Source organism: Anoplopoma fimbria, chromosome 3 (assembly GCF_027596085.1).
Source record: "Anoplopoma fimbria isolate UVic2021 breed Golden Eagle Sablefish chromosome 3, Afim_UVic_2022, whole genome shotgun sequence".
Lineage (NCBI taxonomy): Eukaryota > Metazoa > Chordata > Actinopteri > Perciformes > Anoplopomatidae > Anoplopoma > Anoplopoma fimbria.
In genome coordinates this window covers 24,247,504-24,391,682 of record NC_072451.1, presented here as the reverse complement: position 1 = coordinate 24,391,682, position 144,179 = coordinate 24,247,504, and the positions used below count along the sequence as shown (strand labels likewise).

At 41.2% G+C, this 144,179-nt stretch overlaps 6 protein-coding genes across 7 annotated transcripts; 1 reads left to right on the top strand and 5 right to left on the bottom strand.

Moving 5' to 3' along the window:
* Positions 1 to 10,011: 10,011 nt before the first annotated feature.
* On the bottom strand, positions 10,012 to 23,991 carry LOC129115307 (semaphorin-6B-like). Its single transcript, XM_054626898.1, has 16 exons — positions 23,871 to 23,991; positions 22,865 to 22,976; positions 21,945 to 22,005; positions 21,775 to 21,837; positions 19,115 to 19,213; positions 18,936 to 19,026; positions 18,557 to 18,676; positions 17,877 to 17,965; positions 17,579 to 17,796; positions 17,363 to 17,494; positions 16,915 to 17,064; positions 16,580 to 16,756; positions 14,843 to 14,983; positions 13,946 to 14,023; positions 12,380 to 12,441; positions 10,012 to 10,997 (listed from the first exon to the last, which is right to left on the bottom strand). The coding sequence occupies exons 1-16, from the start codon at positions 23,989 to 23,991 to the stop codon at positions 10,012 to 10,014; spliced, it is 2,700 nt and encodes an 899-aa protein (XP_054482873.1).
* A 14,448-nt stretch (positions 23,992 to 38,439) lies between these two features.
* On the top strand, positions 38,440 to 46,172 carry abhd17aa (abhydrolase domain containing 17A, depalmitoylase a). Of its 2 annotated transcripts, none has more exons than XM_054626734.1 (6): positions 38,440 to 38,577; positions 39,411 to 39,496; positions 40,013 to 40,515; positions 40,760 to 40,954; positions 41,755 to 41,934; positions 42,803 to 46,172. In XM_054626734.1, the coding sequence occupies exons 3-6, from the start codon at positions 40,013 to 40,015 to the stop codon at positions 43,026 to 43,028; spliced, it is 1,104 nt and encodes a 367-aa protein (XP_054482709.1). In that variant the 5' UTR covers positions 38,440 to 38,577; positions 39,411 to 39,496; the 3' UTR covers positions 43,029 to 46,172. The 2 variants fall into 2 exon arrangements, with proteins under 2 accessions (XP_054482709.1, XP_054482703.1); XM_054626728.1 differs by having other exon boundaries at positions 40,010 to 40,515.
* Positions 46,173 to 46,312: 140 nt separating this feature from the next.
* On the bottom strand, positions 46,313 to 53,326 carry LOC129089152 (GRAM domain-containing protein 2B-like). The gene is made up of 13 exons (XM_054596530.1): positions 53,144 to 53,326; positions 52,265 to 52,423; positions 52,124 to 52,181; positions 51,374 to 51,446; positions 51,018 to 51,121; positions 50,520 to 50,609; positions 49,672 to 49,743; positions 49,527 to 49,589; positions 49,310 to 49,409; positions 49,077 to 49,133; positions 48,859 to 48,958; positions 48,289 to 48,381; positions 46,313 to 47,485 (listed from the first exon to the last, which is right to left on the bottom strand). Exons 1-13 carry the CDS (start codon positions 53,209 to 53,211, stop codon positions 47,470 to 47,472), a joined length of 1,053 nt encoding a protein of 350 aa, XP_054452505.1. The 5' UTR covers positions 53,212 to 53,326; the 3' UTR covers positions 46,313 to 47,469.
* A 3,218-nt stretch (positions 53,327 to 56,544) lies between these two features.
* LOC129089347 (receptor-type tyrosine-protein phosphatase S-like) lies at positions 56,545 to 103,995 on the bottom strand. The gene is made up of 34 exons (XM_054596760.1): positions 103,955 to 103,995; positions 103,724 to 103,796; positions 103,511 to 103,565; positions 102,712 to 102,857; positions 101,597 to 101,738; positions 93,751 to 93,939; positions 86,449 to 86,559; positions 80,777 to 81,046; positions 79,745 to 80,124; positions 77,781 to 77,982; positions 76,397 to 76,533; positions 76,014 to 76,158; positions 73,667 to 73,984; positions 73,338 to 73,531; positions 72,830 to 72,947; positions 71,962 to 72,624; positions 71,183 to 71,277; positions 70,118 to 70,371; positions 69,789 to 69,876; positions 69,365 to 69,583; positions 68,534 to 68,691; positions 67,454 to 67,569; positions 65,749 to 65,846; positions 65,331 to 65,454; positions 64,693 to 64,868; positions 64,050 to 64,169; positions 63,096 to 63,250; positions 62,380 to 62,665; positions 61,659 to 61,837; positions 61,170 to 61,296; positions 60,944 to 61,069; positions 60,028 to 60,182; positions 59,758 to 59,893; positions 56,545 to 59,238 (listed from the first exon to the last, which is right to left on the bottom strand). Exons 1-34 carry the CDS (start codon positions 103,993 to 103,995, stop codon positions 59,170 to 59,172), a joined length of 5,865 nt encoding a protein of 1,954 aa, XP_054452735.1. The 3' UTR covers positions 56,545 to 59,169.
* Positions 103,996 to 123,072: 19,077 nt separating this feature from the next.
* fem1a (fem-1 homolog a) lies at positions 123,073 to 127,004 on the bottom strand. The gene has a single exon (XM_054626971.1). The coding sequence runs from the start codon at positions 126,859 to 126,861 to the stop codon at positions 125,008 to 125,010; it is 1,854 nt and encodes a 617-aa protein (XP_054482946.1). The 5' UTR covers positions 126,862 to 127,004; the 3' UTR covers positions 123,073 to 125,007.
* Positions 127,005 to 131,393: 4,389 nt separating this feature from the next.
* Positions 131,394 to 133,744, bottom strand: LOC129089192 (C2 calcium-dependent domain-containing protein 4C-like). The gene is made up of 3 exons (XM_054596575.1): positions 133,649 to 133,744; positions 132,286 to 133,061; positions 131,394 to 132,151 (listed from the first exon to the last, which is right to left on the bottom strand). The coding sequence occupies exons 2-3, from the start codon at positions 133,027 to 133,029 to the stop codon at positions 131,600 to 131,602; spliced, it is 1,296 nt and encodes a 431-aa protein (XP_054452550.1). The 5' UTR covers positions 133,030 to 133,061; positions 133,649 to 133,744; the 3' UTR covers positions 131,394 to 131,599.
* Positions 133,745 to 144,179: the final 10,435 nt, after the last annotated feature.

Genomic DNA, 144,179 nt, shown 5'->3' with positions numbered 1-144,179 from the left:
GGAGCCGAGGAAAAAGGGAGAGAGAGGAGACAGTGGGGGGAAGCAGGGGCACAGTGAGGGGAGAGAGGGGTGTGTCTTCGCTGACCTAGTTAGAGCGATGGAAACCCCCCTCCCTCACCCATCCTGCCTCACTACCGACGTGTAAAGGGCACTTTCAAACAGAACCAGACGGACAGAAATGAATGCAGGGAGTCAGGAAAAGGAGACAACCGAGTGTTGATACGGACAGGCAGGGGGCAGACGGACAGACAGGCAGACAAAAGGCGAGAAAAATGAGATTGAGCGAGACTAGAAGACAAATATATCCACAATGATATACCAGATCTGGGTAGATCTGGGAAATATCTTTGTGAAAACAGGATAAGCCTAAAGGGATTTAAAACAAATTAATGATAACAACAGGCCACATCAGCAATATGGAACCCCTTCATATCCTGCGTAATATTAGATTTCTGCCTTTATTTTCAGAGAATAAACCTCTTTGAAGAATAAAGCAGCTTTTAATGAAATCAGAGCATCGCTAAGAAGGCAATAACTGCAACAAATAGAAGCAGTTATTTCTAATAAACAGGATGCAATATAACATTCGCTGTGCTTTTCAAGGCTATGGTTGTAGAAATCTGAATTGTAAAGGACATTACAATGTAAGATAAAGTGTTTCTAGGATTAACAGGCAATTCAATTTATTAATTATGAGTTTTTCGCTTAATAAAGCCGCTGCTCCTCCAGGTAACTTTCACATGAATGGCCCATACTCATTTATAGAGCTACACCTGACCTTCAGTCTTTTCTCTAGTGGATGATTGTTTCCCCTCTGGCTTCATGAAGTCTACATTTCAGTCCAGAGGTTGCAGTCTAATGGAGCAAGATGGCTCTTTTGGCTCAAAATGGCCCACCAAAACTTTCCTGAAACCAAACTATCTCTAAAAATAGATTTAACTGGACATAACAACAAGTAAAAGGCCAGCTTCATACTCCAAACCTTTCTGCTGTGTCATCTGTTTTAGTGCTGTGTATTCTCAACTGTTCCATCTATTCCATCCAAAACTTTTTTCCAGACCACATTTTCAGATTTCCATTCCCCTCTTTAGTTATTCACCCTTGTTTTCTTTCCATCAGTCTTTACCTTCCTTTTTTGTATGAACGTTCAGCTCTGCATTTTTTGCATTTTGATGCTGAAGTCTTCGTCTTAGGGACAAAGAAGACTGAGGCTGATATTCTTCTTATCTCTTAAAAAAACTGGGCTGGTGTAGATAGAGTCTGCAAAAAACATTGACTAAAGCATTAATTCATTTGGGGCCATCCAACCTCGTTGAACAGCACTTGATGCTTTGTTACGACACTCATATTCCTGTTTTAGTTATGACTAAAGAACCATACAAAGAAAGGATAGACTCTAAACCTCTCATATGAATCTTTGTTCTCACTCACCGACACAGTCCTCTTTTTACTCTCTTTAAATCTGTGCCTCTCTAACAAAGCAGTTCTTCTGTACGAAACATTTAAGGTCACAATATAGAGAAAACCTTTGTATGCGATGTTGCACTGTGCCACAATCAGTAATACTACTCTAAATGTCCTTTTCATTTATTTAACAACTCTTTTTGTTTCTGCAGCCATGACCTCATCTACGCAAGCTGAAGGCCTCCTTTTCATCATTATCTGTTCTTGAGTAGTCTTACATGAGCACAGTGTCAGACCCACGCTGTATAAAAGATTATGATGCAGACGATTATTCATCTGTGTAATCTTGTTAAGATCTGGTCTGGGTTCAAGATTATTGAGGACAAGCAATTTCAGTGAATGTTCCATTGTCCAATTTCAACTGCTTTTCTCCTGATACAATGTTAATATTACAATGGACTTATTCTGACATGTTCAATCAATGTCCATGATTTGTGTCATGAAACACTCGGTCGGCAGCTTAGTCACTCTGGTGAATACACCGCTCTGCCACAAACAAGTGAATCACCCGAGAAGACAAACAAGCACATAGCTGCTGTGAGACATAGTTACTGTAAACAAAAACAAAGAAAAACACTAGAGACCATCTTGTGATGGGATGACAACAGCCTTGATACCAAATATAGCCAAGTGTAGGTGCCAACTGCCCCTTCCACACTAACTACCCCCCTTATACCGGCACCCTTGCTTAGACTCTTGTGCGGTTGCAACGCTATTGTGATGGCATTATCTGTCCACAGACATACGTAAATACTCAGAACCTGTTTCAGTGGTTGCTCCTGGAACACATTTTGCCACGATGACACACACACTCACAAGGTGAATACCATAGCAGCCACACGATGCAGACACACAAACACTGCGTGGCTCTATTTCTATTAAATGCCAATTAAGAAGGCCTTGCTTGCGAGTGTGGCAGCCAGACCGGCTTCTGTCCAAGCTCACCCACCCCCGTCTGCCTGATTGGATAGAAAGACTTTGATTGGGACATGCTGACAATATTATTCACGATTGTGGAGCAGATTTCATGTAGCCACAGCTACAAAAAGGTAGAGAGAGGCCTGCAGATGTCCTGATGATTTCTCAGGCTGTTTTAATTAACTGTGTTCTATTGAATACAGAAACTTAATAAAAAAAAGGTTATTTCATAAACACCAGTTTACGCCAGAGGCCTGTGGCCGTTTGATTGCGCTTGTCAGTTGTTGACAAGCTTAGCCGAAATTACAGGCTATTTTAGGTTGACAATGACAACGGAAAAATAATGCATGAGACCCCAATGTTCCCAATCAGGGCTGACACATTATCCAAGCAAAAACCCCATTACCTTCAAGGTTTGTTGCCAAGGGTCATTTTTAGCTTTTGCTTAAATGTGTTGTTTCCTCTTTTTCCACCAACAGAACAAAAACACACATTCACTTCTCTTTACAATCTAGCTGTTGAAGAGTGGAGAGGCTGTGCTCTAAATTGTGCCAACAGTGCAAGTACAAGATTTATCTTGCAATTTCCTTTTCCAGTCTGGCATTGACTGTTTAACTCTTGACCTCCAACTCTCACCTCCATCACAGTGTGACCTTGTATTTCTTCTGCAACACTGTTGCTGTAAATTACCACTTGGGTTGAAGATTCAAAATTTGAAATATGAATAGCACTGACTAAAGTTACAAACATAATATAATATGGTGAGAGGAGATAAGTGTAGAATGCAACAAATATTACTTCATTCATTATGAACACCAAGTAATGCAAAACAACCCTATTTGCGTCAGTTCCATGGTAACCACATATGCAAATCTGTGACACATGAAAGTGTAGAAGAAAAAGAAACCAAGAAACTGCGTTTGTGGTCTGCTGCTGTGAGACCGACACATAAAGAGAGGAAACATTGCAGACGAGGCAGGGCTTCACACGGATCTTTATGTTTCGAGAAGACATAGCTATGCTGGTGCAGCTGCCTTAAGTCAATTCAATGAGGTTTATGTTTAATACGGTAAGTTTTGTTTTTATTGGATCATTGTGACCAGCAACACAAAGCTGATGTGTTTTTTTTATCTTCTGATTTGAACTGTGTACATGTGTATGTTTATCACTGTTGTTTCTGTTTAGCTGTTTTGGAAATGATGACTTGAAAAGGCAGAGTAAGGAAGAAGTTATCAGTTGTTGTATGATGAGTCACCGCTACAATAAGTCCTTCTATGAAAAGTAGTGATGACAGAACTACGGTGAACTGTTGAATATGTAGCCTAAACAATTAGGGGATAGCTTCACACTTTTTCAAGACTCAGATGCTCATTAGACATTAAAACTATTTTTGGTTATCTATTCATTCATCTTGTCCATACTGGCCATGAAGGGTTCAGGCTTCCAGTGTTAGGACAATCTGAAGACTACAAGTTTTATGAAAAGCTACAGAAATATGAAAAATTCTGTGGGTGTGGCTATCAGATCTGTGTAGCTCCTCATGTCTGCTTGAGGCTAGCAGCTCAAGGCTAGGATAGCAGCTACTAGCAAACACACCTGAATATCTAATTGAATGCAAATTGTACGTAGGACCTGAACGTAGGACCTAAATGTAGTCACCCTGACGTCACCCTTTGGTTTATGGACTGCCGCTTTGAAGCAGCCTTGAGTTCGTCATCTTGGTTTATGGCCATCACCATCTTGGCTTTTTTGCAATAAGAAGTGACAAGAGAGGGTGGAGCTTAGTAAAAACAAATGCAGCATAAGTACATTTTTAGGCGACCAAAATGTGTGAACTGAAAAAACATTGTGAAAGGGTTAAAGTTCTAAAAACCAAAACATGGACACTTCCCAGAACAGGTAATGCCGACCTGTCAATCACAAAGTACACCCCTAAACCTATTGAGGAGGACTTGAAACTAGAGATTGAGACCATAAACTCATGTTTTACTGAGATAATAAATAAAGTGAGAAGTAGGGCCATTTTCTCCTGAACCCTGCTGAAAGAATGTTGAAGTTCAAACCACTTACACACAGGTTTCCACTTCTGCTGCATTGATTTTAATATTTTTGTCCACCGTGAGACCGACAATGTTATTGGAGTTTAATGCTAAATCAGTGGAGTACTCTTTAGGAAGAACGATTACAGCAAGCTTTTGTGAGCATGTGAGTATTGTTTTCAGACTTAAAAAATAGGAGAACCTGTCTTTCAATAAAGTAATATATTGCAAGCTGTATTGAATAACCATTAACTGTTTGTTTATGTGCTTCTTTGGAATTGTATCTCAGTATTTACTCCTTTTCTTTACTAACATACTTATTATTTTTCACTCTGACACATGAACACCTCTTACAGATATGTGCACCAACACCACCAACATTACCATCACTATATGCAATCCGAACTACCTTGAGGGTTTGGCTTACAGTCCAGTGTTTCTCCTGGGTGTCCTTGTCAATGCTGCTGCTCTGCGTGCCTTCATTGCCAAACGGGCCTCCTGGACCGACACCCACATCTACATGCTCAACCTGGCAATAGCTGATACTGCCCTCATCATCTTCCTTCCGTTAAGGATCTATAATGCCTTCTTCTGCCTGCCCAAGACTCTCTTATGTACTTTCCTTATGTTCTTACATTTCATCAACATGTACGCCAGCATCATGACAACCACGGCCATCAGTGTCCATCGCTACCTGGTTATAAGGTTCCCGCTGAAGGCCAGATCATGGAGAAAGAAGAAAGAGACAGCTTTTGCCGTGTGTTTGCTCTTCTGGGGACTTCTTGTGACAACGTGCGTTATATTCCGAGAGGACAATTACCCGAACAAACTCTGGACCTGTTATGAAAGATGTAAAAATCTCCCACTTCATCCAGAGTTTATTGTCATTCTGGTGTTGCTAGGCTACATCACTCCACTGCTGATTGTTGTCTTCTGTTCCAGTCATATCATCCGTATTCTGTTAAAGATGAATGACCAATCAAAGGAAAAGAAAAGCACCATTGGCATAGTCACAGCAAACATGATCGTTTTCATAGTCTGCTACACACCGATCCATGTCAGCTTTGTTGTCAACTACTTTAACAAATTACCAGAAAACTGGCAAATTGAATACATACCTGCTCACGTGTATTTACGTGTGTCTGAATGGATCGCTACAACAAACTGCTGTTTTGATGCAATCAGTTATTATTTGCTATTGAAACACTTTTATTCATAAGTAAGAGGGAGTACAAGCATTTTGTTTAAGACTGAACAATGAAGACCTAATATAAATAATATTTTTAATGGGTACTTGATCTGATCTGAAGTTCAATAAAAGTTTCATAAAATAAATATTTGACCTGAATAAATTTACCTCTGGAGGGAAATGAACCCTGATGATGTCATCAGGGTATCTTGGCTTGGGCTTGAGTATTTACATTTTTGACAAAATCATGCATTACAAGTTGGGGTTTGAAATAAGTGGACACTAGGGGTTTACATGTCGTGTCTAAAAACGGATGGAAAACGCCAGTCGTGCTGCTTTAATGTTTTTATCTAAAGTACTTTGGGGGTTGCACAACTGTGGCACCTGCTGTTACAAAGCAACCAAAAGTGCTTCAATGACGATGATAATCAAGTTGTGGTGAGTTAGCAGTTAGCCTCACTGACCAAAAAAAAAAAGATAAATTAATTTCCACCGCCGCAAAAAATCCTCACAGTAGCTTTACTGCTTGATTTATCATTTTCCGTTTTGCTGACCTTTCAACCGGTTGTTGTGACGTCATTGGTTGGCAAGGGTGAAGAAAGTCAATGGAGACTCGAACAGATGGTAGAAACCCTTTAAAATTGCAGCACTGTCTGACTGATTGCAATGTCTATTATTTGATATTTTTTTAGGATTTATGCCAATGAATTGTATAGGGTATGGAAATATAACTTTTCAGCTGGTTCAATGTGATTCCTCGGTTGCAAACTGGTTCATTGCACAGTTGATTTGTTACTATAACTATTCATTTTTAAAGTCCTGCTTACTATATTTAATATATACAGTGGCAGAATAAAATGTAACTTAATCTGGTTTCACCTGAATCAACAAGTTGCTGCAGGAACTTTTCGGCTGCTTTAGGAATGATCGTGGGATTCATGTGTGATTTTGTGTCTTTTTGCATACAAGTACCTGTTACATAACTCACTCAAACTTTTGTTGACATTATGCTCTCTGTGTGATGTTCAAAGCATTATATCAAAGAAGAAAACAAGGCCTATTCTAATCTCTGCACCAGCAACAAACTCAACAAAACTAGTCTGTGTCTAGCTCAGCAGCACAGACAGACAATGACCAGTCAATGCACAGGCACCCATGGGAGTTCAAGCCTTTCACCCCCTCATGGAGGCCAGCTGAATACAGGCCAGTGTCCAGCTCCCTCTTGTGGCAAGGAAAGGAAATGCACGAACGACTGTCCCTCGGGCTCTCTGCTCTGGAGCTTTAGCTTTTGGGAAGTTTGAAACTGTCAATCTGCTGACAAATATGTCTAATTTAAAGAAAATAAACTGCACTAATGACCTACACATTACTTGAGACTGTGAAGTAATAGTATTGCATTTGTAAATGTGTGTATATGCATGTATATATAATGTATGCATTTATTTCTACGAGTGCATTCGGAACCACACTCGACAACATTAGCAGTCAATTATATAATGCCATTTAATAGCAGTACTCCAAAGATTGATGGTTATTATAACAGCAGTATCTTAGCAACTGCAAAAAAACTCAGCAGGCATCAGTCAAATGAGAAGGCTCAGTTCTGGCTGAGGTCAGGCCTGCAAATCTACTCTAATAACAGGAAACAGCTGAACTCAGCAGTCAGCCGAAGTCACGTAAATACTGTACATACATCTTATTCACAGCATTGTCACTGAAAAAACCCCAAAAAACAAAACCTCACACTTCAAACACAGTCCTGTCTCAGAAGAGCATGAAGGATCCCCCCTAAAAACTGAAACACTATAAGTACAGATGATTATTTACATTATTCACAAATGATACAGAACAGCTCCTTTTCCAAAATGCAAAACAAACAGAAAAGTTTTTGTGCTTTTCCTTATTACTGCACAGTATAATGACTATAAACAGAAAAAAGATGAGTACATTCATTCGCTCACAATGCTTAAGTATTTTCAAGATCCTTCAGTATGGCAGTTGACAGACAGACAATCACTAGACTACAGACCATGACAAAAAAAGCACAGGGTCAGAACAGATATGACGCAAGATGAGACACAGAAAGGGTTCCCTCACAGCAACTCAGTCCATTTGAAGGTTTGCTCATGAATTACTTATAAATCATTGTCATTACATATCGGAATAAACATGGCTAATGTCAGGACATCAGTGAATGCATTACATTGTATTCATAAAGAGCAGGACAAAGAGTCTGCATTCATTCTTACATATTTACATTACATAAGTGTGACATGAAAGTAGTTCATAAACAGACCCTCAAACACTGCTGGTAGCGTTCAGTGTCAGTAGCATCCAGACAGACAGGGGGAGCTGAAACAAATTTCAACAGTACAAGCCGACATCTAATAAAAAAATAATATATAACATTCAGCATGTAAAGGCCAAAGGCATACATATCACAAGTATACTGCAATAAGTGAGTTCTCTGGGACCACAGTACACAAGGTGCACTGCTGACTGAAATGGTCTTCATGGCACTTTAAAACAAGTTTCTCTCATTTTTTTTTTTGCTTTAGTAATCAGGCATCAGTAAATCATTCATGGCTTCGGCACACAGATGTAAAAAAAAAATGTAGTGTCCTGGAGATTTCAATCTTGAAGAGGGTTGATATGAAACTTTCAGATTTTATGATAGAGCTACAATGACATGATACATGTTTATTTCTGTTTGCAAGCTAGTGCCTGATATCATTTTTTTTTTTGGAGTTACTGTTTATCTTACATTATTATTTTAATCTAAATTAAAGTTTACTATGTACAGATAAACCATATATTGCTGCTCACCAGCACAAACCAGCATTAATTTGCTCGTGACAGAAATCAAGTCGTCTGGTCAGTTATCTAACAAATTCTCACTATTTTTTTTAAGTCTACTCTCTAGTTCTTCTTTATCTCGTCTCTATTTTATGACCCTCATCTCCTAGCTAACACGCTAACGCGCTCACACCATGTTGTGTTGATCTAAACGCCGACCATTTTATGGCACTGGACACTTTGACGGGTTGAATATATAGTCCCATTTGCCTGCTGGGAACATTTCCATTACCCCTATTGGCTTTGAGTTAGGCCAAAGGTTTCAATCATCACCGCTGTAACTGTCACTTTGTTCCGTATCACATCTGCGGGACCTTGAACCGCTGTGGGCTTAGGGGGAAATTTTGCCCAATAAACCGTACTGTGTTCTCTAATTCAGCATTAATGAATGTGGGTGTTCGTGGAATAAATCCCTAAGGTGACAGTGAAGGACAAGTTGTTATATATTACAGTGCATTTTCTTTAAATCCTTTAAAACACTCTAATTCTTCCTTTCTGTCCGGCTCCAATACAAGTCAGTCCAGTGTTGATGAGCAATCTCCCCAGACGTCCTCGTGGAATAATTGGTCATTTAAGAGTACATGACGCGTAAGGAGGCAAACGAATACAGCGATGGACGGCTGAGATGCCGTCATTACAGAGAGCATGCGGTTGGCAGAAATAGTGCTGACATTTCAGTCCTGCACTCTGCTCTCCAAAGATGTGAGTTATGGTCCCATATCCCTGTGAGACAGGTTAGAGGCATTTGGCACACAAGTCGTGCTTCACGTACACATTGAATACTAAATACCCTCCGTCACCTGTACAAAACCATGTAGGCATCCACTGTATGTGTTCAGTGAAGAGGACAGAGAGAGAAAACGAAACGGAAAGGATTTTGCATTTCCCCATCATCCATTAATGTGTCAGTTTTTTGTCTGAAGAGTCACCTGCAGCTTCTAAGGTTTTGCAGTTTCACTTCAAGTACCTAGTTGGCAATCAGACCAACAGGTAATATAGCGGAGAACAGATGGGTGGCAGTCTTGTTAAAGTTATCCAAGAGGGAAAAGGAATCCCGCTTCTATAGCAGTATCTTACTGGCTCTGCGGCCTCAGTTAATCTGCTCAGAGAAGGCTGCCTCTAAGTGTCCAACTTTGTCTCTGCCCCCCTTTCTGCTGTTATCCTGTCTTTCCTTCTTTCTTTCCCCTACATGCTCTCTCCTCCCTCATCCTGCTGTCGCTGAGTAGCAGGAGAGAGAGGCAACTCTGCAATGCAGACACAGCAACAACCTCAGTCCATCTGACCAATTAGTGTGAGCCAGGATATGAGTGGCAGACCCAGCAGCCAGTCATAAAGAAAGGCTCATCGTGGGTTGAAATAGGGGGGCCCTGAAAGACTGAGAGGGGCTCACAGGGTCTGAATGACAAATAAAGATGTAGGGAAAAAGGAAGGGAAGGGAGAGGGTGATGGACAGAATGAGGAGGAAAGAGAGAAGAGAGATCCATGTAAATAAAACAGAGAGCTCTAGACATGGAAAAGCTCCCATCCACATCATCTCCTCAAGAGTCACTGGCCAGTCTGAGTCCTATCACTGCAGTTCTTCTTACTCATCAGCTGGCTGAGATCCACCAGCTCGCCCAGCTCCCCTCGCTCCAGGGCCCCTCTCAGCAGAGCCCTGCTCAGCCCCGGGGCGTGTTGCTGGGATACATAAGCCTGGCCACTGGGAGCCGGCATGGAGGATGGAGGCATTGAGACGGGGACCATGCCGTGGCTGCTCAGGATGTATCCTTCCGGGGCTGGCCAGCGCAAAGGCAGTGGCTCGCCGTACTCCATGGGGGCGCTGGGTGCTGAGACCACCCTCCGGCGCTCAGGCGAGTCCTGGGGGGTCATGGGGTACACATATTCTCCTGCAGACTTCCGGAGAGGGGCTCTGGGAGTCCCTTTCATTCCTTTTTCTTGCTTACTCAGGCAGACGTAGTGCTGGCGTGGTGTGTCGTTTCCCCGGCACTCACCACTGTGTCTGCCGCCTCCCCCCTGCTGGAAGAGTCTGGTGGTCAGGTAGACGGAGGGAGGGATGCGGCATGGAGAGCCCAGACCGACAGAGCCTCCCCCCAGGTACGTCTGGCTGGTGTCCCACCCTCCAGAGTTGGAGTCAGACAGTCGTAGGCCTCTGCGTTTCTGCTGGGGTGTGTGCTCCGGGGTCGGCAGGAAACCCGGGTCGAGCTCTCCTGACTTCACCCAGCCGTTGGGCATGACAAACAGGGTTTCCCCGCCCTGGGTGCAGGGGCGTTCTCCACCTCCCTGCCGCGTCACACTGAGCACGGAGCCTCCCATGCCACCACCATTAGTCAGCAGGCCTCTTTCGCGCCGCTGGATAGAGGACTGGGAGGTGTTGCCGTGGCGACGGTTGGCAGGTTTGTGGGCCATGATCCAGCAGACGGCGAGGCCGGAGAGCGCCGCCCCGATGGTGAACGCGGACACTGCGGACGCCACAAGCAGGTTGAGGGAGACCAAGCTCTCGGGTTCAATCAGCAAACTCTGCTGCAGAATTCCTAAAGATTAAGACACACATTAACAAAGACGACATTTAGTATAACGTCTGTCCACAGGGTGCAGTTTTAAATTATAATTACTAAAGTGCTATTCTGCTACTTCTTCTTAGTGCTTTTCCCCTCCCACGATATAATAATTAATTAAACCATTACTAAAATAACAGTCATAATTGGTGATCGTGGGGTTCAGCATTATACAATGATTGTCTTTAATAGGAGCTTCACTCCAGTCTGGCCTTGGGGCTCCACAGGCTCCAGGTTCAGAGAGGCCTGCACTTGTCATCAGCACAGCTCACACCACAGCAGCTGACGCTCCTTTTCTCCTTCTCTCCTCTCTCCCTCACACTTTCCATCCTGCAGTCCGGTCAGTGAGTCTCTCCTCGCAGATTACTATTACCTCAGTGTTTCCACCCAGCTCTAATCACTCCCATCTGCAGACACAGCAGCTCATGCCTGTCCCCGGCTCGGCCTCTGCTGCACATTCACCACTCGGTTTAAAGTCTGTCAGGGCTGCATAATTGACTTCTACTGCAATCAGTTTCTAAGTGCAGGTTAAAAATTAGAAGCCCATGTATAAGTTTTAAACAAATCAGATTGATGAAGGCTTGGAATGTATTACGTACTTGTTTTCTGGAAATTTGGATCTACCTAAGTGGATTTCACGACTTTGAAACCGGTGTAAAACAGGCCGAACAGTTCAGAATGAATCTGCAGGAGAGGAAATTACTTTTTTTTTTGTTTCCACTGACTTTGAATTTCAGAGCAAAGTTCAAAGAGGCCCTCTCCGGCACTGCTGCAGTGACATCTGAGCCTCTCAACAGAGGTGACATCAGTATTTAATGCTAAGGTTTTTCCAGCTTGCTCGCCGGTTGCCCTCAGTCATTCCTCTCTCAGATGTTCAGCTTTGTGAGAACAAAGCTTGGTGACCAGGAGGATGTTGCACTTCCTATCCTGCAGTCTAGTGGTATTGTCTACCAGCAGTTACACCTCTCACATCCTCCCTAATTAAACGGTCTCACACTGGGAGCGTTATGACCTGTAGGCAGTAAGGTTGAAACCAAAATCCGAGATTGACTCCCACCTGATTCAGCTCTGAAAAAGACACCAAAACACTCAGCTGCTAATATGATGGTTGAGTGAATCTTGCTGAGCTAGGGGAAAAATAGTCACATTATACCTATAATTAAATTTAAATACGCTTAATTACAGAAATTGTCTAAAATATTCTCTCACATGGAAGTACAGAATCAGAGGTTTTTTTTCAGAACAAAATGTTCATTGACAAGCTGACAGGTGTAATGAGGATTTAGCCACTAGGCGGCACCTGTCCTCAATCCGCTGTACACAGCCAGAAACATCCATGTCATAGTGCTGCAACCTACCGTCACAGTCTCCTAGATGGGAGGTGGTGTTTCCATATTCCACATCTTGTTGAAAAGGCAGCCTGCAACACACAGAGATCAGCACATCAGAGTCTTCAATATTTCTCTTCATATACAATCACCATCCAGTAAACACGTTATTATAGTGCCATTAATTCACTATATACAGTTACGGTATATCATCTCATGGTCGAATGTTTACAGTCTAACAGAACATAAGTTAATAGAAATAACTAAAATGCAAAATATGTACTTTATATGAACATGTTCACATTTGCATGAAAACTGTACATTAATGGGGGAATTGTTGATAGTCATATATCAAATTGATATGGCACATATTGATGTGTCATGCAGTGTAATGGGATACACTATTGATTATCTCCTTTTAGTTGCCATCATCCCTCAGGGAGGTCAGAGGTCAGGGACATCCACAGGGAGTACGGATTGCGATACTGCTTACAATGTTTGACATGATACCAATAATACATCATACTGTTTATGGGAATATAAATCTATAAAGGATAATGATAGAAATCATTTTTAAACAATTATTTATTGATAGAGGTTTGTGTTTGCTAAATCAAATACTATACACACACACGTACATCTTTACTGGTTTAATAAGCTTACGAATTGAAATAAATACTAAATTGAAATAATATGAATGTTTACATATTCATGATTTGTTTTTTAAACTACTATAACATTTTACCATCATTGTACAGCTTTATTAAAACTTCCTGTCTGAAATAGGATGTGTGCTGTAATTCAGTGGTTTCTTGCTTAACCAGAAGTTAACCAGAACATTTACTTCTTAAGTGCAAATAGACCAGAATTGGGTGAAATTACTATGACAGACTCGAACAAATTCATAAATAAAAAACAAGAAACCTTTTGCACTTAACTAACTTATGTTGTTTAATATATATGAAACTTATACATATACCACTGTAGTATCTTCTTATATGTAACTATAGAATATTGATTGTCTTTGTTTGGCCGTTTCTTTACTTATTTAATTATCATTTTCTTCTTTATTGCATTAGCCCCTAGTTTGATTTTAATAACTGAGCAACAAGTATCGTTGTCCACCATATGTCTGTTATTTCTGTTTCTTTTGTTTTCTTACATATGTAACTATGTCCATAATTCTCTGTGAGGTAGTATTGTGGAATAGACAAAAATCAAAAGCCTTGCTTGCAGTCACGGGAGCTTGAATCCACATAGCTCAAACTACAAGGACACTGTGCCATCCTTTAGCATTTATTCTCCTTATCTTAGTGATAAAGCCCATTTTCAACACTAGCTTACTTGCTTTCCATGTACAACATATAGGAATGTTGTAAATTTGCCAATAAAACTATACACATATAACAACTAATAAGACTAATAAGTCTACAGGCAGCGGGTCTGCTGCAGAGTAGAGAAAATGTTCACAGGTCAGTGTGTATGTGTGTGTGTGTGTGTTGTGTGTGTGTGTGTGTGTGTGTGTGTGTGTGTGTGTGTGTGTGTGTGTGTGTGTGTGTGTGTGTGTGTGTGTGTGTGTGTGTGTGTTGTTCTCACCGTGTGCCTGGTCTCAGGAAGGAGCAGGTGCTGCCTCTGGTCCAGCCACAGTACGGGTCCCTGGAGGCTAGACAACTCCTACACAACAATGGAAATAAAGAGTTTAGAAAGACTGAGTACTGACCTGATTTTCCGAGCGGCCATATTTTACTATTTTAGTAGGAAACTCACCCTGGGAAATCTAGAGAACAGCTATGAATTTCCAGTGAGTTAGCTTGCTTATTGTTTATTTGGCTAACAAGTACCTAGTTAGGGAAAGTGGGCCTTGGGAAACCTTAAATGTGACAAATTGTATGTGCCTATGGACTCATGATATTGAGCTGTTATTTTTTCTATTTGTTTTCAAATCTTATATGTGGATCACTGGTAAATGATAAACCCTCATCTGGTATTCATCACTGCAGTCACACGTACTGTTCCAAGTTGCTTCTTCTTCATAGTTTTGTGTATTCAACTGTGATATATGACCACTGTGGGAATCAGGTTCACTGAGTCGGGTTCTACTTCAAAAGAACTTCCCCATATGTGCAGTTACAAACAAATGCCTTCTTGTTTTTAATAATAAATCATCTATTTTATTACAAACTAACATCAAGACAACGTTGAACTCCTTGTTTCAAGTTAAGTTTTATTTCCCAGGGATATAATTCTCCCAAGATAAACAAGCTACACACAATCTATCCCTTACTGATTGAAACATCAGTAGAATTGTATTACATTTTATATGGACAACTGCACTAATAGGGAGAGTGAGCACAGGGACAAAACTAAAGTTGGCCAGTAAATCGTACCTTGGCTAATGGCCATGACTACATCAACCGAATTATCGTACAAAGAAACATTGACGGGAAGAAAATTACTCTCCAAGGCAAAAACAGGTGACAGTTTGTCGCTTACTTCATGCAGCGTGAGTGCAGGTGGCAGCGAGATGTGGGCACGCGGACCAGACAGGAGGGGAAGGCCAGCAGCAGAGTGTGACTGCTCTGGTCCAACGACAGAGACAAGAGCTGCCGAGCCTGAGGAGTGTCCTCACCACACCTGCAGACAGCAAGACACAAAATTGTGAAGACTGGAAACAAAATTGTGAAGACTGGAAACAAAATTAGGAAGATTGGAAACAGAGGTTGAGGAGCCAGAAAAGGAGGACAATGTAGACCTTCTGGCCTCAAATGAAGTTGTGATAGGGTCAAAGCCCTCATCTGTTGTTACTTCAAGTCAGACAGACTCATGACCTAACCCTTCTACAAAGGGTCAAAACATCAGCACTGATTTATGTAGGCCTGCTCAGATACAGCACAGAGCCAGAGCTGTGTGGTATGAAGAATTAAACTCTCTTTTGTGGAAGCCAGTGGATGAAGCCAAAGTGCAATTTTTTTCTGGCTAGGTCCTTCACAGTAATACATGAGACAATAATCAAATCTAAGTTGTAATGGTTTTCTGCTGCTATAGAAAATTGGAAAACATTAAAACAGGAATAGTTTGTTAATATTATGATACATTCAACAAGAATAACAAGATGCTTCTTTTCATCCTTAAGTCAAATAGATCTGAGACATTTAGCTGTTGAATCCATAAGTCAGTTGAGAAGGAACTATTCAAATGATGTTTTCCATCACTACTCAAACTCCACATATTCTCCGATTTCTACCCTCTCAAAAGTGTACGTTTTATGCTTTTCTTTGCATCCTTTGGTTTTGGACTGTTCAAATAAAACAAACAATTTGAATAATAACCTTGGACCTTATAATGGTAATTTTGTAGTATTTTTTACTTTTTAAAAAATGATTTAATTAAATAACCAGACGGATTAATCAATGTCACATTAATCAATACGAATGATTATAAGTTGCAACTGGGCGGCAACCTCCTGATCTGAAAAGTGAAGCCAATGCGTTAGAGCCTTAAACTTGCAAGGGGCGAAACTTCTGGTTGCAAAAATAAGTCTGATTGTATGGAAGTCTATGAGAAAATGACCCTACTTCTCACGTAATTTATCAACTCAGAAAACACTGTTAATATGAGTTTATGGTCCTAATTGCTAGTTTCAAGTCTATTTCAATACGACATGATGTTCATTTTGTAAATTGTGGTCCCATTTAGAGTAAAATAAAGCAGGTATACTTCAGGGTGTGGTGACTTGTGACTAACAGGTCGCTGCCACGGCATTGTCGAGTCTGTGAATCGTCAATGTTTTAGTCGTAGAACTATAACCCTTTCACAATATGTTTTCAGTTCATGAAAAATAATTGTAAAATATGGTCGCCTGAAAATGTTGTAGTCTGTTCAGCATTCGGTTGTATTCATCTCCACCCTCTCATGTTACTTCTGGTTGTAAAAAGCCAAAATGGCAAGGCCAAAATTGAAAAGACACTTTTTATGTACAGTCTATGGATGTAACCTTAAAATTCAAATGTTTAACTATATATGAATATAACTTTATTATAGATATGGTCCAATAAATAATAAATAATCAAAAATGTTCAAATTAAATTTTCAGAATATGTGTGATTGCAGACAGTTCTTGTGTGAACTGTTGCTGCTGCTTTCAAGTTCTCAAATAGAAGCAGGCAACAACATGTCAAAACATATAACTTAATGAAGATCAAAGACAAATATGTCTTGACTCCTACTCACTTCTCTGGGTTGAATCCTTCCACCTCCTCCAGAAACACACTGCCGTGTGAGGCAGTATCTCCACTGGAAATCATTAGAAACTTCAGGATGGTTCCTCGGGTAGAGCCCAGGAACAAGACGGTACGGTTCTTATGGGGACCAGCTTCAGTGTCCACCACCATGGTTGTCAGTTGGTATCTAGACACATCAATAGTGAAACCGATTTCAATCAACAAAAAGAAAACATGTCCTATCCTTCCTACAAGCTATGATGCATATTTACACTTCCCTTTTTTCATTCTATAAAAAGTTCTGCGTTGGCTACCACTATCAAACAACTGAGTCAGTATGCCTACCGTCCCATAGTCTTGACCACCCAGGGTCTGTGCCCCAGGAGTGGAACGGTCTCGTCCATCAGTGGGTGGGTCTTCACAAAGTTCAGCACTTCATCTGGCAGCGTGGTAGAGGAGCTAAATCTGGATCCCTGCACTGCACATCCTCCTGGTCTTCAGACAGAGAAAAAGACAGAAAAGTGAGAGTTGAGGAGTAGACGGATAGGAGGAGGAGAGCGAGCGATAGAAGTCCAGAGAGAGCAAGAAGAAAAGAGCCAGAGGAGTTCTTTCTTTGCGGCTGCTGGAGGCTGTATTTGAATATTTGCTGAATAGTAGGGAAGTTGCTGTGTGATTGACAGTTGGCGCTTATAGCAGGGGAGTAAGTAGACTATCTATGTAGACAGATGCTCAGTAAAGCATCACTGCAGTATTTTGCCCAAGAATGGCTCACATACACTTTGTATAACAATACCTCGGTTTAGGCACCGCTTCGTCTGGCACAGGAGTCCAAATAGACTCGGGGGATTTCTGCTCTTTAAACCGGCCCTCAAAGACGTGAGCGAGCTGCTGCATGTCAAACACACACACCGCAGAGCCGGGGATGCTACGACGGAAAACACAAATAAGACAGTGATGAGAAGATTTGTGTTTGTGCTTGTTTGTGTGCACATTGTTTGCATCTCTGTACCTGTTTGGTGGCGTGGAGAAGAGACCCAGGATGACGTCTCGTCCCTGCATGTGGATGATGTTGCTTGTGGCGTGCAAGAGGTTGAAGTAAAAGTGTGAATCTCCCGGCACGGAGCAGTTGAGCCGCGCCTTCAGAAATGTGGTCCACTGTTTCTCAAGGACGCGCTGAGAGCCACCCAGGTCTGCCTTACACACACGAGCTACACGAGACACCATCACCTAGTATATAACAAGCATGGTTTAGTGAAATGGAGGGACAAAATAATAAAATAAGAAGAAAGGGAAGAGACAGAAAGCACCTTCTCTAGATGATGAAACTCCATGGCCATCTCTCGGAAGAAGAAATAAATATGAGGCCCCCACTCCATGGAACTCACAAAGTAGGGCTCTGAAAAAGAATATGAGAAAAACACAGTTACACAAACACACACTCATACAGAACAGTAGCGATGCAGTGCTGGGGGCCAAACATAACGCTGCACAGTCCGTGACATGGAGCTCTAATAGCAGTAACATCTACATGGGCCGCTGTCCACGGGCTCCGGTCATCAAATATTCATATCCTGTTTAATTTATCATCTTGGACAAGACGATACACATTATTTATCATTTATTCATCCAGCACTGTTCCAGCTTTGACCTGCGCTGGCTTGTTTTTCTCTCCATGGACAACAAACTCAACTGTTCAATCTACAACTTGTTAAAACCCTGAAACTGTCGAGTCAAACTAACCTCAATACATCACTCAGTCTGAGCGAGTTTCACTTAAAATAAATCTAGTTAATGTAGGTTTTTATCATGTTTGGTTTCATTGAATGAAGCTTATTATCTAGCTCCACAAAAAGACAGCCACAGCAATTTAAGTTTTTAGTACACTATTGTAGATAATGGTGATGGTTTCTTAAATTTGCTTCTAGATTATCTATTGAAGGCGTCTGACGCAGGACAGTCATTTTAATGTGACTGTTTCTAAAAGTACCTCTAAACCATTTGGAGTCGTGTTTGACTGTGCGGAGGGCAGGGCTGTCTCCGAGACTACGATAGATCACCGCATCGATGGCCAGGAAGTCTGTCACAGTACCAGTAAAGAGACTTCCATCTGAGAGGCAGAGAGAAGCACAGAGAGGGGAAAGGAGGAGATTAAGAGGAAGAAGAAGAAGATACAGATTGGAGAGATAGCACAAGGTCAGGAAGATTAAAACCAAACAAGCAATGCAGCTAGAGGTCTGACTATAAATCATTTGTAAAGGTAAACACAAGGGCACAGACGTTTCAATGTCTGGAGCTTAAAACTGAGTCTGATGTCTGCTAGAAACCCTGAATTCTTTGTCCTTTAGTGTGCAAACTGAAGCTATTACCTGCAAATAGAGCCACATTGGCATGTCGTGGATCATATGGGCACCGTGCCATCCCACTGACAGGCTCTCCCACCATTTCTAGAGTGTCTTTCTGCAAAAAGAAAAGAATATAAATGTTTATAGTGACAAACTGGCAAGCACACAGAGAGTGGCCAGCTGACAGATAGATGGATACTAACAGTGTAGTTGGCACACAGCGGGTTGAAGGCGTTTGTTCCACATACAAACAGGCCACCATGCTGGCTGAGTAAAACCTTGATGAAATTACGGCACTCTCCCTACAGAGAAAAACACAAAATAAATGATTAAAGGGGAGAAGAAAATCACAAGCTACAGGGCAACAGTTTTGAACCAAAGATAAACTCAAAACTACCAATCAGATCAAGTGGGCTGCGACTGTGAAGTATAAAAAGTGGAGAAAAAAACGATCCTTAACACCTTGGACCACACTCCATCTGGAGGAACCACAGGATAGGGACTTTGAAAGCTGTCTTCAAAGAGGAGTTTGCTGACTGAGCTGCTGCTACTGAATCTGAAACTTGATGACACTGGTCAGCTCCTCGGCCCCTTTGTGATACTACTACAGGGCCTGATTACATGAATTTAAAGATGGGAAAATCAATCGATGGAACTTGAATGAACCTGTGTAGATTGATGATTTGGTCATCAGTCACTAAATTGGTATTGGATGATGCTAGCAAGTGTTCCCAGCCTACAGTTGTGCGACAGTTATATTATGTTGGAGGATATTTTGGTAACTACTGAGATTGAGGCAGCAAGTAGTTTGCATAAAAGCAGCCTGGTTCTGCATACCAGCACTTGTAAAATGAACTCATTAACACATTATTGTATTAATGCTGGTTATGTTTCCTGGAGTCTCTGCTGTTTGAATTAAACGAATGACTTATCAAGTGTTAATCAGTGAGCATTACAGATTTTGTTAGCTTTGAAAAAAGCCAGGCTAACGTTAGCCGCTGTCCCCTGTTACCAGTCTGTGTGCTAATCTGGGCCAAGACTTCCGTTTTCGACAATTGTTCATTATTTATAGTCCGATTAGAGACTTGAGATGCGAGACTATAGTTGGAGTTCAGAGACGACGTGTGCGACCGTTTTACAACAATAAAAAAGCTAAATCATCGAGAGACGATAGCCGGTGGGTTCCGATATTTAATTTCGGCCTCTTTTGCTCCCTCCCTACACAGACTAATTAACTGCGTTCAACCAAAACCTGCTAAAACATGATTGGTCAATACTTCTACTTCAATACAACCGGAAACCGCTTCCGTTACCAAAATAGTGTTCCGTTGCCTCTAAGGTCCTCAAAAATCACTCTCGTAGTATCCCAAAAAGAACATCATTGACAGTATAAAATCAGAAGAAAAATTTCACATTTGAAATATGCTCTCCAGCTCAAACACAGAGGAATACCATAAGTTCATGAGCATGTATAATTCAATGCCAAGAGCTCTGTTTGGTTGGGATTTGGCACACAATAAAATAAAGTGCAAATACAACTGTTTCCAGTTTTTAAACCAAGCTGAGCTGAGACAACCAGCTTCTAGCTCTCGCTACATAGTTACTGACCAAGATAGTGGTACCAATCTTCTTATCTATCTCTCGGCAAGAAAGCATATAGTGAATTTTCCAAAACTTTTTCTTTAACTAAGTTTTAATAATGGTTAGTAATGGATGCAGTCCATACAGGTGTTACAGTTAAGTTATTTGCTGCCATCGTTAATGTTAGTAGTTCCACCTTTGCTTTCCACTCTATGAAAAAACACCAATCAAAGTCTCTGCTGTGAAAAATGTCTATTTTTGGAATGTCATGACTTTATAAGCACACTTACCTAATAGATTCTATAAGACTGTGAAACATTATGTCTGTTCTATATGTCAGATGATTCACAGCTGCATCATTTAATCTCAGCCCTATAAATTGATCTCTTCATGTGAGTTAGTGGGCTTTAGCTTAACCCCTCTGTCTTTTGTCTTCTTCCTCTCATGCTCTCGCCATCTCTCCACCTTGGGCAAGTCTTTCTCTTCCTGTCTTTTATCACAGTTTGTTTTGCTCATACATATTTTCTTCTTTCATCTGTGTTCTCCGGAGCAACACATCTTTTCCCTTTTATTGTTTCTCAGGCTCTTTCTCACTACCCGGTGGCTGCCCTATCCTCCTTATGTGTTTCTTCCCCACTCTTACTCCACCTACACACATCTCTTCACCACCCCATCCTTTTCCTCAACTGATTTCAATTACTGTTTCCTCCCTGAGGCTGTGTCACTCTTTCTCTTCTCAGTTTGCTTTATAATGTTTCCTCTTGCCTCTTTCTCTTTTTCCATGAGATCCACCCTGATTGGATATTGCTGATGGCAATGCTACATTTATACAATAAAGCTTATATTTTAGGTAACACCCTGTCAAGCAAGCTACCATCCCATCAAATCTTTTTCTTTTGTAGATTTGATCACATGCCTTTAATATCTCAGAACATTGTCAACTATCACTTCATATACACACAAAATTGCCCCACTAGTCTTCCCCACAGGCTATGAATGAGAAATATGAAGAACAATTGGCACAATGCAGGTGTGCAAGACAATGACTTTCCAGCTTCATGGATAACTTTTGGCCTATGCAACGTTTCGCTGAGCTAACGTGATTAAGTCGTGTTGATTCTGTATCAAAAGGATCAAATTTGTGTAAATACCGTATGCAGGTGCACCCAAAGGAAAATAAGGTTTCTATAACAGCTGTAGTGTCTGTCCATGCGTGTGATAGAGTAGATGTTGTTGATGCATGTAGGAGTGGATCTCAGAGCGCTGTGTACAAGCACTGTACCTCATGTTTGCCCTTCATGTGGCACACTCGAATGTCGTTCTTATTGGATTCCCATGTTCGTTTCTGCCAAAGGAACAAAACACAGTCTGAATAAGTTTGTTATGTATGTTTATGTACATTATCAGTTGTTAGTGAGTGTTTGGTTTTGTGTGCATGAAAATTGGTCTTACCTTGCTGTAGAACATCTCATCACCTGCCATGTTATCCAGCTCCACTCTGTACAATTCATCTCTACAAAACACAAAACAAATCAGTACCACATTTATTACTATAGGATATCTGATATATAGTGTAAAGAATGTGTAAGGAAGGGGTCAGCTATTAGCCTGATTTTTCATCATTGTTTAGTGAGGACCAGTTTTAGCGAGTTTTCAACATGTTTTTATTTGTTTATTTATTTAATTCCTGTCAGAATCAAACTGATCTATAAAACCTCTTGTTCTAGGATTTTACCTACCGGCAGATGTTATTATTGTTTACCATTAGTAAGTGAGGGCTAACAGAGTGACAGCAGCTTACATGTTATAGTCATTTGCATAAAATTGTATATGTGAATGTCAGATCTGTGCAGCTCATAACAGTGGCCTGACTCATTTATAGTTGAATGACATTTCTGCTGTTGTTGTTGCTCTAGAAATTATGTCATCATCACACCATTTCTGTTAGACTACCACCTGTTTGTGTTTTTTGTTGACACAAATCTGTTCAAACTAGCTAAGGCAGTGTATTTGAAACTATGTTTGAATGGTGTTTTTTCCATTTAAAGTTGGTTGATTTTATAATGTATTGTTTTTCATTAGCTAAGTTTGGTTAATTTTATGCGAATTAACTTTTGCAGGAGGACCAGATTTGGCCCAATAACCACTATTTGCTACGACAGTTCACTATCCATATATAATGTATAAGTGTAATGTGAACAAACAGCTTTCACTTGACATTTAACAACATGATTGAATTTCTCGCTACCACAAACTGAAAATGTCCTCTGCAGAGTGACAGCAGATGGAAGCTGAGGCATCAAATGAAAGCAAAAGGATATTAATGCAAACACGTCAGTAACACACAGTTGGAGGTGGTTGCCGTTGGTTACCTGGCTCCTATGTAGAGCGTGCGGTTGACTTGGAGGACCGTCTGGATGTGCAGCTCCTGCCTCTGAGCTGAACGATGAGCTCTGCCCAAGAACACTGGATACCTCCGCACAACTGACGTGAACACACACAGTCAAATAGAGTGAAACACTTACTCAAAAAGAAGCCAGAAATGAAGTGCCTTGCTCAAGGATACTTTAATAGTTGATGACAGAGCGAGTCAATCTATATTTACGCTAACAACTTCTCTAACTCTCACTTTAATAGTATCTTTGCTCATTCTTGATGCCTTTGTTTATGAAAACAAAGATAATGGGAATAGATGAATGGTGCAGCATAAGTACACTGAAGTACTTTTGTTGATGCATGCAGTTCCATAATGAGAAAAACTGTGTGCGACCATTACTGTAATTTTATCATAAAAAAGTAATTCCCTCCCTCTCCTCCCTACAATCCAGATAAGTGGGAGAGTACAGATGAGATGGAGAGAGAAAGTGGCAGTATCAGAGTATAAGAAAGTTTCAAAGTGGAGGACAACGGTCTCCACAGGGAGCCCTCATCATCAGAAGACAGATTGGGAGAACGTCTCATTGTCCTTGACTGCAGGGGAGGGAGAGTGGAGAACGTGGTGATCCATCGCCACCTGTCTCCACCCCTTCTCTCTTCCCTCAGCCTTCTCTCCTGTCGTCTGTATCTCCCCCCCTCGAATCCAATTGCCTCACGCCTTTTCATCTTCCTGGGCCTCTCAAAATCCATAACAATCATTTTTCTTGCTCTCTTTCTTTCTGTCTTTACATCTTTCTTTCTCTCTCATATTTATCAGTCTACCATACTGCCATTGAAAGACAGAGTGAAGTCTCTTTATCTATCTTTATGCCTGGGTAGCTAGAAAGCTGCTCCACACACTCTGACCCTTGACCCCCCAATTTCCATCTCCACCGTGAAGCAATTCATCATCAGTTCTGCACATACAGTCACACCCACACACACAGCAGGAAGGAAACATACCCTCTACAGGGACGTAGCTGAGTGGACTGGGTTCCTCTGGGAATGAGCCATCCGCCAGTTGAAGCAGCAGGAGAAGAAATGTGAGGGGTGGAGCCATTGTCGCCATGGCAGCAACACACATGCACTGAAAAGAGAGGAGAGAGAAAAATATAATTTTTGTGTACGCTACATGTTCCTTTGCGTGTGCATATGCATGAATGTGTTTTTGACTTTATGACATAATCAACAGGTCTGTGTGTGTGTGTGTGTGTGTGTGTGTGTGTGTGTGTGTGTGTGTGTGTGTGTGTGTGTGTGTGTGTGTGTGTGTGTGTGTGTGTGTGTGTGTGTGTGTGTGCAAGAATAAAGGGTCAGAAGTGCAGCAGGGTGAGTGCTGCCACCAACCTGGCTTCAGCAGGGAGCTGATGTGTGTCTATTGTCTTCTCAGGGGTGTAATAGGGCTCTATTGTTAGAACTGTCAGTCCATTGTCAAACAGTTTGAATCAAATGGGATTCTCACAGTCATATAACACACCGCGAGACGAAACAGTCACAGGATTACAAAGCCACTTTGGGTGATAATGTTCCTTTCGTTCATGATGGTATTTGCAACAAAAAAGAAATAGCTGGTCCTTAGAGGGAGTTAAAAAAGAAAAGATGAAGGGAGTGACTCGGGTAAGCTGGACAATGTCTTTTGAAAGGTCAAAAGTCAAGAATGCTCTAAATCTTGTGCAAGGAAAGGAGGAGGAAGAAAACAGGCCACAAAAGGTCACACTGTGCAAAATACGTGCACACACACACAAACACAAGAAAACAAGAGTCTACAGCCATGCTAGTCGTTTGGCAAGACACCAGACCCCCAAACTACTCCCCAGGTCCTGTATAGTAGCCGCCCACTGCTCCTTATACTAGGAAGGGTTAAATGCTGAGGATTAGTATCACTATGTGCTGTGCTGTGTACATATGTGACAATATAAGTTGATATGATTTGAGTTAAATGATTATATTTACTAGCGTTTAGCAGGTTTAATGTTAACAATGTTCACCATTTTAGTTAGCATGCTTAAATTAGCTAATTAGCATTCAACCCAAAGAAATGTTACAGCTGTGGTCGATAAAAATGTCAATACTTTTAAAAGTATTTGCTCACAAACCAAAGTGCTTGACGAATATAAATGTTGATCGTATGGTGGTGAAAAGTCATGGGATCACTTAAGTCTGTAGGATTCATCCTCTAGGAACCATCAATATCTGACATAAATAATGCCAATCCATCCAATATTGAGACATTTCAGTTGAGACAAAAACGTAGGACTGTTCAAAGGACCAAAGACCTAGGTCAAAGTGTCAAAAACAAGCCCCCATGCTGTACATCAACATCTCTTTCCCCTGTAAAACCAGAACAGTGGAATAACACGGCCGCACATAAGTTACGACCAGTCATAAATTGTAGCACCTACGCCATCAAACTCTTTGTAAACCTAGAAGCTTTTCTATGCATTTACTCAAAATGCTTGAGGCGGTGCTACACTGTCTTTGATGTGAGAATACTTTGAAAAAGAAGAGGAGATAAAAAGAGAAGGAAAGAAAAGACACGACAAATGAGGAGAGCAAAAAGGGCGGAGTACTCAGGTTTTGCCTTTGGTTTCTTAAGAGTGCCGCTAAAATCCTGGACAATGTTTGATGAAAACACAAATGAGAAGAAAGGTTTGAAATTGGAGAAAAAGATGTGAACAATATGAATGTCGTCAGCAAATCAACCTGAATGCCGTGTTCCATTTCCCCCAACCAACCCCCGCTTATTTTTCATCTTTCATCTCTCTTCCTCCATCACCCACCTCCTCCCTTCATTTCTCCTTCTCTATACCTCTCAGCTTGTCTGTTCCAGAAAAAAAAACCTGCTTTAAAAGAAAAAACACCAGGTAGAGAGGTAGGTGATGGGCTAGTTGCTAAGGTGATGACAACTGCTATTTGAAGCACACAGATGCACAGATGTAACAGGCACATACTCATTTAAATAAGCACATTCAGGCGGTGTAGATCTGCAGACTTTACACTAGGGGCCACTTCTAATGAAAATTCTAGCCCAAAGATTGCCGGTTTGGCATCTCTGAGCCCTGTCCTCATCAGGAGCACTGGAACAGCCCTGAGGGGTCTTGTTTCATTTTCATCTCCATTGGGATTCCCTGAACTAGAACTGATTGAGTCAGGTGTATGGGGTCAGCCCCATTTCATTATGGCCATTTCATGAGATGATCCAAATTTGATGGTTAAACCTAAAATTAAATTCTGTTGTCTTGTACAGACTAAAAGGATGAATGGAATTAAATGAAGCGTGTGTTCCAGTGAGCTTAAGCATCATATTTTTGTGGTTTGCATTTTAAAATCGCACTACCTCTTCTCAGAATCATATCGCATACATATCTGAACACACATTGAGGTTTACATATTTTTAGATTCAGTGTGACTTACTGTTTCTAAAAGTATCATTATCTCCATCCATCACATAATAAACATTAATAAATTTAATTAGATATTGTAGAAAAAAGATGCTCCTGACATTTCAGGACTTAAAAATACATATTTTTCCGCTTGCCTGTGGTGCTATTTATAAGTCAAGATTATTTTGATGTGAGTTGCCTAGTTTTGGTGCTTCATGAAACTGCTCACAACAAGGTCCGGGATCATCTTTGAATGATCATGAAATCTGGAAAGAGACAATGCTATTTGTTTTTGTATTTGTTTGACTCTTTTAGCATGACAATCCCAAAATACGCAACTCCCACCAAAACAATCTAGTATGATAAATAGCAAAGAAGAAAGCAATGAACTGTCCCATAACTTTCCTTCAGTATGAAAGTAATCCAGTGATTTTCCAGATTTACTTCAGTGCCAATTTGCCAAAATGTAAACAAATATAGACAAAAAAAATGCTGTGGGAGTTGTAGCACAGAAAAAATGAAAAGCAAAAATGTACATTACTAAGGCTGCAACCCTGTAACCCACCAAATAACTTTAAAATACTACTTAACTGTCCAATCAACAACAACACTCTCATCTATCCATTCATTTACAGATATATTTTTTCCTGTCTTGAAAACTTTAAAACATACAGACAAGCCTGCAAGTAAAAAAAGAAGCTGGGCATCCCTCATTCCTTCCTCACTCTGTTATTTTCTCTCTCACACACAAACATACTTGCAAACAGCCTTCCCATGCTACATACCAACAGCCTGCGGCCTATCATTGATGTAGCCTCCTCATTAGAATGTGTATTGATTAATGCCATGGATCTATAAGATAAACCATCAGATCTGGGCCAAGGCCAACATATTAGAACTCTGCTGCTGGGCAGTGCCTTGACGTGGCAGTGTTTTTAATGCTCTGGGCTATAAAAAGAGGTTTGGGGCAGCGCTTTGATGCATGGTTATCAAGGGTTCTGAGTTTTCCCTGCTGAGTGGAAAGACAGAACAGACAGGTGAAAGACAAAAGACAGACGTGGTTTGAGTAAAAGACATAAAAAGGGGAAGAGAGATACCGCCTGCTACAGACTTGCAGCTCATCAAGCTATAAAAAAACAGACTGCTGGTGACAGAATGAGTATCGTGAAATCAGGGGAAGAGAGCAGAGCGTGTGAAGAGAAGAAAGGGTGTTATGTATTTGTGTCAGATCTTGTTGTGATAGGATTAAATGGTGTGACACTGACACGGTTTTCATGGAATGCATGTAATGACGCCGACAGCCGTGCAGTATAATTTACCCTCATCAGACAATAACCCATTAGCAAATCACCTGTTAACACTCACATCATTAACCAATCAGCAGGTCATCTGAAGAAGCATAATCCCCTGCGTTCACCTCTTATCAGTTTGTCCATATGTTTTGTCCTCATCAGCTGGGACTGAGCTCATTTTGATAAAGTCTTTCACTCTAGTTTGCTCTTGTTCACCTGCCACAGCTGATCCGACAGGAATAATAGGAGTCAAGCAGCATGCTGGGAAATTCTACACAGCCGCACAGTATGTCAACAGACTCTATGAAATATATATATTTAATATTTACCCATAATTTCATCCGAAAATTCCTCAGTGGCCTTTAGTGTATATTGGACATGCTCATGTTTGCACAAGGCATCTCAACTATTAAAGCCACTGAGCAGAATCAATACACTCTCATCCTGCTAAACAGAGACCAAGTAAAAAGCAACATCCCTACCCGCACTGAGCAGCATTTACTGACCACGGGGAAACACCAAGACGTAAATATAAAAGGCCTTAGCAGTCCATGAAGGCACATCTAAAACCAAACCCAAAGACGCCTTTGCTGGAATGCTTGAGTCATGATTTGCTGCAACAAACTACAGTACAGAAATGAAATATTCCTTTGATATATATGTGTGTGTGTGTATGTGTGTGTGTGTGTGTGAGTGTGAGAGTGTGTGTATGTGTGTGTGTGTGTGTGTGAGAGCGTGAGTGTATGTGTGTGTGTGTGTGTGTGTGTGTGTGTGTGTGTGTGAGAGTGTGAGTGTGTGTGTGTGTGTGTGTGTGTGCATGTGTTTGTGTGACAGAAATTGGACAAGTACAATTAGAAGCACATCTTTCCGTTTGTCTTGACATTTCGTTACTGTTTCTGAAATATGTTTTCTGCTGCCTTAAATCTGTCGTTGTGATTATGTCTACAGGCAGAAAAAATCTCTCCCTCTCTGTCTTTTCCTCTGTCTCTCGCTAGCTGCTGCAGCCACTCCACTCCGTTCCTTTTGTTACCGTAGCAACCAATAGCAAAGCTAGGCAGAGATGTTCTATTGCAGTAGATATAAAAGCGGGGAGGGCGGGTTCGCCCTTTAACACGTACGTGCATACATTTGTGTGAGCATGCACACACTGATGCATACGCTTGAGCTTTAACCCAAATATACGATCATATGAGCATGAACACATACGTGGACACACATGTCGGGAGCTGGGGGTCCCCCTTTCTCAGCAAGGAGGGGGATGGGGGAGCTGCAAGCATTTTGTCTCCACATTATCCACACTCTGGCAAGACAGTATGGCTCATTTGAAATCAATATGTCAACAATGGAATACATCTTTTAAAAACTCAACAATGCATTCATCACACATTTGCTTAGAAGGGATGTTTAATGCTGAGCTATTCTTTCAAGGGGTTTCCCCTTCAACAATTTAATATCTCAGCTGAATCTCTATGAGCTAGCTGGGTGATCATTGTTCTGTGTTTATGTAAAACCATTCAGACTCATTAGAAAGAACAACTTGACTGGAGCTGTGGTGAAATTGGATTTCTTTAACAAAAATAATTATGTGAAGATAAATCTCTTTTTCTAAGTAATGCTCTTTGTCAAAGGAAGCAGGCTTCCTTTACTTGATTATTATGACTGGTTGATTTAGAATATTGAAACAGAAGCATCAAGAAAGTTAAATATAAACTGTCAATCAAGACATGATATATCGACACGAAGACTTGGCTGAGATAGAATCCTTTACTACTTCTCATTTGTAACACACTTGCTCCTTGAAGACGGTATGCAGGTTAAAGCCTGGAATAAAAGAAAGATGGCCTGAGGGTAGAACCACAGACACGGGCTAAACTGGGAGAAGTGGGTCACCTTCACACTTCAAGACTCCACCCTACAAGCACTACGGCTTCATTACTGTAATGACTTAAAACAGATCTCCATTGAAAAAGGACAGAGTGGGAACGAAATGTAACCGTGATAGATTTCAGAATGTTTTATTTTCATACATAACAGTTATGATCCCAGTGCAGCAATATAGTATATATTGATATAATATAGTAATAAAAGTTCAGACAACCATTGTTTGACAACATAACTCTATCATAACTCCATTATTGCTTATCCATCAACAACACCAGAGGTGCATTATGTTATTCTAACAGATGTTTCGGGAGACCAACCTTAAGCTTTAAGACAAAGTTGTAAAGAGTTGTTAAGAAGGATGTTTTGGAGCTTGGATAAAGGATTGCACTTAGCTGTCGTACATCTATTTTCTTTAATTCACCAAAAAGACAAAGTTCAAAAAGTTTAATAAGAAAGTACAACATTGTGCTGACTTTGTAGAACATAGAAGCTGTGAATTGTCTCGCTCACTACAGTGAAGAGGTTTTGGAAACCAGTATTTAATGGAGAAATATAAAGACTTTCACGCTAGTGTCAGCATTCAGCTGGTCTGATTTAGATTCAATTTAACAATGTCTGACAAACATGATGATCTAAAACATTAAAGCTCCAATTTTAAGATCTGTGTAATACTTGGCCCAGCAGGATACAAGTATTTAGTAATGACAGTGTTGGTAGTTCATAACTCTAATTGTAAACTTCCTTGTAAAAGGAAAAATGCAACATTTTGTGAATTGCTCTCTCATATGAGAGTGGTATCACAGCCTATTTCCCAAAACATGAAACCATTCCTTTAATTTCACTTTGTAGAAGTACTTCCTAAAGGTTACAAGCTCAGTTGATAAATGTTGTAGCGGTAACTTTGAGGTAACTGGTAACTGTGGATTCAGAACGGTTGCTGCAGGAATAATTATTATTGGTATTAAAAATCTCCCATATCAGGTGGCGATACAGGTATAACCACATGCTGTCCAAGCAAACAGGTCGAAGTGAAGAGAAATAAACACATCGATATGTATTTAGATATCCAGACCTTTTCACATGCACTCATATACAAACACAGTGAAGAACAAATATGCATGCACACACCCCCACACACACACGCAATCATGCTCTCTTCAGCAGGAGAACCACAGTGTCAAGTCTTTATCTTATTGAGGTGGAGGCGATATTCCCTCAAGTGGCTGCCTGTCTCCTCAGAGAAGGTCTAATCAGAGTTAAGGGAATCTGTCTTTTACTGTTAAATATCCTAAAATACTATACTTCAATCTACAGGGTCATTTATATGCTAATGCAAAGGTTACCTTCGCATAGGCCTTTGACGCAAAAGATGGAAAGAAGGGAGTGATAGTGAGAGCGAATGGAGGAAAGAGGGGGATGCAAAGAGGAGATGGTAGAGCAGGGAGGGAAGGGAGATGAAGGAGGAGAGGAGAGAAGATACAGAGACAGAGAAGAAGGGAGATATTCCCCTGGGTGAGTGCCATAGGTAATTAAAATAGGATGGACAGAGCTGGAGTCTAGCCAGAGAGAGCTCCATCTCCCCTCAGACTTCTTCCCCAATCAGGCCTTCTGCCTAAAGCCAAATTCCTGCTTGTGACAGGCACACAGAAGCCTATGGATGCAGAGAGTTATCAGCTTATGGTTAATGAACATGTACCAACACAAACACACTGCGCAGAAATGTAGGTGCAAAGCAATCAAACGCTTGCAAATTACTTTGGGCTACAAAACAGGTAATGTTCTGGTTCTGCACTGAGAGGGAAATGCACATGAAAACAACACACACACACACACACACACACACACACACACACACACACACACACACACACACACACACACACACACACACACACACACACACACACACACACACACACACACACACACACACACACACACACACACATACACACACATACACACATTTATGGTGCTGTACAAAGCTGCAGCAAGGGCAAACGTTACTAACCAGAGTTTGACTGCAGTAAGCACATATACATTCACTGCACAGCTCTGAGCTAGAGGCGAGCACATGAGTATGCAGTGCACGCACTCAGACACACACTATGAGCACAGAGTCGAACACACGCACACTCCAGTGCGTACGACGGCAATGAAGATGCAGTCTAAATTACACAACAGTGATGAAGACTTTCAATTTGTGAATTTGAACTTGCTGTTATTCTGTTTTGTCACACAGTGTTAATGCTGCACGTCGTCCTGTACGAGGTAGTCCATGATATCTGTCTCTAGTGAGCACCTTTTCATCTACTTAAGTGTGTCTTCAGGTAATGCTGAATAGGCTGAGCTAATGCCTCGACGTGGCAGCCATTACCACATATCTCATTCCCTGTTGGTGGCTGCTCTTATGCTGATGCAGAAGGAGGCTCAAGCTGAAAGGTAGCTCATATTCATCGTCATGTTGTTCTTTGTGTGCCGTGATCACCACTAAGGGTAAATATAGCTCTTTTAGCAGAAGCCTGCTAAGAGGATCACAGCTCACAATAGGTGGTCTACACACAACAATCAAAATGCCAGAGAACCTGCTTGTGGATTGACGTGTGCATGTACACACACCTACAGCATACACACCCGTACGCAGCGACGACACCTCCCATGAGAGCTTTCTCTCCTCCTCGCAGGTATAATTGTGTTTCTGCTACACTTTGTTCCTCTCCCCTCAGTTGTGACTGGGCCCCAGATGAAAAGACATAATTAAAAGAGAAAAAGTTGTGTTTGTTGCAAGAGAGGGATGGGTGTATAAGAGGACAGGATGAAGGAGGGAGAAAGATTAACCACAACAAAGCTTCATCAGGCAACAAAACCATCTTGCGTAGCTGGGAGACAAAGGACTCGGATGCGCCTTTATCTCCCAATAAAAAAGTCCTCCAAATCCCTCTAGCTAAGCTGCCATAACTAAAGCCTGCCGTTGGCTTAGGTGCCGGCTGAATTTGTTGGACAACAAAAGCAGCAAAATATGAGAGGATAGACCAAGCATCCGAGAAATATGTATACCCCCCCTTCATTTTGTGCAAAGAAGTAACAAGTCAAGTGCCTCAGCGGTGGCATTTGAGAAAAGGTTACTTTCTTATAAGCTTATTTTGTTTTGTTTGGTTGTGCATACGTGCAGATGTGTGTGAGTGCCTCAGTAAAAGCATGAAGTGGATGGTCATTTTCTACCTTTGCAATTTTAAAATGTAAATGAGAACACAGAAGGTAGGAGATTAGACTACCTCTATCTTTCGAAGTTGAAACAGCTGTGATATCACTCACAACCAATTTGCAAGGTTGTTAAATGGGAGGACCAGTTGCATGCAAAACAATTTTTATTTGAGACACGAACTAACTCATACTTCTTGTGAACACTCACATACATTACAACAAATACACTCATAAAATATGCATGTCTTTGTACCCTAAACCGCCACACAGATCGTGCATGTTGTATCATCTGCCCAACCCTGATGAGGATGATGATGATGATGAGGGAGCGCCAGAGGTGTTGTTAAAGTGATACAGTGGACAGGAGAATAGACTGGAAAATGATCACACATGTTAGTCTGTTATAGCCCACACAATGTGCACAGGGAAGCATAAAAAAGGCTGCTCCTCTGGGGAGGAATCAGTGAAGACAGAGAGTCATAAAGCTGAAGATGCATGGCCACTGTGAAGTATATTACATTGAAAACAACTGCAAGGCATTATTATACAGTACATGTGGCTGATACTGCAACCAAATGCACATATTAGAGCCAATTTAGCCAGCTGAGCATCACGCATCTGGTGGTGTTCAATTTATGGTGCCATGGACAATTCACAGTAGTGTTTGCTAAAGCTCCTCATCTTGTGTGGTGCCTATTATCTTGCTCCTTTCTTATTAAACATCTGGAAGGAGTTGTCATAAGGCCCAGTTAGGCTCCTAAAAGCCTCTCACATCAACACAGAATGTTTTGCATAAGGGAGTTTATTTTGAATATACCTGTCTGAGGATAAAAGCTGCTTCCTGACAAGTAAAGCAAGCAAGCCTGCATGACACCTGACCCCCTGACCTTCTTAATCCTGCACAATGAAGCACTGAGGGCCACACTTGGAGGACTCTGCAGGAATAGGTCACCCAGCAGATCCCTTCCCAGCTAGGTTCCTCTGATCTCATTGCATTGAGGTCTGCAGACGTCAACACCCTTTTCAAGTGTTGATTTTTGTACTAAAGAATCCCACCAAATCCTAAACACTGCACTCTGTGTGAAACCAGAACTTCAAAAGAGGCGGTAGCTGGCTGCTTTTGAGGGAAAAATCAGCATTCCTTCAAATCTCTTGACACTAGTAACAACTTTGCTTTATTTTATGATCAGATTAGTGAATAATCCTGCCAATTTTCTGACGCAGAGAGGGGTGGTTGCTTCAGGGCAGATATGAGTTGATACAGCAAGTTCTGAAAGTTTCTTTAAGTTAATTTAAACACTATAAGAGTGCACATCCACATTCCCTCATTATCCAGCAGAGCGCTGAGTGGGAGGTATCTCCAGACTGTGTGAAAACAGAGAAATTTACAGCAAGTAGAGGTTAAAGTGAGTCACAATAGTTTTAAAGAAGGTGTCCTTGGTGGCCCAGGTTTTTCTGGGGGAGGAACAAATCAATCCCATTATCTGATATGAAGTAGGTAGGGAAAACTACAGGTTTAGTGGCAGCTTAGAGCCCCACGGTGTTTCAGCCAGTCAATGTTCCTCCCTTTGTACCAGAGGTAAAGAGAGGAAATCTGTCACCAATTGCTCGGCGTATTCTCTAGGCGAAGCGGAGAGAGAAGCTGTTAGGTAACATCTCTCTCCCTCCAAAAATGTTCTGTCTGTTTCATCTCACTCTATTTACCACACACAAAGACACTCACACACACACAAGGTCTCAGACTGTCATTCTACACATTTCTTGAAACGTGCTCCTTAGCAACCCCAACATACTAATCTGCTGTTGTTTTACTCCCTTTGTGGGAAGGCTGTATTATGCTGCAATCCAATCTAAAAAATGTTCTGTGCTTGAGATGCCCTGTTTGCGGCTTAGCATGTGTGATTAAATAGGGTGCTATGTGATCAATAGAGCTCATTAAATGTCCCTGTGGGCAGTTGTCTCACCCTAAGGCTCTCTTAGATTGCTTTTACCTGCAGCCTTCTCTGCCTTATTGCTTCAAGTGGCTCCAACTTTGTTTGCGGCATAATTAATTTTCTAATTGAATTACTCAAGCCTGGCCTGTGCATGCTATTTCCCTAAAAGTAGATTGAAGTATCCATTCGGTTCCCTTCAGTATAGGCTGTGAGTGTTTTGGTGTTAGAGGGCTTTAGGATGGCTGGATGTTTGGGATGGGCGGGTGTTAGACTGCCTTCCAAAGGGAGGCTGGAGGAAACAGTGGCTGCACCTGTTGTTCCCTGCGGTTGCTGTGTGGTGGGGTTAGCACCTGCTCACACGGCTGCTGTGTGGCTGTCTGTGTGGGCAGCGGGGATAACAGGGAGACCATTCACACCCGCTCAGACTGCTGTCTGCAGCCCCTCTCCCTCAACGCTCGTTCGCTCTGAGCTTTCTGCTCCATCATTTCTTTCTCTGTCTTTTACATCCTCTGCCTATCCCCCCTGTAGCCTATATGCCAGATTGCAATCTTCCGCACTTTATCCTTTGTATCCTCGATCTCTCCGTCCGTGTTTCTGTCTCTCCTTCTCATCGTCCTCCCTGCACCTTCTATTTCCCCTTTTTTTTGTCTCCTACCATCGCTTGTTTCCTTCAACTCAGACAGAAACACAAACATAAACAGCAGCAGCTGGGCGCTCTTATAGTCATTCTGAAGAGCTCGGTAGCTTTTAGTGTGAAGGATGCAGTTGTAAACAATGAATTCCATATAACTACTAAATCACTTCAGTAAAAGCTGAGACGGCAGCGAGTGAGCATTTAACTTGGGCCAGGGTGGCTGTGAGTGTGCAGTGTGGTTATGGTCCAGTTTAGGTTACAAGTTATGGTAAAAGGTGCAAGTGATATTTTGGACAAAGGATATGTTTTAGAGTTTTTAGAGTATTCAGTCCTCTTTGGATCTGTCTAAAGTAGCCTACAGTTCTTAGAGACATATTCTGGGCACCTATCACGACCTTTAACCACGCTGGATCAAAGGCTGCGATCTCAATATCAATTCCAGGCTTAGTGCTCGTCCTACCAATGCAGTGTTGTAATGTGCAAGTATTGTCAGCTGTTTCTGTTGAGGCATCCCTTCAAACCTAAAGATCCTAATCAACACGTGACAGAACAATGACACGCAGGGATATGAAACAAAGATACACACATGATATGCAAATAAAACATCTCATTTGCAGCAGACACAAAGAACAGTTCATGTCCAAATAAGGTCCAGGCGATGCCAAACACACATTGGCTAACCCGGAGGAGAGACCTCATAATGCAGCATCGCGTTAAGTGGCAGTAGCCTAATAAAATTGCATACATGCCATATACCTGTTCGTCTCCCTCACACATATCCATCTCTCAATCTCACCGTTTGGCACACTCACCGAGCCAGATGGCCAGGTAGGGAGGAGGTGGCAGGTGGCAGGTCGCCAACTCGCCCTCTCCGGTCGCCCTTCTTCCTCTCTGTGGAGAAAAGGGTGATGGATACCACGGCTCTCGCTTTCTAAAGCGTCCCTGAAAAGAACAGCCGCACCTCACCTGTCTCTTCCCTGTACGGTCCCTGCGAGCCACCGTAGCATCACCGTTTACCGAGCGCGTACAAAACGCCCAGTCCACTTACAAAAGGGTTTTTTTTTTTTTTTTCCCCTGGAGAAAAAAAAATCCGGTGTCTAAATACGTAAAACACCAACCTATGCGAGTTTTCTGTGATCCAGAATACGTTTTCTTTCCCTGCAGCTTTGTTCAGACCCCTGTAAAAAAAAAAAAAAAAATCCCCAAAATCCTGCAATTTGCAATTTTAAGTCCACTATCAGGGGGACCGGACAGCTGTCTGCACTTGGTCAGGCTTTGAAATCAGTAGTCAGCAAAATGTAATTTAAATTTACAGTGGCGAGGTGAAATGTCCAACGCAGAGCAGTCACAGTCACAGCAGGGGCCCATAATTCACACCCCCTGAAACAGAGTCCTGCAGTGGATCAATGATGAATGGAGGAGCTCTCTCTCTCTCTCTCTCTCTCTCTCTCTCTCTCTCTCTTCTACACACACACACACACACACACACACACACACACACACACACACACACACACACACACACACACACACACACACACACACACACACACACACACACATAGTACAGATTATAAAAATAAGAGTAGTTTATTCAAATTTTGAGAGACAATATCATAAGAAAGGAGAATATTTACTAAAAACTAAGACAAAACATGAAATGTAACAATTAACACCAACCACGTTTGCCATCAATGCGGTATATTCCCAAACCTGTTTAAATACTAGCTTAAGTTAAGACTCAGGGACTGTGAGAGTAAATTCAGATTTTATTATAACACAAATGTTTGTTGTCTTAACGTTTCAAGTTCCTCTGTGTTGCCACCTGAAAATGTTACATTTCTGCTGACACACACACACACACACACACACACACACACACACACACACACACACACACACACACACACACACACACACACACACACACACACACACACACACACACACAATACTAGTACTGTAGAATACAGTATATTGACACATTTATATATATATATCAGATCAAGCATAACAAAAGCAGGTCTTAAGTTCAGCACTATTGTACAAAGCATCCAAAGTGTAATAAGGGTATAAAATGTAAGTTTGTGTGTCTTGATTATTATTGACTTGTCTTTTCAGGCCAGCATTAAGGATACTAACATCACATTTGAATAACTAGGAATTTGCCCTGTGTGTAGAGCTAAAGAGCCTAAAACATAATAAATTACATGGGGAATAAATACCGTTATAGGCATCTTTTTGTGAAAATAAAATATATAATGGAAAACATAGAAAAAAGTAAAAGTAAACAAAATAATATTAATTTATACATATATTTATATATTTTTTATATAGATAAAATATGGTGCATTGTTATGAAGTGATATTAAATTGGGATTGACTCCCTGAGCCAGCTAATACGGTAAATGCTTTAACGTATTGTTCAAAAATAATAACATTAAAAAAAAATTCTGCTGAATAATGAGGTAATAAGTAAATTAAGCTGATATGTTATTTTAATTATTTGTGTTTACACTGTGATATTACTATTTGTACTTAAGCAAAGGATCTGAATACTTCTGGATAGGGGTTTAAACATATATATATACATACTGGAGTGAATATGAAAGACTAAATTGATTTTATTGTCAACTTCGAGTTTTAAATGTTAGATTGTCTGTAATATTTTTTTACTTTTGTTTCTGGTTTTATTTATATTTTTTAGCAGAGGTTATGTTATTTTGTGATGTTTCATGACAGAATCCTATCAATTGAATTAATAAAATAAAAATAAAGTCATCATTAAATGCTATTTTGATTGATTTTATTGTCAACTTCGAGTTTTAAATGTTAGATTGTCTGTAATATTTTTTTACTTTTGTTTCTGGTTTTATTTATATTTTTTAGCAGAGGTTATGTTATTTTGTGATGTTTCATGACAGAATCCTATCAATTGAATTAATAAAATAAAAATAAAATCATCATTAAATGCTATTTTTTTTTAAATTATAACTGTTGTGGCATTAGCTATAATAATCAACCATTAAGTAAAAAATAAACTGAAATGCTGCAAGGTCTTAATATTGTTTAAAATAATTTATTAACAATGTGATAACAGTAAATGATATCAAGGTGATAAAGTTTGGGGAAAGGGATACGCTCTGACGTCACTTCCGTGTTTAATAGGACAGTAGTAAAAAAAAAAAAAAAAAAATGGTTGCCATGAATTTCAGCTAGCTAGCCACCGACAGATGTCAATACTCTTCGGTAAAACCATCCATGTCAAGACACAAGGAGCATCTTCGAAGTCCTTCGCCGCTTCTCTGTGCTCATAGAGGCGCTCCGGCCCGCTGTGACTCGGTGAGTAGCTAGCTTTGATGCTAACGTGCTAGCTTTGATGCTAACGTGCTAGCTTCGATGCTAACGTGCTAGCGAGCTGCCGCTAGCTGGATGCCCTGCTAACGCTAAGTGATGCTATTTAGCCTGCTAGCTGGCAGTAGCCTGTGCAGTGTTTGCGTGTGTCTTCACCTGTGTGTGTGTGTGTGTGTGTGTGTGTGTGTGTGTGTGTGTGTGTGTGTGTGTGTGTGTGTGTGTGTGTGTTGTGTGTGTGTGTTGTGTGTTATGTGCCCACACCACAACGTTAGAGGTTGATAGCATCGTTAACATGTAGCCTCCATTAGCATATCAGTCGCTCCCTGTCGCCCTCGGTGTCCGTGTTGAGGGGATGCTGTAATTAGTCACCGATGTCCATGATCACATTAAGACATCTGCATCACTTTAACCTCACAGTGACAATGTCAGTAGCCTTAGCAGATAGCTAAATGCATATGACTTCTGCCTTAATAAATGCTAATTGCTTACAGGAGCTGTACAATGATGACAATAACAACTGACGCCTTTACCGTTATAATGCATCTGGGATGTCTTTTCTCTTTGCATCAAAGTTATATCTTTAAAGCTGAGACAAGTGTCTGTGCACTTTTAATTCGTTCAATCTGCTATATTTGATAAAGCAACAAAGATAGATTTGGCTTCTTAATGTTTATAATAGCACGAAACAGCTCTAGCAAGAGCTACTTTAAAAGAGCAGGCTCACTAACTGGGCATGACTTGGTGACTATGTGCTGTCATGTATACTAAGTTGCTGCAAGATGTAAAGCCATTTCAATGTGTTGTCTTTTCTTTTTATCAAGATCCTGCTGGCACAGTGACAAGATCAGAAGACCTTGGCACCTGTGTGTGCCAGTTCATTTAGAGAACCAGGGGTTTCTGAATCCAGGTACGTTGATGACAGTATATGTAAGCAGGGTTTCCCAAAATAAAGTGGCTGGTGGATGTGAATCTCTACCTTTTCCTAACATTTCCCCCCCGGCATTGCAACATTCTGCGCTGCTTAATAACTGTGAAGCAAATGTAAGATGTGATCGATCAATAAATCAACTGATGAGCTTTTTAAGCATCACATCTGGAAATTAATTTACTGTAGCTACTAGAATTTAAACATTTCCCTCGTTGATTAAATATTTGGCTTTTGCTCTGTTGTTAAGTGCCACTGCTCATTTTCCCTGAAGCTAATCATCCTGATATTATATTTCATTAAAATGTAACATTTTCTTATGCCGACAGTGGAGGCACTCATTATTTCACTTAAGGCGGCGCACCTCCATGGTAAAATGGAGTGAAACCCTGCTGTGAATCAGAGGTTAAAGGGTTTGCTTCTTACAGGCTTTCCTTTTTAAATTTTTCAGCAACCTAATTATTCTGTCTACCATGTTTGTTTGTTTTTTACCAGAAGATGAACGGTCTGTCCATACGAGAGCTATGCTGCCTGTTCTGCTGCCCCCCTTGCCCCAGCCGCATTGCAGCCAAACTGGCTTTCCTCCCTCCAGAGCCCACCTACGCCCTTCTCCCTGACCCAGAACCAGGTTCTGGAGCTGGAACTGCTCCTGGATCCAGTTCCGGGGCTGCTCAGCCTTCTCTTGGAGCCCCAGGACTGCGTTCCCGGCTGGGCGCTGGAAGTGGAGCTGACAGAGGAGGAGGAGGAGGAGGTGGCGCTGGAGGTGGGGTTGGTGGAGGAGGTACTGGTGGAGGAGGTACTGGTGGAGGAGGGGGTGGAGGAGGAGCTGGCAGCGCCAGTGGCAGTGGTTGGAGTGAGGGCAAGTGGAAGCTTCATCTTACAGAAAGAGCGGAGTTCCAGTATTCTCAGCGAGAGCTGGATCTGACTGATGTATTCCTGACCAGATCTAGCCGAGGGAACAGGGTGGGGTGCATGTACATTCGCTGTGCCCCCAATGCCAGGTGAGACACACAACCCTCTAAACACATTGAGACTGACGACACATGGATCACAACCCTGTATCTCTGTGTCGTATGTGTACTATTAATAGGACAGGTTGCCTGTTTTTTGTAGGAACCAAATTCAAATATATTTTTCTCAGTTATCCCATGTTTTTCTATCAACTTGGGGCTCCCCAGTTCAGCGGTGTCCCTCAGCCAGCTGCCTAACTTCCTTATTTTTTCTTCTATGTCCTTTGTCTCTCAGGTTTACAGTGTTGTTTTCCCATGGCAATGCAGTAGATCTGGGCCAGATGAGCAGCTTCTACATCGGCTTAGGCACACGCATCAACTGCAACATCTTTTCCTATGATTACTCAGGCTATGGCGTTAGCACTGGCAAGCCCTCTGAGAAGAACCTGTATGCTGACATTGATGCTGCCTGGCACGCCCTGCGCTCCCGGTAAGCAGAGAGAAACTCCATGTTACCATCCACACAGGATCTAAAATGAACAGCCAAAAAGCACAAAATGCCGGATAAAGTGTTATTGGTAGATAAATCAGTAGGGGCCGCTCACATCACTGGCCAGTAACTTTTTGTGAAAATAACATTTAGTTGGCTAAGTTATATTAAAACTTTGTCCCCGCCGACCAAGACACCATCTCTCTGACCATCAGCCATTCAAATCAAAGATAAACAATGGCTCTGTATCTAAAAGACTGATTGGCTGTCGCATAATGTGCTCTGCATGAAGCCTCAGCATCTAAATTCTGGAAATATTCCTCTTGTTTATCAGCTGCCAGCATGGTGAATGAGCGTGTCAGCAGAAATGTAACATTTTCAGGTGGCAACACAGAGGAACTTGAAACGTTAAGACAACAAACATTTGTGTTATAATAAAATCTGAATTTACTCTCACAGTCCCTGAGTCTTAACTTAAGCTAGTATTTAAACAGGTTTGGTAATATACCGCATTGATGGCAAACGTGGTTGGTGTTAATTGTTACATTTCATGTTTTGTCTTAGTTTTTAGTAAATATTCTCCTTTCTTATGATATTGTCTCTCAAAATTTGAATAAACTACTCTTATTTTTATAATCTGTACTATAACCCCTGTGTGTGTGTGTGTGTGTGTGTGTGTGTGTGTGTGTGTGTGTGTGTGTGTGTGTGTGTGTGTGTGTGTGTGTGTGTGTGTGTGTGTGTGTGTGTGTGTGTGTGTGTGTGTGTGGTGTGTGTGTGTGTGTGTGTGTGTGTGGACTCAGGTATGGCATCAGTCCTGAGAATATCATCCTGTACGGACAGAGCATCGGCACGGTGCCCACAGTAGACTTGGCATCACGGTTTGAGTGTGCTGCTGTGGTCCTCCACTCTCCTCTCACCTCTGGAATGAGAGTGGCTTTCCCCGATACCAAGAAAACATACTGCTTTGATGCCTTCCCTAAGTAAGTTTTTTGACATATGTTAGTTGTTTATTGTGTTATCAATGTTTCATTGAAATTCTGATAGTCGTTGGGGATTGGTAGTGTAACATTGAAGCATTATGACCAATGGGTGTTGAGTGCACCTTTCAAAAGTCACTTTGGACAAATGTGTCAGATAAATTAATAAAGATGTACATTATGATGATTTTCTATGAGACAATAGAAATCCATTTTAGGCCAGACTTAAAGTATCTCTGGTTATATCAGACCAATGCGGGCAATGTTGCATATCATTGAGCATGTCTGAATTATGATAATAATGGGTTTACAAGATTTAATTGTTTATTTATTATTTGAATTCCCATTGGTTGTTACCTTGGCAACAACTACTCTTCCTCAGTTTTTTTGCTGCAAATGTGATGATGCACCTTGGTTTGTCAGACATTAGATTTGCTGTGTTAGCTAAAAAAAACTATCTTCCAGTCTGGTTTTTTTTTTGTCTAGAAAGGGTTTCTCAATACATTTCTGAAAAATGAACTAAATCAAGATGTATTGCTATGATGTAGTAATTATTTATTTAGATTTTACAATGATTGTCCGTAATATAATTAGCAAATGGGAAAACAAATTTATTTTGGAATCCATGTAATTAAACAAAGCTGAATGCTTATTCTGCTTTTTGTCAGAAAAGAATACTTTAAACCCTTAAAGAACACCATTCCAGCCAGCAGGAGTGGGTCAAAAGACAGAGCTTTTTTTGCAATATCACTTTAATGTATCTCAAATGTTGTCTGAAATGCACATCACATTGGTCAAAAAATGACCATGTACCCTGTTTTCAAGAAGGATCTGGTCAGTGCATTAATAGCCTCCATCTTTTTTCTACCAGCATCGAGAAAGTGTCAAAGATCCCATCTCCGGTGCTCATCATCCACGGTACAGAGGACGAAGTGATCGACTTCTCTCATGGCCTGGCCCTGTTCGAGCGCTGTCCCAAGGCCGTTGAGCCCCTCTGGGTGGAGGGGGCCGGTCACAACGACATTGAGCTTTACAGTCAGTACCTGGAGAGGCTACGGCGCTTCATCAACCAGGACCTGGCTGCACAGCATGCCTGAGAAACAAACAACGGCCTCTCTGCGTTTGTACGAATGAGACTGTGTATGCATGTGTGTGCGTGTGACTAAGCGAGAATGTCAGCATGTTTGCAATGTACGTGTGAGAGATTGACCTCAAATGATTTGTGATTTTTGTCACATCTGTGTGTCTTTAAAGCGGCACACCTTTTACGTTACTTTTCAACACAACATATGTTCAAATAATTTCCTGTATGAAAGGAGAGAACGGTTTTTAATATCAGTAGCTGTATCCATCTGTTTGGTGGAGTGTGGGTGAAACGCTAAAAACAAAAGCTGAGATCAAACAACTTCACAAATCCTGTTTTTAATGTGAGGAGATTTATGAATTGCAGCTTTGAAAAGTGTCACTAACATAACTTAAGAAGTAACAACAACGTGCTTCATCCAGGAAGGCACACAGATGTCATTTTTAAGTATACCGTGTTAGTGAATGTGTGAGTCACGGATGCAAGCGTTGAGTGTAAATTCATATCTCCACAGACATGCGTGCGCATGTTTGTATGTGTGTGAGAGTGTGTGTGAGGCAGTGCTGAAAGAAATGAAGGACATCCTGATGACTTGGACGTCAGCAACTTATTGAAACTTATCAATATTGATATATTTTTTTTTTTTTTTTTGTGAGTGTATGTATGAAGAATACCTCCACAGCTTGACCAGTTCTCTCTCCAGTGGACAAAAGCTGGTCAAGCATGTGCCCAACCACTCCTCCTCCACTCCTTGTTTACCTGTTATGGACATCCATCTGACTGCCAGGGCATTTCAAGTTGTTGTCCAGCTAACACTAACCTACTTTATCTGTGTGTCATCTGTTCGGTTAGGGGGTCCATCTCCTTCCCTTTGGTGTCAGTTAGGCTGGATACATAAGGACTAGTCTGGAATACTGTCATAGCTTGTAAGGCTGTTGGGTGTCTCATACTCTCCTTTCCCTCATTTTTGACTCTGAAAAGATTACAAAATGGCAAGCTTCCTCTTTATTCCCTGGCTGTGCTGTAGCTTTAGCCTTTACCTGTCCACAGATATTGCAGCAGCAACTTACAGGGAATTATTTTGAGTCCCCTTCATTGCTTTTCTCCCACCAAACCTACATATTTGTGATAAAGAATGATGGTGTGCTTGAAATGGAAACAGGTCTTTGATAGCCACACAGAGTATATCTCTTGTTTATGTGGACATTTATTTGGCTTTAATAGAACAGCTATTAAAGTGCGGGTTTACTTCATGTCACATACGATCAGTTGGGTCTATCAGAAGGCTGTTGCCCTTCAGTACACTGATGTGTGCTGTTAAAGGTTGGGCAGAGAGAGTGCACTGACTTGGTAACAGCAGGATTAAGTCAGATTTAGGGGTGTTGTTGGACATTTAGAGAAATATGCGTATTCCCTTTTTTTTGCTTAGAGTCATATGAGGAGATTTATGTGGATGAACTTGAAGTCTTACAGCACAGTTTGTGTTACATGTCCTGTTCCAGTAGCTCTCATCACCAGGGTCAGACAGCCCCCGGTTCATATGCACATTTGTTTCTAACGTTTTTTCGTCTTGATGTAATTAATCCAAACGTGTTTGTCGTAGTGTGGGGCCATGGATTGTTTGTTTTCAGAGCCATGCGTGTCGATGTCATGACTAACTCATCAGATCGGGTGTCAGGACGGGACATCATGCCTACTATAGCTGTGTTTAACCTCTGTGGCCCTAAATGTACAGGAGCTCTCTTATGGGTGGCAGCACACTTCATGTCTGACACAAGCCATATTTGAGCCTCTCACTGTTGGTGTGGTGCAGGTTCCACCACACACACACACACACACGCGCATACACACCTTTGCACATTATCACACACACACACACACACACACACACACACACACACACACACACACACACACACACACACACACACACACACACACACACACACACACACACACAATACTAGTACTGTAGAATACAGTATATTGACACATTTATATATATATCAGATCAAGCATAACAAAAGCAGGTCTTAAGTTCAGCACTATTGTACAAAGCATCCAAAGTGTAATAAGGGTATAAAATGTAAGTTTGTGTGTCTTGATTATTATTGACTTGTCTTTTCAGGCCAGCATTAAGGATACTAACATCACATTTGAATAACTAGGAATTTGCCCTGTGTGTAGACCTGAAGAAGTCCAAGAACTGATCTTATGGTCGCAGGCTAGCACCACATTTCAGATCTACACAAGACGTCTGCTGCGTAGGAGACCCATCAGTTTCAGTGATAGTAGCTGCGTTTTTTTTTGTAAGGGAACATGTACTGAACTAGCACTGATCTGATTACTCCATTGTTGGAGTACAAGTGGGTCTTAGTGAACACCGCTCGCTTCCTGTCATCACTTCAAACAGGGAATCTTTCCATTCTCATCCTGTGCTTTGTGTCGCTGATATTTAAATAATGGAAATCTGGTACCATCTTGGACCAGGGATCCGAGCTGATAGAAGAATTAGAGAGTCATCAGCTCTCTCTGAAAGTAGAAGTAGGCCTCCGTTTCTTTCCTGGACTGGTCGTGTTATCAGGGAAACCACTGGATCCACCTTTCATTCATGGGGTTAAAGAAACGGGGTGGAGACTTTCCGTTTTATTGATGCACCACTATGGTTGACGTATATTGTATCCTCTGGCCCTGAATGTGTATTGATGGGGGTGGGGGTGGGGGGTTGAACAGTGAAAACTGTATGCATGTCTATTGTGTTTTGCCAGGCAAGTGATGGGGTGGGACGTTATCTCTATTATGTATTCTATGTGAAGGTAAAGCTGAACTCATGGCATTGGAACATTGAAGCGCTTTTGAAAAAAAACAACAAAAAAACGGGACGTTTATTTGAATTTTTTAATTGCTGATACTAACTGATGTATTGTTATGAGTTTTGTGCTAGAGTTTGAGCGGGGCAGTGTTAGGTGGGTGGGGGGCTAGACTATATTAGTGGGCTGTTTATATGGTTACTGTACTTACCTATTCTATTCTTTGTATTATGATTTGTAATTTTATGTTGCTTTTTTGAACTGAGAATATGATGTAATGAAATTAATTCATGGGACTGAATCTTGACCTTTTTATGGACAACTAAATAATAAAAAAGACTTATGTACAAAAATGTGACACTGACTATTGTTTTTAAAACATTTGTATTTTTTTGTACATTGCTCAAGTTAATAAGAATGGAGATCTTGTAGACAGTGATACAAAAATTTCAACATTTATATGTACAAAATTATTTTCATTTTCGGATGATATGACTTGGTACACTAGTCAAGATGGGTTTTGGATAATATATAAAATCATACATAGTCTATTCCAAGATTTGCTGCAGGGTTTGTACAGTTATAAATATTGGATAAATCCTGGAATTTGAAAATGGTGTTTCCATGCCTGGAAAGGTTTTGGAAAATAGTTTCATAAATAGTTAGCAGAAGTACTATCCCTAATGTATCACAACAGTTTTTTTGACACCACACATTAAACTATATACAAAATACTATCAATAAACAGAATGTTTTGTCATAAGAGTCGTTTTAAAGTCATGGAGATCAGTTGGCCAAAATAATTATGAACACTGGACATCAGAAGTTATAAAAATTTGACAAAAGGAGAGGGGCAAAAGTTTTATAAGACATTATTAAAGACATTTCAGTGCATGAATTGTTCTAGTGCAAGTAACATCCTGCCTCGTGCAGTTTAATGGGAGTGTCTGCCCTCTGCTGGCTGATTATTGTCACTTACAGTCTTGTTTTTAAAACATTTTACGAGATTCCAGCAGTTTATGCAGCATATGTGAACCCTCATTTCATGATGTACAAATCATTTAAAAATCACGCAACAACTAAGAGCTTCTTTCACTTTGTGTGTGTTCTCACTGTTGCAGGTTGTGTCCATCCTAGATGACGATGGCCAAGACTCCAGCAAACTCAGCTTGCTGAGCTCAGCTGTTTACCGGCCAGGAAGTAAACATGGCTTCAGCAGGCTGCCTCCATATGGCTCAGTGCACGAGATCCCTTACTGCAATATTTGATGTGTCAGCAGAGAATGAGTGTGCTCTGAATAGAAATGTTGTCCTGGTGCTTCTCTGCCAACGCAGCCAGTCATCCGTGTAGTTCACCATGTGTGGCCTGGTTCAGACATCCCAAAAGCATCTTATTGCTGACCTGCATCCTCCGTAAAGTTGGCAGTAACACAGGAGATCAATCTCTACTGTAAGAGGACTTTTTGTGCACAATATTGTAAATTTAACTAGAAGATGTACTGTGTGTCAAATGGACCGAGTCTCACTGCTAAGATGCTTTTGGGAGTCTGTCTAGACAAGGATCAATGTACAGCAGGATCTTAATAGAGTGGTGCACTGCATTAGTTCCTAGAATGATTTGTTTGTCCCAGTCCTCTGCCACTGGCTAAATTTGTTGGTACCTGCAAAAGAAGAGGAAGCAGCATAAGGAGAGGACAGTGGTGGAGGAAGCACTAATCATTTTATTAAGTAAAAATAGCAGCATAATGTAAACGTACAAAACAAAATAATGGTATTATCAGCGCAAATATTCTCAAAGGGAAAAGTACTCATTATGCAGAGTGGCTTAAAGTATAGCTGTAGAGTATAGCTAAAGCAGAATTTTAACTACTTTCCATACTGCAGGGTAGTATAATATCTGTAAAATACATCATATTTTATGTACTTATCCCATGAAATATATGTGAATCGGAATCTGTAAAGTAACTACAGCCCTTCAAAATGTAGTGGAGTTAAAAGTACAATATTTCCCTCTGAAATGTGATGGAAGTTAGTAGCAGGAATGCTGATACTCAAGCAAAGAACACCTAGTATAACGTATAAACCCTGGGATGTACTTTCCACCACTGACAAAGGAGTACATTCTTGAAGTTATCAGAAACTAAATTCATTATTGATGGATTATAACCTTAATCTTTAAGGATTTAAGTGGAGTTATTAGTTCACACTGTGGTTAAAACTGGGGCAAAGCATGTCGACATTTAAACGCATTCTTCAGAGTGGGTGTGACTGTGTTCACCTCTTATCTATTGTCCACAATGCTGTCAAGAACCTGCAAAACGACTCTCTTCATGTCTAATCTGTTCTGTAAATGAAGGTTTTAAATGTCCCCAAAACTGGTTTGAGTCATCTCACTTTTTTCCCACGAGACCAGGTCTTTGTCTTGACAGGCTTCCTTAATATTTATGCACGTGTGTCTACTCACTCTCTGTGTTGTACTGTCAACTCAGTCAGCTGCTCCTCCAGTGCTGTGATCCTCAGCCCGATGTACCCGGACGCCAACAGCAGCAGCACCATCCTGCAAACACACAGTATATAATACACTTTGTGCAGCTTGAATCAAACGCTGAGCAGACTGTCTAAGATAAGGTACATACTGTAACGCCCTAAAAACCAGATATCAGTAAATTGTATCTGTACTGAGCCTGAGTGACCTTTGTGTGATAACATTTCTGGAACCACATCTCATGATTCTTTTCTTTCCTTAAAACCTTTAGCCAATCCAGAAAGTCAACATACCAAAATGTGCCTCTGCTCATACAAAGAAGACAAAGAAGAAAGTATTCAGAGTCTTCACTTCAGTAAAAGTTGCGAAGTCAAATCATAAAAAAATACTTCATCACAACTAAAAGTCCTGCATAAAAGTTTTAAAGTAAAAAGTAAAAGTACAGAAATATTATCAGCTAAATTTACTAAGTATTATATTATAATTAAGTCATAATTGTCCTTATGTATGGTACTTGAGTCCTTGACCATGTTAAAAAATGATACTCACAGCATCATGTAGACGTAGAAGACAGCGCTGAAACTCCTCAGTTCTCTGAGGAAGAAGAGCGGTGCCACCCTCTCAGTGATCCTCCAAATCCAGGATACAGCTGGTTGAAAGAAAAATCAGCTTCTTATTCTTTAATTGCACTTTTATCTTTGCATTATGGGTAACTAGACTATATATTACAGTGTGTCTATTGTCTATTTGTGACCTCCTACACCAACCTCTGTTGTCGTCGTCTGTTAAGCTGTTTTGACGGGTGGAATTGCGTCTTGTAGGAGCTGGAAAGGCACAAATATACAGATTGCATTCAGTAAAGATTTTTTTTTATATTATTATCCTAAATAGAGAAATGTAATTTAAAAACGCTGAAAGAGCCAAAAAAAACAACAACAATATTAACCATTGAGGATTACCACATTCACACTTCTCTCTGTCTGTCCCATCTGTTTCTCACCTTCACTGGACATCTGAGAATAGCCGTTTTCAAGACAAATGCTGTTCTGTCTGATCAGATCACGATCTGTGCAGTCCTCCAAACTGGAATAACTGGAGGCCTGCAGACAAGGACAGAGAGGCTGAAGGTTACAGTCTCTGCTGTCGTGCATGACGCACTATAACCTTGAATCCCTGAAAGTCCTGGTTTGGTTGAGTTAGATGAGCAGCAAACATACCACGTCATGATCAGCTTCATTCTCTGCAGAGGAGTGATGAGGGCTGCTGTTGACTGTCAGACCCTGTTTTCAGACCAACATAGAAACGTGAGTGTAACATGAGTTGAAACTGATGCGTATTAATGCGTGGAGTTGAGCACCCTACCTGTACATGTGAACAGACAGTTTGGAGGAGTTTATAACACATGTCACGGTGCCTCAAAGACACAAATGTGTGCTAAAAAGAGAAAAAAGAGTCAGGAGAAAGGGATAATCATGGAGCAAGACAATATATGTGTACCCTCAAAGTTAAATAATATATGACGTCTTGGCTTGACAAGCTGCCAGTTTCACTGCACAAACTTTGAATAATAATGTTTCGGCTTTTTGATTCAGTTCCCATCTTTCCTTTTATTGATTGTTAGTTAACACCGGAACCACGCCGTATTTGAGTCAAGCTGAATTAATGATTAATTAAATATTATTAATAATTAGTTTATAAAGTTGAAGACACTACATTTTATGTTTGATTTAATAGGGACATAGTATTGGCCACTGCCACAAACCACAGCATTTATAGTCTAAGCTAGTTTGCACTGCTCTTCCCTAAATTAACCATTGTGCAAATACATACAAAACAATACACAACATGAATTAATGATCTATTTTCAGTTATATGGTTAAGGAGTTCAACAACAGATAAATACATCTGTTTACAGAAGGGTTTACAATTACAATTCCCCACAGATGTGTCAGCCAGAAACCCCAAGAGGTCTTCCCATGTCACCTAGCGCCCTTAGAGCCTGATTAGGTGGGTTTTCTATTCTAATGATAGCAAAGTCTGTTTCCTTTGGCTTCCTATCCAACATTTTAACTGCAGAATTATATTGGTCATACGTAATGCAAAGATGCAGTCAAATCAATGTGTATATTTATGTAGCTCAGAAGAGAACAAAACCGAGAGATTGGGACTTTAAATAATAAAATGTATATTTCTAAAGTGTGTCTTCTGACCTTCTCTACATCAGCAGTTTGAATAGACAACATGGATAAAGCAGAGTTATGTTTCTTCACCCCCTTGACGCTGGACGCAGGAATCACCACCTGCAACATGTGGACAAAATACTTAGAATTTTGTAACCTTCACCACCTTAAAGAGGACATTATAGTCATATTTCACTGGTCTTAAATGTGACCTGAAACATGGATGACCAAGGTAAAGAACCAGCTTGTTATTTTATTTTCTATCCGGGGTCCTTAAATAATTTCCTTCTATGAAGTCTTTGATTTTATGGTAAAAAGCCCAAACACTGGAGTTTAAAGTGAATTCCCAGGATACCTAATGTTAATGTTGACTGCTCCTTTTACCACTTCAGTGACAAGTACGCTTAAAAGTCTGATAACAAAATAACACATTTTGGTTTAATTGGCCTCAAAAGTTGTGACATTTCAGTGTCGAAAGATTTCACCAGTGTGACTAATGCTTCACCTTATTGTTTCAGAGTTTGTTACCTTGGTTTCTTTGAGCAGCACTGACGAGTAGAAACACACATAGTTCTCAGAAACAAAGAGTTTTCCATGATACAGTACCTCCTTCTGCAAGGCACAGGTAAATGCTACAATGGAGACAGAGACACACACACAATTAAAGTTTCTGTCTAACAACACAGAGGATTGTCACCTACACAACAGAGACATTCCTGCAGAATCATGTGCTAAATTGTTTCAGCTCTTCATTCACTGTGCACCACTTGGCAAACAAAGTATAAGGCAGCACTTAATCAAACAGCAGGGACAAAGTGACGAAGAGGTCACAACGTGATTTCCATAATCAATATGAAGGAATAAGTAACAGACTCTCAACTCACTGTGTGTCAGGTTCTCCCCTGCAGGAATATCTGGGAACAGTTTGTGGAAGGTTTTGCTGTGCTTCTGGGAGCTCTGTAGGTACATAAAAATGTGTTTAACAATACTCAATATGTTTCTGGGATTTTATTTTAAATAAGAAACATTTTTGGTGTTTGTTATCTGCAGAAAATTATGTCTTTTTGTCCACTTGGGGGCAGTAGAAGTTGTGAACACAATGCTGACATATACCTTTGAAGTTAATATAGTCAAATTGTTAGCAAACAAATGCTAACTTTCACATCTAACGACATAATAATTAATTTCATGTTTCTGTCCTTATGATGAATGCAAGGACAATATTCACCCTCTTTAACTCTGTCATTTTCTCCAAAACCTCTGAGGGAAATATCTGGCTCTTTAGCTGCTGAGCAGGAGCAGTTTTAAAGATTTGTTCTCTGAAAACAGCCCAAAACTATGCTATGTGGGCACTGAGAGTGAACTAAAATAGTTAAGCTGTTTGCTCGACATCTCAAGAGCTGAAACTCATTAAAAAGCTCTGTTAAGTATTTGTTGAGCTGCATAATCAGGTAGTAATAACTCTCTGTAGGTTCATCACTAAGAGAGATCTTCATACTGTCTCAATGTTTTCACATCATCATTTGATGCATTGCTATTATTAAAAAATACTGATTTTAGCCATTTCATTCTCCTTGATTAAAATTTGTGTTGCAGGGAACAGGAAGTGGCAGGACGATGTGAAGCAGTCTTACATTAGAATGGATGAGCCCATCTGGATGGTCAATGTTCTCCTCTGCTATGATCGGCTCCCTGAGGACACAAAAGATAACAAATCATAACTTTGTCTAGATACAAGTTTAAGATTTGAGTGTATTGTTGAAGGCAGAGTGTACCTGAGGGACACGCTGGAGCTGAGGCTGTGCTTAAGCTCTTGGATCTCCAGTCGGGCATCGTCCAGACTATGACATTGTCTGGATTTCTTACTGCTAAACCTGCTGCTGGCTCTTCTTTTGCCAAGGCCTCCGACTCCAACTGCGTCTCCGTCTGGACAGCTGTTCAAAGAGAGCAGTAAATAAATGTCAGACTTATGATCCAGCTTTTCTGAGATGCACACAGGTGGGACAGATATACAACAACATTAAGTAAAAAAACAAAATCAAAGAGAAATGGATTTCTCTGCGCTGGGAACATCAGTAAACCTGTTGGATTTATAGAGTTTACAGAGTGAATGTGTAGACGTGCTGATGGTTAACATCTCATTATCTTTACTCTCATTGTTTACATCCGACAAAGACAGATTCTCCACAGGGATTAATGCAGTAAATTCACAAACACAAACAATCCCTTACATAATGCATGATTTTCAAAAACACTTTTGGTAAAAGATGTGTATGTGCTGTTCTGATTTGTTTGTGAGTCCAATATAATAGCTCAGTTTGAGAAGTTCCTTGATGTGAAAGCAAAAGTTAAAAAAGCTCCAAACTGAATTCCAGCTGCATTGACTCTGCTCGGGCTAATTGTCAGCTTGTTAGACCGGTGGTTAGTCTGCAGTTTCCAGGCAACACAAACGATGACTGGAGAGAGGTTTCACTTCTAAAGAACAGCAACTACAAACACTGGATACATAACAAGATTATGGAGATTGAGGGAGACGTATGTACTCTGTTTTTCAACTGCAAAAGATAATATATACAATATGCAACTGTAAATATGTGAAAAGTGCAGAAAAGAGAAAACCTGTTCAGAACCAATAATTATATATATATACTTACATAGAGCTGTCCAGTGAGAATCTCCTATATTTTAAAGTCATTATAGAAAATAAACACTTCCAACTCATACACACTCACAAATGCAGTAAAAGTCTCTACTTAATGTCTTTAGCTCTCTCAAGTTCACAAACTAATCTTGTGAGTGACTCTTTTGCTTTGCTTCCTTGATGTAGTCCTGAAGCAAGCAAGTAGAAGCAGGTGAGACACAACACATGATGACAGTCTACTTTTAGGATTGGCTTCTTATTGTTCAGTCAACCAATCAGCACTGAGGGGGAGTCTTCTTTCACTCAAACTAAACCAATCAGTGATGGCAGGAAGAAAGGCCACACATTCATTCTGCATGGCTTCTGCTCCTCACGGCAACAGTCGCTATGGTTGGTCCTACCCTCACCTTTTGACACACAAGCACACCTAAAAGCACATGCACACAGTGTGACACAAATATGCAGAGATAGCTATCAGCACAGTCTGCTGTCATGTGACCTGCCCAGCCTGCACAGATTGAGATCAAGGAATGATTAATAACCTATGACACAGATGCACAAAGAAAACTTTTACCAAACATTACATTGAAAATGTTGTATTTATTTTTCTTAAAGACATTAAGAATGTATAACATATTAAAAAACAAATGTATGTTTTTGTGTGTGATATCATTTTAACTTCCGCACACTGATGTGATATTTACACTCATGTACATACACAGTACATTGTTGTAAAATATCCTCACGCTATTTGCCAAACAGATAACAGAATGCATCACATTTTTGAGAAAATACAGTTGGGCTTGGCTGCAGGTCACAGGTTCAGACATCCAATATTGTGAACAATAATCTCTCAATCAGGTCTGGGCAATCTTGACCTCCACATCTTACAGTTCTGAGGAAGAAACACATTGGGTGAGCTGTATCATTTGGTGAAGTGAAAAGTAAGTCACATTTTCTTTTGTGCTCTTTCTAGCCTACTCTGATAGAAGAGAGACATTTTCCACGAACAGAACTGTATAATAAAGGTTTTTGTAAGTGATTTATGAATTGGGTTGCAGACAGTGAAGTTCTGAAGATTTAGCTGTAGAAATAGTTTTGCAATTTTTTGGTGAGCATCACTAGAGTTCTTGTTCATTTTTTTAAATTTAATTTTATATAAAATTTCTGTGTTTACTCTAATTTATATTGTGATTCTTATATTAATTAATATTATTTACTGCACACCGCAGTGTTTTAGCACAGTTTTATGAGCATTAAGCACAGCAAGATGTTGTCATGTAGCAGGAAAAACACAGGTGTAAATATTACAATTAAGAATGGCTCACCGGGATCGTTAATGTTATGAGTAACACCTGTGCTCTTCCTAGTATGACGAGACAATGTTTGCTTTGAAAAAGGCCTAAAGGAAATCAATATTTTAAAGTCTCAATTATTTATTCTCATAATTTTGGTCTTTGAGTCAATAAAATAAAACAAACAAACGTTAAAAGAACGTGTGACTACCTAATTGCATTTTAAATTATATAGGGAGACAGATTCTATTGACAATGGTTCAATTGCACAAATCACAGTTGAGTAGTACTGTATTCAGACAGAAGTTATTTTTATTTTGAAGTACATAGAAAGGTACTCCAGTTCAGCCGATTTCCTCGTCCAGCTGCCGCCACTGTCAGCCCACAGGTGATCACGATTGCATAGTGTCATACCAGATGTTGGCTCTCTTCACTCTCACTTACCCTCCTCCTCTGCCTCTGTATGTAGCTCAAAGTGCTGTGCTGACCTGTGTCCATGTATTCTGCTATGAAAATGTAGGATTTAGCAACCACTAAGTGGTAACAAAAGGTGTTTTAGTTAGACAGTGAGTGTTATCACCAGTATGATTTACATTTGCAATCTGCTTGAAGAAATGTGCCATCTCTTCATGTTCTACTGGTGTAATGTAAAAATGTAATAATGTGAAACCATTCAGAAAAAATGTAGTCAGAAACATTTTCATGATAATGTTTTATGATCAAAATACAATAGCCCTGCAGAGTTAGTGTCAGTTCTTCCGTGTTGATTTTTGTTTTGCATTGTATGGCTTACTTGTATATCGTGTAGCACAATCCAAACTAATGCCATCATGTTCAGATAAATATTATCTATAATGTTCATTAGGCATTTGCTACCAGCAATAGCAGCTCAGGGTCACATTGACCTTTGTGACTTTGTATGCGGTATGAATCGTCACCATGTGAGGCTAAAAGAAAGCTAAACAACTCCCTGCATATAAACATCCTTACAGGTGTAAAGTTACCGGGCCTGTCTCAACACATCTCAAGAAGGAAACACACTGGTATTAAAACATAAAAACAACCATGAACGAATTGTCCTGTGATGGACAGAACAATACATTCCCCACATCCTCCTTTTTTATTTTTCCTCGTATTTCATGGTAACATTAAAGACAAATGAGGTTGGCTGTCTGACAGATTTCAAGGTTGTAGCAGGTAAAGGGTTGGCTAATCACACTCAGCAACTCGTAACAGACAGATCATAGTCTGACAAAAGAGGATGCTGCTTCATATCGTGCAAATGGTTTTTAAAGTGAAACACATGTAGCTCTATTCCGACTGAGATCCAACCTATCCACAGTGAGTTTCATTATTAGTGAAAACGGATTACATCTCCTCACGCATGGGCATGTGCCTGCATTCACTGCAAACACACTATACAAGGAGAACATTCCTCTTCATCTCCTAATCATAACCATAATCATAACGTTGGTAGTCTAAAGAATGTTACTGACTCCGGTTGAAGGTGGGCTAAAGCTTCAATGGGAATTTATTAGGTCCCAAATCTTTATCTACCAATTAAAATGATGATGGTATAATTTGTCTCGCCCTAACAGGTGCAACAAAGCTACATGGTTTTAAGAAGAAGTCTAATCTAATCAACCAGATTAACTGCACCTGTGTGGCCATTCAGAGGCTTGAACTGTTTCTTTGTAATGTTTATGTCAAACTACCTTTTCAAATGCCAGGTGTGAAGTTTGATGCTCGAGAGTGAATGTTTTAATGCTCGTCATTTCAGAGTTATTGAAAGTAATAGCGTTCATGTCAACATTCAATTTTCTGATGTTTGAAATATGTAATATTTTACATTGAAAGTAATGCATTTTAATCATTATACTACCAGCAGTGGTGAACATGGGAATCTTTCCTATCTCTACGATCCATCCCATATACGACATGGAAGTGGCATTATCCTTTACAATGTTTTGTAAAAGTTATTTTGCGTGAAGTGTATTTAGGAAAAGCTTGTTGCAGTCACAGGAGTGCATTTCTGTTTTTGACTTGCTTTGGTCACATCTAGTGGACGATGAATGAATAACAAAGAAAAAACACAGAAATCAGGCAGCTCATTGTGCTGTATATCCAATCATCCTGCTTTTAATACAAAGTCAAGATACAATATCTACATCCATGGTTTGAAAGGAAAGAACAGGTACATAAGTGAGGGGGATGGCGTCATCAGAGCTGGCCCTCAACACATTTCACTTTATGTTTCATGTGTGTGACTTTAATATTTCCCTTGACACAATAATCATTAGAAATCGAAGGAATAACATATTTCATATATGTCGCACACTGTCAAGACTTCTGGACCACACATAGATTTCGTATCAGAATATTTTCAGATATAAACAGTAACTTTTGAGGGTTTTTGTGTAGCCGGGCCATTCTTAACCCATTCTCTGTCAAAAATACACTTGCTACCATGTGCTTTCCAGCAAACTAAATACCAACAGCTTGTCTGAGGTTCTCGCCAACAAGGCTGCTCTATATATCTAACTTCTCCGATGCCCTTACAACTATCACAGTGGGGCTGACCATACCCCTGTTGCTATGATCACACCACTGCTGATGGGGGTCGGGTGGGGGAGGGCATCAGAAGGGCATCACTGTAAACTTAAACTAGGTCTGCCTCTAATGTACATCTCTAGCTAACTAGTTGGACATCAGTAATCGGTATCAAATAGCACCCTACACAGAGGGCATACTTTATAATAAGAAAGCAAATAAAAAAGCACCAAAACTGACCATTAAAAATAAAAAAACAAACATTGACAATATCATACTTTAACATTGGCTCGCCAAAGAAACAAGTAAACAACATCTTATTGGTTATAGTTGCTAGATATCCCAAATAAATAGATTAAAAACAAACGTAAAAAGTAACAAAATAGAATAATAAATATCTTTAAAAAAATCATATGAAATAAATATGACAAAGTGAACAATAACAATAAGGCTTTTTTTTGCGACAATAAGAACTACATCACATCCAATCCCACGTTATATCTTGTGCTCAGACGTATGTAACTGTACTGTATAGGACTCCAATGATAGACTGTATGTACAAAATCTGTGAAACCGCCGGGATGTCTGATACACTGGAACATCGCTGTGCTCTTCAATCACCACGTGGGACCAATTATGATTATATGTCAAATCAATAAAAGATATATATATGTATATATCGATAGCGTGTGCAGTTGTACTGGAGGGTCATAGGAAAAACATAATTTGGTTAGGTTGGGAAGTTCTGTACAGTGTGATTTAGCAACAGAGATAATCTAAATGGAGTTTAGGTGGAGGTGGGACAGTTGGATGACGGGAGAGGACTGCTCAATTCACGAAATTGCGCTGAATGTTTTTTCTCTCATTGTCTTTGACTGCCAGTATCCTTAAATAGTAAAACACCAGACGGATTTAACTGCAAAGTGTTTCACTTCAAGTAGGTAAGATGATTGGGAAACAACTTTCATCCTTGGTTCGAGATACTGTATGACAATAAAAGTTTAGCACACAACGTATGAACATTAAGCAGCATGTTTAAACACAAGACAAAAAGTCAGCATAAGGCAAAGACGTACAGTAAAAAACACACAAAAATCATGTCGGCAGAAATGGGATGAGAACTGTTTTAACTGGATTGAAGCTCAATTCTGGCATTAGCATTTCTTTCAATAAGCCACTGCTGAGCTGACACAATAGGGGGCTGACTTCAACAGGAGATGAGCTTGAGGATGAACAAGGGACTACAGCAAATAGCAAGCAAGCTTTGTTTAATGAAGAATGCACTGGACTACAAATCTCTGCCCAGCTGAGGATATGACGGGCTCTGATCACTGTTCTGAGGCCAGCTGTTACACAGTGAGGACACGATTAGGGAGCGTGAACTGATCCTTGGCCAGCGTGTTAAGAGCGGTCTCTAGTCTGACTTAATGTTTTGCTGGATAAAAGAGGGAGCCGTCTCTCCTTTTAGGCCACAGTTCAGGTTCACACTGCATGGTTTCTCTTGGCACTGTGCGTTGGGTAAATGAGCGTCCACATGCTGCTCCAACAGTCCTCAGGGTGTTGGGTCTCCATTGTAGGCTTTACCTTGTCATCTGCTTTAAACTTTATGATCAGAGCTATCTGTGGTAGCAGTAGACACCTTTGAAACAGACTCACGGACACATAGAAATGTTCACCTTTGCACTTTGTAACCCTTTAGTACACCAAACCAGTAGATACAAAGTTGAGGATAAAAAGCCCATTTAGGGTGCAGCAAATATCCAGGCTCTTTGTGTTTTGTTTTTCTTCTTTTTTTTTTTTTTATATACACATTTAGTATCATAATTCCTGTTCAAAAGCTGTTTGTATTTCACTGGTTCATATTGGAGATAGCTGACCACAACACACATGTATTATACGTCCTTCACACTGGAACACTGAGGTAAGTATATGGATTACACATGGATAGTCTCCACACCCACCAGCTCCCAGGGGAGACCCCTGATGAGTGTGGGTGCCGTTAGACACAGATTTGTTGTTGCTGTTTTTGTTGTTGCTTTTTGTCCTTGTTGGTGTAGAATTCATCTTTGAGTCTTGCTCCCAGAAAAAAGGTCAAATGTTCACGTTATTTCAAGCCGTCTTTCTCTCGTTTTCGCTTGTCGGTTTTGTTTGTGGACCTCGAAGCAGAAAGATGGATGGATGGTTGTCTCTTCACTTACGTTGCATAGTGGTCAAAGCTACCCAGGTACTCCAGTGCAGCCTGATAGCAGAACTGGTACTCATCCTGGGGACAAAGTGAGAGTAAAAAGGGTTTTCACAGGGCATTAGGAATGCACAATAAAAAGAGCACATATAGTATTTTAAATTCTGATATGGATACATAGATAAAGCTAAATGTTTAAAAAAAAAACCCGAAGTGGTACGATGCATGTTCATCGTTGTATATGAGGAATGCTATGTATTTTTAAGACAGTAGGTACAAATATTCTATATTTTTGTTACCAGTTGACTGATTTGCATTATGTATGTTTGTCAGAGAGATATGTTTACTTCAATGGTATCATCATTATTAAAACTAAGTAAACAGAGTGTAACAGAGGATGAGCATGTATATTCCAGCGTTACTCATCAAATTGTTTTTAAATATCCATGATCAGCCAAATATAAACAGTAAAAATATTACTGGATTTATGTAAAAACATCTCTTTGAGCAGTACCGATATTGTGCAGTATTAGTGCTTTCCTTGCTAGTGTCTGTCCTGCTTAATGAATCAGTGAGTCCCACATGGTGCTCAATGTTTACCTCAGTCTGCACCATGGCTGGTCTCTGTGTGCGCAGCATTTTGACAGTCTGGAAGATGTCCACCGCCCCTTCGTAACGCATCCTCTCCAGGACAATACTCAGAGTGATGAAGACACCTGTCCGCCCCACGCCAGCACTGCAGCCATAAAGGAAACAATTTGACTATAGTTTACAACGTGCAAAATCCTGACCAACCTACTGCAATTTATTATCGACGCAATTAAAAGCACTTTTAATTAACAGTGAAGGGTTCAATCGTGAGCTGCTTACCTGCAGTGAACGCTGATTGGTCCATCCTGGCCAAACTGCTCCTTGGTTTTGTGCACTTGGCCAATGAAATCGATGAAGCCCTCCCCAGATTTGGGCACACCTTGCTCTGGCCAATCAGTGAACTGGAACTGACGCACTGTCCGTGATTGGCCATCCTGAGGGAGTGAGGAAATGAGTAGTGAAAAACGATTTAACTGAAGACCTGCGGGTTGCTTTGATCTGACAGTGTATCTGATGTCTTTAACTCGTATCAAGATGTTTACACTTAGAAGGTTTAGTTTTTCTTCATGTGATGTGATTATTTCAAGAGCTCATTGTCGCTGTATTGACTGAGGAGTGAGACTCTGCCAGGCAATATCCTTTTTTCCCCCTGTTAATGATTACTGTTATCTGACGCTGGATCAGTGGCTGTGGTTAACTTCCAGCCTGTAACATCAGAACATCTGCTATTGTCAGCCACTCAGTAGGCAATTACATCTTTTCTCTTCTGCCCAGCCTTTCTGACTCCCCTTTAATGGAGATCAATAGAGCATCTGTCAATGTGGCGTCAGGACAGGACAGGCTTAACTGGAGTTATCTATGACTGGCTGGTATGTGCACGAGAGGACGTGCACACACACAGTCACACACACATGTTGTCAAGGTGATCTAGAGACAGCATGGTTGAATGAGTAATCTGGAGGGCTCTTGCCGATAGTGCTACCCTCCTGTGTAACACACATTCACATACAAAACACACACTAAGCAATACACACTACAGGTCGATAGGACAAGCTTCGCACCGCTGCCTTCCAGCATCACTGATGGATTGGGAACAGAGCAGAGAAGTCAAGGAGTGTAATGCCACACTGCTGTTTGAATAAAACATACAAACGGAGGACAAGTCTTTAAACACACATGGACGACATGAACTCACCCTGGCATCCGTAACTTTGAACTCCCGGAGGATGTACTGAGGCATGTTGTACTCAGCCATGGGGTCCACCACGAAGTACTGGTACCTGGCTGAGCGCTCAGCAGGCCAGTACTGGTGACACTTCTCCTGAGAGAGCAGGACAGTAAAGAAATGATTGTGCACAGGGCTGACATTTGATGTTATTTGTAGCACTTTGTGTGTGCATGTAAACTTAATTTACCCCTACCCGTCCCATTTCTCTCAGTTTAGTGAGCATGACCACTATAGTGGAGTTGTGTTCCCACAGCATCCTCCAGAAATCCTCCGTAGTCTCAGCCAGTGGGCCCTGGGTGGCAATGTAGCCTCTCTGCTGCCTACACACACACACACAAACACACACACATTTAGAAGCCATCTCCTCCATTCATTCCTCCTGTTTCCCCTCCGTCAAGCATCAGACTGAAAAGGGGGTCAGGCTTCAGGCAAGAAGAGGAACAGTCAAAACATGTGTGTACAACCACTCTGAATGCCTGAATCATCAGAAGCACTGCGACCGAAGAGAGGGACGTTCAGCGAGACAAATAGTGGGAACATGTATACAGTAATGACAGATCTGACAGGAAGTGACAGGTGGGAGCACTGTGGTGAAAACCTATCCAATCATTTCACTCATCAGAACATCATAAGAAGATGAGGGGATCAGGTCATGTTAGTGTTTTCGGGGACGAAAATATACCTGTATCCGTCTATGTAACTGGCATTGATGTAGTCGGAGCCCTCCAGGCCTCTGATTGGCTGGAGGCAGACGCGGGTGGTTTCATAGGGCATGATGTTGACCAGTCGGTTCTTGAATTTGTTGCAAGGCAGGTTGGCTGTGACAAACCGGGACGTGTGGGCTTTGGTGTTAGCCAGCCGCTGGATGGAGCAAGAAAATGTATATGTGTGATGATTTTTTTTTAAACTAATCTAAAGAAAAATATCTAACAAACCAAAACTGATTTTGCATGCAAGAGTGCAGGATTATTCGGGATTATTTGCCTGGTTAACTAATGTACAATGCCACTCTAGTGGTTCCCAATTTAGGGGGTTGCAAAATAAATACAAGGGGTTGTGAGATTACAAGATAGTAAATTAGAAAAAATATTTCTGTATCTGTATTTCTTCTGTTACACAAAATGTTAATAATGATTTATTTTATATTTTTTCTTAATTTTTCTTGTCAGATTCTGTGTAGTTTTACATGTGTCTGAATATTAATCAGGTCAAACTATTTTTAAAAAGGTAAAAGGAAACTCATGTCGAAACTTCTCATAGACTTATGCAATTTACAATAAGAGATTATAAGTAGAAATGGCTTCCTTTAAAGGACAAACCAAAAACATTTGGAACCCGTTTTCTATTCTTCTTTTTGGACAAAATCTTAGATACATTTGGTTTGGTACACAAACCTCCCCTACCTTGAACTCGAGCTCCATGCCGGTGATGTGCTCCCCAGTTTCCACCTTGGACAGCTTCTGCATGTAGGAGTACAGACTCCTGGCGGCCACCTCCGTGTTCCCGCAGGCCACAGCCTCCAGCAGGGCCTCGTGGATGAAGCTGTATTGGTCCTCCGTCTGCACCATGTAGTTCCTTTGTGAGCGCATCAGGGTCACGTGACCGTAGATGTCCACAGTGCGCTCGTGTCGAATGCGCTCCAGCATGGCATCGATGACAATAAAACAGCCAGTGCGACCGACACCGGCACTGATAGAGGGAGAGGATAAGGTGGGATATTAGTTGACTAATAGGGAGGATTTTATGTTTGATATTTGATTTTAAAGGAACAGTTCAACATTTAGGGAAATGGGCTTTTTGGCTTTTTTTTATCTGCAGTTAGATGAGAAGATTGATAACTCTCATGTCTATATGAAGCTAAACCAAGCAACTGGTTAGGTTAGCTTAGCATAAAGACAGCGAAAAAAAAGATAAAAATAAAGAAATCAGCTGCTGTTTGCCTAATCCATGCAAAAAAAACAACCCATAATGTAATTACAACAAGTTATGGTTGTAAAGGAAGAACAGACATAATAGTGGTTTCAATCTTCTCATCTAACTTTGGTGAGAAAGCAAAAAAGGTTATTTCCTAAAATGTTAATTAATTATTTCGAGATAAACTTGCGTGTGTGTACTGTACCTGCAGTGAGCAACGATAGGTCCGGCGTCAGGAGGGTTGCAGGCTTTGACCCTACGGAGGAAGTTCAGGAAGGGGGTTGGATACTCTGGCACTCCGTGATCCGGCCAGGCTGTAAACTGGAACTGACGCACCTCTCGCCGTTCACTGCTGCCACTCTGATAAAATAGACAAGCAAAAAAGCAAACGGCTTTACTATCACTGAAATGATCAATCCGTGTGCATGTGTAAGCTTCATCTCCTTGCATTATTGAATGTTTCAACATAAAACCTATTAGGGAATTGTCACATTTGTTGGAGTGCAGTTTCTCATATATGTCTGCATTAATCATGACTCTGTCCTAATTACTGCCAGTCATTCAAGCCGTGACTACTTTCTCAATATAGAATGTGCAAGAAGCTTTTAATTCATGAAAAATGATTCCCATACATACTGTATATACTATTTTAGACCATAAATATTCCTACATTGCACACAATTTACAAAAAAATACATTGCTAAATATTTCATGTGCATTATTCCCTACTGTATGACGGATCTCCTAACTTGACATTTCACAGCACATCAACAAAAATTTTGAAGAGCGATGCTACACTTGGAAGCTACAGTTGGCCTAGTTTCTGTGTTTGTAAGTAGGCCACAGAGACAAGCTAGTCTGGCGCTCGTCGATTAGCCCTGTGCTGTGATAAAGTGCTCTGCTTCCAACAGTGATCAAATCTTAGACCCTGACACAGGGAGGCTGGCCTGGTTTGAACACTCCAAGAAGCACAGACTAATCTGTCCTCCTACACGTTCAGTGACAGTGGAAATTTGTGATTTCTCCAGTTGCTCCTGGTTTCATACTGTAAACTTGAGAGATCAAAGCAGTTTTCACTGGATATGACAGTAATTACTAGAGGAAAGGAGAGAGTGGTGAGTCAAAGGGTGGATACAGTAACAAGAAGGAAATAATTTACCTTATGCAGGGAAAGGGTGCGGACGCAGAATGTGGCCAGCTCCATTGTGTCCAGAAGGGTGACCTGGATCATCCCGTATGTCTCTGTGCCGCGGCTTGGCCAGTACTGGTCACACTTTATCTACACGGATAAAAGAAAAGCATTATCATTATTAATGCAACTTTTACAGTTTTCAGACTGAAATAAAGCAACATTTCTCCTTAGTTTCATCGTTATTTTTAAGCAAACCGCTCTGAGAACTATAGATTGCAATTATCAAACCAATAGTGTGACACACAGATGAAATCAACTTATAAAAATACGTAGCCAAAGACACAGTAACACATTACATACAAAGACAAGGAAGATGTACAATTTTGCACATGCCTTGTGAGACAAAAACTATAAATACACAGGCATTATAAAAATGAGGAAATAAATGGTAAACCTATATTGGATCAATCTTCTATGTGTAAGGCAACACCTAGGCTTGACTTAAACATTGTTTTCCGAAGTTTGTTAAACAAAATGTACCAAATAAACGCATAGATATTAATGCACTGAATTGTTATTTATTAAATTAATGGTATCCGATCCCAGATCAGCCTATAATATCTGATATTAATATTAATATTGCTGCATCAATTGTGACTGCCTTATCTACCCGTGATTTCTCCTCAAGGCGCGTCATCATGACCACAGAGGCGGCCCGCTGCTCCCACACCATCCTCCAAAAGTCCCCGAACGTCTCCGCCAGGGGCCCCTGGGTAGCGATGTAGGCATTCTGCTTCCTGTAGCCATCAATGTAGTTGGCGTTGATGTAGTCGCTCCCCAGGATACCTGCAAACAAGACACTTGTGAGGCTCTTGCTAAACTGCAATCTGCATAAGCGACATAATAAATTAACCTGCATGTATGACATCAAACAGCCTAACGAACTGCCCGTGTTCGGCTTCCAACAGACGGCTGCTGGATGACTAGTGGACGACAACAAACAAACAAGACTCTGTCGGTGTAAATTCATGAGCTGCAGATCAAATCTATTCTCCCCCTTCTTGTTCTGGAGGCGCGCTGGCTGCACTTGAACGCTCTCGCACTGTTTGTCAGTCTCATGCCACTGCACACAGCCAGTCTTGAGCACTGTTTGCAATTTCAGATTTCATCCATCATGCAGCTCTCCTTCTCCTTCTCCACTCTCTCTATCTGTTCAGCCCCCCCCCGAACACAAATACCATCAGACTCTCCCATTAGGATCTCTAAACATAATCTTTAACTTGCCATTCTCTTCCGGTTGATCCTCACCTTCTATGGGAGCCAGGACAACTCTTGTGTGGTCGTACGCTATGACGTTGGCGTAGCGGTTTTTGGGCTTGTTGACTTCCAGGTTGGAATGCTCCCAGGTGAACTGCTGACTAGGGTCGATCGACTGGGAAGAAGCAGCAAACACACACACACACACACACGCACAAACACACATTAACAGTGCATGGTGGCATATTTAGTGGTGCATTTGAGGATAATGGAAAGAGAGTGCTCTGTAATGCAGACGAGCTAAAGCAACAAATTGCAGTGCTGAATAAATCATGAGACTATAATCTGCACACCGAGATACACATTTTAAATAAGATTTACATCATGGAGCGACGGCTTAACAGGCTTAACATCTCCAAACAATAAGGATGCTATCTATTTATTCATATGGAATAATGAAGCATCTCACCTCGTACTCCTGAGAGAGTCGCAGGTTGTCGTTTGCCTTCAGCAGCTCTATGTGCTCAGCCAGCTCACTGATGGGGATGGGAGGGTGGCTCATCATTCCTGCGTGACAACGAGGGTCAGAGGTGATGCAGACTTCAGCTGAGTGACCTAAATTACTGCGGGTCAGCATCGCTCATATGCAAAGACGTGAGGATAATTGCACAATCAGAGAACATTGCATATCATCAAGGAACACGTTGAGGCAGAAAATCAATTTTGATCCATGTGCGAGGACAAAGTGAGGCGAGTCTTGTTTGTTTGTAAATTGTTTTTCTTTGATAAATTGCTTTCTCGGTGATCAGAGGAGCAACGACTCAGAGAAAACAAACACAGATAGAACACTAATTAGGAGCGCGCACACACACACAAAGGAAGCAACCTATGCCTCGTACAGTCGTTTCCTGTTCACAGCTGGAGCGATCTATTGTCCATTCAAAAGGCAACAGCTACAACAATTAATCAAAGAAACACTGCTTTGTAGTCAATAAACAAAATCTATTTAAATCAGAATGCAGTCTCGACGTTTCTAGAATTGTAATGTATCTCGATGCGAGAGCATTTAACTCGTGGTGCAACAGCTGTCAAAAACAGGTTCAATGCCTATTTTCTCCTTCAGCACAGCACTGCAGCACCCACAGTTATCACGACCAAAATTACCTTAAATGGCATCAGCCGGTGTAGCAGGAAACAAATCTCATCTTTTAAGAGCTTCTCAAAAGCACAAATCTCAGGAGAGACGATGTGGGTGCGGTGGGAGCTTCAAGTTTGCAGCCATATGAGTAAAAAACTCATATGAAAGAATAGAAGCGCTCAAGTGCTTCGTTCTGTGGGTTTTACTTTGCTTCCCACGAACATGTAAAAAAACCAACTCATACCTTCATCTATGGATTAAATAAACTGTATCATTTGACTTTATATATCATGGAAGGTAAAGCACTAAACATCTGTCAATGGTGACACATTTTTCCACCTTTTCATCAAGGATCCTCAGAGACCTCTAAAAACTGCAACCATGAAAATATAGTGAAAACAGTGATTCAATTCCTCCAGGCAATGTGTTTTTTAGATACAGCTAATTTAATGGAAGAAGTGAAAGCAAAGCATCCTTGGCCTGCTGCCACAAACAAAGCAGCTGTGTTGTTAGAGCTCACTGTAGGGGGTGGGAAGCGGCAAAATCCATGTACGTACTTCACAGCAGGGCTTTAGTTTGTTAAGCTCGCAAGAACAGAATTAATTCCTTTATAAATGATCACAGTTAACCCACAACGCACCTTTTGATGTATCAATGTAACCATTAAACCCAACTCAGAAAGAAGTCGAGAGTCATAAGACAGATTTCTGTCTTTTCTGCTAACTGCAGCCTGGCATGTGGATTGTGGGCAAGCGGAGATGATTCAATTTTGTCACACCGTTTTTGACTCAGCCGTGGCTAAGCACTGACTGTACTACCTGGGTAGAGGCCATTTTGATCTCAGGAAGGACCGATAGCTGCCAGGTTGGTTGTGGTGCGGAGGCGTATTTTTCACAATCTTGTCTGAATGATCATACCGAAGTTAAAATTAGTCCCATGAATATTTCATCATCAAATAATGAGCAATGGGAAGTACACTCCGGTTTCCAAATACAAAGAGTGTGTTTGGATGCCTGTGTGGGTCCATGCTTCATACCCGGAGTCTGGAAGTTAATGCGTCTCATCTCCACAGGGTCTGTTGGGTGATGGGCCATCATCTCTGCGTTGCTCAAAAGGCTCTTGGTTCCTGGTTCAGAGTCCTTGCGCTTGCTGCTCAAACACCAATGAGTCAAAAGAGCAATTAGCACATGCAAACAACCAGGGAGAAAAAAAACAAACTTAGTAGTGACACGTCATTAGCATAGCTGCTTCAATCGAGTAAATAGTGCATTAACCGATATGGTGTTTTACAGCTTTGTACATGTTCTCTGTACAGCATCTGGTATCATGTAATTGCTGTGGGTTAAAAGGAACAAAGAGCTTGACATTGGTTTAATCTTACCTGTCAGGTTTGCTGCTTCCAGTGAAACAAGAGCAAGGGATGGAATAATTAGAGGAAGAAAAGGAAGGAAACAGACAGATTGTTAGAGAGGAAAATCAATATTTTGCATTAGTATTCAAAAGCTTGATAGCTTGCAGCAGATATCACAGGCCTGTATAGCAGGGACAGACTTTTTCATAGCTGTCTGGGGGGAATTGGAACAAATTTGATGAATATATGGCTGAAAGTTGTGCATTTGTGGGCGGATAGTGGAACATTAAACAATCCCTTAACAAGAAATATAAGTGGGAGCTGCTGGCAGAATGTGAGCAAAGCACAATTAATTGATCCTACAGAACTATACAGTATTGTCTGTGTAGCCCAGGCCTGAAATAAGTTATTCTTATTAAAAAAATGTATGTTCCTTTATTACCATGAACATGGACACTGCAGTTAACTGTGAGTGAATCCCACATATGCCATACTGGTGCCAAAAACCTCCCTACTCACTAGAGCAACAAATGTGTATTTACTCCCATCTGTTTTAGGAAATTATTAAGCCTTTTTTAAAACATGACATGGTTTGTGACCAATTTTAAAGATTTATATCATTAGTAGGATGAATACTGGCTTGGGTTGACTCACTCAGAGACACAAACAGCCAAGTCAAAACATATTGAGAGATAGTCTGAAGAATTATTAGTCTTCCCATGAGAAATATCCATTAAGAGTTCAAATCAAAGCTGCCCTACTCACTTTTTGTAAAGGAGGATAGCGATGACGATGCAGATGATGAAGACCACAGCCAGGACAGGTCCAACCACCCATATCAGACCATCACCTGCATCGAGGGGCTGTGGCTCTGAAACTGGGGCAATCACGGGGTCTGTGTAGGGGCTGGCCACGTACATTTTCTGTAAACAAACGTACGGGCACACAGTAAGGAAAACAAGACACTGGAAGTGTTTTTCTTTTTTGTGTGTCTATTTTTAGAAATACCTGTTTAAATCAAAACAGAAATTATTTTCAACAGTTTGACACACTCTGGCCTCCAAAAGAGTGAATACACCGCTATTTTACCAAGACTCAAAATGTAACGATGTAAAAAAAAAAAGCAAACATAGTCTTTATTGCAGAGCTGTAACAGTGGATTGAATTACAGTAAAAGGGTGTTCCTGTGATTCTGTGTATGAGGTAATATTTGATCTGTCTTTGCATTTTAGAAAACAAATCAAGAATGTACCTGAGCCTTCTGACATTATATGTCATCCATCCTAATTCGAGTCTTATATTTACGTGTTTCAATTCAAATGCACACACAATCCAGTGCACTGCACAAGGCAATATCTCACCTACTGCCACAGTACTACACTCCCTCTTTATTAGCAGTGGTGATGGAAGTACGCGAAGGTTATTGCCTTTTGCTTACACCACTTTGACTGACGTGCATTTTATTGTTTCAGCAGCCAGTCCATATTGATTACAATGTATAGTGACAGCCTGCAGCAGAGAAACACAGGCAGCGAGCAATAAGGGAGTGGTTATAAACACAGAAAGAAAAGAGAAGTGACACGGTGGCTTTTGTACCCCGGTTGTGGAGTTGAGCTCAGCCAGGATGAAGAAGACGTACTCCTGCCCCGCCTCTAGAGCTCGGTTCTCAAAGCCTCCGTAGTCCAGCTGGTCCCCCAGGGTGAAGAAGGCCGGCAGGGTGGCAGGTGTGAAACGGGCTGTTATGTAAGCCCGCCGCAGGTCCACCTGCTTCTGCTGCCGGGAATCCCTCTGCTTTGGACTAATGTCTTTTAACAGCTGAGAGATGGAGTGAGGAGAAAAAGAGAGTAACAGAGATACAAGAAAATGAGACGTTCCAATATCTATGACTAATGTTTAATCACTGATATGGAATTATAAAGGGTAAGGATTTCCAAGCAATTTGATTGTGTGTGTTTATAGGTCCATTCCTCCTTCCATGCACAAACATCAGTGGGTGCTGTCACATTGTTGTGGTCCTCACCTCCTCAAGGTCCATTTCATCTGGGCTCTTGAGGTGTCTGATAACGCCACGGGCTCTTCGCAGCGGAACCACAACAACATACACATTCCTGCGGGAGTAGAGGAGGACAAACAACATGACACCGGTTGCACTGATACAACAGCAAACATGTAACTGTTCCCACTTTTCCTCGCCAACTTGTTGCACTTAATTCTAACATCTTGTCTGTCAGGTAGTGTTATCATCATGCCACACACCTTTAGAGATCATCTGAGACAGGAACAGGAAGTCTAAGAAAACCATGGCGAGGATTTCATTAAAAGGGAACAACATCTAAAACTCAATCTTACTTGACAGGAGTACGAGTCTCCAATGACGGCAGGATTATGGTGACTGTGGTCTCGGTGTCACGGGTGTGGTCAATCTCAGGGCGGCGCATGGTGATTGGCGGGGAGGTCTTGGCGGAGATGCGGTGGCGAAGGCCTCCCATGTTTCCCTCCGGAGCAGTGATCTTAAAGTCGTAGCTGGTGTCAGGCTGAAGGTTTGGGATGACCGCCTTTCTCAGACGAGCGTCCACCTCCATCTTCTGTCGATTATATTCCACCTTGGGGATGGGAGAGGGTAGGTGAGGTTAGAACAATAGGTACATGGCAAATATGCCTATTTATATAGTGCATGCTGATGATATCCTATTGTACTATAACTCCTTAACATTATTCCCCCTTTTGAGGACAGTCTGCCTAAATTAAAACTTATTTTTAACATCATATGATCCTGGAAATTAATTAGGATTTTCTTCTGTTCTTTGAAGTTTTCCAGGGTTTATTGCAATGTTGCACTGTCCCACTGCCCCACTTTAAACCATATTTGAAAGAAAAAGTAATTTTAGGGAACATACGCTTATTCCCTTTCTTGAAGAGAGATAGATGAGAAGTTTGATACCTCACACATGTCTGTGCAGTACATTTGAAGCTATCATCAGCAGCTGGCTAACTTAGCTTAGCATAAAGACTGCAAACAGGGGAAAACAGCTAGCCTGGTTTTCAAAGGTAACTAAATCAGTCTACCAGCACCTCTGAAACTCATTAATCAATGCGTTGTATCATATTTAATCCATCCCCAAAAATGCGTGTCAATTAGTGAGCTGGTGGTTTGATTTTGTTATTTATAGTAAATGTTTCTGTAACTTTTTATGAAATTCTACATAAAGCCCAAATCCCACTTGGGGACGATTGGAGTATAACTCAGGTTGGGGCCATGCAAAATAAAAACACAGAAACTTATGATAATGTGAAGTATTATAATCAAGCATCCGACAAATGTAGCTTTCAATGTTGTATTATTTCACACATTATTTTAAGAATTGACAAGGCATAAGTCACATCACATGTTCATGCACGAGCCAGTGGACATACAGTAAAGCGATAGGGGCTGGTGCTCTCTGGAAACTCCCAGGTCAGAAGAACACTGGTCTTAGTGGCCAGATTGACTGAAAAATTCCTCGGCACATCTGGGAAACAAACAAACAAAAAAACAGAGTCACATGTGGGGACTTTTTTTATTCAAATCAGCTGCTCCTGTGCTGTCCTTCTGCAAACCGGTAAAAGAAACGTCAGTCAGATTTGTTGCTGGGGGAAGAACACATGATGGTTAGGAGGATGGGCAGGTGATGAGGAGAGTGGATGTCGAGAGTAATAAGTACAGATAACAGACAGACCGGCTGCAGGAATGTGACATGCCACATTCTCAGAGTGTAAGATTGTGTTTGTTAGACTTTAAGCATGTCAGCAAAAGGCATCGGAAAAGGTGGAAGTGGAGGTCTATCAGATAAAAAAAGCTTACCTGCAGATACAGCCCCAGACGCTGGTTTTCCCTTGAATTCAGACTGAACACTTACCTGCCGTATTAGATACTGTGTATCCAAGCCCTGTATTGACTTTTACCTGAAGGTTTTGTGATAAGCAGTGCTCTTGAAGCAAACATCCATTAACATTCAGCCTGCTTCCTCTGGTGGTGAAGGGTAGGTGATGAAGGTACAAGTGAAAGAGTGGAGGAGATTGGGGGAGTAGTCGTGTTCCCCTAGACTTTGCAGTTGGCTCAGACTTCATTTAGTTTAGTGGTTTTGGAGTGAAATCCAAAGTACAGGGAGCGGAGAGGTGAAGCTGAACCTGAAAGGTGCTGAGGCCAGCCCTACCTGTTTCAAAGGCCAGGGTTCGGCCCAACAGAGGTGGGCTGAAGGGGCCTGGCCCTGCCTTGTTGTGGGCTCTTAGCTGCACCTCGTAGGCTGTGCTGTGATTGAGGCCCAAGATGGTGTAGCTGGACTCACTCTCTGGTAACATGATCAGCCAAGGGGGAGCAGTGGGGGCTGGTATGGCTGACGGGTCAGGGTCAGCGGAGAGTTTGGGCCCTGTTGCCTCTTTGTAAGATATGGTGTACTCTGTGATGAAACCGTTGCACTCCTCTGGGGGAGGGGGCAGCCAGGAGAACTGGAGGGAGCAGCAGGTGGCATTAACAAAGTCAGTAATTTGGGGGTATCCCAAGGGTGGGAAGATGGGAACTGTTATTTCCTGCTGCACTACATCTCCGTAGCCCGCTCGGCTCTTTGCGGAGAAGACAAAGATGTAAGAGGAACCTGGGGAAAGGTTTCTGACAGTGAAGTTTTTCTCTCTATTTGTGAAATCCACTGTGGTGTCTAAGGAGGTATTCTTCAAGCCAAACTGTAGGCGGTAGCCCTGGATTACCACTGGGGCCCCTAGGCTATCAGAGCCTGACTCAGAGCACTCCACCGGAGGAGCCCACCGAACCACCACCGATGGACCTGATCCTGGGCGCACCCAAAGTGAGGGGGGGCCGGGCACTGCAAACAACAGAGTAAGCAGCAGAAAATCAATCGTAATGTATATATATATATCATAAAAACATATATCATGTAAATCTTGCGGAAGAATTAGAATTGATTTGGTTGTTTATTTACTGCTGGCTGGTGCAGCTTACTGTAAAATCAATTCTTGAGTAAGTTACTCAATCCAGCGCGCTGAACTGTATACTTGGCATATGCTTACCAATCCCCAGGGTCTGCACCAGTTTGGCTTTGCTGTGCGCTCCATCCCCTTTGGTGGTGTATGCTGCCACTGAGATGGAGTACAAAGTCTCTGCTTTCAGACCTCCTAAAATCAGCTCCTGTGGGGGAAAACACATAACAGCACCATAAAATACTGCTAACTCATTCCTTTTTATGTGAGACATAACACAGATCCCTTGCTTTTACTTTATTTACAGTTATGCATCAGTGAGAAATAATCAAAGAGTAACATCAGGTTAAACTCAATGAGGACTTCATAGCTGTCTCTGTGTAATGTATTGGATGCATTGTGCTGGGACAGGTAGTCTGCACTCACATATTGAGTTGAGTCACCCTCCTCCATCTTATCCCACAGATGAGACACACCCCGAAGGCAGCAGAGACAGATGAGAAAAGGATTGAGTCAAAGGACAAAAAGGAGAGAGGGAGGATGTTTAATGTAAAAATAAAAGAACATCTTTTGATCAAATATTTGGTTATGACGTCACCTGGGACTCATCCAATAGGAGGTCCTTGATCCGGGGAAGGGTTCGTGATTCACCGCTCTCTACACGGCCGAAATGAACTTGGTACCCACGGACCTGGCCTTGCCGTAACCGTGGCAACACTGACCGCCAAGTTACTCGAAGTGCTGATGAGTTGAGTGGCTGGATATCCACCTGACGAGGGGCTGCACCAGGAACTAATCGCACACACACACAAACACAAACACATGCACACAAATGCAGAGTTAATTAAGTGACCAACAGTCTAGCCAGTAAATAATCACCTAAACGATCAATACTGTTTAAGTCTGATCTATGGCTCTCACTCTTACCATCCTCATCAGTTCTGCACATCACAACAGGGCTGTTGGGTCCGGACCCCTCTGCAGTGAAGGCAGCCAAGGTGATGTTGTACCAGCTCCATTTCTCCAGCCCCGCTAACACTGTCTCCCCCTGCTGGGCCGGGATAGGAAGCCCCTCCATCTCCTGGCCCTGCCTTCCACCTTCAGCCCCAGAAACTCTCTGGTATCTCAGCTCATAACCTGCCAATTCACCATTCTGACCCTCCACTGGAGGCTCCTTCCAACTTATTCTCAACGAGGTGGAGCTAGCACTCTCGCAGGACACACCCTCGGGGGCAGTTGAAGGCTCTGATTGGACAAGGGGCGAGGAAGGCAATTGGCAAAAAAGTTTAGGAGAGACCCAAGAGATTGGGGTTGAAAAAGCAAGAAAGGGGGGAAAAATATGCAAAAGGATAGGAGATGAGGATAAAAAAGGAAACAATAAGAAACTAATGTAAACTGAAATGAACGATATAACGCCAGGACAAACATGAGTGAGACACACAAGGAGAGCAACCACATAATATAAAAGCATAATGTTAGCCTAAAGAAATAAACCAGAGACAAGAGTATTGACCCTGAGTGGACAACTTAATTACACCCAAGGAGAATGTGCATCCGATACCCAATGATTACATTTGAACCTTGAGCCGTATACAAATGGCATAAAAGGATCAAGATTTATGAATGAAAGACAGATACAAGTTTTTCTTTCTAAAGCGGGGATGCACAGCTCAGTACACAGGAGCACAGACAAATAAACACATTTCACAACACCAGCCGCCATGGTGGCATAATCCTTGGGTCGGGATAATAGAGTGGTCTGAGACGTTCTACTGCTGAATACAAGAAGGTCTTGGGGTTCACAAAGGGAGGAAAAAACAAACTATTACAGATCTCACACAGCGCTGGAAGGATTTAGGAGGCAGGTTAAATATATTTTTTTTAAAAAGAACAAGGAGCCCTGGAGAGAAAGGCACTCAGACGGATATTGAAAGTCAGGCTAGAATGAAGAATTGCAGACAAGAAATGAATCAATAAAGTAAAGCTTGCATATTTACTGTAACAAACAAGCCAAGAATCACACACCTTCATCACCATAGATCCCTGAACTGTAGGTATCACTCACCCTATAAGACGTTCCTAAAAGAGCGTGCACACAACCACACGCCGGCGAACATGGCCGGGGCGTCTGAGCTCGGTAGTGAATAGCATGTGTGTATGTGTGGGAGTGTAATAGTCATAGCTGACAGGTTCAAGCATCTATCCACTCAGCCGTACAGCCACTGTTCTGTTGGCCTCGGGGGACAATCTAGATGTGCACCAAAGCTTGGCGATAACAAAGCGCACATAACCTCCCAGGGAAATGAATTCTGCTGCATGAAATAGTCTGTTTATCTGGCACCTTCTCCTTCCTGAACCACCCCCCATTTCTTTTTGGAAGTAAAGAGTGAAAGGAGACCAGCTTAAATTCTTCAGCACATTTTGTACTTGGTTCTAAAAAAGTGATATGAATGTGAATACACAGTATGAATCTTTGTGTCTGTTGAGCTATTAAGATTACTTGACAAAAACTTACCACTATAGCGTTACAGTAGAGCCCCATAAACTGCAGGACCTGCTTTTTCCCCGACCACGACTACTTAATCGATTCTCTTCCTTGCACCATTTTCTCCATTATCTCAGCATTTTCTTCTTTTTTGCAGATTTGAGTTGACTCAATACGTCGGAGCAATATAGTGGAACTTAACTGACTGCCAGTGATTATGCAGACAAAAGAAATAGCGAAAATTTGACAAGGAAGAGAATCAAAGACATAGACTGACACTTACCTGTCAACACAGCTGGCCAACCACCATCCTTTAATGCTGCTCACCACTGGCTACTAGCCAATAAGTGGCAGGCATTTTCGCTCTTTCAAAGACATTAGACACTGATAGATTGGGAAAAAGTGAAAGGAGGGTGAAGAAAAGCAAGACTGAAACATTAATCGGTGCTCCATCTCCATCTGTCATGATGTCGTGGTTGTGTAAGAAAGCGAAAGGCTGAGCGGAGGAAGAAAGGCACAGTCAAACATAGATGGATGGATGGGAGGTCGGGTTGGACAGATGGGATGGGAAATGAGATAGATGGAGAGTTGTGAAAACAGATCCCAGGTTTTACCGGGTCAGGAGCTGATGTTCTTTGACCTGTGTGTGTGCGTGTGTGAGTGTTTGTTTAGAGGACAGATTTTTGCATGAGATTTGTGTACAAGACTGAAACACAATGCAATTTAAATCTGTGGCATCGGTGAGTTCCTGCAGGTACAGAATATGAACCCAGTGGAATTAAGACGTACTGGCTTGTGACGTCCTCTGCACCAGTTCGTTGGTGAAAGCTCCGATGCCTTTGTTTGAGATGGCGGCCAGGGAGAAGGAGTACTCTGTGTTCGCTTTGAGACCCTCCACTGTGTAAGAATTCCTCGGCCCGAAGGTCAGCTTCTCCTGTGAGAGAGAAGAAAGAAGAGCAGAGGACAAGGGATGAGAGGTGAAATGAGGGGAGTGAAAAAGAAATCATTAAATAAATGAGACTGGCACCAGCAGACACAGTGGCACTGGACACTTGGGTTAATCTTTTAAACGTCATCCTTTTATCTGTCCTCTCATCCCTCTGTCTAGTTAAGAAATCCACCCAGCAGACAGGTTCATAGAAAGAGAGTAAGAGAAGAGTAAGAGGTCTTACCAAGCTGCCATACTTGACAGGTTTGTAGAGCAGCTCATAGTTGACAATGCCCTCCTTTGTGTAAGCGGGTTCCCAGGTCAGCTCAATGCTGGTGTCTGCCACCTTACCCACTTTAAACTTCCCTGGCTGGCCTGGGACTGAAAGGGACAGGACCAAAATGTCAGTCAGTCTTTATCTTAATAAATTCAGTTTTCTTCCACATTCTTGTGCATTCTCCTTTTGTAGTTCAAGGTCCTGAAAACTTCTTTACTCAAACAGCATTTTACTATGTGATGGGATTCTATATAAATAATATATTATATATATCTTACAAAGTAGGAATGATACTGATTATTTCATATATATTAAATTATTAGCAATTATCTATTATATCACTTCTTAAACTCACTTCTTTTATTTTATTTTTTGACACGTTTTCATTGTGCTGACAAAATTATTCTTAAACTTCCTTTTAGTCTTGTTTTTTTATTGTAAATCACTTTGTCACTGTGTTTGGATAAATAAAATATAAATTAAGTGTATTTTTGTTAATACAATTTATATAAGAATGGAAATTATGCTGCCACGGAAATGCCAATGTCAATCAAATCTGATGAAACAGGACTGTGTGGGAGCGTTTGTTTTTGAGTGTTAAATTATAATTAATTTATAAGGATGGCTGTAATTGCTGCTTATTAAGTCAGAATTACTTAATGTTACAAAGACATTTTGGAAAGAAAGTTGGAAATCCTTCCATTTTAACCTGATCTTATTTTTCAGGCAATATGAAGTCATAGCGGAATGAAAAAGATGTACTAACTCTAAATGTCACAATGTACTCGCATAAACCTACAAAACACTTGTATTTTGTGCAGTTTTTATGTTATCTCAATCCTTTTTGTGCTGGAAAACGGTAAGCTTTTAGGAGACATCTGATGGCGTAGTAGGAGCTCAGGCTCTGCACAAATTTAAACCAGTAATACCATCAGAGTAATCATCTCTTTGTCCCTCCCATCACACAAAACCTGCGACTTCACAGCAGCTGTCACAGTGACATGAGCAGCACAGAGCTAATCCCTGTTTCCTTTTCAGAAGTCTCTGCGGTTCAGTCCCAGCATGTGGAATTCTGAAGAAGTCATATTTCCTGAGAGGTCAAGCTTATTTGCATATAGCTTGCAGTGGATGGCCTTAAAAACTCTACATAAAACACTTGAAAAAACGACTTAACTTTGTGTACCTGCACACACACACACAAATAATGAGCCATTTGTGCTCTGTTGCATGTGCTCATCTGAAAGACAACCATCACTCGTGCACATGAATAAATGACGATCACTACTTAGCATGCACAAACATCTACCGATGGCTATGTTTTGCACGAACACACAAATACACACACACTGACCTCCAGGCATGACTTTGACATGGACGGGGTCTGAAAAGGGTCCGTCCCCTACAGAGGTGAAAGCTAGGACCTGGATGGTGTAGGTCTCCGAGGTTACCAGGTTCTGAATGGTGGTGATCACGCTGTCCTGGACGTTATGGATCTGCCACTCATTCATGGGCCGGGACGGGTCCATGGTGTAGTACACACGGTAGCCTTTGACCTACAACAGAGGAGCAGAAAGAAAGGAAGGCTACAAGATGAAGAACCAGTTTATGGATTGGGAGTGGATTTTAAGGTCAACAATGACCGGGCTGTATTAGGTGATCTTCCCCCCATGGTAATCCATTATACCATCTTTCATACACAAACAGAGTTTATCACAGCTAAGGTCATCACCTAGAAAATATTTCGTACTCTAGTCCAGATGGTCCTGTGGATTTCTTGGTTATGTGTTTATCTGAAGTCACTTTCACAAGGTGATGTCTTCACATCTGGAGCTGTTGTGCAGTGACCCTGATAAACAAATCTCACTCTAACACCACTTTTTAGACCAGCCCTCATATTGTAGTGCGTGATATTTAATCACCTCCCCTAGTATATTTAATCCTGCTGCCATGCCATCGCCCTTACCCTCAACCTCTACCACCTCTCCTGTTATTGCTCTTTAATATCTATAATCCCCATAATCTATTCTGTCTTGCATTTTGATGAACCTACTATACAGTTAGGTAGGATAGAAAAGGAAATAAGCCTCAAGAGGGACTGCTCTTAACTTAGAGCGGGCAGTCCAATTACATTTTCTTTCTTTGGAGGGTGGGGAAGGTAGCAAGGGAGTTACAGGAGGGAAATCTCTGGCAAGACACAATCCCTGCAAAGGACATGAACCAGCACACTCTAATAGCTCTCAATGGTGACTTTTATTAGGGCCTTATCGTTTTAACCTTGTGTGGGCCTTTGTGTGATTTTAAATTGTTATCAGCCCATAGCAAGTGATTCAGTTTTAAAAGACTAGAATGTTTGCTTTTAATCAATCATTCTTTATATGTCCCCAAAGAGCAATTGATGGCATAAAAAATAAAACACATGAAGGACATGAACAGTTGAGTTACATTTTAAGTAAAAATGTAAAGAAATGGATGAATGAGTTTTGTATATGCACTAAAAAATTCCAATATGTTATTTCCATGGCCTAGAAAGTTCAATCAATATTTGTGAACATGAGCTACTCTCTCTCTCTCAAAGCCATAAACCAGATAATTAGTGTTGCCATCCATTGTACCCGGATACCATTTCTATTTCTATTTATTCCTCATTCATTTGAAGTCTTGAGAGCATTCATTAGCTTACAACACTACTTCTGTCTCTTCTAACACCATCACCACAGACCTTAAATTGTCTTGATTTTCAGAATTTAAGGTCATAAAATGTCTTAAAAAGTCACATTTTAATCCTCTTCGATAACGGCGCTGTGGTAATTGATTTAGCTACTCTATAGACGCTTGTGAAAGCAGACTAAGTATTATCGACTAACGACTTGCAAAGAAGTGAACACTACAGTTTTTAGCACAGTTTTTGGCTTTGGGAGAGAGTTGTTTATGTTTACTAATATGTTTGGATTGTCTAAGAGCATATGAATAATATGTATGATTATTTGAAAATGGGCGTAGTTCCCCTTAAAGTGAAATGGCAGAGGGTATGATTTATTTATGGTTTATTTTCTTTAAAGTCTGTGTGTGTGTTTCTTTTAAATGTTTTAGTTTCAACTAAATAAGACAGTATCTGAGACTCTGGATGTAGAGACTGGAATATGTCACATCAAATCAACTCTGCTTTTGTTATACAGAACAGAGATTTTTCAGCAGACATTTACCAAAATATTTAGAACGTTTTGCAGGAAGAAAAGAATAAAAGTAAATGTAAAATGTAGATTTTCTTCTACTGATAACAAATCAAAAAAGTAAAAGTTTCGGTCCTCGTCCCACCTGTCCATTGGGTTCCTCCGGCTCCTCCCAGCGGACCATCACCGTGTTCTGAGATATAATATGGGCCTGGACGTTTCGGGGAGGGCTGGCCGGGGCCTGCTCCCCTGTGCGGGCCTCCACACGTGTAGAGGGGGGGCCCTGGCCGATGCTATTGAAGGCCGACACTCTGATTTCATACTCTGTGTTGGGGTACAGTCCCCCGATGCTGTAGCGGGTGGTGGTGATGCTGTCCACCGTCTCGTACTTGCTGTCTGGCCCTTTGGCTCTGTACTGGATGATGTAGTAGGAGACAGGGTCTGGGTTACCCGAGTCCCAGGTGATGGTCACACTGGTGGCGGTGGTCTCTGTGACAATGGGTGTGCCGGGAGGCTTTGGCAAAGCTGAGGATTAGAGAGAGGGGAGAGGAAGATAATTATATTACTTACTAAGTACTATTGATTGTTTTTTGTCCATTCTGTACATGTGTTACTAGTATATTCATTCATATTGTACATGTTGTACATTGTTGTATCTATTTGTACATATCACATTGACATCTCTTCTGTTCTATACTTTGTGTACCACCAAATACATTTTGCACTGTACTGTTTACACTAATGAGATGCTAGACTGCATTTTAGTCAAGTACTCAGTGTGTGCAATGACAATAAAGTTGAATCTAATTAAATGACAATTTGAAGGATACACTATTAACATGATAGTACATTCATTTGGTAACTGTTTTTGTTCAAGGATGGTATATTAAATGGCCTGGTGAAAAAAGCACAATAATGAGGCTGCCTTAATCATATTTAATAAGTAGAATTTTTTGTTAAAGTGTGGCACCAATGAGCTTTACAGCTGTCAAATGTAACGTTATCATCCTGGAGTATCCAATTCTCCTGACATACACATATTTTTTAATTAAATGTAGAGGAAACCCAATCAAACTGGATCCATCCTTTATTAGATCAACAACTTAGGCACTCTTCCACACCGTTTTCTCTCTCTGGGAGCCAAAATGATTAATGATTTAATTTGAGAGTCTCTTACTCTTGACTAAGACCTGAGCGGTGGCCTCGATGATGCCCAGGCTGCTCATGGCCACACAGGTGTAGTTCGCGGACTCCCGGACACCGTTGAGCTCCAGCACGTTCCGTCCAATCGGCATTTCATCCTCTGGGGTCAGGTCCTCGGGGCCCAGCATCCACTTGACGTAGGGCATGGGCGAACCCACGGCCACGCAGGTGATGTTGACACTCCCTCCCGGCATGATCTCGTGGTTAGAAGGGAGGATGGAGAAACGAGGGGGCACACGGCGCACTGGGAAAGGAGGAGAGTCAGGGAAGAGAGCAAGGGGGGTGAGGGGGTTTAGGAGTAAGGTGGGGGACGAAAAAGGTCGGGAAGGGATTGAGGAGAAGAAAGGTTGAGAAAAAGAAGGAAGGGGGGGAGGAGGAGTGAGGGAGAGAATCAGAAAGAAAGAGAGAGGGGAAGAGCGAGGCAGAGAACAAGATTGAGATTGAGAAAGTGAGAGCAAGAGAGAGATAAAAAGAAAAGAACAAGAGAGAGGAAAGAGAGGAGAGGTAACAGGAAGGGGGAGAATGAACTTCAGGGTTTTTACAGAAAATTACAAAGGGATATTTCAAGTTTAGTCCCAATTACTTTATGATACTGATGATTCCAACAGAAAGACACAAATCTTGTGTTGAGCTCAACCATTCAGTGAGCTGCCTACTCAAAATGATATAGTGACAAACTCTTGAGTACCATTTCAACCAGGACATGACACCTATAGTCAGTTTCTCTTTTTAAATAACAAATGTTTTTCTTATTGGTTATTATTCATTTAGGCAGAAAAATAAGACATTCAAATTGAGGTTTATGAATATAGACGTATTATTATTGCATTTCCCCCTCCAAGCAATGACTAATCATGTTATACTTTACCAGAAATGCCAGTGAGAAACTTTACTTCATTGAGATTTCTGTGCCTTGAGGTGCTTCCGCTCTTGATGGGCTGTTTTTAGAGCCAGTATGCATCATAGTGGCCGATCAATAGGCCCTGCCAGCTATTTGTGTCCCCATAAGAAGTACAAGTAAAGTGGCAAGCTATATCCAATACTGGATCTGTATGAGCTTGGTTGACCATATATTAGGGAGAGATGCATCGAGAGACTGAACTCATAGGTCACTTGCATGCCTGGGCGACTCAAGAGGGATAAAATGGTGGAGAAACACAAAGAAGAGAACGAAGAACTGAAGAGAGGGAGACAGAGATAAGCGAGACAAGAGCAGAGACACCGGAGAGATAGACAGAGGGAGAGAGGAAGTTGAGAGAGAGAGAGAGAGAGAGAGAGAGAGAGAGAGACAGAAAGATAGAGGCAGCTCTGCTTCTCTTCCAGACAATGACAGGCAATGTAGCAAAGGACAGCCACATTGTACAACAAGATACTGTACAATACATAGGATTCATAACTGATACAGTGTGTAGTCAAATGAATTGAAAATGCGGACAGGAGTGAATCAAGGGTTCTAATAGGGTGTTGTGGCAATTACAGAGTGATCATTGGACACATTAAGTAAAGAACATCAAGACAGCATGAAAGAGGCAGAACAGGAAAGAACGAGTGCGAGCAAAAAGAGAGATATGTGAGGTAGTATGTGCATGTTTATAAGTTAATAAACTTATGTACATGTGTCTGTCGCTCCTACACATCAGGTTGCAGACAGAATGCAGAAGAAGAGAAAAAAAGGGGGGAGGGAAAGGAGGGGAAATGACAGGGAAGTGGGGATAAAGAGAGGATTAGAAGAGGGTTTAAGGGGAAGGAGGGAAATAGGGGGGAAGAAGAGAGGAGCGAGGAAGAAGAAAACACATGGATCTATTTAAAAACACGGCTATATACCAGAGTCAGGCCCATTCAGAACGTAGGTGCTTCAAAAGTAAGAGAAAAGACTAGTAGAGATCAGATGTTGAAGGAACAGAAGAAGAAGAGGGTCACAACACAGGAAACAGAAAGAAAACAGAGAGAGTAACGGACAAACATCTCTGCATGAAAGGAGAGAATGAGAGGGAAGGCAGACAAAGAGCAGAAACATTGTCCTAAAGCTAAACTCAACACTATGAAGCTTAAATGTATAATAAAACATGAACATGAGAAGCAGAAAATGCTCTAAAAGTGTGTGAAATGACTAAACATAAAAGATATAACAAAATAAAAAGTTACAGTAGCAAAATAATGAGTGTTTTAGATGACTTGGATCTACCAGCAGTAATTCTAATAATTATAGAATATAAGAAATAAAAAAGTAAATAAATAAATAAATAAATATGGGTATATTGCTGCATAACCTCCACTCCTTAATGTGTAACATCATTACTTCATCTTCATGGGCCACATCCCCCTACTCAAAGAAACTAGAGACAATTGGATAGAAGTTAACATTTTTGCATGATTTTAACAAATTGAAAAAAATAAAAAAGTTGCCGTGACGTCACTATTACTTCATAAATGACGATAAATTGCAAAGCATTTGGAATACTTGTAAAAAAAAAATATTGGAAGATACCCAGAATTGGATACAGTAGTTGAAGACAAGAAAGAGACAAAGAGACAAAAACAGGTAGATCTGTTAGAAAACAGACATGATTAGGCAGGCATCTCCTCATCTGAGCATGCTGGAGACAGACAGACAGACAGACAGACAAACAGACAGACGGACAGTAAGACTGCACCCATGACAGCTCCATGCACAATACAAACACAGCAGGTGCAATGCAGCATCACACAACACTATCACAGTTTCATTCCTTCAGTTATTTTACACTTATCAATATGGCAAAATAAAACAACAATTAAAAAGACAATTAATTAGGCTTATGGATTAGTTTGGTAATATGAGCAACAACAGGATGAAGGTGAAGTCTCAAGATGATCGTTTAGTAGTCTGAAACACGGACTCAGCAGTATTTCTAAGACGAATCCACTGCAGAGACTTCGCCGAGTACTTTACAATAAAGGGAGCTCATAACAAGGGATAATCCTTCACATGCTCACAGAGCCTCTAGCTTTAAGTTAATCGAGCAGGGTCACACGATTCCCTTCCATTTCTATACAGTTTGCGAGAGCCAGGAGTTTCAATCTTTATTAGCTGGGCTATCATTAGTCCCGTCCTCTGCAGGGAGTCTGGAGGCTACAGGCTGGGGAGACCTTGGCACAGCCATAAGGATTACCGCTCAGCACTACTGTATACCCGTTCAGCTCCGTCACTGAGCTGACATTTACGCAGCACCATCCAGTCAGTCTCAAGGACACTGCTTTTATTATCCACTGTAATAAGAGGGAATCATTAATATCCCTTCGATATCTAAAAATGTGAATGGATATGATTCATTTTAAAATGTCAGTCAATAGAGGCATATCGGAGTGTTTGGGGAAGATAGCAACAGCCAGAGAAACAGAGCAGTCTGTATAATGGTAGAGTTAAACCCGTAAATAAACTGTGAGTTTAGTGTGACTATGAATCTAGAAGATGTGCAGTATTCAGATCCTTTACATAAGTAAATACCATACAATTATAAGTAAAAGTCCTGCATGACTTAAAAACTACATGTCTTTTAGCAAAATGTACTTAAATTGACACTTTTTCATTTTTGCTGAACTTTTGCCAGAAGTGGCAGTTAGAAGCTTAAGCAAAATGCTAAACTCTAAGGCAACAGTAGCATAAGTAGGAAAGAGTAATAAAATCTGAGCACTTACTCAGTAATGTCAGGGACATAGCAATATCTAGCTAATGTGTGCTAAAGCTAGTGAACATTAGCCGCAAAAAAGCCACTGGTCATACCAGATCAAGTAGCGCTGCATTAAAGATTGAATTTAATTGAGATAGAGCTGATTTCTTTGCTAAACTTAAAATTTGAAAGAGAAGAATGTGTTATTACATCTCTCCAAACATTTATGTAGAGTATCTAAAGTAGTTCACTGTTGTTATTGGACGAGGTGAAGCTAATTTGAACTATTTAAATACTGTTGGGTAGATTAATTATAACAATGCATCATCATTTATAAGGTCATCCTATTCTTTGTATGTAAAATGTAAATTTTTTAAGTAACCTGTAACTATAGCTGATAAATAAATGTAGTGATGTAAACAGTATTCAAACAAGCATTATTCTCAAATAATGCACAGGTATCTCAAATCTGTTCTTAAGTACAGTACTTGAGTAAATATATTTAGTTGCTTCCAAACACAGGTGATGTGATGGTTTTCAATCTTGAGTTTAAGGAGTGAATCCGGCCAAATAACTGGTGTTTCTCCTATAAACCTGAACATCACATATAGCGCCAACACAGAAGGGCATGTACAAGCGTGACTGCCAGTGCAAGATTTTCATCAAATGCAACAAGTGCAGAATTGGAGCAGATGTGATGACATGAGAGCTGATACACAACTTTACACATGATGATACAAAAGAAGAGACACTAGCAAGACATGACAGGACAGCAAGTGCAATAATACAATCCAAGCATATCAATAGGCGTGAACACACACACTGTGCCATGCTCTTGTGTCAGTCCGTCAGTCAACAGACATGCAAGCGGTGCTCCTTTCTCTTTCTCTCTCACTCCTTCCATGCAAACATCGCCTCTTTTTAATCTTCCAATTCTTGGGTCTCCATGACAACAAGATCATACCATGCAGAAAACATTGATTGGGGAGTGAAGGCAATACCAAGGGTTTCTGCACACAAGGCCTCACAATGCAGTCAATGCACTCGGCTGCGTAGGCAGACCACTTCATCATCGTAGCAGCTTTAGAGAAATCAACTCTCTTCATTTTTTGAGACAATATCATTTCACTTCAAATCTACACCGGTGTCCTTTAAACGTTTTTTTTTTTCTTTTTTGTTTCTCTCTGTTTCAATAAGTGAAGCTTTCTGAAACAAAGGAGTAACAAAAGAAAAGAAAGAGCACACCAACCTTCTCGAAGCTCTGAGGGATGAGAGGGGGTTGATGCAGAACACAATGACGTGAGGGGGGGAGAGAGAGAACGGGGAAACACAGAGAGAATAAAAACGGCCAGCGCAAAGCCACTCACTCCACTGCATCACACACACTCACCAACACACACACATCGCATACACACTCCTCCGATATCCCACTTAACATATAAACTGCAATTTATTAATCTCAACATTGGTCGTGGTCTTTCAGCCATAAACCAGAGATACATCAGCACCCACAGTCCAGAGGCTAGAATCAGTTAAACAGGGATCATGTGGGTGCAAAATGATGCCATTAATGTAAACATCCTTAAGAATAAACTATTTCCTGATTGTTTCCAATTCAATTCAAATCTGTGCATCTTTTGTGAAACATTTTGCTCTTAATCTGCCTCTTGTACAGAAGCCGTTTTAGTAGACAGATCAGTGACGCTTCATGCAGTTAAACCAAGGTGTGTTCCCAACTTCATGTTCAATTTGACGCCAGTGTAAGGGCTCGCACCAAGGTTTAAGGTGAACTTGTTAAAGGTGATTGTGAGAAATACCAAACAACAGGGTCAACATATATTGTAGACAATGGATGAGTTAGTAATACTTATTTAAAAGCACAGAAATAAAAAAAGACTTTATCTATACCAAGAGCGACTTTATAATAGTGATTTCTGTGTGTTTGTCTGTGCATGTGTGTGCATGTGCTTGTGCGTTTTCTGGGTTCAGGTCCTACCTCGCACATACAGATTGGCAGGGGAGGAGTAGCGCACGCCTTGAGAGTTGGTGGCCACACACTCATACTTCCCTTGGTCTGTTTCCTCGCTGTTCTCAATCTGTAGCGCTCCTGCAAGACAGAAAGTGACAGAGAGAGAGAGAGAAAGGAATAAAGATGTTCAGTCGAGTTTGTAGAAAATGTTTCTGCCACTATCAGTCTTTCTTTGCTTCTGTGCTTCTCTGTTTCTGTTTTATTTGGACTCCAGGGTATCCTCACTTCTATTGCTTCAAGATCCAATAAAGCCTGCTTTGTTGTTATATCCGTGAGGCCGCGTCTGAGTGGGCCGTGCTCTCATATACCAGTAGTTGTATTTTTTAGAGAACCATGTATTTTCTCTTTCTGTGCACGGGAACACAAAAAAAGAAAAAGCTGAAATTCCTTCCAAAAAGTTTGACTTTTCATAAACTAAGATGACACTTGAAGGACCTTTTGTTGCACACCGCTTTACAAGCTAGTGGTTCCTCTCCTACAGCAGGCTCACTGCTGCTATGAAAAAAGCCTGTTTCTATCTTGGCAAGCTTTACCCCACGGCAACAACCCGACGATGCTCTTTAACTCCTCAACTTGTTTCTTTTACTTCCTCAATTGTTATCCTCCTACCCTGATCCCATCGTGGTAAACAGTGTCTCCCTAAACGTGCTATAATGACACACACTGCTCGTCAGGTATTCTTTTGTTTCACAGGGTGCTATTCTTACTTTTGTCATTTTTTTGGTGCTAAAGGCCTTTTGAATTATCAGCAGCGATTTTTTTTGCTCTTTCAGCCTGCTCTGTCACATTCATCTCATCTGAAACTGACTTTGACATGGAGCCTGAGGAGCAAGCACAAAACCATGGATTACACTCTGCTGCAGGATATGAAAAAGACACAACTCAAAACGCACATGAGACACACACACACACACACAGTCAGTTTGAGTCTGATACAAAGCCCAGTGTTTTGTATCAGATCGTCTGTGAGACTGATAAAAGGGATCTGGCTTGTGAGAGATGTATGGAGATAAACAGAGAAACAGAAGATGTATGCTCTGACCTTTCACATACACATATATACACGGTGATGGTGAAAGAACTTACAAATACTCCAATACAAAAGTCCTGTTTTATGAGTTACAATAAAGTGCAGAAGTTTCACAAAAAAAATGTGGCTTTAATGAGAATGAATAATCCTTTCGAAAATGCATGATTTTTTAATATATATTATATAAGTGCATTAATATTTATCATTATTAAAATGATTAAGGATTTGTTGCTTTTCTCAGCTTTAATCATGATCATAACAGCATATTTGGGTTTTGGACTGTTGGTCAGGCAAAACAAGATAAAAGATAGATAATAAAAGATAATAAAGAATCACTAGTTGCAGCCCTCAAGGAAAGCAGTAGTCCCTCAAAATTAAATTTAATACTTAAGCTAATTTACTTTCTAGTTCACTGCAGACACATACATATGGTGTGTTATTTTCCTGCTGGCGAGAAAACCTTTTAATTATTAAATCTTAAAAACCCGGCCAGTTAGGCACTAAAAGGTTCCACAGGGATAAACAGTGTGTGTGTGTGTGTGTGTGTGTGTGTGTGTGTGTGTGTGTGTGTGTGTGTGTGTGTGTGTGTGTGTGTGTGTGTGTGTGTGTGTTGTGTCACAGTTAACCACAGTTTACACAATAGCTGATCAGTATATGCAGAATTTTAAACAACACAATTTGGGATTCTCAGAGGAGTGAATGTTTGACTTGTTAAACACAGCGAGGGCACCACTGTGTGCTTGAGTGTGTTTAACGAGCTGAGGCCCTGCTAGCTGAAGCTGTCATCCATTTGCTTCTGTCTTCTGCAGTTACATGAAAGGAAAACAGCTTGTGCCCTCCTCTTTCTCTCTATTTTTCCATCTCTCATTTCCCCGCGGTACGGGGCAGAGTTGGGAGATAAACAGGAATAAATTATCTGCACTGCAAGCCGAGCCTCCTCTCATGAAATAGGTAGCGGCAGAAGGAGAAGCCAGGGAAAGACGGAGCGGAGGAGAGATAGAGCTGGACAGGTGGAGCTCTGCAAACAAGAACTCATCTGACAGCTGGAAGCAGCTCATACGGCTAACCATCAGCACAAATTTTAAAATGGGCGATTGAAATCTTCTTTTTGCAAAACATGTTGTTACCATTCATGGAGATAGACAGGTGTTCAGTATATATGCGTGTTTAAAGGTCACAACATATATACATAAACAAAGAGCGCAGACGGATAACTGGCAATGGATGAACATAATGACAGTGTGGAAAAGTGGGGGAAAAAAGCTGTAAAAAAAAGATAACAGAGAAGAAGAGGGAGCAGTTTGTTAGTAAGCCGGGAAGCTGCTGACGGACCTAGAATGAGATGTGACTTCAGTAAATTGAGCTGATGTGAAATTGCAGATGGTGTATAATGTCCGCTTGGCTGAGACTCAGCCGATCAGATGACAACAGATACGGCTAACCTGATAGCTCTGGCAGAACATCTAGGTCAAACAGATCACCTGGACTACCGTCTCCCACGAGTTGAGACTTTAACTTTAACTTGGATGGGACATTGACCAACAATCAAGACAGACGGGCGCTGTTTTTACCACAACACAGTTTACTGAACATATTTTAAAAGCAAACTGTTGGGAGGTAAGCACAAAAACATTTAAGACAATATTTGTTAAAGGAAGTTAGTTTTTGAGTATACAGTGTAATTAATTTAGACCTGAAACTATGAGTCCATTAAGGGCTGGACAGAAAAGTAAATATCTGGATCAATTTTGTGATTAACCAGTTCATTATTTAAAGACTTCTCAAATTTGATTATTTACTATGACGATAAATTGAACATATTTAGGTTTGAAACTGTGCAAATATGAAATTTGAGGATGACACTTAGGCTGGAAAAATTGTGACAGGCATTACTAACAATTTTCTGACAGTCTACAGACCTAACAGATAATCTATTAATGAAATAAGCAGATTAATTGATAATGAAATGAATCATTAGTTGCGATAAAGATTCTTTGCCTATTTATCAGGGCCCTAATTTTAGGGACGCCTGAACAAATGTATATCATAACAAATATATCTTAATATCGTTTTTTTACTCTAAAGTTGATATAAAGAAACTAATTGGTGTCTTAATATGTTTATCACTTCCTTTTTGCTTAAGGTAAAAGCGACCTAAACCCTGACCGTTACCATAACCACAACCTTTGATCAGATCACAGTCCTCGGTCAGGACAGGTCCATCCATTACCCCGGCAGTCAACCTTGGAGGCCATATTGGATGCCATCTGTTAGAGTGTATGTCTATGAAGACTGTTGAGTGCTTAGGTAAACTCTCAAGATCTCAGTCCCAATTGTCACAGATAGACAGATAGCTTGTCATGGTTCTCCTCACGCACATCTAAACTGGTGCAGCAGATGGCATGGAAAAATGGATGGTTGCCTTGGTTTAGGTAAAGAGATGTCAGGAAAAGTTCAGCTATACTGTGCCATATGTTTTGTACCCTCAGGAAACCGGATGGCGACGTGTGTGCAGGTTTCATGTGGGCCGATGGCCACCGTTTGGACAGTTACCTGCAGTGGGAGGACACCCCAGGTGACGGATACTTATGGGCTATGAAATGGCTTAGAGTTGTCTTTTGTGGGCTTTGAGTGCAGTCATTCTCAATATCATTTTTCATCCTGACCCATATGGGCCATAAAAACATTTCTAGGACCAAACGGAGAAAGGAAACGGAAAGAGACAGAGAGAAAACAACAATTGTGTCCCAAAACAGATCCCTGGCTGTGAACCAACAAGAGCTGGCAGCCATCCACTCTAACAGAGGCGACGCTTGGAAGGTGCCCCCATTAAACAGATTTTAGAGGAGTGTTTCATCCATAACACATCTCGGTGCTATTTTGTGTTGCTTATGTGCAATTGATTTCCTCCAAATCATTGCACTGCAATGTTTGGTTCATTATACAGCACATTTTGTTGTTCAGCTTTGCAATGCTTCTGGTGATTTGAAATCCTATTAAGCCCTGCAGTGAACCTCACTGTGCCATTTGTCTTGCTCAAGTTTCATTGATGCGATACGTGGCCTCACGTTCTGTACCCGTGAATCAGTGTCATGTCTCTGTGTGAGACCCTCTCAGAGCAGACCAGGTGAAACTTATTATGATAGATACTGTATACCAATCGTATTACTGCACTTACTCTGAGAGAAAATAGTGGAAAAGTTTTCAAGATGCATGGAGAGGTTTTCGAGAGGTTCTTTGTTAGCTCCAAGGCCACCAACGCTTTTTCATAACTTATAAGTAGAGAATAGAGAAACATTTCCATAGTGTTTATCATAATTATGGATCACCACACTGCTTCCTCTGGCGTGAAATTTCTACTGGACATACTGCAGCTGTAAAAGTATTTTTTTGTGTGTATCTATTGTTTCACCTGCATCGATGCAGTAGCAAGACTGGTAGATAAATTCCACCCACACCTACTGCAGAGCATTTTACACAGAAGCAATTCCACTTTCGGTACCCTGTAAATCAAAGTGGTGAGTATCCATTTTTACACATCAGTGGGTATGCTGGAAATCCTACGAGGAATGGGTGTAGGAGCTAAAACTGGTCGCAGCACAGAAAACAGCCGACCTGCAACACTACGATGGCCGTTCATTAAACTCTTCCTCCAAATGCTGATTTCCAATCAGCATACGGTACCATAGCAACCGTAACTAGACATGGCAGGTGTGACATGCTTTGGATCTCTCCCCATGTCGATGCGGTTTAGTAAAGGCGATTCTCTCAAAATCAGCAGAACCAAAGTGTAAAAAATGGATTAAAAAGTGTGTTTACTAAAGAAAGCTTCATACATAAGCATGTTTGGTAAACTAGCTGACTACATACAGTTACTCTAAGCCCAACAGTTTGATCTTACATTTTTATATTTAGGTCTAATAGCTCTCCCTTGCAATACAAACCAATGCTGAACCTTTTTTTTTATGTCTTCTACATTTTATGTTTTGCCTGGGACATGCTGCATAGCATATGGTATGTTGCCATCAATTGCATATTTAATACTCTTTCACGTGTGTCTTGTTTTAAATAAACCAGAGTGACAGGGTTTAGACTTACCAGGGTTTCCAACTCACTCACAGAGCTATAGCCGGGTACTGAGATTATTTACTTATGTGACAAAAGTAGCAATACTACTGCCATGGTCTTGGGTTTTTGTTGAGCCCGTTCCTGCTTTATTATGAAATTCATTCCTCATGTGTTTAGTTTTACCTCCTGTCTTTGTGAGTTTTCTCACTTTTTTCATTGGCTGCCCTTCCCTGATCAGTTTCACCTGTCCCTCGTTAGTCCTACACTCACCTCATCTCCTGCTCACCTGTTCTCACTTCCATTGTAAGTCAGTCACTATTTATACCCACTCAGTTCCTTTGTTTTTTTTGTTGTTTTATCTTTCCTGCTTAAGGGGTTTTCATTTGCCTGTATCTGCTAGCTGCCTGCTCCCTTCACTGTGACAACAACAGTAAATAAAACACTGAGTTACAAATAAAAGTCCTGCATTCAAACTTTTACTTCAGTAAAAGTACAAAAGTATAGCATCAAAATACACTTTGAGTACCAAAAGTAAAAGGATGTATTATACAGAATGGCCCATTTTAGAATCACATATATTAATCACTGGATTATAATTATTGATATTAATGTATCATCACTAATGCTGCTGGTAAAGGCTGGGACTACTTCATACTGCTGTGTAATAATACATTTTTATTTATAAATTGATTTATATTAATAATCTTAATCTGTAAAATAACTAAGGTTATCAAATAAATGTAGTCCAGTAAAAAGTGCAATATTTCCCTCTGAAATGTAGTGGAGTAGTAAGATGAATAAAAATGTAAATACTTTAGTAAAGTACAAGTACCTAAAAATAATTAAAAGCTATACTTGTACTAAATGTAATTACACTCGACCACTGGCTGATAAAATCTGATGCTTACCATTGTCATTTTAAACAGCAAAATCTGCACTCAAAGTCTAGAAATGAGGGTCTACTTCTGTGTGAAACCAGATACTTGATCTTTCAACAATTACAAAAAGATTCATGTGGCTCAATCTGACACCGTCGTCATAGTAAAGTGCATGCGTTGTGCCTGACAGGTGCAGCAGCAGTAACTTCAATTTTGTAGAGACTTATATTTGTTTCAGCAGCGTAATGGCAAACTGTGCAAACGGAGACGCACGCAGACACAAGGTTGACAGAGGGCACTAGTGATCAGTGAAGGATATTGGCTGACAGAAGGCAGATATCAGAGCTGGCAGGACGGCGGAGCACTGCACAGATAATATGGATGAAGCAACAACAAAATGGTTTCGCCTCACCATCACTTTCATTCCCCCTGAGGACGGCGGAGTGAGAATGGCTGAGAAAAATACGCGTCTGTCTACTCTAGGAGACACTGTATCATCTATACAGAAGAGCATAAACATAGTTGAACAAACGGTCTTAAGCACAAGATGTGATTCTTCTGTATTCACCCCTCGATCCGTCTACACAGACACACTCTTTATCTTTTTGTAGCAGCAAAAACGCTTCCCTCCCTCTTTTGCCCATTACTGTCTCTGGCAATTTAAGTGATCTTACATCCAGATTTTAGGACACTGAGCTCATTTCACACAATTTCAGGCTGGGCGGGTCAAAAGATAAAAGGAGCATCAGTTAAACTCTTATCAGTGGGTCTATTGATTTTGAGAAAAGAGAATCATGGTTGTTCTTTTGGTACATTGATTATTATATTAAGCATTTATTTCAAAGTGCATTTACTTTATAATTGTTTGTTAACTTTTTCAACCCAGTTTTTATTAGTGTACATGAGACCTGGCTTTTCTCAATTGCATGCTGGCATGTTTTTTTTTTACATTTATGATCCACAGTGGATAGAGATTTGTGCCTTTAAAATGTCCTCTTTTTATAATCTTTTCTCCCAAATGTTCATAAAAACAGCATTTTTTTTTTCTTGGCTTAAGGGCCGCACAATCAGCTTTTTCATGAAATTGGCTTTAAAAAGGTTTTCCACCCCCAAAGGATGTAGATAAACTCAGAGAGGAGCATGTAATCCCTCAATCATAATTAAAACATGATAATCGTCAAATTTAGAACAGGGATTTCACCTGATAGCGATGCTAAGCTTTAGAAACACTGTTTGTTTACGTATTTTCAAATTAAATAATCTGACAATAATAATAATACTTGTCCATCTCACCTGATCGGAGCTGTTTGATGCGACCCTGGCTGCTGATGGGGTCGATAGGGAGAAAGTCTTTGAACCAGGAGATCTCCGGGTCGGGTATGCCGCTTGCAGCGCACAGCATGGTGGCTGTCCTCGTCCTCTCCACCACCTTTAGCTGGGGACCCATGTCTATGCTGGGGAAGCCAAATGGCAACAGGTCCTCTGGAGGTAGGAGAGAAAGAAAGAAATAATTCAGAATTGACCTGAGCAGGAAGCATTTAAAACTCATAGCAAGCTGTCAGAACACAAAGCACAGCTGAGGCCGATGGAAATATAATTTGATTTTGCAGGTCATGAACCAAATTTCGTAGTTAAGGGATTACTAAAGTAATTGCACTTTTTGTAACAGATTTCATGGTTATGTTAAAGGAAAGTGATCACCAAAATCAATCTGATGCATCATTTGGGGACCATGGATGCCTGTACTAAAGTTCAAAGTCCAAGAGTTCAAATTCAATCTGGAGCAAAGTGATGGACTGACTCACTGTCAGACAGACAATGCCACGCCCTATAGTCACGGGGCTAGTTATAAATACATAAAGACAAGTGGTAGGACAGACAGAGACAGATCGTTGTGTTCGTGTGTCGGCATAGACAAAGTGAGGATTTCTAATACTTTGTTTTGGAGCAAATCCACTGGGACAATAATAAAAAAAATTGTTTTCTCCTTCATTTTTGGGACAATTGATCTGCAGTTTTTGTAAACACAAAAGGCCGACCTATCTGCCTGTTGAGAGACAGAGTCAACCCTGCCATGCATTTAATCCTTACTTTCCTTCTTCCAAGGTGAAACATAAGACCTGCTCACACACATGCACAGTGATGTGAGAGCCTGACCAACCCCCCCTTTAACATCTGCAGGCCCTTGAAAGTGGAGATATGGGCGAGGACAGATGACTCACTATACCCTTCCTCATCAAAGCTGCGTGTTTTCTCCAGCTAGTTTGTCATTATGTGATCCAGTAGGCAGCACAGACACAGCTAGGTTTTGCTGTGTGTGTGTGTGTGTGTGTGTGTGTGTGTGTGTGTGTGTGTGTGTGTGTGTGTGTGTGTGTGTGTGTGTGTGTGTGTGTGTGTGTTTTGTGACAGGCCATTTCTACAGGAGTATAAACATACCGCCCAGTCAGCAGGAGCTACTTAAGTGCTGCCTGCACACACGTATAAACAGAGCCAGACACACATGCACACACATACAGCTCAATCCTAACCAAGAAACACAGGTGTTTGGTGGCAGGGGAACTGTGAGTTTTCCATAGTGTGGCTTTGTGTTACGTGGTGGTAATGATTCCTGTCTAATAACTATGCAGAGGGCTGCTCAGAAACAGCAGCAGCAATTAGAAGCTGGGATCAAGAGGAGGGGCAGGGCACTGGGGGTAATAAGGACTTGTTAGCAGTAATTGTTAAAATGTACCAACGATTAGAGAGGCCGGTCTGGGATGTGTCTGCATAGCGTCTGGATCCGTCTGATTATGTTGTGGGGCAGTGGATAAGTGTGTGTGTGTGTGTGTGTGTGTGTGTGTGTGGTGGGTGTTTTCGGTGTCTCTGTGTGTGTACATATTTGTTTCTATGGCTATGTTCTAATTAGCATCTTCACAGATTTGCACAATGTGTGGCGTAATGTACAGACACGTCCACACATATCCAGGAAAATCAAGGTGTGTGCATGCAGAAAAGCAGTTGCTTTCTATTTCACATACACACAAACACATTCACACACACTTTCTGTGGTGAATGGGATTAAGCATCTCAGTGACAACAGTCCAGATGGCCAGACACGTAATCAAGCACCCATCAGCACTCCTGCTTCCTCCTCTCCTTACCCTTTTAACCACTCTATCCCTCTCGCACATACACACAGACACCTCCCCCATACCTGGGACTATAATTATATATTCCACTTTCCTACAGCTGTAAAGCAATTATGAAGATGGCAATTCGCTCAGCTAATAAATCAAACTCACGAAAGCCCCTTGATTGTCAAGCACAGCAAAACCCCCTTAAAAGTTTGCTTGCTCAAGCTGGGCATCACTGACAAAACTGGAGCCAAACAGTCCGAGACGCAGACCGTGGCCACATCGACGGCTCCTCTCCTCCTCCGGGCCCCCTGCTACCTAACCACATAGCAGACGTGTACCATCTGTCTCCAAACACTCCGCGATGGGGATGAGAGGCTGAGTGGAGATAGGATCTATCGCTCTCTTTCTCTCTTGCCACAGTCATCGGCTTTGTCAAGCTGACATTCCTATCTGGCAGGGCTGAGAGGAGGATGGAGAGGAGAAGTGCCGCAAAAAGCAAGAGAGCAATCAGAGAGTCTGGTGATGAGTCTGAATGCTGTGGTCTAAGCTTAAGTGGAGATCAGGCCTTGCAGAAAGCAACGTTCTGATATCAGCCAGCGGAGACCCAAGTGGAAAGAGGGGACCCCCCCCGCCTCCCCCTTCCTCCCCTTCCTCCCCGTCCCCCTGCGTTCCCTCTCCACCATACCCGACTGATCAATGCTAATGATCCACCTGAATGGAGGCCAGTGGTATGGCCATTGATGAAACAGGCAGGAAGAGAAAGCAAGGAGAAGGGGGTAGATCGATGGCAGGGTCAGGCGAGCTCCCCGGAGGCAAGGAATATGCCAGACCTACATCTGCTCCCCTTTGCCTGCCCCCCCCCCCACAACCCCACCCCTCACCCGAGAGGGTTCAGATGGGCTTTTTATCACCCCCTCAGGCTACAACTACATGGACTCCCTGGCTGTTAATTAGAGCACGCCACTGCAGCGAGCTCGGGGCGTGTGCATGTATGCGTGTGGGGGTGGTGGGCTCTGTATTCTGGTCAGGTCTTTATCAAGGCTGGAAATACAGTGTAGGTGGACCTCCGAATGAATTATTAGAGGGAGGTAAGAGAGACAGGGAGAGAAATGGATGGATTTATTTATAGATACTGCTGAAAAAAACAATAGAAATATATTTTAAAAAAATATGACATTTTTTTTACTGCTTGTTGCTAGATTGAAATATAAATTATTTAAATTATTTATATCTCAATTCTGTTTTGTTTTCAATTTATATAAGTCTTACAGAAATATGGTATATGAGCTTCTCTCACCTTTCTCATACTCTTATAAACTCCACATGCAGTGTCATTTTACTGTGAATGAGGAATGCAGGCATGAGAATAATTACCAATGATAATATATTCCGAATAGAAAGATAATCAGACAGACAGATAGACAGACAGAATGACAGACAGAGACAGTGTGTGGTGAAAATGCCATGGAATGCAAATTATTAATTTAATTGAGAAATGGTGGGAGAAAGCTCTTGGGGTTGACAGTCACACTTGAATATGGAAGGATGGATGAACCGATGGATGGATGAATGGATGGATGGAAAATGTAAACTAAAACACAGCAGCCGACTCAAACTCTGTTCTGCAGATAGAGATAACCCAGCAGACAGAAAGTTGCACTGGACATAGAAGCACAGTTCACTGGAGAGGAGATTAGGGCGCTACAGGTATTCAGCCAGGCTCCTGGATGAGTCAGCGGCTGCTTGAAATAGATACTGCGGGCATGGCCTTGATCATACTTTTCACCAAATGAATCATTTATCAAACACAAACACTGCTGCACAAAAGTACCGCTTATGTTTCATCTCCCGGTTAAATTGATAAGACAGCCTATGGAAAAATGTGCCATGTGTACATAAACACTGAGTGTGTCAACAGCTTTTGGGGGAACATTGGCAACGACCAACCAACATTGTTCCCTGCAGCTTTGTGTTTGTGTGTATTTGTGTGTATCAAGAGGTTGAGAGCTCACATTTTGGCCTGGTTATGTTTGCAGAAGGGCAATCAGGCCTGGTGCCCGAAACCAGTTGGTGGAGCCAACCGAATCTGGGCAAATATGCAATTCATGCATGCGCGTGCAAGCAAACACAAACACAAATACAAGGACATACAGACACAGAGACCCATACACACAGAGTCAAACACATAATGCATATGATGCAAACAAACAAACATGAATCCAGGTTTTACTTTCCTGTCTCTCTTTGTATTTCCCTCAGTCACCCAAAGACAGATACGCACACGCACAAACACCAGCTTCCCCACAGAAAATCATAATTTGTCCTGGTTAAGGAAACAGGTTGCCTATTCATCTTTCAGTTCATTTCAGCGGGGAATGACCACGTGGATGAAAGAAGCCCAAATAAAAGCCGATCTCAGGGAGCCTGATTCAGGATTAATCTGCCAGCGTTTGGCAGTCTTCAGAGGCTGTATTGCTTTGACCCCTATAGACTGCAGGAGGGCTGAAGGGGAGCACTTTAAATGCTAATGGCCCTTTATGATAATAGATCACAATACAATGCAGAATCGGACTTAGCATTGTAGATGAATCCCAACAAATACCCACCACCCTGAGCCCCACTCCGGCTCTCCAGAAGCCAGAGACTAAACCCACAAAACCTGCGGATCTCACACATAACACACATACTTAGGAATACACTGCAGGAAAAAGTAATAAGAGGAAGGAGGGAGAGACTAAAAACTGTGCAGAGGGTATATATGATGAAAGAGCCGGTTCTCCACTCAAGGAGTGTAATCCTCTTGCAGGCTGAGTTGAAACTCTCAGTTGTTTCCAGACCGAAATGCTGCTTGAGCCGCCGGCCTGCCAATGCAGCTGACGCCTGGGGGGAATCACTGATCTGACTCTGTTGTTCATATGAAGGAACATCTCTCCTCCCCCTTCTCTCTCTCTCTCACCCACTTCCTCCCCCATCCCTCGCCTTCCTTTCTCCTAAAATGGGACACTGAGAGGTGAGTATAATCAGGATTACTCTGCACAAACCAGCCGCACACACACACACACACACACACACACACACAGATATGCACACACACACACACACACACACACACACACACACACACACACACACACACACACACACACACACACACACACACACACACACACACACACACACACACACACACACACACACACACACGCCCATAAACAAAGAAATCCATGTGCATGCATTTACACACATACACAGCTGCAATGATGAGAATCTCTCGCCCACCAGAGGTTTTTAAACATGCAGAACTGCAGATATTCCCGTCTCCTGAAGGCAGAACAACACAACTGCAGTGTCCATAGAAAAGAGCAGTTTGGGTGGAAAGGGAATGGGGTGGGTTCGGTGGGGTGGGGTGGGGGTGGGGGGGGTGCTTTAGCAGAGAGCCTGTAAAAATGCAAAGGGGCGGAGAAGAGAGAGAGAGAGAGGGAGAGAGAGAGAGGGGGAGTCGGATAGACAGTGAGGGTCAGGCAGAATAGATGGCAGAGAAAATGAAAGAATGAATAAAACAAGAGAGATGAAATTAGAAACAGACTTGGCTGTGGGCAAAAAAAAAAGGCGGCTAGTCAAAGGCAGAAAGATATATTTGGTGAAAAGAGAAGGGAGGAAGAAGAGAAGGTAATGGGATGGGAAGGGTGATGTGTGATGATGATGTTGCAGGCTCAAAAGTCTCCCTGACCATAACCTACCACATCTCCATCCATTAGGCAGCCTACAGGGCAGTAGTGCATATCCTGTGGCCAACCACAGGCCCCTCACACTGCACAACGTTGCTATTAGTGTCGGTCAACCATTATACAAAATGATGCAATGAAACACATCGGGGGATGAAAAGACTTTTCATGGGTTTGGTCAGTAATGGAAAGCCTCCTTTCTTCGTCTTCAGTTGTTGCTGGACCTTTTCTCCATTGAACCGTGATTCAAAAAGACTTACCCAAATACAAAATTTGTGCACTCTGCATGTTCTTTCATACAGCACAACAGTTTATCATTATAGTGGATTGCAGGGGTTTATGGCTTCGGGAGCAAACTGTCAAATCGTCAAAAGCACTCAGTTATATTTTTTCAGGAATAGAGTTGTGAAGTGGAAGGAGGCATCTAGAAGTACATTTCCCATTGAGCAACAAAAATAAAATAAAAATATATCAGTTTTTTCAAGTCAAGTTTACGCTTTGTAGAATTGTGATAATTCAGCAGTTTAAACAAGTTTAATTTCAAATTCTGGATCAATCTCGGAGACATTTGGTGACTATGGTGTGTTGTTTTGATGACGAAGCGTTCTGAATTTGGTACAGCTCTGATCACACTACGACTGGCTGGCTTGTTCTACACAGCAATTGATGCTGAGGTTTATTGGTATTGAAATGATTTTAGAAACATTTGTCATACCAAGTAAACAGAAAGGAAATTTCCAGAAACCTGTAGTATCCTTAAATTATCAAGGATACTCCTTAATTTCTATGGCAACAAACTTTAAGGATACCATTGTAAGAAAACATTGTAATAGGAAGCTTTGTATGGGTGAAATAATCCTCCATCACAATATAAATTCAATAATGTGATACAGTAATTTTGGGGAAATTATTCATGGATAAAAATAACCAGAAAGTAATGTGTTTTAGGCAAATCCAGTAAATTAAATACCTAAAAATAAAAGTATTTCATTTATATAAAATCCCATATTACCATACAACCTGCTCGGTGCTTGAAGCAATGCCCAAAATAATCCAGATTCACACAGAGATATTAAAGCGACACCTAACACCATGTGGCAAAAATCTGTCGGTTGACAGATTTATGTTCTAACCAGCATATATTATATCGCCCACTCACACATTGGGCATAAATACTCCCAGAACCATATCCTCTAACTGTCTGCGATGCATCTGTGCATCTGTATACAGTGTTTGAGAAAGCAAACTATGGCTCCTAAGATTTCTTATTCTGGTTGATAGATTGGTTCAAATATTGTTTCATTCACCCCAGTCCTGTAAAGTATTTATCAGCTGATAGATTCAAAGACAGTTAATTCTGTTGACACAGAGGGGACAGGCGATGTCACGGTACACAGATCTCAGTAAGAGAAAAGTTTACACAAACGGGAAGAGGCACACACGGCCACACACACAGAGAGGCTTGCCCTCGAGGTGCAGTTTATGTGGTAATGTGCTTTGGACTGGGGCTGTGTGTGCAGAGATGACGGGGCCGGGTAACAGATGGGCAGGAGTCTATTCCCTGGGCTACCAGCCTTCTGCTTACCACACAGCCCTGCCAACTCCACAGTCCTCATCCATCTCCTGCACTTCTACACCTCCTCCACCTCTCCTCCGACATCCCATTTCATCTCTATTGTTTCACACCATCCTGTAGTGTTACTTAACTTGCCCCCACATCCTCATGCTCCATCATACTCCCTTTCACCTTTCCTCCTCTTCTTCCTACATCTTGCCTTCTCTTTCTTAATTTCCCCTCGCAGAAATGAGTTGTCTGCCAAACCGAGGCCTAATCCCCTGATTTTTCTTCGTGTAGTACCAGCCCAAGCAGCCATCCCTCTATTCCTTTATCCTTTCCAGCTGTGCTGTGCGAAAGCCAAGTGCTCAGATCCCAAGCTTGCAGCCACATGCTACAACTTTACCTCATAGCATGTTGGAGCACCACATTAGAGACGATTCCCTCCAAGGAGGCAGTGTGCATTGGATTAACACCCTCACTCTGGCCAGCTTTTATAGCAAACTAGGATGCTGAAGTACCCTTAAGCTAGCGCGCTAGCGGTCCCTCTCTGTGGCCAGATCACGCTCTGTCGCACTCAGAGGGACTATAAAAAGAACAGTGCACTGCAGCCTGCTGTGAAGGCAGGGTGTGGCATGGCTCCTTTGTCACATCTACAGCTGACAGCTCAGGGAACGGGAGACGACGGTTGTAACCAGGTGTGTATGTGAAAATGTGTGTGTGTCGGGGATGGGGGGTCTCACCTCTGATAATGGCCAGCTTTGCGGTGACGGACACCTCTCCTTCACTGCTGCGTGCCACACACTCATAGATGTTCTCATCTCGAGGTGCTCTGAGCGGTTGGATCCTCAGCACAGCGCCAGCTCCTTCATCAAACTCCACAGTCTGGACAGCCACAGAACCGCAGGACAAGACACATTAGTCACAGCAGAGTAAACAGACAGTACTATAAGAACAGTAAACTACAACGTTATAAATCATTAACTTAGCAGAGTTTTCTTTCACGGTAATAATATGATAACAATTATAATGTAATACTTCATTGATTTCCTAAAAGAAAATCTCTTTTTTTGTTTTTTACTTGCCCTCCCCTCCACGAGGTCAGGCTCAGCTATCGTCCTGGAGCTGGCAGGGATTCAGAGTCTTGCACAAAGACACTGCAGCAAGGTAGATACTTACCAGCATGGGGATTAAATGTGGGTCCTCTGGTTGAAATACGCTATCTCTAACCATCGGGTCAAATTAGTTCATCATTAAAAAAAACAGGCAGAAAGTGCATTTGAATATGCAATCTGCTACCTATTTTTATATGACCTTTGAGAAATGCTTTTTAATTCTGTTGCAATAAATTTGTCTTCAATAGTTACATTTATTATTTGTGTTGTTTTGAAGTCAAATTAATATTATTAGGAAATATTCTTTTTTAGGGGGGGATATGCTTGTTAACTCACTTGACGAGAATGAGCTGAGAAAACTGATACCACTCTCATGTCTGTACTTTTACTAAAAAGCTAACGACAGGAGTTGTTTAGTCAACTAGTAGCTGGCTGCTACTGATCGTTATTCTATGCTAAACTTGTCAACTCATGGATCTTGCTTCATATTCAGCTTACGGACAAGAGAATTCAAAGAACTACTCCTTTGAAAAAACATGGTTGTAAAATTGCAAAAACAGATTAATAATTCATATCAAAAACAATATCTGATTTAGAAAGAATAAATAGATCTATCCATCTAGAAATATACCGTATAACCTATACATGGCAATTGTATGGATCCATACGTCTTTATCATATACTGCTTTGTATTCATTATGTTTGTACAGTAAAAGTTGACCATTGTGCATTGTGACAACCACCTCGATACGCTGGGAGTTGACCTTCTTGCCCTTCTTGTTCCAGTAGACGACAGGCTTGGGATTGCCAGTGGCCTGGCACACAAATGATGCCACACCCCCTGACACTCCGATCTGGTCCGTGGGAATCTTGGTGAACTTTGGGGGAGCTGAGAGACAGAGAGAGAGAGAGAGAGGAAGAGGGAAAACACACACACACACACACACTAGCATGAACATTGATACCCTTACATCCAGAATACATCACACTGACTCCACAGCCGGCAACAACCCCCCTGCTGACCACGCCCCATTTCACTGTCAGTGACCGGTCAGGCTGACTTGTGTTCTGATGGCTTCGTGTTGTGCTTACTTCCTGGGTATCATCTAGAGGACACACTGAAGGACTTCCTGTGGGTCATAAATAAAAGATGGGGTTGGGCTTCAGAGGAATATCTCTCTCTCTCTCTCTCTCTCTCTCTCTCTCTCTCTCTGTCTGTCCATCCCTCCCTCCCTCTCTTGTTCTGCTTCCTCTAGAGCAGGCTATCCTCGTACTGCATGCAGCACAGGCTGTCATGACACATGAATGTTTCACAGGTAGAAGAAGTGTTGGCTGCACATTCACAGCATATAATTGGTTTAAATGTATAAATATCAGAGGTGTCATTTTGTGCCTGCATTCTCTAACTCATATAAGAGGATTTGCACAGATTCTGATGATCTTAACAACTACAATACCTTTCTGCCTCAGCGGGGGATTGAGGAGAACTTTTTTCTTTTGTTATGATGCATCTGATGTGGGATATATAAATGCAGCAGTTACCTTCTGCAAGAAAATAGCGATTTCTAAGTCCGATATTGAGCCAACAGTACTGAACCTATATTTTTCACAGTGGCTGAGTCAGATCAATCAAACATCTTCATGCACCCACACCCTGCTATCCGTCTGTGGCCTGTTGCCATGGTGCCCAGCTTAACTCCTCCTCAGCTACAGAATCACTGCTATCCATCAGGGTGAAGTCAGGATGACCCTTACCATAGCAACCTGGATCTCTCCTCCCACTCCCCCTGTGTCTGGGTGGGTGAGGTTCGGCTGTGTTGATTCACTTCTGCTCTCAAGACAGAACAGGAACAAAAAAAAGAAAAAACTGCCTACCAAACAATCGACAGCAGATTCTGTTTGCAAGTTTTCCCACTTCTGCTCACTTCACTGGCTAACAGCCACTCAGACCATCTTCCAGTTTCACCGCAATGCCTTGAGACTAACCGGCATAACACTGTGTCAAAAGGCTTCTCCTGTGCCTGCATGCTGCAATGTGCCTCTAAAAGACCTACTCTGAATGTCAGAAATAAAGTGGTTTCATTTTATTCGTGCCATAATCCTCAACAGGAAGAAGCAAAAAGCTGGCACAGTATAGTCAATCAGAACAAATTTATACCCACCAATTTAGAACTCGAGAGTGGGATATTTCCTGCCTGTTAGACTCTTTACAAGAGCACACAAAGTATTGAGCAAATTGCTCTTTTCCCCTGCCAACAATGTGAGAATGTGAACTATCAAAAGTAAAAAAAAACTTGCAGAAATGGGTCTTTTCCTGGCTGATGGATTATGAATGAATTTCATGTTCTTCTTACGGCTTCTACATGGGTTTCAGTTGCTTTATGTTGAGTACAAAATTGTGTCCTCTTAAATGTGCTTCAACAACAATCCTCGCGCAAAATGGAGCCCACTGGCAATGTTACCACTTAAGCCTCTTCTCAAAGCCAGGGGAAAGCACTGCAAGGCACTGGCTCTGGATGGATTCACACTGAACAGAAACTTGTTATGATCTGCAGGTTATAGATAGCTGCATGGAAAACGAAGGACTAATGAGGGGCTCTGCCTCTTTAATAGTAGGTTTCACTCTGTTGCACTAGGAAGGTCTTCCACTGATCTACCACTGGCCTTTTTTTTAATGAAACACCTTTGTAACCTAAAATCATCTGACTGACTTACTGATGTGCTCAGATATGACTGGGACCACCAGCAGGTATAGTGTAATAGTGTGGTGGGCATGCCATTTGAACAGAAAAAGTATTTGATAAAGGTTTAATTTGGCTTTTTAGAAAAGTTCTAAATAGTGTAACTCCGGGTAAAATGTTGCATTGACTGGTGCCTTAAAGAAACATTACTTATGACAAACCAGCTGTGGCCTGACAAGCCTTTAAGCCTCTTTTAGTAATGCATCTCTTCCTGTTTGTGTGTCTTTTCTGTCTAATCTGCTTGCATCTCACAGCCAAATGTGTCCAAATAAAAATTATGTGAGGACAGTTGGAGTACACTGGAGAGTTGAAATACGCTGTGAAGTTGAAGGACGGAAATGTGTACACATAGGCTGCAAAGGAATGATTCATAACTTGATTTGCATGATTTTGAATTTATTTGTGTCTGAAAGTTAAATATTAAATATTTTTTGGCGAGGAAATAATAAACATGTTTTGCATAGAATTCAAACAGTAATGGAAAAGTATCATTTCTGCAATGAATCATTTTCAAAAAGGTGGAAGAGATTTCATTTTAGCCATTGAGTCTACGGAGACACAAATCTCACCTTTTAGATTTACTGTCTGTTTTCCTTAAAGAGGCCCTATTGGGAAGTAACAATAATCCTGAAATAAAAAAAGTTGTGATACCTTTGGGTAATTTCGTTCCATCTCTGTGTGACTTTGCAGTCAACAAAGCCTAGCAGTGTAGTTTATAGCACACCTGTGAACTAGGATGTTCTCATTCAGTGTGTGCAAAATCATAAAAATGTGATAAGCTTTGCAGGAGAAACAGTGAAGAATAAAGTTATCTTTTGCAACAAAAAAAAAGTACAAATAATATACAGAAATTACAGCAATAATCATGTTCAGTCAAGGAACATTTGGATTTCCAAGCATTACATTTTTAGTGTTTCTTGACTGGAAGGGGTTGGATTTGAAACCTTTCTACTACATGTATTCACTCTAATTTTTGTGCTTTGGAAAACAGATTGTTAATTGTTAAATTGTTTTTCTTTATTGAGAATGCTATGGAGATATGGGAGATGAGGTTTTCTTACAGCACTTTCTGTTCTGCAGAGATACACTGTAGGTGGTCCAAAGGCAGAGATCTTCAAATTAAAGTTATTTGTTGTGTAATTCTACCTCTTCACTGAATATAAAAATATTTCCTATATGACGTCAGTCTTCTCAAAAGATCATGGCCTGAGATTGTTTACAAAAATGGAAGAAGTGCTCTCCCCTTCTTTAGCTTGCATTCTCTTTCCAAAAATCAGCTTGGTTATATTTTCAGAGCAGTGACAGCTGTGTGTGTCTAAGCATGTGTGTATGCGTGGTGTATGTGTTTGGACTACCGAGGCAGGAAATCTGTGGAAATGTTGTAATCAACGAGATGATGAGGAACATGCTGACGGGACCTACCGGCTTATCAAAACATATTAACAATGCCAGAGTCAAGAGCTGATGGACTGGCAGGCCTGGTTTCACTCTTTTAACACACACATACACACACACACACACACACACACACATACAAGGTGCATAAACACACCTTCACATATATTCACACCTTTGTTCACAGCATTTACTGCTGACAGTATACCTGCTTCCATTCAGCCATGAAAGAGACAAAAATAAAGTGAAAGAAAGGTAGCCCATAGCTAGCCAGGTAATATATTTTCACTGCAAAAATATTTACATATATCGACAAGAATCTATCTATCTATAGATAGATAGATAGATAGATAGATAGATAGATAGATAGATAGATAGATAGATAGATAGATAGATAGATAGATAGATAGATAGTCATACCTGGTGCTCCACACACACTGCTCAAAGGGCTGGTTAACAGGAAAATCAAAGGCAGCAGTAGACCCAGGGAAGAGGGGCAAAGGCGGAGCCCGAGGTTAGGCCTCTTGGACTGGAGTAGAACTCCACCGGTCCTGGACAGAGGCATGGCACCACCGTGGGTTGGTTGGAGATGACGGAGATACAGGTTGGGCTTCACTCAACAAGGATGGGCACTCTGCAGACACATAGGAAAAAAACAACGACATGAAGGTCAGCTGAAACCAATGAAAGGCATGTCTCCTCCACCTCTAATTCATCGTTTTGCCGTGAGAGCGGCAGCTGAAATGTCAGCGCGCCAGGAAGGAAGGGAAAACATACAATAATTCATATGTAGAGAGAACATCCTCATGAAGAAAATTAAAGACAAATTCATGCTAATGCAGGATTAGGTCTTTTGATTTAGCCGGAGCACTTCTGATTTGGGATTAACAGCTCAAGCAGGCCAGCTCTGACTGAACTAATACCAGAACAATAGAGCCACTGCTCAACAACTGAGACAAGAAACAGACCAAAATAGTTTTCTGCATACTGCTTCTTATTAATAAGAATCCTTTTCTAGTGAGCCGTGAAATGAGCCGCAATGATACATTTTTAAGAGGTTTTTTTTCGTCCTCAGACGTCCTAATAATTTCATTTAACTTTAGCTTTGGCCTAATTCCTTTTTAGCATTTACTGTTTTACTCTCCTGGTGGCACGTAAAAGTGTTAATGCAATAATACATCCAGACTGTGCCACCATAATGGAAAACACTTAAACAGAGAGGATTGAAGGGTCGGTAGGAATGCAGCAAAATGTATAAAAACCAAATGTATCAGAAACTGGTGGCTTAATAGATGTTGCCCCTCTTGTTAATCCCTAGCCTTGGGGGGGGATCTCTGTTAGTATTTTGCTCTCTTTCTTCACATTAACACACAAATATGATGCCGAAGTATGCTGGAAGTCTGAACATAATTCAGCTCTGTCTGCTTACAGAGATTTAGACAAGCTGTGCAGAAGCTCCCTGTCTGGGAGTCAATAACTCCACAGTGCTATCGAGCTCTGCCGACCCCCACCCCTCTGCCCGATGTGTCAGAACGCCGGTGGGGAAGCCAAATGAGAGGGGAGCCTTTGTTAACCTGTCAAATATCTACACAAATTCACGTCTCCCCTTCAAGTACCAGCGCAGGATAACCTATATGCTCTCTAGAGACGTAATATGTATTCACAGGTGACAGGCCACATTGTGATCGGCACATAAATATGTGCAAACACCCATGAGCGCACTTTCACCCTGACATCCCCGATACAGGGGCAGAAATGGAGTAGCAGCAGAGATGGGGCCCGACCCTCCCTCGCCTTTACTAAATGAAAGAGGCATTTCTGGTGAGTTACATATTCAAAGAGTCCTCCAGCCACTTATTGAGCTAATGACCTGCTCAAACACATTACTGTCTGCCAGCCCCCTACACTAAAAATAGCTCATCTGAAAACATTGGGCGTCTATCTGATACAGGCTCGTTTTCGCACCGCTTTGCCCTTGTCTTATCAAGCGCCTCGTAATAGACGTCGAATAGAAAAGCTTTCAGCGTCCCCATTTTCAATTGAACAATGTGATAAGAAAAATCAGATCAGGGCTCATTTAAGCACCATTGGCAGCATGTTAAGTAAATTCTCCTCTTACGGAAACTCAATTTGCCGCTTTTAATCTAACTAGGGAGACTGCTCAGCATGGAGCCACTCGGCCACTCAAACATTAGGTGCTCCTTGTATGTTGCAGTGTCTGCTTCCTCTGTCCTGTGCGGTGGATTTGCTGGGGCCTTTATATCTCTCGGTGACCTCAGTCTAACCCTCTCTGTCATTCTCAGTTTATCCAGCCCTCCCCGTTGTCTATCACCTGCTGACAAAGCCCTCTCTACTCTACCTCTACCATAGACACTCACCCTCTACCTAATCCTTAATCTTACGCTTCTGCATTAGTCACCATATTCCTAAAATCTCCTCTTCTCTCATCCACTTTCATCCTCTTCCTCCCTTCTCCACTCCTCTTCGACTCCCTTGCTTGTAACCACTTCTGTCTCTATGCCATCTCCTCGGTGGCACCTTGTCATTCCTCTTCTCTTTCTATACACACTCCTAACCCCTGCTTGTAACCAAATCCTCTTCCTCTCCCCCAGCTGCCCTGCGCCGGTTGCTCCAGTTGTTGTTGGTCCATTGACACAGTTCAAACAAAAGGGCTTAGAGCATCCTACAGCTGTGAATGTTGAGGGTCTGAGCCAAAAGAGATACACAGACGCAGCAGCAGACCAGTCCGGTCTGGACACGTCTGCGCTTGTGCTAATGGTATTTAACGCTTTCAAACCACGCTCCTCCTCTCCGGAAACGTGGATAGACAACAGCCATGCACTCTGTTTGTCGCAGAAGCAGAATTAAAAGGCGTAACCGGTGTGAGCATGAATATTCTCATGACTCAGACCTACCTACAGCCTCTACAGCCCCCTCACTGATAGGACAACCTGCTCTCCCCGATCATCTGGCTCAGCATCCAGAAAGAAGGCAGCAGGCATTGGTCTTATTGCCTTTTCAGCGTGACAACACAGATGGTCAGCCAGACAGTTAGATTGATGGGGGTACATGGGCTATTTATTGCGGGGAGGCTGATAATGACACCATAGCTCAGGTGGTGAAATGAACACCGGTTATTGTGCTCCATCAGGCTGATGAAATAACAATGTTTAGGTGGCATCCAACCTGCCCCTGCTCCACCGGGTCCCTTGGAAGATGACATGTTTTGTTGTTGTCACCTCAACCGACCCCCCTCCCCCTTTACCCATGATGCCTTTCACCACAAGTGGGTTGAGATGGTCTCACGAGGCCTGTCTCCATGACAACGAGTTACGATGGAAAGACCAGATCTGTTTCCTGCGGCACCATGCTAGCAGTGAGAAAGTACACCTGATAGGAAGCCTGTGTTCTTTTTTATCTTTAAGCTTTAATACTGATGCAGTGCTGTGAGCAAATGAGTGTTATGGTGCTTGGGGTACCCGACAGAAGAAAAAGAGATCAGAAAACTTACTTTTTTATTTATGTTTTAGGGGAACACAATGGGAGGAAAAACAAAATACAGCCTATGGCTGTGCAGTGCACCACAAAGCTTTTTAAGGTTGAAAAATAAAATTACATCCATTGTCATTTTTCCTTTTCTACATTTTTACATATGACTCTGAACTTATAGCATACACATTTTTGGGGGTATTAAATTATGTATGGGTTTGTGAGCCAGGTTGGAGAGGAAAAGTTTGATGTAGGGACCAAGAATTACAAGGGGACACAAGGAGGGGCTGGGACTGATATTACCTCACGTTTCCTATGACCCTGGAACTTGTAGGCAGACTACACTCACAAAATGCATGCACACCCATACACACACACACACACAAAAACATGGCAGATGGCAAAGCATCATGGGGGAGATTGGCACTCACTCTCTAACACGTCCCTTCTCACTCTCTTAAACACACAGCCCACAGACACACAAATATACAGACACACACACATGCATGTACACACACACACACACACACACACACACACACACACACACACACACACACACACACACACACACACACACACACACACACACACACACACACACACACACACACACACACACACTCACGTTGAGGATCAGAGGCACAGGATGGTGCACGGCTTACTGCAGGCATGAGCTGCACCGCCCCGGTTACATTTTTAGCAGTGAAAATAAACTATCTGAGGCTCCTCTCTAACAAGAAAACACACCTGTCACTCAAATTCTGCAATTCTTTGCCCTGAATATAAATTAATCTAGAGACTCGGGAGCCTCAACTGAATCTCCATCGGTCTTAATGCGGCAGGATGCTGAAATTAAACTATGGTTGCCCGATACAGCAAACATCCAAACATTGTTATCATGGGAAGTATTGACAAATAGCAATAAACTTTCCAAAGCCGAGGCAACATCACTGTCTGAAGCTTTAAACAAGGTTGCTGCTGGAGTTTCAAATCACACTGCTGAGAGTGAATATGACTCAAACAGGAATCTCACAACAAACCTGTAGGTATGGCAGGAAAGTCCATTTATGTCATTATTATGTGTTTTATGATTAAGCAGTATACGGCTGACACAAATTCTCATTCATCAATTATTCTAGCTGTATATATATTCAAGTATTTATCCTCATTATCAGTAATTATTTAATCTGATTTACTGATTACTTGATCATTTTTCAATTCATGTCACTTTATTGTAATCATTTATTTTTTAACCGTTGGTCAAAAAGGCCATTTTAAGACATCACTCTGAACTATGGTAAATTAAGATTTGCAATTCTCCTCAGTGCATTATTAATTACTGAACTAAATTATGAATGAAATTACTAATTACAAACTAAATCATTAGCTAACACAAAAAATAATGGCTTAGTTGCTAATAAAAATGAATAATAAATAAATTATAAATGAGTCCATTATTAGGTGTGTTAGCTTGTAACTGGCTCTTAGCCTTATGTCAGTATTTTTTTTATCTGTTTTCAGTTTTAGTTTATCTGTTGGTTGATTTTGCGTTGTATTTTAATGCTGCGGCCTTGGCCAGGTCTCTCTTGCAAAACAAGTTTCCAACCTCAATGAGACTTACTTGGTTAATTAAAGGTTGAATGATTAAATACATAAATAACAATGATAAAAAACGTTTTTTTTTATATTTATCTAACAAAAAACGTTTTCATTTTCATATTTGAAATAGAAAGAATACAATAGTTTGATGAAAACATACTCCTTTTTTTATTTATTTGTATTCATTATTTAGTCTCTCTTTCAGTCTCTAGGTTAACGAATACACTATGAGGTAAGTAAGTACAAATTACTTTAGGTGTATTTGTGTGGATTATTTGTTGTATCTGAAGGTTTTCAATTTCCATTTCTTTAAAGGGCTGTGCATTTTCCATCTTCTTTTGTTCATGAAAGCGTATGTAAGTATTCAGGTATCGTGGAGTGTGCGTTCTCTGTTTCAGAGCTTTCACATCTCATTTATATGTCCCCTGTCTCTCTAGTGGGATGTTTCCTTTCATAATTTATTATGTGATCTTCAGAAAACCAGCATGATTTTTCTTATTATCATGAAATAATGATATCCGAGTGATAAAAATAGCTTTCCTGGGAAAAAAAAAAACATGAAAAAAATGATTTGAAAAATTGTATCCACCCACGCCCTCTCTCCGGCTTTCTCTGGCTGGAAGCGTGAGTTTTGCTTGAGGCCAATATTTAATTAACTGATCACCTGCAGCTAAAGCTACACTAGAATGGAAAATTGCAGTTGATGTAAGAGTGTACAATTTTCTCAACTTTAAGCTTTGATTTGATTAATTTTGGCCACATTTACAGCAACATCCTTGCTGTGTGACCCTTCTGACAAGAAGTGAAGGAGCCATCAGCCTTTCACCGCATACCAACATAATCACACACCAGCACTACCAGTACTTCTAACCATTTCAGCTGTTAAATCACTCAAAGCCCTTCAACTTTCTGGATGTGCTTCAGTTTTTGTTCATCACGACCCCATTTCATAGCCAAGAAAACATGGATTTGTGATTGAGGAACAAAGGGAGGGCTGCTGAGAGAAGCGTGACTGAAATCGTCTCCCTCCCCAATCCTAATGTGCAAAAATAACCAAACTAAGTTTCCCTTTGACCTCAATCTCTGCATGTCTAGGACATCGCAAAGCTGCTGCAGCCCAACAATAGTGCTGCAAATGTACACCCACGCATCTTAAAGGGGCTCCAAGGCCAAACAAACCAACACAGCTAGAAAGAGGCATCCAGTAATGGATGCACTGGCCTCTTATGAGCCCAGCAACAGATGGACTGGCTCCCGCTAAGCAGGAAATGTATTACCAAAATGCTATAAAGTACATATAGGGCAGATTATCGGAGGGGATCAGAACAGAGGGAATCTAGTAAAAGTGTTTGTAGGCTAAGTGAAAGTCACAGTTAGTGCTGCTGGGATGAAGAGTCAGCTTCAGGAAATCTAAACATTTCCTTTAAATCAGATACTGTAATATCATTAAATATAGCCATATTTTTATTGGAACATATTGTACTACAATGTTGGTTTTATTTACATTTATTAACAGTACATCATTCTCCAACCATTATTTCAACAACTAATGGTCCTTTAATTAATCTTTAATGTAATGCCACCTGTTTTTGAGGTGTTACTTTCATGTACCAACTGCTTCTGCTCACCTTTGCAAAATTTCGATTAAAAGTAAAAACAATTTGGAAAAGGTATAAGAAAAGCATATTATATATAGCTGCAAATACTTTCAAACCTTAAAGATATTGCTTTTAAAAACAAGTTTAAAGGACTTGATTCTCAGCTGCAAAAACAGCTGAATGTTCTTTATAATATTTATATTTGTTTAACAAAGGTAAAAAAGGTATGAAGTTATGTAGGAGTAAGTGAGAATGTTCCCACAATCTATATGCTTCAACATGTTCCAAATGTGGTTCAAAAGGGAGCTATGCGTCACACTGTTGGGTGAAATCCTCACCGCTTCGATTACGACAATTTTCATGCTTTGAAATAAGTTGAAGGATTACTTTCTCCTCCACGAGCTGAGTCAATTTTTCAACCCCTTAGGCTCGTAAACCTCTTTCAAACCCCTTGGGGTAATGCCGAAAACGCAATGTCATCCAGCTAAGACATGGCTTTTTTTTTATGTGTGCAAAAATCGACAATTTGCAGATACAGTTTCACCTGACAAGTGAAGGTTTTCACCTGACAACAGCGGCATCTCCGCATATAGACACCTACGCAACGTTCAGTCAACTGAAACGACGCCTCAGATCTCACAAACACCCAAACATATTTCGTAATTTCTTTCGGCAACCTCTCTCTCCCTGTTGCTTGCTCCTTAGAGGCAGCCGATCTTTTGTGCAGCGGCTCATTACGCAGGCTGATGGTTGAGTCCTTGTCAACTCACTGTCCAATTAGCATATCTAAGGCTGGCACAGACTCTTATCCTAGCGGGAGAGAGAGCTGTATATACATACTGATGTCCACATAGTTATGCACTTGCATGTACATCCCTAATTGTTACACAGCTCTGACATATTAGAGAAGAGGCATTGTGTAAATGGCACCATTGCAGGGCGGGTCCCCAATTCAAATATAAGCCCCATGTTTGCGTCTTTATATAAATCCAATGTCTGTCTGTCTGTGTGTCAGTCTGTCTATCTTTCTCTTTATCTAACTATATGTCTGTCTGCCTCATCATTATTTCTAAATAAAATGAATGATTAAAATTCCATGGAGCAGTGCCCACACCTCCACACACACACACACACACACACACACACACACACACACACACACACACACACACACACACACACACACACACACACACACACACACACACACACACACACACACACACACACACAGGAAAGTGGTGTGTCTTGTCAGCCACAGACACCTCAGCCAATTAGTGAGCTTCTCCTGGAGCAGGATAAGGCTCCATGACAACAGAGAACACCTTCATCTTCCTGGGCGTCATTGTCATAATCCCGGCCCATCAACATATTTCAGTTTAGCTTCATTAATGAATCATGCCAGCCATTTTTACCCTCCCTGATTCAGTTGTTTAGCAAAACCTACAGTCAGGAGACAAAGATGGGTGGTGTAAAGCAGATTTGGGGGCTTGTTGATAAGCTCGTCTTGAGAGTGATAACGGGAGCCTTGAGAGCTCTGCTTTAATAACCTCACATTGACTGATCATTCAGATAGACTCCACATCCAATGGGGATGTAATCGCTATTGTAAGCTCCGTAAATGAACTTCAAATTGATACGTCCTTTTATTGATTTAAAGAATGAATAGCATCCTTTGCATTGACACAACAGACATTTGAAATACCAACGTACGCCAGGCACAATACTGCCCCGTTCACTGTTGACCACTCGTGTGCATCAATCTCGGAGTAACCCTTTATTCATTCTTTGTTTGCGTAAAATATCTCTGGCCCCTTTGGGAGGTGCTTATTAATTTTCTGGAGACACTGCTGTGTTTGCCCATGATCCAATTTTCTCCTGTGTATTTGTGCTGCCATGGTATCACCTGTCTGGATTGGTCACATGATATGTCGTCCGCTGAGAGCTCATTATCTCACAACTGCAACATTGTTCTGCAACAATTCTGAGATCATCTATTGACTTGAAATACATCTCAAACTACTTATTGTTTGGTATATGGTGTTTAGTAAAGCCAATAAAATAAAAGCTGATTACCGACGACTTACATGATCATTAAACTGAAGACTTCACTGCTGAATAGAAATGATTTCTGAGGCTGTGGGTGCTGGTGAACAAATCCTATTTAGGTGCTACAAAGCAGACTAGCCTTCGCAGTTCTGTCACTAACCAGCCATCGCATGACTTCCTGATGGAGATGAGATTTGTGACGCCAAATGAATTTCTCCTTGAGGGAAGATAAAGTTGTGAATAGAACTGAAAACCGGAGTAATGGGGTAGAAAAACTGCATTTGTCCTCCGTCTCATTGCTGAAATCAGACGGAGAGTGTGTCTCGGAAAGTGAAGAGATGAAATGCTTGTCAACAGTAACAGACTTGCCCACGGTTGCTTTCAACCAATGACTAGCCATTAGTCTCACCTCCGTCAAACAAATACTTCATCCAACCTGGCATCCTTCAGCGCCACGGAGACAGAGTAATCATGAAACGCCACAAACAAATGCGGCGCTGCATTCAAGAGACATGTCAACCGGTCCCCACTATAAACACCTACATACACACACAAACATGTCACAGACAGCAGAATGCAAGAGTATAATCTTCTAGCTTTTAAGTTTTTTATCTGTAAGTTGTGGTGATGGAACAGAGCTGTAAGTTTCCTGGACGTTGTCCCTTTTCCATCCTGCTTGGTAAAGGTCTCTGGTGAGACTGTTGCACTGATGCAATAAAGATGTCCTTTCACTACCTGGTATATGGAGGCGTGCCAAACCCTTTTCTTTTCTTGAATCGTTAGAGCTGACTACAACATGCCACACTTGGGTTTGGAAAGGCGGCAGTAGCAGCAGGTCTATTTGTTAGAATATTTTAAATTGTAAACTGCATTGTAAGACATTTTTAAACAAACCACAGCCATTTTAGCAGCTCTGTGAGGCGGCACTGAGGCCCACCAGTGCTTTGAACAAAACGCTAACATCAGCATCCTTACAATGACTGCTAACATGCTGATGTCAAACATGTATAATGTCAGTTAAGTGCATTAGCATGCTAACATTTGCTAATTAGTTGATGATGGTGCTAGATGAAAAGTTTAGGGGTCATCATAGTGATTGAACATGAAATCAACAAAAAAGTTTCATTGCCCAAGAAAAAAAGTTAAAAGAAAGGTTGGGCAATTTCCCCCAAAGGGCTATGAAACCTAAACTAATCATGCTAATCATCTGTTGTCTTTTTCCACACAACATATAACATAGTGATATTCTAACCTGGACCTGATAATAAGATAATAACATGTATTAGACACAAAGAAACAATGTTAGTGTCTACATTACTTTTCATACCACTGAGTAAAGCAAATCTAAATTTAATTCTTATTTCATATTTCGGAAGATTTCAAAAATACTTTGGCACCCATCCAGCCCAAACGAATTCATCCGGCTCTCTATGCATGGAGGACTCTTTCACTCCAAGAGTTGAAAATACTCTTGAGGTCTTGTCAAGCGCTTGAGGCAAGGTGCATAGAATATTCCAGCGTTTGAACATTATTAGCGGCTAACTGTACACTTCAAAAGTAGACGGTGCCCGCTCTTTCTCCAAGTTCTGATTAGGCAGTTAGTCTTCTGCTTTGTCAGCCATCTTGTCAGTCAACCCTCCCCTCCTAATGACTCTTGTCAGTCAGGGATGTAACTGTCAAACCGAGTCAATGGTTGCACTTCCCACTCCTCATCATTGGATAATGAGCTGTGTACATCAACACATTTAGCCATTTTCAGTGCAAATGTCAGCAGAAAGACAAGCTCTCAAAAACATGTCCCTTGTCATGCAATAAGCAGAAACTTTTCTGCAAAAGAGACTCTGTAACATTTAAGCAAAAAAAGATAACAGTGAGATGTTGTTTAGGAGGAGAAGAAGGAGTTAGCTGTTGAAGTAGAGAGGAGGGTTGACGGAGGACAGCGAGGCAGAGGCAGCAGCAACGGGGAGATGATGCCCTCTTTTGCATAAGGGAGGAGAGGATGGTGGGGGAGGGGAGAGAAGGAAGGTGAAGATGTCTTCAGATGTGGCAGTTGTGATGAAAAGAGAGGCGAACGACTGGAGACAAGAGGCGGAGAAGAGAGGAAGAGGAGAGAGGTGGGGAGGGGGGAGTGCATTATTCATCCCTGCTGACCCATCAGAATCTCTGATTCATGTGGAGAAGGGCAACAGTCAAGTCACAACCTATCTCTTTGCCTTCACTCATGTGCACACATGGAAACACAGACACAAGATGAACACACACATAATTGGCAATGATCTCCTGGGTTTGAGAGCGTCAAAAACAAACTGAGATTGGTCTCCGCACAACAAGCTTATAGCGGAGTTTCTATCAGTTCTATTATTATATTTCAATAGAAAAATAAATGACCTTTCTACATTAAACCAGACAAAATTAGGCTCAAATTTAGGCAGACATACCAATAAACAAATATTGGTACTAGGTCTGGATGATGATATTTCTTTAATCATGTTTCACATAGCTTTACAGGTTTTTCATGTTATTCCACTATCTTGAATTGAATTATCATTTGCAAAAAAACGGATAAAAACGATATTATCATATTGTTTAATTTCTGTTAAGAAAACGCTGTTGTCTACATTATCTTTGTAAAATGGATTTCTCACACACATTGTAATTTAATTATAAGAAAATTGTGCAAAATTGAAGTTGACAAAATAATGTGTAAATGTTTAATGGATATTTGGTGATGCACATATTCGTTAGTTATGCTTTTTTTTATCATGAAATGTGATTATTAATAGTGGCAATATTATTGTGTTATACGCAATAGTTTGATAAATGACTGTGAGTGTTCCATTATACATTTTTCAATTTCAGTATACATTATTATATAGCTAATTTATGAGCGTTCACACATAAATGATCAGGGTGATGTCTTGTGCAATGAATGGACAGTAAAGACAAAAACCTGCACAGGAACTTAAAAATCTTCTTTCTTAACATTTATAAATAAAATATACTCTGAAGTATTTATTTGACCACCTGAATTTTATAAAACAATAAAAACATATTCTGTCATATACATCATATATCATAATATGATTCCTGAGAAATAGTGCTTTGCCCTATTTGGATGGTGTATCTCAGGAGACTCCATGAATAAAACAAAGGTTAAATGAATAAATAAACTTCACAATATTTTAAGGCATCCGACATCCTGGATCCTCAATTTGTCTTTTTTTTTTTTTGTTTGTTTGAATTTGATGGTGGTGTTCCCTATCTATATTAAAAGTCTAAAGACAGAGAGTATCCTTTGTGACTTTGAGCAATATGAATAAAATTGACTTGACTTGACATACGTTTGAATATTTTAAAAGGAACTTGGATGAAAGCTGTAAAGTTATGAAGAAATATATATATATATATTTCAGTATTCCTCTTAATATTGTTATAACATCAAACATATTGCCCAGCCCTAATGGGTTCATCTGCATGCTGTATGCATTGTTTTCAGCAGTCCCTGAATAAACAAGTAGAGAAGCGGAGCAGACAGAGAGCTCACTGTTTGGAAGGCTTTGAAAAGGTCAATTAATATCAATGCCTAGACAACAACAAAGTTTCTGTCTGCTTGTAATACAGGTGGCTACGCTTCCAGCATCAAAGTCTCCTTCCTTCCAGCTGACTGGTGCAACAAAGCTAGAGGAGAGCTTCTGACAAAACCCATGGATGGGCATAACATTTAACACAAGGGAGGAAAGTAGAGAGCGGAGCAGTTAGGATAATAGTGCTGCGAGAATCTGGGAATAAGACTTCAATGAGGCCTTTGACGTGAAACCAAAGCTGCTCCACTGGGAGTGCACGTCATCCGGCATTTTCAAGTCTGGATGGATCTTACAGTGGTATCTGCTTGGAAGGAGCAAGAAACCATTGAGACCTATGGTTGAACCCTGCGAAAAGCTATTTAAGGGAGTACATGCCATCACTCATTTCATAAGCTACTGCTCCTAACAGTGTCGAGATGAATACCTGTGGGGCCGAGCAATCTCTTGGCTCATGGAGGAGCGTATTTGATCTGTTTCCCAGCGACAGAGACAGACAGAGGAAATATGCTAGTTGAATAATTTGGCCTCCATATAATGACTTTTCCCTGTCAAGATAAGGCAAATATCTAGATTCCAGGTCCTCTCATGAAGGTGGGGGTGCGTATTCTTCTGTAAGGCAGGGAGGGGAGGTGAAACGACAGGAGAAAAAAAACTACTAAAGAGAGGAATCCATGTGTATAAATGACTGATTAAAATAATTAGGGATGTGGAAATGGTCTGGAACAATAACCAGCAAACGCACGGTGCCCCAGGGAAAATTTCCCATCTGTGTGTGGGGGGGAAGACCTCCTTCGGATTCACCACAACAGTGCAATTTTCCAGTTTACACAGGCCATGCAGCGGAAATACAGGAAACCTAAACAGACATTTGGAGTGTACATGATTAAATCCCGAACAAGCAATAGCCCTAGGAGAATGTGTGAAGATGAATCGATGTATCATTAAATTACACTCAGTCTGTACGCATGAATGGCTGCTTTAACTGCAAATCCAACTGTGTATAATTATAGACATATGAGAGGTCTATGGACTACAAAAGATCTATCTGTGCAGATGGGCTTGTTTTAAGTAATGCTTGGGAGTAGCAGATGCAGCAGCTACTCTTTTGTCTAGAAAACAGTCTTGTTAAATAGGTCCAATTTCCTTTGCCACCTGGTGCCTTCCATACCAGAAAAAAAATCTCTCTAATATTAGAATAATAGCCCATATGGATTAGTAATATGCATTTTATAGCCCCTTCAAAAGTGTTAAAAATCACATTATCATAATGAGATTTTTTTTTACTTGTGCATCTTTGAAATATCACGATAATAACAGGACTTCCTCCTTTTAAATATCCTTGACAAATCTAAAGGATGCAGGTGCTGTATTTATTTTTCCACAAGGGTTCAGTTCTACAATGCTATTGTATTTCTGCTTAAAAAAATAGGACTTCACACCAGACTCATTATACCTGGAGAGGGCTTTAAAGAGCCATCAGAAAAGAAAAAGGCACTTTAGATGTGATGAGTGGATGAGGAACAAAGGCTTTGCCAGTCTGCCCCGGTCCCTCATGCTGCCCAGCTAACAATAAGGAGGGGGGGTGTGAAACCAGCCTGCTCTGCACAACCCCTCGGTCTGATTTTCACCCCAAAGTCTCAAGTGATGCTGAGATGAAAGAGGAATAAAAAATAAAAAATAAAAAATTTAAAAAAAGCAAATAATTTTCACCCCAGCGTGGATACACACGTATTACTTTTCAAAAAAAAAAAAAAAATTTTTTTCTATTCGACAAGTGAGAATAACCCCGTCTTGGGTGGGGACACAGTGTTAAAGGATGGAGCCTGCTGGTTACCTGGGTAGGTAGTGCTCCGTCTTCTCTGCTGTCTGGTAGATTCATGTGGGTGGATTTGCAGCTGGAAGCTTCCTCGGAAACAGCAGGGATGAACGTAATCCAGTGGCAGCGGAGGTCTGTCTTTGTGGAGGATGCATCGCCCCCCACCACCACCACCACCTCCTCCTCACCGTCCTGGCTGCTCGGTCGACCTCTGCTCCTCAGCCCTTTTTGTCGGGAGAGCATAGCCGGTCGGGCGGCCTCAGATACTGCTGGTTGATGTCATTGATACTCCCTGCCTTCTTCCTTAATGCCCTCCTCCTTCCCTCCCTCTCCTCTCCTCCCCTCTCTCTCTCTCTCTCTCAAACACACACCGGAGCTCTCCCCCTCCCTCCTATACATGACGTGATGCAGGCAAGATCTCCAATAGCAACCGTATCCCCCATCACCCTTATTACCCCCATTCAGGGGCGCCGAAAAGGGGGGGTAAAGGAGACGGATTCTAGGGGCCCATGATGGAGGGGGGCCCAGAGAGGCCCCTAATGATGATGAAATTATAATACAGAAAAAATAATGACACTAAGTTATTAACTAACATATAATCACACATGTTTTATTTTCCATGTCCTGGTAACAATTCCTTTATTTGTTTTGGAAGCATCAACCCCTGCAGGGCCCCCCCAAAAATACCATTAAAATGCATAATTGTATGTAAAATAGCATCAAAAAATGTTGCCGCTGTGTTGGGGGCCCTGTAAAGATTCTTTTCATGGGGCCCAAAATCCCTAGCGGCCCCCCTGCCCCCATTTCCACCTCACAGCCCCATCAGCTCCAGCTGGATCGCTGACTGGTGCAAAAGAAGTGGCTGCCTAGGTAGGTAGGTCCTGTGTAATGGTGACAGATTCTTTTCCACTGTGCTCCCCATGGGGCTAAAATGAAGATAAGCACCTTGAGACCCTGTAGATTCCCATTATATAGCATCTAATTATTGCTGTTGGCAGGAAGTCAGAGCCCATATCAGCTCCTCCAGAGCAAAACTTCCTCACTAAATTACAGCTGGACACTTTAAAATTTCACTGTGGGGGCAATAAGGGGATTTATTAATAACACCATAGCAGGTAAATACAAGAACATAATTTTTCAAATTTGTTGTTGAGGATGGATGCTAGGAGTTAATAACCTTACAGGTATTTGCTGTGCTCAGTTGTAAGTTTATAAGGTTCACCTTGTTAAAACTAATGCAGTCTAATACGAAAGCCCTGCAATTAATCTAACTTACCTGCTTAGAGGGGTTTCTTGTGTATGCACACCAAATACGTGCAATCAATCATAATCCCTAATAAACCAAAACTTTTTGGCAGCTAGCAAGAAAGCATGGCATGGAAATGGCTGCGGGCAAAGCCTCCAACGAAGGATGACCTGTACAACTGTAACAAAGAAACACATTTTATGGAGTTTTGATTTGCTTAATGATATGAGAATGTAAAATACTGCAGACATGGACCACATTTGGTTGATGTAACCCATCCTGAACTGCAGGCCACTGTAAGCTCCTGTTCTGGTACAATTATTGTGTCAACCCACTCATTTTTCTTGAAAACATCTATGAAAATTACATTTAATTGACGAAACATATCAGTGAACGGAGCCCTGTGCATTTAATTCTGAAAGATGCTACATAGATGAACACAGGATTTTGTTTTTTAAGATTTGCTCTTATTTAGGTCACACAACATGACAGGAATAAAAATGCCTCGCGGTCAAAATCTGAGGTGTTGGAGGTTGGCATGGAGGAGGCTTTGTTCTCACGTCTTTGCTGATCCCCTCGCAGCGCTCTGCAAACAGACTCAAGAGTAAATGTCTTCCTGGATTTCTGTTCATCCACATACACCACAAATGCATACTCAGCCCTACCTAATATCTTGGTAAAAAAAACAAACATTCTCAACAACTCATTCTCTCTTTTTCACTCCGACACAAAGACTGTTGGACAAAGTGTGAGAAAGAGAGAAGAAAAATTAACCAACCGTCATCACTTCTGATTGTAATTGGAAGCTGCAGTTTTTGAGTCTATGGCTTGGTCTTGAAGGGACAAAGGCTGACTGACATTCTTTGTTGCTAGTGACATCTAGTGGGAAGTTACTATTATGTGATGATGCATTCACTTGATATTTGAAACAAGGTCCATGAACATTTCTTCCCAGGATTTTGTTTGTTCCAAGATTAATCATTTTGGCTATCTTTGACCTCTTGACATCATAGATCCTGCTTTCATTGTGAACATTTGAATATATGTCAAAACGTAATGATTACCAGGATCACCTGGCACCCTTTACAGAAAGGTCAGAGGTCAGGTCAGCTATACAGCGCTCTTGGATGTATGATCTTGCTTAGCAGGGTAGGCACATGTTGTCACAGGGACATGAACTCCTCTTTACCAGCTGTTGTTCCTTAACTCACTCTGCTAACATGACACCTGCCGCATGTAGCACATCATCAATATTTCGGTTAAGCTACTCTTTGCAATCCCCGTCTTTAAACAGCTCATATTGCTTCTGTTTCCTGTCAGATGATGCAGTCTCTGTTGTCTGTGTGCCGTCTTTGCCAGTCACCCTGTGACCTGCCTGACTGTATAGCATTACAATGTTCCCATTTCCAGAGTTTAAGCTAGGGCAAAAGATCCCTAAAATTAGCAGGGTACGTACCCTGTCTCTAACGCTGCCCCGCAGCAGTGACGTTAATTGCACTCTATTTATACCTTAAGAGTGCAGGACTCAGAAAGATCAAGTTTCTGTTACGCTTTATTTCAGTGCCCTCAAGTTTATGTAAGCAGTGGAAGCCCATATTTGGTATAAAGAGCTAAAACAAGTGGACACAGATTTTTTTTTTTTATATTCTGCTTATGTTACACTTTGTATGCGTCTTCCACTTTTGAATAAGCACATTTTATGTCCTTGGCTGCTGGTAGGGTCTTTTATGTCTTTTATGCAACCATTTCAATACATCTAAATATGTAATGATGCTCTTAATGCGAATGCTGCCATCGTCAGCAACAGTACTCGAGCTAAAGAACTAGTGCAGAGAAGGAGAAATCCTTTTCAATTTTCAGATAGTGCCTAGTTTTAAAATCAAAAACAATTCCAAATACGATTTTACACATGTAGAAAAGACACAGCAAAACTTAGATAACCAACACATGCAAGCACACACAGAATAAGTTGCGATACTGAATTTTATTCAAGTATCTCCAACGCACTTTTGTTCTTGAGTTATCATCGGTTAAACGAATCAGTTGAGAACGAGAAAGGCAGAGTTCATAGCCTCATTGTAAGTTGTCCATTTAGGATTTAGAGCCTCTCAGTGTGCTTCCAACTTGGTAGTGCTTAGCACAGACAGACAAATAAAACATTCATGATAACACAAGAAAAACAAAAGAGAGACTATTAATAGTAAGACTAAGATGCAGGAATGGCCAATCCATTTCTGTGTACTGCATCTGGAGTTAAAGGGAAAATTCACTACAAAACAGAATTGACACATGATTACGGACAGTTTACTCTTGGCTTTTCCCTGTGGACACAAACAAGGGGCTTAAGCTCTGTTCTTCCCTTCACAATATGTCCTGTTTTGATGCTGCTTCTTTGCCTGAGTGAATTGGATATCTCTGTTGATGCTGGCGTGACCCAGAATAGAGGGATGAAGGCACACTTAAGGCTCTAGTTTGACATTTCATTCGGACATAGGCAGAAATGTTAAGAAAACATTCGTAGTTCATGAATTCAGGAGATACCAATTCATTGTCAACGAAGCAGCCCCAGGTTTGAGCCGTTATCATGTTCAGATAAGAATGTAAAACTGAAGAATAATCTCGTGTAAAATCTGTTTATGTAGTGAATTTTTTGCTTGTAAAACAGTGCCTCTGATTGGACTACCACAAACTGCATAGGTAATGTATGTGTAGAGACTGCAAACTGTTAGCCGAACAACGGTACCAGCTCTTTCCACTCAAAGGGATGCTGTTCAAGTTCCTGATCTTCTTCATGTACATCTCCACTTTTGGTTATAAATTCTGCTTGCATTGGGAAGATAATGAGTTGCTTTTCCTTTTGCCACCAGTACAGTCTGTAACAGAACATGGCTCCATGGGTGACATTTGGCACAATAAATTCAAACACCTTCCCATATCAAAGAAACATAACAGATGGTATACAGTAAGTGAAGTAGAATCGGCTAAAAATGACCTGCAAGCAAGTTTGGGTGGTTGAGTTTGACACTTCCTTTCTTAATGAATGAAGGAGTGAGCTACCATATTCACTCTTCATTTTCATGCATGTTATCTGGCTAGTTTGTTCAGATGCTTCCAGTAATACTAAAACCCATCTTTCATACAGCCCAGCCAGCAAACACACACAAGCACCATCATACTGTAAGTCTCCTTTTAACTGGGACAAAACAGGGGGAAATGCATCAAGTTCAAGTCCCAACCAGCTTTGAAAAGCAGTAGAAATCGACAATCACTTGCTATGTGACTAAATGTTAGAATGAGGTGATAACTGACCAGAGCTCAGCCAGAGTTTTTAGCTGGATGTTTATTGCTATGGTGAGGTCTGACACAAGGTTGATAGGGCCAGCAGCAAAGCAAAGGCCAAAAGGAGACAAATAGTAGGAGAATGGTGTGGAGAAGGAAGTTTGTGGCAGGTCATAGTAAAGTATAGGGGGCAACAGGAGGTGTAGTGCAGGGCTGCCTCATCAGGGACAGTGGTGGACGTCAGTGCAGTTCAATGAAAGCCTCCATCTCCTCAGAGATGAGTCCCCTGTAAGGCAGTCTGTGCTTTTCAATTGCACGCGCCGCCAGGCACTGAAGGGTGACATAGTTCAGTGGGTAGAGGGCCGGGTGCCCGCTGCTCTGCTCATCCAGCAGCTCGTAGGCCGTCTTCCTCTGCGCATTTGTGGCGTCAAAGTGAGCCCCGGCCTTCATAAGTAGTGCCATAATCTCCGGACAACCGTTGTTGCTAGCGATGTGCAGAGGCGTATTGTTTTCACTGTCACGTGAATCCACGTCAGCGCCACACTCTAGGAGCAGCGCTGCCACCGCCTGGGAGGGGAAGCGGCCGACGGGGTAGCGACCAACAGATGTGGTCTCCTTGTCCACAGCCATGTGGAGAGGAGTGAAGCCGCTCCGACCTCGGGGGTTCAGCTTTAGCAGGCGGTACACTGTGTGCTTCTTCTGATGCTCCTGCTCTGGGCTGCACTCCAGCTTCTCCAGGAGAAAGATGAGGTGCAGGATGATGGAGAGAGCTTTGGTGAACTGTGGAGCCTCCGGAGGGTTGTCCTTCTGAGCCACAGCTCTCTCTACCTCCCTCACACTCTTCCCCAGCACAGTCATCAGATCGTGAAAGGTGACGCGTGTCGACAGGGTGCCTTTGGCCCGGTCTTGAAGAACAAAAGAGAAAAGCTCTGCAAAAGACAGGAAACTGGAGGCTGTCATGGGACTGAGAGGGTCCAGGTTGCTCTGCTGCATGTCTAAAGCATATTTCCAAAGGCTGATGCAGCGTTCAAAGTTGCCTGAGTCAGCATACACAGCTCCCCTGTAACGGATGTAATAAGAGGTGTCAGGGTGGGACGGCCCCAGGATGCGCTCACGGACCAACAAAGCCTGCATCCTCATTTCATCAGGGTCTGTGATCAAAGCTTCCAGTTCCTCTGCAGTGCTCACCTCCTGTGCACAGCCGTAGGCAGGGATCGGGGGACCGGGTGGAGGCTTGGCCAGGGACCCAGCTTTGTCCCCTGGTTGCCTCAGCTCCATCGCCCTTCTCCAGTACCTCATCGCCCCCAAGAGATCCCGCTTTTTGTCCACAAAAGTGGCCCCAAGGAGCTCAAGCGCATCGATGCGTTCCTCTCTGGAGGTGCGAGGCTGGTGGGCCAGATACTCCACGATGTTGGTGTGACCTGTGACACTGGCGGCGAGGAGTGGGGTCATCCCGTACCCATCTCTCTCCATGCGAGCACTGCCCTTCAGCAGCATCTTCATGATGTCCAGACTGCCCGACTCAGCGCAGTCGTGGAGGGCGGTGTTTCCCTTCACACTCTTGCGGTTGACATCGGCGCCCCGGTCCAGGAGGAACTTGGCTATCTCCTTGTGGCCCTTGTAACAGGAGATCATGAGGCAGGTGTGGCCGTGGCGATTGGCTACCTCCATGTCGGCTCTGTGCTCCACCAGGTAGCGGACGATCTCCAGGTGACCGTCGAAGCAGGCAGCTCGCAGCGGCGTTGAGTTAGTTAGTGTTGCGTTGTTCACCGAGGCTCCGTGCTTCAGCAGCGTCTTCACCACGGGGAGGTGACCGGCCGCAGAGGCTGCCCACAGCGGCGGAGCCCCCTCGATGGTCTCGCCATCAAAGTTAACCGCCCCCCCGAGTTCAACACTCGCTTTGCAGTGTTCAAGGAGGTAGTCCACCACCTCCAGGTGTCCGTATCGAGAGGCGACCAGCAGAGGAGTGCCTCCCTGCGTCTTCTCCTCGGCTAAAGCCTCCAGCTCCTCTGGAGTTTTGTTGCTGAGCAACTTCTGGATAAGTTTCAGCTTACCATCTCTGGCCGCGTTGAACACCGCCGTCGGTATATCCATGTTACAGGCAGGGCATCAACCCCATTACCGCTCGTTTATGGACAAACGTGTCGAGTCCCGTTTTAAAAAGCAGAGAGGAGAAATCTTAGTTTGGACTCGGTTTCTAGCTCGCATCTTGCTGCCATTTTGAGGGTGCTGTCAAGATGGCGTTTGTGTTGTTTGACAGGTCTATGTTTACGGTTGCACTGAGGCATTGTGGGGGATGTAGTTTCGATGGAGCTCCTCCTTGCGAGCGCAGCGGTGTTGCGCTTTTGAAGAGAACTACATTTCCCAGGAGCCGTGTGACTCGAATAACCGGCCAGCTGATGGGCTCGTTTGTTATGGTTGTTCGGACCAACTCGGACAGACAGAGAGAGCCAGCTGATGCCCGAAACAAACCCAAATACACCATGAGAGAGTTCCGTGGAAGCGGTATGTTGTTCCCATCACCATGGATACGTAAAACCGAGAGGGTTTGCAGAGAGAGGAACGTCTATGATGATCCCTGAAAGCGACATTCAAACAATCCTAGAATAAAGCGTGGTTCTTTGGAATACCAGTCAAAAGTCTGGACACACCTCCTCATTCAACTACTTTGAAGAAAAAATATAAAACATATTCTGGTTTGTTGAGCATTTGTTTCTTCATAGTTTGGATGTCTTCAATATTAATCTACAATGTAGAAAAAAAATAAAGAAAAACCATTGAATGAGAAGGTGTGTCCAAACTTTTGACTGGTACTATATATATATATATATATATATATATATATATATATATATATATATATATATATATATATATATATATATATAGAGCAGTCAAAAGTGTGTCCAATTCAACTACTTTGAAGAATGTAAAAACTTTTGACTTGTACTTTGTTTGTATATATTCCATATGTATTCCTTCATAGTTTATGTATAATATTAATATATATATATATAATATACAGTAAAACCAGTCAAAAAGTCTGGACACATTTTGACTTTGTACTATATATATTATATATATATATATATATATATATATATATACAGTACCAGTCAAAAGTCTGGACACACCTCCTCATTCAACTACTTTGAAGAATGTAAAATATAAAACATATTCTGGTTTGTTGAGCATTTGTTTGTTTACCACATAATTCCATATGTGTTCCTTCATAGTTTGGATGTCTTCAATATTAATCTACAATGTAGAAAAAAATAAAAAAAAAATAAAAAAAACCATTGAATGAGAAGGTGTGTCCAAACTTTTGACTGGTACTGTATATATATATATATATATATATATATATATATTTTATTTTTAAATATGGATTTTAATACTTTTTTTTAAAATATAAATTTTAATATTTTTTGCATTTGTAGTGTTGTGTTATCCCAAATAGACATTTGAAAGTCACATGAAAAAGAGTGTCAGACAGAGATAAGGAACTGAAGTCTCACACAAAACAAAGTGGTTTGTTTCCATGATGACAAAAGGCAGACATTTATGTGTTTGCTCATTTTATAGTTTATACCTTGTTCTCCTTACCAAAAAAAAAAATAATTTTAAAGTCAGTCTAAAAACTATGATGTCGTATCATCATTTTTAGTCTTGAGTCTAAATTATACAGGCTGAAGGAAAGCTAAAATCACCTACACAGTCAGAGGGCTTCTGAGGCCTCCTGCATTGTGAGCAAACATCATCTGCTCCCAACAGCATCAGTCCTCTGAGGTCATGTCACATTAATAGGGTAGTGAATAACAAGGTGGCTGAACCGTACTTCTAGACTGTATCCTGTGTTGGTTGCAGAGTATTTTTGCAAGTAATAAGTTTTCCTTGATGCTACTGTGAAATTCAGATAGCACCCAGATAGCTATCATATCTTTAAAACCCTGTTCTTAAAAAGGGATGCATATATCAAATAAACAAACAAAAAAGTAAGTATATGACTGATCAGAACATCTCAAAGACTCTTGAAGTGATCGCATTCCTCTATCCTTCCGATGCAAAGCCAATGGCCAGAATATTGATTGAATATTGGCATGCATGGTGCTGTGCATGAGCACTGGACAGTGGAGGTTGATATTGACTTTTTGTTCAGCATCTCTCACAGTTTTTTCACAGTATGAAAAATAATCCACCTACTTTCACATTCATAAATGCAGTGTGGCATGCAGTATATCGCAGCAGTGAAGTAGGATTAGAATATCTTATGAATTCATCGAAAAAGTTCACTTCTGTGGATTTGAAAAGTGGTGTAATGACATGACACCTCAGCTTCATTACAAAATCACAAAGATCAGGATAGTAGTCATTTTCAGTTCTTTTTTTCACCGAACAAATTCATCCTTGAACAAATTTACAATTTGTGTAATGTTGTCTTCATAGAATAAAGTATGTGTTCTTAAAACTGCTGTGAATAGATAGAAAGATTAAAGCAATGTAACAGTGGACTTGTACAAGGGAACTTCAACTTCAAACAACAGAAGAGTCCATGATTACTTTGCTGGTAGGCTTATAGTGTGAATTGATCTTTTCACTGCATGCATTCCTCTGTCAAAAGGCAGATGTAATCTTTTCTTAGCATGAGTGATTCGTGAATTTGAAAGGGCCTGGGTTGCATCTCAAGTATAACTTTGGCAAAGCCTCTTCATCACCTGACCCTCACAAAGGGAGCTGTCCTGACTTCTTAAATGAAAATGGCATAATAACAAGCTCAATGTATCTAATGACAGAGTAATAGTTTTAAGGTTTTTAAAACCCCTGAAACTTTAGTTTAATTAAACCTGTAACCCACCAACTGTCATCAGTTTTGAATTATAAAATTTGCTAGATTCTGATTGGTGCATGGAAATAAGAAACATCAAATTCTTCTTGGTGAGTCCTGCCCACTTCAAATCACTAAGAAGAGTGCAGAGACAAACAGAACAAACAGAAATATTTAATGTGAAACAAGCAAAACTGTTCAAACTTTGGCAGGAAATCCTGTTTTCATTATGACCCAATAACTTTTACTGACACGCTGATTGAGAAAATATGTTTTCAAAGACTTTAATATAATTGAAGAAAGTTTATTATGGTTATAGGCTGATGTTTTGCTTGATTCAGAGAATATTAGATAATCGCTCTTCAATAATTTGCCTCATCAATTCTACAAGGGGAAACATAATAACTTAATTTCTCTTTACCAGTTTTATCTAATTGTTTTTTTTAATCTTTAACACAGAATACACAGATGAGTGTGTCCCCCGTGGATGCTTGTTATGACTTATTTTAGAGCTTAATAAGCAAAAGGAACTGGCTGGGAAATAAACCGGAGATTTTTCTCAGAGCCTTAACATTTTTTAATTCAATGTATTTTTCTTTCCTTTTCAGAGTCAGAGGAGCGCATGTTCCAGTGTTTACAGGCAGAATGCGGTAAACACCCAGGGCAGGACATCAGTCAATTAAAAGTTACCCAAAAATGTTGTTTATTCTTTAAATTTGACAATATTACTAGGGCATTGTGAAGTATCATTCTGATGTTTCACCAGTAGAGGAGGCTTAAGATCCACATTTGGTTTATGCTCTTCATTGCTCACTGGGACAAGTACTGCATGCCTGACAGATGCATTAATGTTGACTCTAGGGTATGTTTTGTATTTTTCCTCCCTCAACACTAATGTATTTTCATTTATCAACACAGGTATTAAATAAATAAATCAAGATATAGACTCAGTCTACAGATGAATTATATCGATAGCAGGAGAGTGCATGCCAGCATTTGTTTCATGGTGTACGATTCAAACTCCTACCATGCTTAATAACTATTTGAACCTCACTGGAGGACAGCCTGAATAGGGAACATGTTTTTAAAATTAAAGAGGGAGTTTGAATGCACAGAGAGACAATATTAAGTGCCGAGATCCAGTATTAAAAGCCTCACAAATGACACCCGGCCTGTCGGTCTCAGAGGACCCAGCTTCATACTTGTATGCAAAAATGGCAAGCTTGGGGAAGCAAAGCAGGGTTTATAATACTTTCCTAGGGCTTGCTCTTGATCCTGCTGAATTATGAGAGAACACAATCACTGAGACAAAGCTGCAGGGTAAGAAAACAACAGCGAGAGTTTAGTCTTTTTATTCATAGGTTCAAAGGCATGTCACATAACAGTCATATTAACATTACATCCACCAGCAATTCAAATATAATTTTCAAATATAAATTCTTTCAAGTACACAGAGGCATTATTAGTTTCCACAGTAACGTGCAAAATCCACATGTGATATTACAACATTATTACATAAACTACAGCTCCAGCCTTAACAAGATCATCATTTCATCACAGCTGGTACAATATCATCATTTCATCACAGCTGGTGTGATATTGAGCCATCACCATGCTCATGAGAGAAGGCAACACTTTTTGTAACTTAAAACTTCAAGAGAAATACACAAACATGACAATGTCTCCACTTTTCACATTGTAAAATATACTGGTAAGCATGTCAATAATGGTTGTTTCCACTTGTTTAACCTGGACAGATCTCTGTAAAGACGCTAGTGATGGAGACTTGATAAAGTGGGGCTTTTAATTCTGCAGAGGCACATTTTCTTTTTTTGTCCATTGATTTACATAACACAGTGTTCAAGATACAACTCCCTTATCATCAGCATGCTTTCACCTGCCCAGTATTTATCACATCTGTTGAGTGGGATAAAAAGGTAGCCAGAGAAGAAAGGGCCCTCAAGATGTGGAGCTGCTTGTTTTCAACCAAGTCTTGACAGGGACTCCCTAGAGGCCTGCCAGCAGCTCACTGAGCAGCACCTCCCTTTCTCCTAGAAGCACGTCTCTCCTCAGACTGGTTCCTTTGTTCACCACCTTTATCTTCATGGCCAGACTCTTCACTTGCGTCTTGGGCAGCGCATCAAAAAAAAAGTCTTCGTTGAATACTGGATTCCTGCTGTTCTTGATGATGGTGCTCCTCTGTTTCTGCTGCTTGCCGGGGTTCAGGTAGAGTGCCACACAGCAGTTGATGCTTTTAAGGTCCGTCTGCCTGTCATAAAGGGCCTCGGCCGCGAGCACGCGTACCCTCAGTCGAGCCGTCTCCGGGTCGTAGTGGGTGCTCAGCCTCAGTGTCCCCCCCTTGTGGAGGTTAATGGTGTGCTCACGCTGCAGGAGGTCTGACGCTGCGCCCCTTAAGCCACTGCTTTTACATCCTCGGAAGGCGGGAGAGGGAGGGCAGCGCATGTGGCGGCGTTGCATGTTGGGGCTGTTGTCTGCTGAGCTGCATTCATCAGTGGAGAGAGAACTGTGGCGTGCCAGGGAGCGCTTGGCACGAGACACCTTGAGGGAGACAGAGAGAGAGAGAGAGAAAAAAAAGCAACTGGTAAACACACAGAAAGAAGCATCAAGGTGAATGAAACAAGAACATTTTTTTTTGCAGAAAATCCATTAACACTCAGAGAAACAGTGCTCACCTTGGCTTGTGTCTCCTGGGTCAAGGAGCGTAAGAGGGAGGCAGAGCGGGACAGCAGAGGGGAGGTAAAGGGGGATGACTCTGCTGAGGAGCAGGTGTCGCTCTCTCCGCCGCTGAAATAGCGGTAGGGGTTGGGGTCAGCCGGGGCCAGAAGAGTCCCCCCTTGGGAGCGTCTCTGGGAGTTCGGGGAGGTGAGAGGGCTGCCCGGGTCGCTGTGGAAAAGGCTCTCTTTGCGGCGGGTGTGAGGAGACTCCACCAGGGTGGAAAAGCCATATGAGGTCTGAGCCTTGGGGACATAAGGCAGAGACATTGCAGTCTGTGACTGGGGGTCAGCATTAGTGTTGACACTGACCCTATCCGCAGATCCGGCACCCGGCTCATCAGCACTCTCTATTTGGATGATGTGACGGTTGGCTGACTTCTGGAGGTTGCGTGTGTCCCCTCCCAGGCGTGAAAAGAGGCGAGGGCTGCAGGGGTTCTTGCTGCTCCGAGCTCTGGGGCTCTGGCTGCAGATGGCATGGTCAGACAAAGAGGGTCGTAATGTGGAGAAGTGCTGAGGCTCCGGGGTTAGAGACTCCTCTGGTGGGCAGCAGATAAGTTTAGGGGGGATGAAGAAATCAGGGATCTTTTCTGGAGTGAGGACGTTGGCATAAACAGAGACAGGAATGGCCTCTATTGTCTGGGGGTGCTGGGATTTTGTCCCACTGCTCTCTACAGAGCTACGGATCTTCTCCAGTAGCCACATGCCCACTCAGATGCTTCAGCTCACACTTAACTCTGTAAACAGAAAAGTGATGCATAAAGAGGAAAAAGCACATCCAACTATAACAACAGAATTACCCCTTTTTGTTGATGTTTTCTTGTTTGGTCATTTTGTTGAATAAATAGTATTCCCCTTAAGGCATAGCCCATATCAGTGTATTTTATTTAGACTTCAATTGAAAAAAAAAATCAATGCAGGAATCCAGTGAAGGAGAGATATTAACAATAAACATTAAAGCATCTAAGAAGCGAAAAATCCTTTCATAAATAATTCATTCAAATATCATCTAAGTACCTCCAAAGAGCACTTCAATTAAATGTGAAATCAATGCGCAAACATAGTCTGATTAAAAAAAAAAAGAAAGTATATCCTGTAATCTCCTCTAAACGATACAAACGAGTGCTATGAGATTTGATCATCTCAAACAAATTCAACGTTTTTTAACAAATCAAACCACAATTATCTCTCCTCATTTAAATCACTTTATGTTTTGGGAATTTGAATTGCTCAATGAAATACTTAAATAAGATGAGCCAAGGTAAATCTGGAAAAAAAAAAACTTTTTCCTCAAAAAAGCCACGTTAACATGAAACACACCAACCTGTTGGTCGTGGAACTCTTGTCCTCCGGAAAATGGATCGACTGCTGCTCGTCTGCAGCCTCACCAGGCATAAAAAGGTATCTTCTCGTTGGTTGAAGTGTGATCCAAAAGGCTGCGAGAGCAAGGACTCTCGCTTTATATTACGGGGTCTCTGACTTCTGAGCCAATGAGAAGGTTGTGAAAGCTTGCCATGATAATAACCATAAAGCTATTTCCTGCGCGGACACGGCTGGGGGAGGAACTCAAATATGTTGTTTCATCACACTGAAAGTGTTGCAAATGATGTGTTTCTCCTGTCACACCTCACTCATTTTTAAAGAAAGCGTCACGATGATTTGAATGGGCGATCACGTGACTGATGTAGTCGGTCCTGTATTGTGATCTACCTATAGCATAGGTGTGAGTGACACTGTCATAGGATTTCCTGCTAGCAAACTGATGATGATGATGATGTGGAGTGATGTTTTCACATCCACCATCAACTCATTTACTAATTAAAGTGGAATACAAAGCTCTAGTCTTTACACTAAGAGGATTGTGTATCTACAGGTAGTGGACAAAATGAAGTCAACAAAATAAACTGTAGAAGTTTAATCACAAGAAAACTGTTGTATAAAGTTGAATTACCATAACGCCTCTGCTGCAGTTCACTCACAGCTCCCTGCTCCTCAAATGAAGCCTATACATCATTACAGCTTCTCAGAATTGGAACAAAGAAAAGAGCTCACATCATGCTTGCTGTGAAGTCTTTACATTGGCTTCCAGTTAGTTTTGGGTGTTTGTCCATAAATCTTTTCATAGGTGCGCCATGGCCAGGATATATCCCCCATTGAGCCGTCACTTTCACAGATTTCAGCTGCTTGCTGTACTTAAAACTCTGACAGAGACCTGCGGTGGAGCTGGATCTCTGGATCAGTGTCCCTGTTCATCTGAGGACAGCAGCATCTCACTTTGTAAGATGTGCTTTTTTCTCTAATGTGCTTTTTAGAGCTGAACAGCTAGTCAATTAATCCATCAGCTGATCCACAGAAAATTAACATTCAAATATGTTGAAAATTGGATTAACTGTTTTATCATTTTTCAAATGAAAATCATAACTTTTCCTTGTTCCAACTTCTTTACGGTGAAGATTATTGTGCTTTTCTTTGTCTTATGTGACAAACTGAATATCTGGGTTTTGTACTGTTGACTATCTGGAGAACTGAGAATATCTTCTGATATTTTATAGACCAAATGATTAATCGATCAATCAAGAAAATAATCAGAAGATAAATTGAGAATGAAAATACTACATGTTTTTTGTCATTCTATTAAAGCCCAACTATTTCCCCTTTTAGTCTGTATTTTAAAATGACAGCAGTTGGTTTGGTTCCCTGCCTTAACCTTTTTGGCGGTACTTTAACCTTCCCCAGTCAGCATTATAAACATGCAGTTGTAAACAGATTTAGTGTAAATTTGATGTTGTTTGAGACTTCGAGCTGCATGCATCTCTTGTGTGAAAGAAGACTTGACAGTAACTATTTATTTCAGTAGCATCCAAAACATGCTGTGCCTGGACGGCAGCTCTGATCACAAAAACTGATAAATTACATAATGTGGTAACTGGGGAAGACTAAAAGAAGCATGATAACACACTGAAAAACACTTTATTTCCATTTGTATTAATGCAATGTCAGCTCAAAAAGATGCACAATGTTGCGTAAGAACACGCAACCGTAGCAAAATAAAAGTAATACGGATTGATGAAATGTCTTTGTTTTCTGTCTGGACCAGTTTCTGTTTGGAGAAAGCCAAATAATTCAACCCACAGTGTCTTTTACCAGGTGTTAAACATGGAGGTGGATCTGTCATGGTATGAGCAGCCATCTCGTAGGAGTCATTTGGACCAGTCAATATATTGCAGGGTTTTAAAAGCAACCCACTAATGTGAGGCCATTTTACAGCACCAGTGGTGCCATGCTGGAGATACTGTCCCTCCATGATATATTTCAGGCTGACAATCCCCCACCTTTTGCTGCATTAATAATATTTGTATAATGTTTTGTTCTCATTTTTTTGTCCATAGCAAAGAATAAGTATTTGTGTGTCCACACATGACTGTACATGATAGGATAACTAAACTAACTGTATATTTGTACACACAGTTAAAAGACCCATGGATTAGCCAAAACTATTTCAAATGTAATGAAGATATTGTGAACCTAGAAGACAAGAGTGTAATTACTGGTGGTTGTACATTATTCTATTAATTCTATTTCTCTGAAAATAGACTGTAGTCAATTATAGATTAGTGACGAGCCATTACATTAGTGCATCCGGGGTATGATTCATCCACTGGGCTCGCCATCATCATTTGACCAGTCAACTATTTACTGAGTCCATAGAGAAATGCGTACCCCTTTTGCCCTTGAACCAACTATGCTAATTTACTATTTTATCACAAAAAAATATATAGCTAGCAGCCATTTGAGGCTGTAATAGTAATCATGTACCATTAAAAATTGGTAGGATCCATAACACTAGTGAGATACAACTGCATTGTGATACCTTAGGAAAAAACAGCGTTTTCTAAATTGCAAGGTTTTCTATTCTGCACAAAGTCACACCTCTAACTCAGCTTGTCAGACTCAACTTTGTAGAAATGCCTGTCAGACTCAGCTGTACCTCGGCTCGGTAGCCATTCTTATTTTCGCAAACTTGCAAAGTTACAGGAGTGGTGGGGAATAGAAATCTCTGCAGAACAGAGTAAAGTAAAAATCCTCACAATATGCCTCGGTGAGTGTGCATTTATTCATGAACTTACTTTGTGCATGTAAATAGATTTACATTTCTATATTTTCTATAACCATTAAAACCATTAAAAAATGAACATATCTTTGTGATGTTATGAGGAATAATATAATATAAAATAACAGTTGGGATCATGCAATGTGAAATTCAAAAAATGAAAGAAGGAGCTACATCACTTCAGTGTTATTATTGAACATGTTAAGGTTATTTATTATTCATTATTAGGTTCCACAAGTTGTTAGATAGAAGGTCTGTAAATGTATAAAGGTGATAATTCCAGTCAACTGAGCTGATGTTTTCTGGATTTTTTATTTATTTCATGCAACTGTCTGTAAAATTATCTCTCAGACATAAACACATTAAATCCACACCAAATTACACACACACACACACACACACACACACACACACACACACACACACACACACACACACACACACACACACACACACACACACACACACACACACACACACACACACACAGTAATGTGACTGTCAGCTTTTAGTGGACCATGGCTGGTGTGCTTCTGTTTATAATGAGGCCTTTCTCACTTGATTTGTCCCATAACCTCTCTAACTCAACCTGCAGGATCGAACACACCATTTCTTGCTCCAATTAAGGCTCTGCAGTTGGCTGTCCACAGCACTTACACTAACTATCTACACACGAAGACATGCATGTCACTACAGCTGACCATCAGCCGATCTAGTAATCAACAATCATCTTTGACACTTAAAAAAATGTGGGGAAACTGTCATTTTTCTCTGCAGTTCCTACCTGTCAAATGTTTGTGTTGACTGGTTTTAGGAAAACGCACGAAAAATGAAGAGTTACTTTTTTGTAAGCTGTGAGGATAGTTATGAGCTATGAGGATAACGTATGATGATACATTTTTCTGTTTTACCTTCTGTAACCTGTTGCTGACTGTTTCATCTATGGTTTTCACTGGCTTAACGTGTAAGATGTACATCAAATATTAGAAAGATTGCAATGGGATTTGATACAGGTACTCATGATGTTCAGAGAAGGAACTCATAATGACTATTCCTCTAGGGCCACCAGGACGCTGACATTTGAGTAAAATACAGCGACAACCATCAGATTGATTGGCTTAAAAGTATTCTGCACAGATTCACTTCCCCCTCCTGATAAATTGTAATCACTTTGGTGATCTCTACTCACTTTTTATCAAAGAACATCAAGTGGAAATTAACATTTTAAAATGTTAATGTTATCATGCTAAAATGCTAAGCTAAGATGTTGGACATTGTAAAAATTGAAGCTGCTCAAAATTAACATGTTAGCAATGTCCTGAGCATGTTAGCGTTCCGATGTCCTCACATAGCTGACAACATCGGTGTAGATGCTTATGTTCTTGTTACAATGCCACATGCTGTCATGGCTGGTATTGTTTTCAGCCTTTTATATTATGAACCGTTAAATGAGGTGTGTAACTTCCTGTAAGTCGCTTTGGATAAAAGCGTCTGCTAAATGACTGTAATGTGTGGTCTTTAACTAATCTGCTACATTACTGTTTGTTATGTCTTACATTTCCACGTGGGAGATTCAAATAGAAATCTGTGAGAAACAGTATGAGTGTTGAACAGTGTTGCTATGATTTCTGATCCATTCTACATTAAAAAATACTCATACTCTAAAGAAACAGCACAGGGGCTGTAAAACCCTACAGGGACATTGCTGTTCAATGTTTTACAATTCCAATATGCTAACCTACAGTAGAATCACTCACTCACTCACTCACATTTCACAGCTCTGACATTACTGGCAGAAATATGAAAACCAAGACAAAAATAAATGACCACGTGGTCTATTAAGTCAAAGTGCAGTTATTTTCATTGCTATGGAATATAAGATATATATATTTGATAGCATTGTATTTCTAACTGAACATTAACATGAAATGTGCTTTTCTTTGTTCCTGCTGAAATCACTAGCTGCACATGTGGAGGATCTCGCTTGTAAGTATCTCAGGGAGATCAGATTCACGCTGTTTAATAACAGTGTGATGGTTCATTCTGCTGCCGCACTGATATCCTCTTTATGGCTCGGAGACAACCGAACCAGCTGGTTAGGGGCCACCAAGCACCAAGGTAAACAAATGCCAGGCACACACAGCTAATGAGAGAGTTGATCCCGCATTGCTTCAGAGTTATGAAGATAAAGTGTTAGAGGATCTACGCATATACAGACCAACAGACCAGAAGCCATGAGTGTACAGGGAACAAGTAAACACGACAAACAGAAAAAAAGAGGACGCAGATGGAGAGGGGGTGAAGACGGTACAAGATGGAGTATGTACAAAGTGAATAGTGGACCTGTACCATCTGTAAAATAGTTGCCTACAGGAGAAGAGAATAAGACAACAAAAAAACACGAAGAGGAGAAGGTAATTTACTTAATTGTGTCACTCTGAGCACTCTGAGCACTCTGAGCGCAGTTAACACATAAAGCAGATGTTCTCAGCTCAGTAAAAAAATAATTCAAATCCGTGGAAGGCACAGCTTGCAGCAACAGCTTCTTCCCCTAATTTGAATGAAATTGCTCATAAAGTGTAACAAGAAATGGACAAAACCTGCAAGTTCAAAGTCTGACAGTAAGTTATTGGAAATATAGATGAAAGTACTTGGGGAAATAAATACAAAACCTACATAAGAAGGAGACAAAAATCCCTTTATATAAAGCCTATATCTTACGTAAGAACACTGAGAGTAAATCCTACATATGTGTTTCCCCTTTTCTTTCCCATTTGCCCTCATCCACAGTCCTGGCTGCAAACAGTTATGCTCACCTAAGAAGAATCAGCTTGATTCAGTCACAACAAGTAAACCTGATCACATACAGACGTTAAACTCTTCCCCACTGTGCAGGAAATAACACATCGGCAACTGTATCACGCCTCCTCTCTATTTATACAATACCATATGCCTACAGCTTATATGAGATCACTTATATGCTGCAATCAAGTATGCCACATGCTGAATGACATTCCAGGGGTTGTGTGCAAAAGACCTGTGATATTTCAACTACATCCACCAGATATTAAAACAACAACTGTGTCTCATGTGATTCAGTCCAGGTTCCAAATTGAAATGAAACAAAGTAAATTGTGCATTGTTAAATAATGTTCTATAACACCCTCATCATCAATATGAGAACGTAATAATAATATTTAAAGAGGGTTATATATCAGTTCTTGCTTATGCCAGGCATGGCATTTATCAGTGCTGTCATTGAAGTAAAACTGCAAGCATCAACAAAACAAAATGCAGGGTAAAATAAATGTATGTTAGTCTGTCAAATTGTATGTTAAGTCATGCCGAGTCACCTGTTTTACGCTAAAAACAATATATCTTTTGAATTAGTTACTATAATCTTATTGATTTACCTCTGCTGTCACTGTTGTTTTGTACTTACATTAAATGTAAAAAATGATTTTAATTGATTTGTGCTGCTTTCAATCTTTCAGTTACTTGGCTTCTTTTGATCAACTCAGGCGGCATTTGTACACGCGCCTGTGTGTGTTTTGCAAGCGCGTCTTCACCATCCCTTGTAACTGCGTGGCATTTTGACAAGTGTGTGACTGTCAAATCTGTCAACATGATGAATCCTTACACAATATGTTGGCAGTGAACAGTGTCTCTCAAACAGACAGAGAGAAAAGAAGGGAAGACCAAATGGTACATTGTATATTTTTGACAAGAAGATAAACACAACAGCCTGGGTTCATCACCAATACAAATAAACGGATGAATGAATCATGGCAGACGCCGATTGGCTCAGGGACAAGAGAAACTTGATTAGTTCCACAATCAACAGATGTCGATACTTTTGAAACTACTTACCGATGAGTAACTAAAAGACATCAGATAGAAGATTACAGGAAAGGCATCCTACTGAGTTTAGTTTGAACATATGACAAAAGCAGTAATGGTCTGATTTTAACTCAGGAACTGTCATCTGTGGTTCTACTGTTTTTTTTCTGTTTGTTTTTGTCAGGAAAAGATTTTGTAGTGGATATTGCCTATTTTTAATTCTCTCTCCGCTGCAGAAAAAAACCATCCTGCTGTCTCTGAATTGGTTGATCAGTGACAACACAAAGCCAGAGGGGAGAAGAAGGAAATGGCGGGAGTGAAGTACTCTAGTAATAGGATGAATTAAATGAAACGAGGAACCTTTAGGCTCCTTTATGTAGTCTCTCTCTAGAGTCAATATACCCAATGTTTTGTTGGCCTTTTATAAGGGCAACATGTGGATGAGTCATTGCCCTGCTTCACCATGAAAATGTGAATGATTGCTGGTATTTATTTGTCCGGCACAGAAGCAGTGAAAGGTAAAAGGTAACCGCCGGACTGGTGACATATGGTGCTGCTCTCCAGAACTTCTCTCAAAATCTAAAAATAAAATGCATCTTAACCAAACAACATCCATGGATGTTGTTTGGTTAAGATGCATTTAAAAAACCCTCTGAAGCATCTTGACCTGCCGCATATAAAGACAGCTGTCGTCTTGTTACAGTGTGTGTGATGTTATTGTTAGAAATGTGACAACCTGCTTAAGCTTGAACTCTCATTATAGGTGAAATAATTTGGAGAACAATAGAGAGAAAACCTACACATACTTGACAAATCTTATACAAATCCCTGGCTTTGAATGTTAGATTTTATTATTGGCTTGTTTTACGCGCTGACTCATTCACATGAAATATGTTCATTGTTGTAAAGTGGGCCTACATGAATCACTATTGCAGAACATTGGTGACTTAACAACAACCCTACACACTTGTGACCAGCATGGCCCTTGTTATCTTATTAGCAGTCTTTCGTATAAACTTTCAGTGTCCTTGCCCATTATATTTCTTGGCCCACTCAAAGGTGTTCACAATGGCATCCTTATGGTGAAGGTGTTTGAAATGGAGGAGGACCTAAGGTGGTGAGACAATAACAGGCCACGCTTAGCACAGGTTTATTTATATTGTTAACACTCCCACAAACTACAGTTGGAGACTTACCAGCCTCCAGCTAGCTAATACAGGTGCCAACACACTTGGATGTCAATAGAAATCCATTGTCTTTCTACAGGTGTTTTATTATCAATAAATATATATACATATAATGAACGCTTCATTACAGTTTTAAGGCATGAAAGAAAGCTTGGAAATTCAAGAGTGTGATTCAAAGGACCTGTTACTGTCATTTTTGTTGTTATGCAAACGATCTGTGTTATGAGCCAATAAAGGATGGACTTCAATGGTGACAACCACCCACATAGCTCCCTCAGTACTAATCACAAAAAAAGATGCTTAATCAAAAACACATGATCATGCATACACAGGTTTATACACATGTCTTCATGTACAGATAACATGATCAAAAGGGGAAATATTAGGATGTCGAACCCCTTGAAGAAGGGTGGGAGACTCTTTCTCTCTCTGTTGCTAAAGCAACAAGGAAATGTCATGCCCATATACAGCCTACTGAACTGAAACTGAGGGGGGAAGAGAGGAAGATGATTAAATCCACTATACATCTACTGTGTTGGTTCAAACCTCTCATCTCCACCTGTCAGAAGTCGCCATCCGTCCACACTAGTCATTTATCTTATATCAACTGTGGACACTTACAGAACGAGAAGAGGGGTGCAGAACTCTAATATTTGTTTAGCACTGTTCTCCAAACATTTCAAAGTCTGACAAAAAAGTGCAAGCCCTTTATCAATGCATGTACTTGTATTTGTTCACTGCCAAACAATCATCCCTTCAATCACATTTATTTATAGCATGGAAATATAAGCCTCCTTACTTGGTTATGCTTCATAGCCACAGGAGTGTGCAATTACTCATGTCTCATGGTCTGTGGGTCTAATAGCTTCCACAGCAGTCCTCATTACAGTCTAAGCTGATAACAAGTCTAAAAAACTATCTTTATCATTATCACAATAAAGTTATGAGAATAAAATGTAATATTGGCTCCTTGTGGTCACTGAAATGGAGAATTATGATTCAGTGTAAACCTGAAATAATTAGCTATAAAGTCTCTTTGGGATAACAATGATGCTGCAACAGAAAAGATAGAATGTTTTACTCAAGTGATGTGCAGCATGTGTACTGTGGTTATTTTATCTTTAAATATGTCAAGAAGAAAACACAACGTTTAATTTTGTCAATGCACAGCAAAAACAAATATATTTCCTTAATTATACATCTTCTACTACAGCGTTACAAATTGTAGGCAGACTATAATCCTGTTCTATTAAATTTCTTGCTTTCCCCTTCCTATCATAGTGAGCACATGGAGATCGTTTCAACATAAAGAGGTCCCCTAAGCCACAAAATGATAAAGCACGGCTGGTCATGTGCTGAAAAGGTCTTAACGTGTCGTTATGATATTTACCAAGTTAATTCCTGTAGGAATGTCTAGAAAGGTCTTAGAAGATTGCAAAGAGGGTGAGCTGAGGTGGAATTTACTGAGATTACATTCCCTCTCTATCCTGATGAGTCAAGATCTCATCTAAGTCTGTGTGGAGGACCCAGACAATATAAAGGAAAAAAGGAAAGTTATCTTCTGTGTTTAATATTCTACTATTCATCAGCTTTTTTAGTACATGTTCATGCTTTGTCAATTATCTGCAGGTTCAGTGGAAGCAATCAACACACACACACACACACACACACACACACACACACACACACACACACACACACACACACACACACACACACACACACACACACACACACACACACACACACAAGGGCAGTTCCTTCACAAAGGCTAATTAAGCATTTTTTGTGCACGTGTTTTTGCATTCATGCATGCGACTTGTCTGCAGGTGAGGAGGAAGAACCATTGGAGGGAAACAAATGTGCTTGAGGGAAGAACTGGAAACACAGCAGGGTGGGGACCACAAAAAGAGAAAATGAAGGGAAAATGGAGGGAGAAGCAAAGTGGAAGAGATAAAAAGCACGAGGGGCAATAATAAGGGAAGCGAAAGAAAAGTAACGTACTGACATGAAAGAGAAAAGCCTCTTTTAAAGACAGCTGCAGAGGTCAGTCTTGCTGTGAGGCAGCAAGTGAACATAGGTCTCATACTAGCCCCCTTGTGATATTGCTGATACGCTCATCCCCCTTTTGAAAGCACATTTAGAGCAGAGGTGCAGTGCAGCGATAGCCAGCAGCGCATCACACTTCTCAATAGTGCTAAAATGACATGAATCCCAAAGTACAATTCCAACTGAGGCACTTTTGTTTATCTGGCATGACTCATGTTCTCTTTTGAACCAGTAATACTGTATCTCCTCACACAACAAAACCTTTTTGAGTGGGCACATTCATCCTTTCATTGACTTTTAAGAAATATATGGAGCCTCTGTTCCTTGAGTCAATTACCCATAACAAGCTATAGCGGCGCTTCTATCCTGCTGCAGCTTGTTCCAGCCATTTTGTGAAAGTGAATAGTGGAGCTGAGATCTAAAAATACCAGCCCCTGTTCACCTTTGCCAAAGGTAATAACGAGAATCAAGCGCAGCTCATTTGGCTCGCTCCATAACAGGGCAATTACTGACTACCGGTACTTGAAATTTTGGCAAAACGTCCACAGGAACACCTATATTCTTAAGAAGGCATATATATTTGAGATTTTACTGTCCTGTTCATTGTATAACAGCTGTAAAGTGAATATGGACATTGTAAAATGTTTAGCCTGGCCTCCAGAAATGCC

Excerpts from the sequence above, each read along its gene's own strand:
- LOC129115307 (XM_054626898.1), bottom strand. The coding sequence starts at position 23,991 with ATGTGTGTTGCTGCCATGGCGACAATGGCTCCACCCCTCACATTTCTT. Across the intron at positions 14,984-16,579 it reads GAAGGATTCAACCCAGAGAA|GTGTGGTGAGGACACTCCTC; the intron begins GTGAGTAGGAGT and ends TGCTGTCTGCAG. Across the intron at positions 12,442-13,945 it reads TTCCTGAGACCAGGCACACG|GCTGCCTTTTCAACAAGATG; the intron begins GTGAGAACAACA and ends TGTGTGTTGCAG.
- abhd17aa (XM_054626734.1), top strand. The coding sequence starts at position 40,013 with ATGAACGGTCTGTCCATACGAGAGCTATGCTGCCTGTTCTGCTGCCCC. Across the intron at positions 40,516-40,759 it reads CGCTGTGCCCCCAATGCCAG|GTTTACAGTGTTGTTTTCCC; the intron begins GTGAGACACACA and ends TTTGTCTCTCAG. Across the intron at positions 40,955-41,754 it reads TGGCACGCCCTGCGCTCCCG|GTATGGCATCAGTCCTGAGA; the intron begins GTAAGCAGAGAG and ends GTGTGGACTCAG.
- LOC129089152 (XM_054596530.1), bottom strand. The coding sequence starts at position 53,211 with ATGAGTTGGAAGTGTTTATTTTCTATAATGACTTTAAAATATAGGAGA. Across the intron at positions 52,424-53,143 it reads TTCTCACTGGACAGCTCTAT|CTGTCCAGACGGAGACGCAG; the intron begins GTAAGTATATAT and ends CTCTTTGAACAG. Across the intron at positions 50,610-51,017 it reads TGCTGCTCAAAGAAACCAAG|GTGGTGATTCCTGCGTCCAG; the intron begins GTAACAAACTCT and ends CACATGTTGCAG.
- LOC129089347 (XM_054596760.1), bottom strand. The coding sequence starts at position 103,995 with ATGCAGGCACAGGAGAAGCCTTTTGACACAGTGTTATGCCG. Across the intron at positions 73,532-73,666 it reads GTGCAGAACTGATGAGGATG|TTCCTGGTGCAGCCCCTCGT; the intron begins GTAAGAGTGAGA and ends GTGTGCGATTAG. Across the intron at positions 63,251-64,049 it reads GCACCCTTTCCCTGCATAAG|AGTGGCAGCAGTGAACGGCG; the intron begins GTAAATTATTTC and ends CTATTTTATCAG.
- fem1a (XM_054626971.1), bottom strand. The coding sequence starts at position 126,861 with ATGGATATACCGACGGCGGTGTTCAACGCGGCCAGAGATGGTAAGCTG.
- LOC129089192 (XM_054596575.1), bottom strand. The coding sequence starts at position 133,029 with ATGTGGCTACTGGAGAAGATCCGTAGCTCTGTAGAGAGCAGTGGGACA. Across the intron at positions 132,152-132,285 it reads CCCAGGAGACACAAGCCAAG|GTGTCTCGTGCCAAGCGCTC; the intron begins GTGAGCACTGTT and ends GTCTCCCTCAAG.